Below are 104,174 nucleotides of genomic sequence, written 5' to 3' on the forward strand. Positions count from 1 at the left end.
TTAATGACTGCACCTCACAGGGTGCTGTGAGGACCAGCCTGCAAAACACCCAAGAAGGTCTGTGCCATCCAGAGTCAAGTGCTTAACAGAAGTCAACTCAGGAAATAAGGATGATGCCTTAGAAATTTGACTAAAAGAAGAGCTGGCTCTCTGCTCATCTCTGCATCTTTGCAAGTCTTGCCTGAAAACTGTGCTCTTCAAGCCGGTGCTCCTCCTGTTGACAGGCCCTCTTAACCCCAGCTCCCCTGCCTGACTTTGAACATTAGCCCCACCTCTGGAGTTCCACACCTACTTGCAGCTCTGAGGATTTGGTTCACTCTTTGATAACTAAACAGCCTGCAATGTAGCCCCAGGCCCAGCAACTATCCAATCCCAGGCCTTTCCGGGGGCCTTCAACACAAGTGGTTAGCAGCCCAGAACTACCCATGAGAACTGTTTCCATAAGGCCTCTGTTTAGCTAAAGAAAAGCAAGGACTATCAGCCCCACAGTGGCTTTAACTGAAAATTATTTATCTCCTACAATAAGCTGAAGACAGCTCAGAGCAAAAGAGAGTTTAGGGAAAAGCTGAGGGCCAGTGATTTTCCCCATGCTCTGATCCGTTGTTCTAGACTTTCCTCATGTTGTCCTTCGATTCATGCTCACAAGAGAGCGGCTTCCCTTCCAGACCTCAGTTCTGCATTGTAGGCTGAAAAAGGAAAAGGAAGCAACAAAGACAACAGTACTACTTATTATCCAAAATATAGCACATGGTCACCTCAGCTGCAAAAAAATCTGGAAGTAAGTAGCTTAGATGGGCACACTGGCTTACAAAATATGGGTAATATTAGTAAGGAAGAAAGATAAAATAATATAGGAAGAAAACTATAGCCTGTGAACCAAAGCTGGCTCACTCCTTGTTTTTATAAATAAAGTTTTATTGAAATGCAGCTGTGCCCATTTGTTTACAATACTAGAATTTTTGAGTGTTTACTAATACTAAAACTGAATGTTTACTCAGTACTCAGTGTTGAGTCATGTTAAGAGACTATCTGGTATCCAGAGTTTAAAATGTTTGCTCTCTGATCCTTCACAGAAAACCTTGCAAACCCTCCTGGAGTAGAGCAGTAGTAGTATCTGACACAAGTACCAGCAAAGGGCAGGCTTCTCCCGGCCCCACTGTAATGCTTATAACAAACTCCGGTATCTTATGCCCCTTTAAAGCTGGTTCATTCGAGGCAATGCACAGACTAAGCCCAGACTAGCAGCAGTTTGACAACTTGAGTTGGGAGCTGCATCGAGCAGTGGGGACCATACTGTGCTGAAGCTTTAGGGACAGATAGTTCACCCCAATGATCCCAAGACACATGGACTGATACATGACAGGTCAATGGTCCATTGTTATGTACCCCCCCCACACACACACACAAAGCTGTGGTTAAAGACATGCACAGTGCTCAGTGTCTTATGTGTGAACTGAGAATCTGGACTCATACCTTCATGCTTGCAGAGGAAGCACCCTTCCCCACTGAGCCACCTTTCTAGCCCTGTTGCTTTCATTTTTGAGACAGGTTCTCACTATGTAGCCCAGGCTGGCCTGAGACTCACTATGTAGCCCAGGCTGGCTTCAAACTGACCATTCTCCTACCTAAACCTCCCTAACACTGGAACTACAGCCATGGTCCACCTACACTGGCGTCTTCACACTCCTATTTCCTGGTTGAGTTCATGGACTTTGCACTCACCGAGGATGAACCGGTTGGATTTTAATTACACTGCCAATTGCACCGAATACCACATAATCAAACAATAACTTCAAGGAAGCAAACATAATCTCAAAACAGACCAGTCTTTCTTGAAGACCAATGCCACTTGCCTGACTCAGAACAGTCTTCTCAAAAAAGGGCAAATGGTTGATGGCCATTTTCTTCCAACTGTTCAATCCCTGCGGTTGTGCTGGCGACTGCGTGTAAGCTCCTGAGAAAGGCCAGTGAGGGGACACTCATGAGCAGGGAAGGAGCTCTCCCACCCACCCAAAGTCCGCTGGTTTGATTTCTTCCAAAAATTCAACATAATTATCTAGTCCACCTGTAACAAGCTCCTTTCTGGAAAACGCTACCAATGAGATTGGTAAGATGAATGAATTATGCCTGTAGTCCAACTTCCTGTGACCTGAGCCTAAGAGTCCTTTGAGCAATGTTTTCTGTGAGCGTTCCCTTCCCCAGCCTCAGGCCTGCCAATGTACCTTAAAAAGCCTCCCCTGAATGACAGAATTCTGTGGACACAACAGTGTTCTCACAAATACTTCCCCTAACACCCTTACTTAGTTAGAATAAATCACATGCAGCCCCTGGTGAGGCACACAGGGCTGCCCCTCTGCTCCCAAGAGCGCTTTCTTCTCAGACACTGCAGGAACCTCCCTCTTCCTAAAGTAGCACTTGTCTCTTTAGGCTGGACAGAGGCAACCTGTACCACTCTATCCTGTGTAGAGAGGAGCTAGCTGTCCATAAAAACCAGCTAAATGTGTTTCAATCGTATATTTTGACAAAGAGTACTGATCCCCCACCCCTCTGCCCTTGCTGTACTGGGAATTGAACCCAGGACCTTGTGCATGCCAGGCAAGCACTCTAACACTAAACTCCAGCCACAACCTTTTATCTGTGTCTCTCTGTGTATGCCCACACCTGCTTTTTATTTTGAGACAAGGTCTCACTAAGTTGCCCAGGCCGCCCTTTAATTTTCTCTGTAGCCCAGACAGGCCTTGAACTTTTGGTCTTCCTACCACAGCTGGGATTACAGGCCCTTTACCATCAGGCCCGGCTAATAGAATAGTATTCGCAATATTTTAAACACGACACCTTTATGGTCAACCACACAAGCAGTAAGACGAACCCACTGCTTTAGCTAGTTCCATAATGAAGCCAGCTTGGCTTCGGACAAACTTGCACATCCAACATTGGTGCTAGAAAAAAGGACAGACAAGTCAGTCCTGTCAGCTCAGGAGTAAAAGACCTGGAGCTGGTGGCCCACTCAAGCCAGGTATGCGGGACCGGGAGGGGCACCCTCCTCGATAGTGGCAGCTTTCAGCGGTTCCCCCACCCACGCCCTTCTGGAAGCATCAGTTTGGACCCGTGGAGCCAGGAATGCAGCCTTGTCAAGGGACGCGCCAGCGAAGGTAACAGGACGGAGGCGTACCAGGAGGGTTGGGGTGGAAGATGGGAGACAGGGTTGTTCTTAGATAGAGGAAAGGGGCCTTCTGGATGGGTTCCTGGGGTTACCGCCCCACCTCGCCCGGAGCCCGATGTGGCGCGCGCGCTGGGGACAGCAAGCAGGAAGTTATACCTGGGGGCGCGGCTTGGGCAGTGCTGCCAGGTACACCCGAGGGCACCGCGGGGGTGAGCACCAGGTCCCTTGCACTAGCCAGGAGCACGAACTAGGGCACCAGAACCGAGTCCAGCGGACGGACAGACGGTACGACCTGGAAGGGGAAGGGATCCCGGACACGGGATGCTGCATCGAGAGGCTCTGGTCTGGGAGTCTAGAACTGATTGTATCTGGCTGAGGTGATGTGGCTTCCAGCCTCTGGAAGTGCTGCTGGGGTCTCTGGGACCTCGGGTCCTTCTGACTCGGTTTGGCAGGGGTGAACGTGAGGGTAGGGAGAAAGGAGAGGACCGCAACAAGGTCTTCCCGAATGGCCTGGGCTCCGGGGACGGGGAGCAAAGGGCTGTTGGGGGGGGGGGGGGTCTCCGAAGCGGAGGGATGGTATTTTATTTTCTGGGAAGATGGTGTAGATGCATCTGACTAAATCTAGTCGATCTGATGAAGCCAGGAGAAGAGACAGTGTGGGGGCGGGGAGAACGACAGAGCCCTCCTTCCAGGAAATGGGAGACGCTCCAGCACCTGCAAACCCTTCCCTGGGCTCCGGAGGTTCCCAGAAGAAGAGGGCAGGACCATGGCCACAGGTGCAGACGTGCTGGCGCGCGCCGGGCTGGCGATGGTGTCCTGGCGGCCACGGGAAGGGTGAAAGGCCGGGAGAGCGGGCCCTTTAAGGCTTCCGGGAGGTGTGTCAGGAAATGAGCGCCGGGCCCGCCCCGCCGGGACGCGGCCCGGGACCTGCCCAGCTGAGCCGGAACTCGCACTCAGCTCGCGGGCTCGGCGAGGCCTTGTGCCCGCCATACCTCCGTCAGTGTTCCTCGGGCCACGTCCCTGAGCCTCCGTGACCTCCCTGCAGCCCGCCCTTCCTTAGGCTCGGCGCGAGCGCTCAGCCCGCCCTCCACGTAGCCCACGCCTCCTTCTCGGTGCTCCGCTTCCCACGAGGTCCGCATCCTGTTCTTTCCTCCTCCACCCTGCCCTTCTGTCCCTCTCCCTTTCTCCCCGCGACTCGTCCCTATTAGGCACCAGCCCCCTATCATCCAGCCGGCCGTGGTTGTCAAGGCCCACACCCTTAGCTAGGCCCCTTCTCCTTTCCCTGGGTCATGTCTCATGACCCCCTCCTCTGGGAGTGAGCGAGATGTGGAGAGGTGCATCTGGGCAAATCTGGAAGCAGAACTTCATCCAAGACGGAGGGGACCATTAGGTCACCCCATGTGACAAGTGAAGCCTGCACCCACAGACCCTAGCAGCTTGGAGCCCTGTAGACCAGGGAATGCTTCTGGCCGTGGGGTGACCCAGCTCTTCTGCTACCATGAACAGGGCCCCTCTGAAGCGGTCCAGGATCCTGCGCATGGCGCTGACTGGAGCCTCCAGTGCCTCCGAGGAGGCCGATGCAGACAGCAGGAACAAGCCGTTTCTGCTACGGGCGCTGCAGATCGCATTGGTGGTCTCTCTCTACTGGGTCACCTCCATCTCCATGGTATTCCTCAACAAGTACCTGCTGGACAGCCCCTCCCTGCAGCTGGACACCCCGATCTTCGTCACCTTCTACCAGTGCCTGGTGACCTCGCTGCTGTGCAAAGGCCTCAGCACCCTGGCCACCTGCTGCCCTGGCACCGTTGACTTCCCCACTCTGAACCTGGACCTCAAGGTAGCCCGCAGTGTGCTGCCGCTGTCGGTGGTCTTCATCGGCATGATAAGCTTCAATAACCTCTGCCTCAAGTACGTGGGGGTGGCCTTCTACAACGTGGGGCGCTCGCTCACCACCGTGTTCAACGTGCTTCTGTCCTACGTGCTGCTCAAACAGACCACTTCCTTCTATGCCCTGCTCACATGCGGCATCATCATTGGTGAGTGGGGCCCGGGGAAAACGCTGTAGGTACCTTTACTTTATCTGCCCCAGGTCCCTTGCATCAGAGGTTGTAGGAAGAGCCCTGTAGAGAAGAAATGACTTCCTTATGGTCACTCAGCATGTTAGGGACCCAGCCAGGGTGAAAATAATCACGTTAGCTTCAACTACTACAGTAAAGACAACTGTCCCTGCTTGCGTGCTTAAAATGTGCCAGGCACTCGGATCTAAGCATTTGATCCGTGTTAACGCAACTAATCCCCATTACAAGAGGAACTGTATCTTCATTTTACAGAGGGAAATCCAAGGCACAGAGAGGCTAAGTAACTTGACCAGCATCACACAGCTAATCACTGACATAGCTGGGATTTAAACATGTCACACTTTGGCTACGATGCCACTGTTCTTTCTCAAGAGCTCGAGGATCCTGATTGTCTGTCCAGTTCTCTCTAAAGAGGACAGAGCATCTTTTAATAAGCTCATTGTCTCCTTCTGACATTGCTACCTTGAGGTAACCTCTGAAATAGTGGGTAGACGTGTTTAAATTTTTTTTTCTTACTTTTTTTTTGGTGTGTGTGTGTCGGGGGGAGGGGGCACCACAGTATATGGGTGGAGACCAGAGGACAACTTGAGAATTGACCCTTTCTGTCGCCACATCGGCGCTGGGGATTGAACTCAGGTCATCAGGACTGGCACAAGCACCTTTACCCACTGAGCCATTTCATTGGTCCTATATGTATGCTTTAAGAGGCTTTAACTATCTTTCCAGGCCTGAGTGTTGTGCTGATCATTACACATCCTCTTTTACCCAGAAGCCTTCTGGGTGGTGGCATCCCTCTGTTCCCCTCTCCATACAGTTGAGGACACGGAAACTCACAGAGGCTAGGCTACTTGCCAGCACCCCACAACTAAGATAGTCTGGGATGCCATCCCAGATTGGCCACACTCCTTGGCCTGGGTTTCAAGCCAGTCTGCTTTGATCCAGCCCATTGGAAGCCAACACTATACAGTCAGACATAATAACCGCAGACCAAACATGCTTAAATTAAAGTCAGACGAACTCTTAAACATCTAGCTCCTGAGCTGCAGGAGTTATGACCTGATTCCATGACCATCTTGGCAGTGCCCAGTAGTCATATGTAGCTAGGGGCTCTTGGCTTGGACAGCACGTGTTAGGGAACATGCTTGGCTCTTAGAGTGTTGAATTAAGTGACTGCTGGGTTACAGAGACCAGGGCATCTGTTCCCTCAGGCGGAAATGTGACCTTCATTTGTACCTGCCCAGGTTCTTTAGACTGTCTTGTTTGGCCTAATTCGTCTTCTCTGGTGTCTCAGGGGCCCAGGCTGGGAGCTCTGGAGGTGGGGACCAGGCTGATGCATACATCTGCCCTAGAAATGTTCCCCTGATTGAGCAGCTCCTGAATCCAGCAGTAAGGGGTTTGGGCCAGAGAGAGGGCAGGTTAAAAAGCTGTCAGCGCTGGGGGACTCCCACCCGCCCCCACACGTGCACCCTAAGAGAACTGGTACTCCTTACTTCTGCTTTGTCCTACAAGGTACGCTGGGATCCCACTTCAGTTTACCAGCCCTGCCAGGGTTAGAGGGGATGGTCCTCCTGGTGGGGGAATTTACATGCAAGAAGGTCCCCAAAGTGACCAGTAGCTGATAGTGAGGCAGCTGAGAGCAATTGCAGCCTGTCTGAGTAGCACGGAAGAGCGGAACCCTGTTACCCCCAGAACTGTGCCCATCTGCTGGGTCTCCCCTTCTTTCCTCCTGTGAGGGAGGGCCTATCTCTGGTAAGGGCTGTGGGGGTTCTAGAGGGAGTAAGGAGCGGGAGGAACAATCTAAGCAGACTTACTGAGAAGTCCCTGCTGACATAAGGCTGCCTGAGTAGTACAGTACAGCCTGGACACACATAATAGAATGAGTAGTCTTTCCCGGGGAAAATGGAGTGCCATGGGACAAGATCATTTTAGTTACAAGACAGAATAGATTTGTTAACATGGGAGCAAGAACATGGCCTCAATTTTTATAGATGAAGGAAATTGGAATTCTTCTCCCACGTAGCTCAGCTTCAAAATTACAGAGCAGTCGGAGTCCAGATCTCTCATGCCTGTGCTGATCCTTGTGGAAGCAGTAAGCCTCTGCCTTGTGAGAATGCAGGATTTAAATAAAGAGACCAGAGTGTTGCCATGGGCAAGCACCTACCACCCAGGAACAGACCAGACACCTACCAGCCAGTGACAGGCACCTACCAACCAGGGGCAGGCACCTACCAGCCAGTGACAGGCACCTACCAACCAGGGACAGGCACCTACCAACCAGGGGCAGGCACCTACCAGCCAGTGACAGGCACCTACTACCAGCCAGGAGCAGGCACCTACCAACAGCCAGGAGCAGGCACCTACTACCAGCCAGTGACAGGCACCTACCTACCAGCCAGGAGCAGGCACCTACCAACAACCAGGAGCAGGCACCTACTACCAGCCAGTGACAGGCACCAACCAGCCAGTGACAGGCACCTACCTACCAGCCAGGAGCAGGCACCTACCAGCCAGAGGCAGGCAAAGAGCATTGTGTTAAAGGGCAGGAAGCAGGAAGCTCGGAAGAGGCCTGGGTACTTGGTGGATCTCGAAGGGATTCCCCCAGAGAGGCCAGCTTTGGCCTTGAAGAATGGTAGAGTCCCTGGAAAGACTAGCATTTTGGATGCAGACACATAGAGCTCTGGAGTGAGAAGTGGGGAATTGAGAAGGTGGCTGGAGGCCATCGAGTCACAGAGGAAGTGCTGGACAGATGCAGGAAGCCCAGTGCTGTGGCCTGGGGAGCCATGCAGGCTCTTTGAACACAGGAGACCTGAGAGTGTAGAGTTCCCAAGGGACTCTGCAAGCAACATCAGGCCAGGAGCAGCTCTGACCTCATGCTCACACTGAGGGAGCTGAAGCCAAGAGTCCTGTCACTTGCCCAAGGTTATTTTAGCCACCAACTGGCCCTCCTCCTATAGAATGTTCCCCTACAGGCCACGTGATAGCCCTCATTACAGTGATTACAATTGTAATTAGAGAGGTAACAGGGCCACACTGTCCTGATACCTTCCCCCACTGCTAGACTGTGGCTGGGGGAAGGGAAGAAGCAGGTTTTCATTCTGGCCTCTACTCCCTCAGCCCTTGTTTGGTGTGGGGGATTAAACTCTGGATGTGCTGGTGATAAGGGCCACAGAACAGTCTGAACTGTGGTGTCAGAAGCCCGTCCCTCTCCTTCCCGTTCTCATCCCTCTTCACCTTGTCTCTCTTCTGTCTCTGATACAGGTGGTTTCTGGCTGGGTATAGACCAAGAGGGAGCTGAGGGCACCCTGTCCCTGGTGGGCACCGTCTTCGGGGTGCTGGCCAGCCTCTGCGTTTCCCTCAATGCCATCTATACCAAGAAGGTGCTCCCTGCGGTAGACAACAGTATCTGGCGCCTAACCTTCTATAACAACGTCAATGCCTGTGTGCTCTTCTTGCCCCTGATGGTACTGCTGGGCGAGCTCCGTGCCCTCCTTGACTTTGCTTACCTGGACAGTGCCCACTTCTGGGTCATGATGACGCTGGGTGGCCTGTTCGGCTTTGCCATCGGCTATGTGACGGGGCTGCAGATCAAATTCACCAGTCCCCTGACCCACAATGTGTCAGGCACAGCCAAGGCCTGTGCGCAGACGGTCCTGGCCGTGCTCTACTATGAAGAGACAAAGAGCTTCCTGTGGTGGACAAGCAACCTGATGGTGCTGGGCGGCTCCTCCGCCTACACCTGGGTCAGGGGCTGGGAGATGCAGAAGACCCAGGAGGACCCCAGCTCCAAAGAGGGCGAGAAGAGTGCCGTTGGGGTGTGAGCTCCTTCAGAGACCCGGGGCTGAGCCCAGGTAGGGCCTTCACAGCACTTCCCTTAGAGCTGGCTGGTGTGGCCCTGAGCAATATTGTTTACATCCTCCTTGGAATATAGTCTAAGAGGAGCCAGGGTCTTTCCTGGGAATGTCAGAAAGCTGCCAAATCTCCTGTCCGCCCCAACCTGTCTTGGGAAAACTCTATGGGAGTGGCGCCCCTTCCTGCCTCCTCTTGGGGCCTGTCTACCTCCATGTCGTCTCTGGGGTTGGGACCAGCTGCAGCCTTAAGGGACTGGATTGATCACAAGGGAAATGGGTTGTGACACCACTATGGCTATTTGAAGGGAGTTGGGTGAGTCCACATCTCTGGGACCCAGGGCAGGTAGAGTAGTCAGGTGCTATTAACATCAGGAACACCCCAGCCTGCCTTTGGAGGGAGGTGAGAGCTTGGCCAAGGGAGGAAATGACCATTCTGCCCTCTTCTATGTGGATGGGTATGGCAGACCCATTCATGGGAGCTGTACCCAGGAGTGGCTGATGAAAAACATTCACCTCTGCACTCCATATTTGCAGCTTTAGAACAGGGGGAGTCACACATCTTTCACAGGTTAAGTAGGGTGATGAACTCCTCCACAGCCCCTAACCCCAGCTTTACTGCCTGGCTTCTCTTGGCCCAGAGGGACCACCATGCCGTTCTTCAGCACGGCCCAGCTACCTAGCTGTACTCCGTTTCTGTACTCCCTTCTCCATCATCGACCTCCCCCAACACCTCCATCTGCAGGTAGGTAGTGGGGTCCACTCATAGTCTCTGTTCCCATGTGCTTGGACCCCCAAGTCCCTCATGACAATAAGAGACATTTTATGTTCTTGAGGCTGGGGCTAAAGGAGCTCCCTGATTCTCAGAATTAGCCCATCTGGCTCCCATCACAAAATAGCCTAGACCAGGTGGCTAAGAACAGAAGTTGGTTTATAACTGTTCTGGGGACAGCAAAGCTCAGATCAAGGCACCCATAGACCCGGTGTTTCAGAGAGACACTCTGTCCACACACTCATGTGGGAAAAGTACAGACAAGCTCCCTCGGGCCTCCTATATGGGAGCGCTAGCCCCATTCATGAGAGTTCTACCCCATGGCCTGGTCACCTCCAAAGCCTTCAACATAACGACTCCAACATGAGTTTGGGGACAGAAGCACTCAGACATAACCCCAGCACCACCCTCCTAACCTCAGGGGAGCGTCACTCTCCTAGTCCCGTCTCTTGCCTTTTGTGCCCTCATTTCCTTGGGGTGACGTCTGATGTTTTTGTTCCTGTCATAAAAAGATGGGGAGACTGTGTCCATCCAGCCTTTGATTTCTATTTTCCACAATCCCAGGTTCTAATGAAGTTGATGGGGCCTGATGCCCTGAGTTGTATGTGATTTAATAAAAAACAAAAAAACAAAGACATAGAGGACGTGTGTGGACTGAGTGAGGGACACAGGGCCCAGTGGGGATCTAAAAGCCAAGTCTGCAGGGACCCAGCTACAGCAGGCAGCCTTCCTGAGCCTGGAATCTCTTAGGTCAAGGATCCTCCATATACCTACTCTGGGAAGTGGGTGGCCAGAGTTGAAGTTGCCATTAGTACCAACTGCCATTGGCTGTGCACTTTACTGAGGGCAGACATGGCACTGAGAGCTGCCCACCTGTCACTCATCTCCACAGCCATTCCTACTGTGTGGGGTGGGAGCCATCACTGACTCCCCATCCCATTTTACAGATGAGGACACTGAGGCTCAGAGAGGCTTGTGTAGAGAAAAGTAGCAGAATTCAGTGTGGCTGCTGCTGTGTTTCTCTGCTCCCAGTAAAAGCCTTTCTTCAACTGTTCTTTTTTTTTTTTTTTTTTGGTTTTTTGAGACAGGGTTTCTCTGTAGCTTTGGAGCCTGTCCTGGACTAGCTCTGTAGACCAGGCTGGCCTCGAACTCACAGAGATCCACCTGCCTCTGCCTCTGGAGTGCTAGGATTACAGGTGTGCGCCACCACCGCCTGGCTCTTCAACTGTTCTTAAACAACAAAAGCAACAAAAAAACAAAAAAAATCTATGAAGCTGGGGAGCTGGCCCTATCAGTAAAGTGCTCCCCATGCCTGCACAAGGACCTGAGGTCCATCACTGGAACCCATGGGGAAAAAACAGGCATGGTGGCACATACCTGTAATCCCAGCGCTTCGGAGGCAGAGACAGGTGAAGCCTTGGCCAGCCAGCCTAGCTTCATTGGTGAACCCAGGCCCTAGCGAGAGAACCTCTCTCAAAAAAACTTTTGGTTGACACCTAAAGTTGTCTCCTAGCCTCCACCTGTACACATGTATATGCATATGTACACACGTGAATACACGCACAAATGGTAATGATTGACTAGTAAAGTCTGTTGCAGGCTTGGCATGTGCCAGGCACTGGTCTAAACACTGATGTACATTCATATTCCAGACAAATTCTGGTAGCATCCTCATGTCACAGATGAGGGCTCCCCAGTACAGAGAGGTGAGCATTACAGTTCTCAGCACAGAGCAGACTCCCTCTCTGCACACTGAGACTCTCCATGAACACCAGACGATGGCCAAATCATCAATGGCCACAGAATTCCGACCCACAGCCTTGACAGCCAACAGGACCAAAAGCCAACCACCTCTGCAGTGTTGAAACAGGACAGTCAGGACTCGGTCTCCTCCCTCACACTACCTCCTCCGTGGATCCGTGGACAGACACTTCCAAGCCAGAACCCACACCCTCCTAGCCTGCCCACCCCTAGTTAGCTTGCTGCCGGCATCCCCTGTACCATTTGTCCAAGGGTGGCAACCTGAAGCCTTTCTCTTCTTTCTAGCAAATCTCCTCCCTTCTCTGTCTACCTCCCAGTCTCTACCAGCTACAGTATTAGCAATGGTGGCCAACTCCCTCGCCATAGCAAACTGACCAAATCACCTTCATGCATAGTCATCTGGATGGTGTGGAGAGGCCCCCAAACAGCTTGACCACACAGCTGCCATGACGGGCTTAGGGGCCCAGACACAGCTGTGACAGGCCAACTGGCAGGCAACACCCAGATCCAGGAAAAGCCATAAGCTGACACCACGCAGGGATCTACCCAGGGGTGAGGAAGTACCTGACATCCCAAACATTCCAACCATTAGATAAGGTGGCCAGATGTCCCTGAGTTTAGCACACACCTATTTTTGTTTTAAAGATACCTAGACAATTACCAGCCAATCAGGGTCCTAAACCCTAGAAATCCCCTCACCCCAACCTCTGCTATGATTTAAAAAAAAAAAACAAAAAACAAAAAAACCCTACCTGCTTGGGCTCAGGCCTCTTTGCTCTCACCGATGCATGGGACAGACAGACCAAGCCCTGGAGCTTGAAAATAAAGGTTCTTTGCTTTTACATGCAAGATTCAGTCTCTGGTGGTCTTTTGGGAGTCCCTGAGATCAGGGCATAACAGTAGTAAACACAGGGCTAGAGAGGCCCCCCAAATTCCAAATCTTAAAAAAGTACTACCGGTCAAAACAGTTTATTACTCTTTGAACTTCTAGGTTTTGAAGTTAGCTGAGCCCAGGCTGCAGTCTGTCTGGGCAGCTTTCTGTCACTGTCTCACATAATAGCTGAGTTCATCAATTTATAATGAGAAATGGTTGGCTAGGCAGGATAGCTCTGCCTGAGATCCTTGCACTCTGGAGGAGGCCAGAAGAGAGAAAGTTTGAGGATAGCTTGGGCTGTGGTGATATTTGTTTGTGCTCTAACAAATAAATCTTGTTTATTTAATCCCATCTTTAATCCCAGTACTTGGGATGAGGAAACAGGAAGTGATATGGCTGGGTGGAGAGAAGAAGTGATAAGGTGGGGTAGAGACAGGAGCTTGGCCCTTTCAGTCTGAGGATTCCTAGAGGTGAGAAGTCTTACCAGTGGCTGGCTGCTCTGCTTCTCTGATCTTTCAGCTTTCACCCTGATATCTGACACCGGGTTTTTATTATTAAGACTAATTAGAATTCGGGCTACACTGGGCTATAGAACAAGACTCCAGAAAGAGCATGTTTTTCTAACCATTTTTGAGTTCAGTCCATGACTAATGACCCTGCTTTGGGTCTGTGTGGAGGCAGCACATCTTGGCTGAATTATGGAACAAAAACAAAATCACTGACCTCATAGAGAGCCCATAAAAAGGGGGGCTCACTCTGATGACTAAGGACTTCTCATTAGGCACTCCTGCACTGCTGCCTAAGAGTTCTGTCTCCATGGTAACCAAGCCTCCGACTTACAGTTGACCTCTGGGGTGGCTGAGGATCCACATCTTAGCAGAATGCCAGCCTTGCCATCTGTTTCCTTGACCATCACACGGCCGCAGCCTCAGTTTCCTGGCCACGTCTTGGCTATGACTGTAATGTCGTGACATCTCGGAACCTTGTTTACCTAGTCTGTAAAGTAAGATGACACTATTCCCTCTTCCAGAGGGCAGTGGAGTGACTGTGTCACAGTAGCAAAAAAGGCCCATTAAGGTAAAAGCATTTTCTTCAGATCAAGCAAATGGAATCTCCAGCCTGGAAAAAGACCTGACATTGCAGTTGGGCAGGTCAGTCTCCAAGGACTACCCTCAGGAAACAGATCCACCTTACACCGTGCTGAAGAGCTAGGAGGAATAATTATCCCTTCGATTAAATGATATAGCTTTCCTTCCCAGAATTCCTGCCTCCTGGCATAGTCTCTTACAGGGCCATAGCCAAATAGCTTCATGAGTTTTTATGTATGGGTGTTTTGCTTGCATGTGTGCCTGCTGCACCATGTGCATGCCAGGTGCCAGTGGAGGTCAAAGAGGGCATTGCATTCCCTGGGACTAGAGTTAGGAACCTCTATGCTAGTGCTAGGAATTGAACCTGGGTCCTGTGGAAGAACAGCCAGTGTTCTTCCACTGGCCATCATTGCTCCAGCCTTTAAATTATTTTATTAACCAGACTAAGAAGACTAAGAACCTCAAGCAGAGACCCTGATTCCCCTGGTAACAACAGGATGAGATAACACATGGCATACATGATCTAGCTCCCAGAGGAAGAGCAGTATGGCTTTCTACAGACTTATCCCCTCTGCTACCCAAACCTGGGATTTGGCGGGTGGGGGGCTGCCCTCACCTCCCCAGGGCATCTCTACTCTCTCCTGCTGCCATGGTGGGAAGATGAACGTAATCATCACAGGCATGAAATCCTAATGAGAACACCAGCACGGACCACCAGTTACATCCATGTGAACTGAGTGGGGACCACAGTGTACTGGCCTGGAGGACCAACTACCCAGCTCCTGTCATCTTTATCATTTGAGCATGTAGCCTTGTCTCAGTCCATTTTGTGTTGCTGTATCAAAACACCTAATTCTGGACAATATAGAAAGACAACAGGATCATAGGCTCCTTGTTCTTATAGTTGGAAGATTTAAACAGCGTGACATCTGTCCAGGGTGCTCCTGGTGTGTCCCATGTTACCTGGTGTCATGGGTGTGCACCAAAGAGTGGCCCACTGTGAGGGAAGAAGCAAGACCCTGGGAATAGTCAGACAACAACTCACTCTTGTGAGAGCTAATCCACTCCCGAGACCAGCATTAGTCCCACCACAACATTGATCCCCTAGTGGGGACTCCCACTAGGTCCCGCCTCTTAAAGAGGTCACCCCTTTGTCCAAATCTTCCCACTGGGGACTTGTGGGGTAACCGTCTCTAAACTATGGCAAGCCTAAATTTCTAGAACTTCCTTGCAAGAGAAACCAGAAACCTGGAGCTTTATATTCAGTCTCTCGGCCTTTAAAGGAAACTCAGATTGTAAGACACTATGTGGGCTGTGTGGCAAACATACATGCTGGCTGCAACCCAGGGCAGGTGTGAAGGTTTCTTGGCATTTAAATTCTTTGAAAGTTTGCCACATCTGTGAGAGGTTGAGCATCACACAAGACCCACAGAGCAAAGATGACCGCGGGTCTACAAGTGAGAGGCCACCATGGCCTGGCTCAGTTAGCAATGCCTTCTTTCTCCACCTCCACAGAGACAAGCTTCCAGAAAGATCTCTCTGGCTGCTTCCGCCATTTTCCTGCAGCACTAAACAGTTCTGGATTATAACGAGTCTTGTCAGACTTTCTTTGGGAGCTCCAGCCCCCAAACACTGACACAGAGACATATTATTAATTATGAAAGTTTGGCCTTTAGCTTAAGCTTGTAACCAACTAGCTCTTATAACTTAAATTAACCCTCTTCTATTCATCTACATTCTGCCATGTGGTGGTTGTTTTTTAACCTCTCCTCCATTCTTTATATCTGACTTCCTCCGTGTCTTGCTGGTGTCTCTCCATGCACCTCAGGTTCCTCCTGTTCCTCTCTCTCCCCTGAAATCCGCCTATCTGCTCCTGCCTAGCTGTTGGCCATTCAGCCCTTTAATAAGCCAATCAGGTGCTTTAGGCAGGCAAGGTCAAACAGTGATCCCATCTTTACAATTTGTTCCAATATCCCCAAACACTGGACTTTGGGGGTGGGGTGGGATGTTCCACAGCCTTCCTTACTGACCTCTTGCTGCTTTACAGAGAGTCTGAGAGACCAGTTCTGCGGTTGGTGTTGCTACTGTGATAATAACAGTGTGACTGAGGGACTAGCAGCAAGGCTGGCTGTTATCCTGAAAAATGCTAGCAGGGGGCTTCACCATCTCTTCTGAGAGAGTCAAGGGGTGAATTCTAGCCTACCAATTTGCTCCCCAAATCCCTCAGGTCTCATAATCATGTCAATAGGTAGGAAAGGCACAGCCATTTGGAAGCAACACTGCAGTCTACCCACAATTCCCTCTTCCTGCTAAGAAAGTACCTTTCACACCTCCCTGAAGCCAAGCTCTGCCCCAGCCCAGGGGTGAACTGTTGTGGTCTGGATTGCATCAGTAATCCCTGCATTTTGCTCTGGGCAGTGGGAAGCATGCAGCTCAGGTCAAAGTGAGCTGAGGGAAAGCACCATGGTGGAGGGGCGATTTCCCTCTCCTTTGCAAAGGGAAGGGTTTGATTGGTCCTTTTGCTGCTGTAAAGGAGGATTTCCCTCTCCTTTGCAAAGGGAAGGGTTTGATTGGTCCCTTTGCTGCTGTAAAGGAGGCAGCTGCACCTGACAATGGAGGAGCTCAGGGACGGGAGGAAGCTGATGCCTGACTGGTGCTTATCTCATTCCCCACTCTAGCCTTCTGCCATCCATCCTCCATGTGCCCACCTACCTCAGGACCTTTGCCCATGCTGCTCCCTCCATCTGCGGGATTTCTCCTTTCTTCATCTAACTAGTACCTACTGTCCTTTCTGAGCTCAGATCACACTGTCCAATCAAAATAAACACAGGCTTAGTGATTGAGGGAATTTGGTTAGAAAGACTGAAATGGTGACTATAATTAATAATATGACACTGTATACTTGTAATTTGCTAAGAGGAAATCTTAAATATCCATACCACTAATAGAAAGATTACTACCTGAGGTGATAAAAAGTTAATTAGTTTGATTAAAACAATCATTTCATACCATATTCAGACATCAAAATATTACATTATATGCCTTCAACATATAAAATTTTTATTTGCCAATTATAACTCAATAAAGCCACAAAAGCAGAGGAGGGAGGGGGGAGGGAGGGAGGGACAACAGGAAGGCTGCACTGGCCTTAAAATGGAGAAGTTTTCTTGACAGGTAGCAGAAAGGCTCGAAGAAGTGAGTGGCGTCTATTCTTGGGTGGCCAGACAGGGAGAGGCAAATGCCCACAGGGTCTGACAGAAGGCTCTCCCTGGGGTAGCTGGGAAGGGGAGGCAGCTTCTGTTCTCCTACACTTGCACAGGGTTGGGCAAGTGAGTGCAGAACCTGCAGGCAAGGCAGAAGCCAGAGCCAGGTTTTCTCAAACAAAGCACAGACTAGGAAGGAGGCACTGGGCACACTGAGCAGCAGCACGCTCCCAGAGAAAACCTCTTCCTCTGTGGCCAGACTGCCTGGGATCGAAGCTCAGTTCTGTCCCCTGCCAGCTCTGGGGCCTTGTGCAGGGTCTCATGGACCCAAGGTTGGCCTCAAATTCCTATGTTGCTGAGCACAACTTTGAACTTCTGCCCTCCTGCCTCCACCTCCTGACTGCTGGGATTACAAGTGTATGTCACCAAATCCAGTGTGTTTCATCACTTAGCCAGTACTGGTGAAGTGGCTAGTGTGTGGAAGGCTCTTAAAAAGAGTTTTTTTGAAGAATTCAGCCACACAAACCATGAACAGCACTCTGGCCTGCCGGAGTTTGCTAGGAGCCTTAGGAAATCCTTACCCCCACATTGAGCCAGTTGGCCATGACATAAACAAGTAGCAATATATCAGCCTTCAAATATGATGCTAAATAGAGATGGTGGGGGCTGGGTATGTGGCTGAGTTGGCAAAATGCTTGCCTAGCATGTATGAAGCCCAGAGATTGATCCCCAGAATTGCATAAAATGATGTTGTGGTACACATCTGCAATTGTCACCCTCAGGAAGTAGAGGCAAGATGACCAGAAGTTCAAGGTCATCCTGAGCTACACATGCCAACTCAGGCTGTATGAGACCTTGTCTCAAAAAAAAAAAAAATATATATGACATCTATGAAAGAGCATGGACATGGTATATGATTGTGTTTATGTGAAATGCCTAGACTTGGCAAACCTCTAGAGACAGGAAATAGATGGGTGGCTGCCTCAGGCTGTCACTCACTCCCTCTAAGGTGGGAGGGGAGCGGAGATGCTCTAAAATTAGATGGCAGAGGGGGCGGCACAGCTCTGGCTGTGATAAAGCGTTGACTTATACATTTAAGTGGGTGCATTTTTTGACATAGGTGCTATGTCTCAATAGAGCTGCCTGGGAAGAAGGGTGCCCATGTTCACAATGGCTCTGCACACAAAATCCCAAAGAGGATGTAGCCCAGTGTCTGTCCGCAGATGACTTAGGAAACAAAACACTCTGCACAGATAGAGCGGACAACACTCATGCAGTACTCCACGACAGGAGTTCTTCTAGAAAAGAACGGCCCGATTAAGCAATCTTATCGCTTAGAGAAAGCTGAAGTTACTCCCTCATCAAGGCCTCCTGAGGCACCAGGTGTGTGAGGCCAAGACCCCTTCTGTATGGCAGGTGAGTATGCCCCAAACCCACAGTACAAAGCATGGTACAGAAGACACAGAGACCATCATTGTCCTTCGTCATCATTATCCCATGTCATACACTATACTTTTGTGACTGTGGCATGGTGCTTTGCTTAAACCATATGCTGTGTGTTTCTATGTGATATACATCACAGCATCACTGGCTGGCAGGAACTTCATTATAATCTCCTGGGACGACCACTGTACTCTGAGATCTGCTGCTATACCATCCTTTGTGTGGCACGGGGCTGTATCCATCTACAGAAGAAAACACATGGCTTCACTTGGAAAGATTCTAAGTGGGAGAAACCAGACACAAAGGGACACTTATGTGATGGGGGTTGGTTTTGAGGAGGTGGGACCAGAGCAGAGGTATCTAAGGCATTGGGAGGAAGGAATGGTGGCCTGCTGTTTGGTGGGTACAGAGTTTCTGTGTAGGATGATGCAACCTGGTTAAAATAGCTAATTTGTGTTGTGCATATTTTAAAACAGCAAAATAACTCATACACAAAAAATGGGGAGAGGCTGGAAACATAGTTCAGTTGGTAGAGTGCTTGCCTGGCATGCATGAAGTCCTGGGTTCTACCCCCAATATCATGTAAAAAAACTGGGTGTGGTGGTGCACACCTATAATCCTAACCCTTAGGAGGCTGAGGCAGGAGGATTCTGCAAGTTCAAGTCCAGCCGGGGCTACACAGAGAAGTGTTCTCTCAAAAATGAATTAATTAGGGCTGAAGAGATGGCTCAGCAGTTCAGAATACTGACTGCTCTTCCAGAAAACCTAGTTCAGTTCCCAGGACCCAAAGCCAGTGGCTCACAACACCTGGAACTCCAGGTCCAGGGGATCCAGTGCCTTTGTTTGGTCTCTTTGAGAACCAGGCATACGCATGGTTTACAGACATACGTGCAGGCAAAATACCATACACATAAAGTAATAAAGGCATAAAAATAAAATTAATTAATAAAACAATACCAATGTTGGGAAAACCACACACCTGAGGTGACAATAATCCCAATAACCAATTATCATAATAATTCTAACCCCTATCACTCAACACTCAGGGCAGGATAAACTACACAATTTAGCAAACATAATCCTTGCAACAGCCTAGGAGGGAGGTAAGGTTATGAACTCTGTTTTCTTTTTTATTTATTTTTTATTAATTTTAAATGATATATATGTGTCTGTGTGTGGGTTTGTACATATGAGTGTGGGTGCACACAGAGGCCAGAGGTGCAGATACCCCTGGAGCTGGAGTTACAGGCAGTTGTGAGCCAACTAATGGAGGTGCTGGGAATTGAACTCGGGTCCTCTGGAAGAGCAGGACATGTGATCAGCCACTCCACCCCATGAGCTCTGTTTCATAGATACAGGAGCTGCAGCTGGAGAAGTTAAGGGCCTTGGCACAAGTCACCCGGCAAGAATCAGAGTTGGAAAGCCAACACACACACACAACACACACACACACACACACACACACACACACACACACACACAACACACACACACACACACACACACACACACACACACACACACACAAACACAAACACTCATACACACACACACCCCTTTCCTTCCTTGAGCTTAAGCAACAGTTACTTTTCTTTCATGGGCAACAACCCAGGAAATTTCTGGTTTAGAAGGAACAAGGCTACAGGCTGTTCTTTGTTTGTGGTTTTGCCTTACTGTATTAGCTCTTTGTTAGTGAAAGGTCCACTGTCTGGGCTTGCTCCTTGTCACCCAGGGCGGAAACTGAGAGCAGCCCTCCTGAGAGCTGGAGGTGACTCAGGGCTCAGTCCCAAGGGCTCTGAACACGGCCTCCCACTCCTTCCCTGGCTTGTTCCAACATCTAATAGCCACACCTAGGCTGGAAGGGTACGTCTTGGATGTGGCAAAGATCAGAAAGGTGGTCACTTGCTCATGGCCTTGTCCTTAGCTCAGGGTCAGCAGAGACTGAGGCTGCCTGGCAAACAATGGATGGACTGATGAAAAGGCACCCCGGCCACTTCCTGCTGGGGTGGAACCCTGTCTACAGAGCCCAGGTACTGCCAGCAGCCAAGCTGACCTCCTGTGGCCTGCACAGCAGTCCTCTTTGGTTCCTAGGGAGATCCCCAGGACATTCTATGCCCTACAGCAGGCTATTAGATTTTTCCACTCAAGATTCATTGTTCAGTGAGAAATTTTTATACAACACTGGCTATCTAGTTATATAAAATAAGGACACAGGGACAAGAAGATGACTCAGAAGTAAAGGTACTTGCCACACAAACCTGGTGACTTGATTTCAATCCCCAGAACCCATTTAAAGATGAAAAGTATGCTTTCAGTGCACAGATAAAAGTTCTGCTCTTCTGAAACCATTATGGTTATTATAGGAAAGAAAGACTTTTTAATTCTTCCCCGTGAGTATTCCTCAACGGACAAGAATCGCATTAGTGCCTTTGGATCGTGCGTGTTAGAACTCCACACATGTACCATAGCGTGCACCCGGGTGCACACATGCATACACACAAAAAAAAATTATAGATAAAATATTGAAAATACATATGCATATCAGATATTACTGATAATAAATAATAAATTTATTTCAAAACAATTCTTTTATATGCATATGATTTTAACCATTCATTAGCAATGAAAGGAAATTTGCATGCTAATGAGAAGGATGTGCTTGTTTATTTTTACAGAAAGAATTGGATCTTGGCTGAGTATTTGATGCTGCAGGATGTACAGTGTCTTCAGTGTTTTCAGAGTTGACTGATATTTTGATTCTGTAAGCATCAATGCTGTACAGAAGTGTATTTAGAGCCATTTGCCAGAAATTCTGTTCTAATCTAAGCCAAAATCAATATTATTTTAACATTTATTAGATTCTATTTCCTTATTCGTTTATTTATTTGTGTGGGTGTGTGCACCACAGTACACAAGCAGAGGTCAGAGGTCATGTAGAAATTGATTCTCTCCTTCTGTTAGTGGGTCCCGGAAGATAACTCGGGTCATCAGGCCTCACAGCAGAATTGTTTTACCCAAGAAGCCACCTCACCTGCTCAAATTTCAATGAAACACAAGCTAGCAACTGAAACAGCAGTTTTTAAATCAGACATTCTAACACGCACGATCCAAAGGCACTAATGCAATTCTTGTCCGCTGAGGAATACTCACCAGGAAGTGTTAAAAAGTCTTTGTTTCCCGCTAAAAGCACTCCAATTCACAGTGTGCTTAGTCAGGTGTTACAGTGTTCCTTGGTGGTGTGTGACCTGACAGCATGCACGGTGCAGAGGGCAGATGCTGTGTGTTCAGAACTGAGGCTATAGGGAAATTACAGGACGTATCATGGGTGAGCACCAGGGTGAGCACCACTGTGAGACCACAGGGAGCCCCACAGTGAACAGCACAGGGAGCACCACTGTGAGACCACAGGGAGCCCCACAGTGAACAGCACAGGGAGCACCACTGTGAGACCACAGGGAGCCCCACAGTGAACAGCACAGGGAGCACCAGTGTGAGCAGCACAGGGAGCACCAGGGTGAGCAGCACAGGGAGCACCACAGTGAGCACCAGGGTGAGCACCAGGGTGAGACCACAGGGAGCACCAGTGTGAGCAGCACAGTGAACACCAGGGTGAGCACCATAAGTGAGCACCACAGGGAGCATCAGGGTGAACACCACTGTGAGCACCAGGGTAAACATCACAGTGAACACCATAGTGAGCACCAGGGTGAACACCACAGTGAACATCACTGTGAGCACCATAAGTGAGCGCCAGGGTGAACATCACAGTGAGCACCACAGTGAACACCATAGTGAGCACCAGGGTAAACATCACAGTGAACATCACTGTGAGCACCATTGTGAGCACCACTGTGAACACCACAGTGAGACTCTCACTCACGGGTGAAACTCTATGAGTTTGAGGCTAGCCTGATCTACACAGCAAGTTCCAGGATAGGCTCCAAAGCTGCAGAGAAACCCTGTCTTGAAAAACAAAACAATAACAAGGGAAAAAAAGCAGTCAGATTTGACCCAGCGCCCATATACCCAAAGAGATGGGCATATTCTGTTGGAACCTCCACCCTCCCCCTGCACGATCCTGAAAGCCCAGGTCCTGTCTCTCTCCAGACCCCGCCAGCTCTGAACAAAGGAGTCAAAAAGCCCAGTTCCGCTTCTAGAGGACTGCTGCAGCTTCCTCCCCTGTTGCCACCCAATGCCCAAGTCCCCGCCTCACTGCTCAGCTTTTGACCACACTTGGGCAAAAACCCAGCTGTGGCGAACACGTCATCACCCCTCCCCTACAACCTATAAAGTCTCCCTGCTTTAGTTGCCCTGCCGTGTGTGTGTGTGTGTGTGTGTGTGTGTGTGTGTGTGTGTGAGAGAGAGAGAGAGAGAGAGAGAGAGAGAGAGAGAGAGAGAGAGAGAGACTTCTCTAACTTCACTCTGAATTCGTCTGGGAGTTGCTTTGCTCAAATACACCTGTTGTTACACTTTTTCAGTTGCATCAGCAGAGAAACCTATTAAAAAAGACAGGTACAGCCAGGCGGTGGTGACACGTGCCTTTAATCCTAGAACTTGAGAGGCAGAGACAGGTGGATCTCTATGAGTTTGAGGCCAGCCTGGTCTACAGAGAGAGATCCAGGACAGTCAGGGCTACACAAAGAAACCCTGTCTTGAAAAAGAAGGAAAAAAAAGAAGAGAAAGAAGGAAAAGAAAGAAAAAAGAAAAAGGACAGGTGCAGACGAATGGAATCTGAACCCATCATACCAGCCCCAGCTTCAGCACTGCCTTTCCTTAAGCTTCTAAACAACATGCATGCTGTCTTGTTACCTCTTTGTTGCTGTGATGCACATCATGACCCAGGCAACTCACAGCAGGAAGGGTTTATTTGGGCTCATGGTTCCAGAGCAATAGAGTCCATCACCATCATGGCAGGAAGCCTGGTAGCTAGCAGGCAGGCATGGAGACTGGAACTCAAGGCTGGAGCTAAGGCTTCACATCTCACACCAACAGCAGGAAGCAGGGAGAGCACACAGGACACAGAGCGTGACTTTTGAGACCTGAAAGCCTGCCCTCAGTGACCCATGTCTTCTATCAAGGCCATGCCTCCTAAACCTATCCCAACAGTATCATCCCAAGAATATAGGGGCATACCATTCAAGCCCCCACATGTACAAACACAGGGATGAATCAGAAATATGAATATAAATCAAATATGCCTCAGTGGACACCACAGAATGAACATCAGCCATTCCAGAAATTTCCATAGATGCCCTCATACCATCTAGTCCTCTGAGTAAGTAGTTACCACTGTCCAGGTATCTAATGCCATATATGAGTTTTGTTGTTGTTTTTTAACTTGAAAACTTAAGTCTCTTCAGTGTGGACACAACAGACTTGTTTATTTAAATTGTTAAAAACTAGCTGGTTGTGGCAGCACCTGCCTTTAACCCAGCCTCAGGCAAGCTCTGTGAGTCTAAGGATCAGTCTGGTCTACATAGCACATTCCATGCCAGCCAGGCTGCACAATGAGACCCTGTCTCAAAAACAAACAAAATTACTAAAGCCAGTCACATAATTCAGGTAAATAAAGAGCCTCATACATCAACGGAAAACCAATTTTGGAAAGAAAAGAAAAGCTAAATTGATGGGAACCATGTAAATGGATTTTAGAATTTGAGGGGAAAGTTTTCTCTTGGAAGTCCTATGCTGGACTAAAGTTTATTTTACTTTTCTGTGGCAATGCTCTGTAATTTTTCTGCCGACAAATTTGTTGAGATATGTTTTACACTCCAAAAGCCCCACCCACTCAGTACACACTTGAGCAATTTTTAGCTTTTTCTCAAAGGTATGATGCTGTCATTACCATCCATCACAGAATAGTCTCTTCTTCAGATTCGCCCTCAGCCCTCTTTTCGATTTTTGTTTGGAGACATTGGGTTATCTAGGGTGGCCTTGAGGTCACTCTGTAGCTCAGACAGACCTTGAACCTGTGATCGTCCAGGCTCAGTCTTTTAAGTAACTGAGACTACATCTTCTCCAGCCTTTCTGACCCCAGAAAACACATTTCCTATCTCTCTATAGATTTGCCCATTTTTGAACATTTTATGTAAGCGGAATTCTGATACATATTTTGGGACTGGCTACTTAATATTTTTCAAGATTCTTCCATGATGTAGTTCATGTCAGAACTTCCCTTTTAGAGATTAATCCTATTCTTTATATGGATATACCATATTTTATTTATCCATCAGTTGGATGATGGACATTTGAGTTATGTCTTCTTTGGCTATTAACACCAAACATTACTTTTCCTGGTTGTGAACTTCACATAGTGGATATGTTCATTTATAAATGAATTCTTTTCTGTCTGGCTTCTTTTGTTTATGAGGCTTATCCTTGTCTTCATTTATAACTGTAGGTTATTCATTTTTACTTCTGTTTAGTATTCCTTTGATAGGGTATAGTAAATTATTTATCTATTCATTCCTTATGGACATTTGCATTGCTTTTTATTTAGAACTGTCATTGATAACATTCCTGTGAAGATGCCTGTACATGTCTTTTGGAGTACACATACATTCATTTTTGTTTGGTATATGCTAGAAGTTAAATTACTGGGCCATATTGTATACTGTTTTGGGGTATCCACCAGAGAAGACTGCTCGAACAGAGGTTTAAGCCAATAGAAATTCTTCACTAGCCAGCTGGCTACTACTCTGGGTGTTTGGGATCCCAGGGTGGCCCCAAGTCTTTCTCCAAATAAGCTTTTAAAAATAAAAACCATATCCAGGGTTGATATCAGTTAATGAACAGTTAGCCAGAAGTGAACTACAGAAGTCAAGAAGCAAAGCTGGTACATTTAGAGACTTTCCCAGAACTATGGACTTTGATAAATTAGGCCTATGTTCTTGTTTTGGGTGATGGGACTGTCTATGTGCAGTTTTATGGCCTGAATGGTACTTCCATCATGGAGTCGGTTGTGCTAAGGTCTGGAGGCCTGTTACAATATTGTTTACTATAGGTGTTTGATTTTTAAATTCAGAATATAATGGCTGCTTTGGAAAGTGTTGTGGTGACCTTCACTCTCAACAGTGGTGTATCAGTGTTTCTGTTCCTTGCTGCCCCCAGCACTTAATTTTATCAGTCTTCCAACTTTGCCCATCCTGGTGTGCCTATAACAGTAGCTCCTTGTGGTTTTTACTTCATGTTTCCCAATGAATGAATAGAGGTGAGCCTCTTTCCATGCATCCAGCGTCTGCTGGAACATCCATCCTCTGGGGTGGCAGTGTGTGGAAAGTGCAGGTTCAAGCCCCTGGAGGAGGAGCTCATAGCAGCCCCTGTGTGCCTCTTTTTGTTTGGAAGATTCTTTCAACACTCTGGGTTTCAGCTCATTCATTCATTCATTTTGTTTTCTGAGACAGATTCTTGCTATGTAGCCTAGGAGTTGGGGTGCTTCTGCCTTGGCCTCCATGTGCTAGGATTCCAGCTCCCAGCTTTAGACTTGAGCTCCTTAGGGGTTATTAGGGTCACCATGTCGTCCTCTAGTCTGTAATTTGTTTTCCCACTTTCTTAATGTTTTTGATAAGCAGATGTTCTTAAATTTAATGCAATTTCAAACTCCAACTTACCAGTCTTTCCCTGAATGGATGTGGGGTTTTTGTTGTTGCTTTGATTGGTTGGTTGGTTGAGTTGGTTTCAGTTTTGGTTTTTCCGGGCCTCAAACTCACAGAATAACAAAGACATAATGTTATGAATAAAATGTTCACATTTTTATTTTATGTGATTGTTTTGCCTGCATGTATGTGTGTGCACCATTTGGGTGCCTGGTGCCCACAGACTCGGGAGATGGCACAGGTCCTCTGGAACCGGAGTTACAGATGTCTGTGAACCACGATGTGGGAATTGAATATTAACCCTGAGCTCCCTGCCTGAGCAACAACTGCCCCTAACGGCTGAGGCAGCTCTTCAGCCCTCGTCCCCCAGTTCTTACGGTTCTGCTTCCGGATTCTCAATTTTGAGCCATCTGTCATTTTCCTAGCTCTCATGCTACACAGCACCTGTCATTCTCTACATCTCTGTTTTTCAAATGAAGAAAATGGGGCATGGAGAAATTAAGAAGCTTGTCCGAGTACATACCCCACCTACTAGTTAATGGTGGAGCTGAAAACCGAACTAAGAGAGTCTGGCGTTGTGCTCCGTGCTTTCAAAAAGCTCAGCGGCTTCTCAAACTGGATAGAATATTTTTGTCACTAGATTGGGTGTATTGGCGGCTGCACTAAGGCAGGAGCCCCGTGGACTTGTGCTTTCCAAGTCTGACCACTAGAGGGCGGGAGCACCTTAAAGTCGCCATGCATGCCCCGCCCTCTGCGTGGTCACCTTTCCACCAATCATCAGATATTTATGCAAAGGACAGGTCCAAAACAGAAAGTTGTGACATATCGCCTCCACGGAGTACTTTGACCAAAGGAAACAAACAAAACAGAACTGATTTGTTTTAAAGCTCTTCAGGGAAGACAGACAGCATTCACTTTCTAGCGGACAGGTGGCGTTCTTGAAGTACGGAGTTCTCGCCTTCGCTCCTCTTCTGCCTTTAGTGGGAGCAGGAGCAGCTGTCCAGTGCCCTTGTGAACAGGAAGGCGGGGAGCTCCGAAATGGAATTCAGATGTCCGCTTCTTTAGTCATGTGCAGGCTTGTTTGCCCTCTCTCTGGTATCTCTACACTCATTTTAAAGCACAAAATTCCAAAGTAGACTTCGTCCTCCTGTATCCTTCCTTCATTCTGACTTCCTGGCCCTTGAATGTTGCCCAGGTAATTCACCCAAGTGCTAGGCAGCCATTCTGTGGAATGAGTCATCCTGAATACGCAAGCCACATCAAACAAAGACGATGACATAGCAAGATGGAACCACTGCACGGCTAGCTATTGAGAACACACTGCCCCTCCCTCTTGGCTCAGATGTTTACAGGCAGTGTCCATAAGAAATCACTGAGTTGTTTAGGTTTATCTTTGTTTTTCATTGTTGATGTAATTTTTTTTTTAATTAATGAAAGTCTCATTCACTTGGTCACTTATGGAATACGTGGTATGTGTAAGAGAGGGCATGGAAATTGCAAGGAAGGCAAAATTGGATGCAAAGCCTGCTCTGCATAATAGCAGCTGCTCACTGTGCCCATGGAACTATTACAACCCTGTTGTATCTATTAAGAAAGTGACAGGGGCTGGAGGGATGGCTCAGTGGCTAAAGGAACTACTTGTTTGTGGTGGTGTGAATGAGAATGGCCCCCATAGGCTCAAATGTTTGAATGCTTGGTCCACAGTTGGTGGAACTGTTTGGGAAGGATCAGGAGGTGTGGCTTTATTGGAGGAGGTGTGTCACTAGGGTTAGGCTTTGAGGTTTCAGAAGCCAAAACCATTCCCAGTTAGGCTTCTTTGCCTCATGCTTGTGGATCAGATGTGAGCTCTCAGCTACTGTCCAGCACTATGTCTGCCTGTCTGCAGCCATCCTCCTCATTATGATGGTCATAGATTCTAACCTTCTGGAACTGTGAACCTCCACATTAAATACTTTTAAAGTTGCTTTGGTTGTGGTGATTTGGCATAGCAATAGAGAAGTAACTAAGACATTGAAGAATAGAGTCTGGTTCCCAGCACCCACCTCAGGTGGCTCAGAACCTCCTATAGCTCCAGCTCCAGGGGATCCAGTGCCCTCTTCTGGCCTCCCTGCCATCCACATCCACATGGCATCCACTGACAAACATACACATAAATAAAATAATAAAGGTAAATTAAATGATAACAACTAACAGAGAAATCAACAAGCTTGTCCAGGGTCACACAGAAGAAAAGCAAGTGGAATTCGAGTTCAGCCTCTCTATAAATAAGATAGGGCAGTCCTTGACTTCAGACAGCTCACAGTTTCCAGACACAGCGTTCTGGGAGTCTAATAGAGAAAAAGAGAAGAATTTGCTCCCTGAAAGGCCATTTGTGAAAGAACCAACCCCCTCTTACTCTCCTATTCTCTTCCTGGCATGTCCTCAGTATTGTGGGGACCCGAGGAGATAGAGAAAGGAGTACAATGCCTCAAGAGAAAAGGAATGAGGAACTAGAGAGGTGACTCAGTGATTGGGAGTGCGTACTTTTCTTGCAGAGAACCCAACTTGTGGATGGTTCTCAGCATCCACACTGGGAGGCTGGCAACAACCTGTAACTCCAGTCCTGGGAAACACTCTGTTCTGGACGCCATTGGGTGCCTGCATTTATGGGCTCATACTCATACACAGATACACAGCTAAACATGGCATTGAATATAATGAAAAACACATTTAATGTGGGACATCAATTCACTCAGCAAGCACTTGCAGAGGAGATTCAAAAAGGTGAGGGTCAGGCAGACACTGGGATAGACTTGAAGGCACTGGCCAGTCTGAGCCTCTTCCTTTTGATTCATTTGATCCCTCAGTGCCAAGTACTGGGCTAGACCTGGGAAACGACACTGACTGTAACTTAGCCAAGGTCCCTGCATGTCTGGGCTTATAGTGTGGTGGAGCAGACATACCATAGCTAAGAAATTCCACTAGTGTGAGCGAAGGCCAGTGATCAAACAAAGCACCAAATGAGATGAGGCGCTGTGCAGGCTGGGTCCAGGAAGCTGGAAAATGACAGCTGCCACGGGGAAAACAGGAGATGCAAAGGCTGTGGGCTGGGGCGTGTGATTTATGTGAGGGAACGGCATGTACGAAAGCTCTGGAAATGAGGATCACAGTGACGCTCTGGTTAGAGAGTGGTGCCAATTAACACCATTACATTGCTGACTAAATTCTAGATTCTTTCATTGCTCATTCTCAGGTTGAGGAAGGGTTCTGAGCATGGGGTCAACACAATGACAAATGGAAACAGTCCTCTGCTTAATAGCTCCAGCACTCCTGCCCACTCAGGCATCTTAAGGCATATGCAATAGTTGCTGCACTCGATCAATCTGCAAATACTGTGCTAGAATCTCCAAAGAATCATAGGGCTTACAAAGAAGAGGTAGGGTAATAGTGCCCTCCACGTCTCTGATTCCCACTTAGAATCCAGTTCAGAGTTGTAGACAATAACGGCACTGTGTCTACTAAACAGAAAGTAAATGAAAATAAATTCATCTGAGGGCACAAATACTGCCTCAACCCACATCCTCTGCAACCCCTGCCCTTTCTCCCAAACTCACTTCTGCCGCATCCTTACCCTTGCTGCATGCAAATGCCAAGATTCTCTGCGAGGAAGTGGGCTAAAAGCAGAAGCTTTGAAATCGGAAATTTCAGAGCGGAATCTTACTGGATTCACGGTATTGCGCAAGCCATTCAAACTGGGGCGCCCTAAGCTTGCCTCATCGGCAGAATAAGACTAACGAGCATCTGTTTCATCCGGGCTTGTGGAATGAACGTAACCGGGATGAGATGAGAATAGAAAATAGGACAGTTTGTGTAAGGCAATCGCCGCTCAGCTTGGCATATGAACAGTACAATGAACCGCAAGTGCGGGCCTGGTGACACGCCTGTCAGCCACCAGCAGGAGTCACCGCCACCCCTGTCCTTCCCAGAAGCAGGCGGGGAACGCGAAACGCGTAGGAGATCCGGGGTCCCTCCAGACTCGGCCCACGCGGGGCGGGCCGCAGCGCCATCCTGCGTCACTGGCGAGTGGCTACCGGGCGGGGACCACACATGGTGGGAACGTGAGGGGGCGGGGCCTGCGCCGGCGCTGCCGGCCAATAGAGCGGAGGGGGTGGCCCATCCAATCACAGAGGCGCGCCAGGCCTCAGGGGGCGGGGCCGTGTCGGGGATCGGAGGTGTCGTAGGCCGCTGGGCGGGCGCTGAGCAGGACCTGCAGTGTGGTCAGGGGCGGAGCAGCTGCCCGAGGCCCAGTCGGGGCGGCGATGGCGGCGGCAACTGTGGTGGCGGCGACGGTCCCCGCGACGACGATGGGCGCGGACGGCGCGTCCTCGGTGCACTGGTTCCGCAAAGGGCTGCGGCTCCACGACAACCCCGCGCTGCTAGCGGCCGTGCGCGGAGCGCGCTGTGTGCGCTGCGTCTACATCCTGGACCCGTGGTTCGCGGCCTCCTCGTCCGTGGGCATCAACCGATGGAGGTGAGGAGACCCCACACCGCGGGGTGGGAACACCGAGCGCACTCCGGCCTGCGGCCACCTCGGACACAGCGGTCTCGCCCCTCTGAACGCCACGACAGTCGGGCGGGGGCCGGGGGCCGGGGGCCGGGGGTGGGGGGGGCAGAGGTCATGAGTCCTCTGTGCTGACGAAACTCTCGTCAGAAACGCGAAGACCTGCAGCCAGTTCCTGACGGAATGAGGACTTTCTGGTCTTGGGCTTTGAGAGATGTGCCATGGGGTGGCGTGGAGAGGTGAGGAAAAGCATTCTTCAAGGGAAGAAGCCCCTCTCTGACCAACCCCCCTCGGGCTTCCCTAAGCCTCGGATTTGTTTGACTGGCCTCCCACCCCGTTTTCCCATCCTGGCTAACTTCCTTACACAATCACCCTGGTGGTGCTTAGGGACCCTAGCTTAGCCTTAGCTAAGGGCATCTTCGGGTAGTGCCACTTTGTGTCTTGACCTCCAGAGTAGTTCTTAATCCTTAAAATACTGTTATATGTATTTTTTTTTTTTTTTTTTACGTTTATTGGGAAAGGACATGCCATGGCGGTGTATAGAGTTAAGAGGACAACTTGCAAGTTCTCATTGACCATACGGCTCCAGGGATCAAACTCAGGTTGTCAGGCCAGGAGGCAGGTGCCTTTACCCGCTGAGCTATCTCCCAGGTAGCCCCCTTAACTGATCTGAGAGGATCCCTTCTGCAGTTATAACTTTGCTAAAAAAAAAAAAAAAAAAAAAAAAAAAAAAAAAAATTCAAAGAGGATGACATTTACCTATCAGCCCTTCCTCCTATTGTCATGATAAGATTTTTAGAGGACAGTGGGACCACAGTAGATGAGACTTTTAGGAGCTGATATAAGGGGAAGGAACCACAAAACCACAATGTCAAGAGCCCCTGATAACTCCCAGGAGGATGAGTCCTTTCCCACATTGTGTGACCCAATTAATAAATGGGCAGCTGATGTATTTTCTCTGTAGCCAGTATTCAAAAACAAGTCTTGATACATCATGTACCCATCACTCTTTAAATGCCCTCTAGCAGTGGCTTAGTTTGTTTGCATTGTTATGGGCGATGTTTGCTTATGGCCTTGCTGCACAGGTGAGCAAGGCCATTCCCAGGAGACAGTGGCTCTCAGCACCCCATTCTTTCCTCTCTGAGAGGGGTTTGCAAGTGCTCTGCGAGCACGTCTATTAAATGCCCCTTCCTGTCCCATTTACGCAGAGGGAACAACTAAAGATAGGCCTGTGGAGAGCCAGCCCACACTGTTTTCAGGCTGCGCTATTACTCTGTCTTGCTCCAGTTTCCATAGATAGAAGGTTGAATTTGACAAACACTGGCAAATGACCATCTCTACCGTGGACATTAAACCAAGCCTTAGACTTTGCCCGCCCCTTCTTTTTGGCAGTGTGCCAATCTAGACAGAGTCAATAGAGTCTAACTGTTTGTTATGTTGTCATGAAGGTTTTTTTTCCTTTCACTGAGATGGTGGGGAGCATTGCCTGTGGCTGCCTATTCCTTTGTGGTAGTGGAGATAAAGGAACCACAAAGTTGGTTGAACTCCAGTATACTAGGAACTTGGTTTTATGGGTTTTTGTGGGTCACCCTTTTGTAGTTGCACTTTCAAGAGAATGAAGCAGGAAAGGAACAAGGGAGCTCCCATGCCTGAGTGAAATCTCACATCGTGTGGGAATGCAGATGTTAATTGAGAGGTTATTTTGTGTGTTGTTGCTGGCTGGCGGGCTGCTGCTAAGTATGGCAGTGAGCTCAGGTGTGCTCCTACAGCTTCCAGAACCTACATTTGAGTAGAGAAAGGCAAGTAAACAACCATAATGGACGAGGCCTAAAAGCCATGAACAAAATTAGATGAGGGACAAACTACAGATGTGTTTTTAATATTGGAATCTCTTAAGGATCTTTGAAAGCTCCCTGGGCTCCCCTCCCCCATTTGTGATTCAGTTGTCCTGGCCTGGGTTCGTTGTTGTTTTGTTTTGTTTTGTTTTTTACAAGCCATTGCAGCCAAGTGTCAGAAGTGGTGCACTAAAGAACCACAGAGAGCCAGGCAACCTGGGGAGTGTGTTGCTTCAATGCATTGACCGGAAGTCTAATTAGCTTTGGCATTTAGGGGGATGAGGCCAAATAACACCAAACAGATCGAATATGGTAACTGCTCCTGAACCTGGCAGCAGGCACACACACTCCAGCAGCCCCGTCATTGCCCTTGCTCCTGATGGCTGCAGAGCAGGGCTGAATGCTGTTTGGTGCGCAGGGTTGGAGGCAAGGCGTCGCCCCCTCCCACTCCAGCTGCACCTCTGCATAACTACAGCATGTGTAATCTTCCGCCGGCGGCGGCGGCGGCGCTGCTTCTGGAACTTGGGAGTAGACTGAGAGAATGGGGCTGCAGCATAACGGCCCTGCCCCCTACTGCTTCAGAACCAGGCTCTGAAAAGTCTCTCTGGAAGGGTGGGGTCCATCTGGCAGAAGGGGGAGATCAGAGTCTGTCATCTCTGTTACACTGATTCCCTCCTGCAGATGGAATCAGATTAAAATAGCTACAGTGTCAGCTAAAGAGAAAGGCAACCAGAATATACATGGATGTATCTGCCTTCTCTACGCCAGCAGCACCTGTGTATGTATACTCTGTTGGCCTTGGTGATGGCAGGAAGCCTATAGGTCAGTTCTAACCCTGTGACTCCCAGGAATGGTTTTCTTGCTCCGGTGCCATTTTCCTCTGTCCATCCTTCCCCAGCTTTGCTGCATTTGGAAAGGGGCTGTTATAGGCAAGAACCCAAACAAAAGGCAGCTGTGAGTGGCTTCTAGATTTTAAAATGGGTCAGACTTGATCCATTTTCACTTCCCTTCCTCTCCCTGTCACAGCTTAGATGCTGCCCAGGGTTCTCCTCCTACTCCATTGAAATCGTTTTGTCTCTGGCTCTGTGCTGCATCTCTTTCAGGAGCTTCCAGAACAGAGGGAGTTATAAAAATATGTTCTCTCTTAGCCATTTCTCTCAGTAGCCAGTGATACCGTCTGGGAACTCTTGTTATCTGGTGAGAAAGAGGCTGTCTCATCCCAAGTGCTTGGAGCTGGATGCAGCTGGACATCAGGACTGTTGAAATGGATGGCCTGAGGATTTGGTCAGCAAGGAGCTGGGAGCTGTAGTTTCTGGGAGAGTGATTTGTGTTCCTTGATCTGTTCACACCACAACTCTAGCAAGGGGCTTCACTGTTCTGTAAGCCACGGGCACGTTTCCGTTTGCCCAAAGGAGGTAAAAACTTCAGTCAAGCTCTTTAAAATTAAGCACTCCCAAAAGAAAAAAAAAGAAAGAAAGAAAAACCTAATTTCTATCTGAATGAGACTTAGGGAGCAGTCTCTGCCACAAACTGTGGGGTTAAATTATCCTTTTTGTGGGGTTTAAACTCTCTTAATTTCTTAGAAGTGAATTTTTATCTATTAATATCCTGTTACCTGTCCATCAGCCCATTATATCATTGTTATGGTGAGATAAGCTGGCTTGAAGCAGAGGAATTTGGTCAAGGAACATCTGGATCCAAGAGAATTCACTGCCACCCCTCTCCTCTGTGTTAACAGAGAACTGTTTCTCAGCACAGCAATGCCATCCCTAGAGAAGTTCTCCCTGAGTGCAAGTGTGTGTGTAACTAGCCTGTTCTGAAGGGCTAGCCTCCTGGAGTTCTTGAATGACAGTTTTCTCTGTATTTTTTGGAAATCCCAGTTTGGTTTTCTCCAGTTCTCTCTGCCCTGACTCCATGGGACTTACATAATTCTGGTGCACATCTATTGAAAATGGTGAGCTCTGACTGCTCCCTCAGGGGCTGTGTGCTCTGCCACAGGATCGCCCCTTGGAGCAAGGGTGAGGGTCAGCCCTCCATACCACCGTTGCAGTACACATTCAAGCAGTTTTCCTTTGGAGTCCCCCTCCTGAAGTAAGGAGGGTGGGCAGGTGCAGAGGAGGGTTCGAAGGGAGCCCAGGGAAGGCCCAGGTCCCCCTGGTTAGGAAAGCCTAGGTCTGCCTGGTGTTCCCCAGCAGCAGCTTGCTCCAGTTCGCTTGTGCTCTGCAGAGCTGTCACCAGGCAGATGCCAAAGGTGATGCCATAGCAGTGGCTTCCCTTTCTGTGGCTGCCTGGAGGCTAGACACTATACGGAGACCTCCCTATGTCTTCTTCCTATTGCCTTCTAGGATGCTGTTCTAAGTTCATCCTGGGGAGGAGGGATGGTGGATATAATTATTTCTTAAGGGCCAAAAAGTCTGAAACAAAAATGTGTTGTGGTGGGGGCTCAATAGAAACAAATTTGAAACAAAAATGCATTTTGTACATCAAGGTCAAAGTGAAGAGCATTCCATGGTGGAGCTTCTTCAGTTTTCATGGACAAGTGCATTCCCAGACAATCATATGGAAGGGCAAATTCAGATCATGGCGGTCTAGGATGGAGCCCAGGACTGTGTCTGTTCTAGCAAGTTCCTGGTCATGCCTAGCTAATGCTGCTGAGCCTCACACAACACTTTGGGGAGCAAAGATCTGCAGAAAAGGTGTTAGCTGTGAATTGCGCTCTGGTGCTCCCTAAAGGCTGAGCCCTAGGCAGTACCACCCACCTCAGTGTGCATTGCTCAGAGAAGTGGGTGTGCTCACTGCTGAGGCTTAGGAGCCTGGTAGCTGAGAACAAACCCTGAGCTGTAGGGTCCCCAGGCCACCAGTTCTGGCTAGTTACCAAGTACATTATGTTGAGGGAAGTTACTTCATCTTTGAATGTCAGTTTCCTCAGCTGTAAAATAGGCATGATAATAGCACCCACCTCATGGGGTTGTTGAGAATTAAATAATGCATATAAAGTAAGTAAGATAGACCTTTGCTCTGGAAGTGCTCAGTAAATATAGCCATTGCCATTGGGAATTGCACCATTGCTTAGTTGCTAGCTGCAGGCTTTGCCTTCTGCTTCCTGTCAGAGAAGAAAAGGGTGCTCATCTATGCTGCAGAGATGCTGCAGGAAGCTCTTCTTTAGAAAATGAGTCCTAAAAATAAAGCTGTGTAGAAAGCAGGTTGCAATGTACTCTAGAACCTATATTTCCTGTGCATTTCAGCCTTAATAGCTGCAGATTGATGCTCTCTGAGATGTGGTGAGCTGTGAAGATAGAGACCCCTAAAGTGCATGGCTGGGACATCTTGGGGGCTTCGGATGGAAGAACCTCCATCTTCTGAGGTGTTGTGGAATTGTGCCCTGCACTGTGCCTAGCAAAGCCTCCTGTTTCAAGTGGCTAAGGCTCTCTGCTCCCTTGAGCCTTCCTTGTTTTTATTTGTATTCTGTCTGTGTGCTGATGGGAAGCAGCAAGGCCCAAAGGAGACCAGTTCGAGCAGGCTTGTGGACCACTTACTATCTAAAGGGTGCCAGGTTTTTAAGTCAGAATTTCACAGCAGAGGAGCTTGAGGAGTGGTCATAACAGCCTCTGTTTTTAGTCTCCAGTCTCAACCCTTGAATGAGCCTATGCACTCTTTAGCTAAGGTGATGCTGTGGGCTAGGCTCCTGCTGGAATGTGGGCCTGCAGCATTGGCCATGGAATTGTGACATTTTGTGTACGTCAGAGGCAGGCGGGGCCTAGTTCTGATTGGCACCCTCCTGGCTTCTGTAAGACTCCAGTAGTCAGGGAATGTAGCTGGGGATCTACAGCAGGTTTTGGAGGGATCATGACATAGAAGCTGGCCTGTTGAGGCTCGGGTCCTGAGGAGGATGACAGGCATGTGAATGGACCGCCTAGATGAGGCTTGTGTCTGTCAGAGAGAGGAATTCCAGGCTCAGGAGACTCTGAGCCCTGGAGCAGAGAGCCTACTTGACTGAAGTGATTAGAAATGGGCCACTAAAAAGAAAACACAGCTTTCAGAGTCTGATTAGCCTGGGCCTCTGTGCCAGCTCAGTCACTTAATAGCTCTCAGTTTTGGTAGATTCCCTAACCTCTCTTGTCTGTTTCTTTGTCTGCAAAATAGGACTAGTTCAATTTCCTTCAAACTGTGTTGAGGGGCAAGTTAGGAAAATACAAAGCATAATAAATTCATGATCAAACTGATAGTCTTGGTTGCTTTGTGAAGGCAGGAGAGAACATTTCACTCTGTACCCATTTATCACTGGGGTTTTGAACCACATCAATAGTTACCTGGTTAAATGTTAATTCAATTTAAAATAACACTGACAGACTCAGTAAAGGTTCATTTCCTTTCCCTGTTGCCTGGTGACCCAGTTCTCTTACACAGGCTCATGAGTGTTTGTGTCCTTATCATATACCCAAGCATGCCACAGTATCTGTCCAGAACACCTTTAAGCCCCTGCCTCTTTTGGTGAGAACCCAGTAGCCAGAGTAATGGAGAGGCCAGAAGAATAAGCAGCCAAACAAAGCCATGAAGTGTCAGAAATGCCTGCAGCTCAAGCCATGCATGGTGTCTCATGCCTGTAATCCCAACACTTGAGAGACCGAGGCAGGAGGATGACAAATTCAAGACCAGCCTTAGCTCCATAGACAAAACAAGTACACCATGCTTGAGGCTGTAGGGACTGTGGGACACAGAGAGGCCTGGAAAGTGAGCCACCTCCCAAACCAAGCCTCAGAGACAGCCCAGCTTGTGGGTGTGGCTTTAGTATTTAACAGACACACAGAAACACTGATCCTGTGGACTCTATGCCTAGCTCTGTGCCTGATGTTTTCCTTGCATTTGATTGGATTTTCTTATTGATTCCATGAGTACTAGCAAGTCTACAGGCTCTATTGTTAATTCCAAGCCATGGATGAGAAAACAGATAAAAAGGTTAAGTCTCTGCCTCATATCACATAGCTATCTAGTAAGCTGGAAGTTAACTCCATCACTCCTGGACTGAGCTCAGACCAGGCCCCCAGCCCTACATGTATCACACCAACTTTTTGGCATAAGCGGTGGCTGCGTTCTTAGGAAGGAAAGAGAGAGAGAGTAAGTATGTGTGTTGTGTCCTGACATTCACCACCTCCACTCCCCACCCTACCCCCACCATGTTACTAATGAGGCCTTTGTGGATTCTGCAGGTTCCTATTGCAATCTCTGGAAGATCTGGACACAAGCTTAAGAAAGCTGAACTCCCGTCTGTTTGTAGTCCGGGGACAGCCAGCTGATGTGTTTCCAAGGCTCTTCAAGGTGAGTGTGTAGGACTGAGAGGGAGATTCTGCTGCCTGGCATTTCCCCACAGAGTGAAATGCTATTCTGGCTGGCAGAATGGAAATACTGGTGCCTGTCTGGCCACTAAAATGGCTGCTAGGGAGGTTGGACGCAGAGACAGCTGGTCAGTTTGCCAGCAGGGTGGAAACTAGCAAACTTGGAAAAACTGGAGTTTTTTGTTGTTTGTTTTTTTGTTTTGTTTTGTTTTTTAAGGGAAAACCTCTGTAAACCGGCATTGTGTTGGAAAGATCCCAACTCAGCCCAGACATGCAGTGTGCTAGTCCTTCCACCCCACTGCCTCTGGCTTCCTTATGTTTCCTTGGCTCAAGCTAGTACGTTTTATTAGGGTTCGTTCCTGCCAAGACTTTAAGGGTGGGGTTTCCTGTCTAACAAGGGGTGCTGCCCACCTCAACTTGCTCTGCTTATTAGGGAAAAAGTCAGTCAGGCATTTGAGGGAGCATCCCTGTTTCTCTGTGGTAAGCAATTACTAAAATCTTCATTTGGGGGCCATATTGGAGGCAAGCCCATTTATTTCCTCTTAGCCCCTTTAAAATGCATGTTTTAAGGCCCAAGCAGAGGCAAAAGTTCTCACAGATAGAGCATTCTCCTTCATCCTCAGTAACACTCAAACTCTGTGCCAGGAGGGAAAAATCTGATGTCAAAGAAAATAGCTTCATAGTGTGCGTCCCCCTGCCCCTGCATAATTTTGTACACATCTATGAGTCACCGGACACTACACTAATATTCTCTGAGGGCTGACTGTGAGTCCTGTTCCAACTGCTGACACATGCTAACACCCACCCCATGGCAGCCCTGAGGGCTAGGTTCTGCTATCCCAGGTTTACAGGTGAGGAAAGAGCGTGCTCCCTGACCAGGAAGTGGTCTCAGGCTCTCTGACACAGAGCTGTGTGTTTACCTGCCATTCCATATACATGCATTTGTTAGGCTGTGGCACTTGCCTAATGTGCATGAGGTCCTGGGTTCCATCCCAAGTACCATGGCAAAGTACAACAGTAACAGAAAACATTGTGTCTTTCTTATCCCTCCACATTGCTCCTCCGTCTCCCAGCAGCTCGGAGACCTAACAGGCTGTTGCTCCAAAGTATAGACCCGTTGCTCACTGAGTCACTGCCTGTGTGTTTATTGAGCTTCTACTAGCTATCAGGCCGCATACTGGCTGACAAGACCATAGTGATGGGTGTACAACATATAGGATTTCTGTTGAGTGCACACGATGATGGGCAGAACAGGCAGGTAATGGGCAGCTTCACTGCCTGGGACAAACACTGTGTGGAAATCAGACACAGGAGAATCCTCCTGAAGGAGTGGGCCATCATTTAGTGAGACTCTCCTGAGTCACAGGGTTTTGTGACTACATAATGATGCCATCTATGCAAAGCACTTATCAGAAGAAGGGCTGAGGGAATGTTTAGTGCATTTCTGCTTTCACAGCTGGAACTCACTCTCCAGGCAGGATTGAACTAGGGTATCTGCCAGGGGTTCAAAGCTTTAAAGGCCTGTGACCACAGACTGGTTAGATTGTTTGCTTCTTGCTGGTTGCATGCTGTAGGGCTTTCTGTGACTTGTCTGGATGGCTTTCACTGGGGCAGCTTTCTCATGGTGTTGCCAGGAGACCAGGCTATGCCTACCAGAAGTGACTGAAAGCTCAGGAAAGAATTCCCCTCTCCACAACCTGCAGCCCTCCAGTTTGTTTCCCCGACCTCTGCACTAAGGATTGCCCCTCCTCCTCCAGCTCTGAGAGCCATTAGCTCTGTTTGCTTCAGGCCTTGGGAGTGTTGCTGTGGAAACCATTAAGACACTTTACATAGCACAAGTCTGCCAAGAAAACTAGGCCACAAGTTAGACTCTAAGGAGGCCTGGGAAAGGCTGCAGAGCAGGCCAGAGCTAGTGATTCTGTGTGTGTCTCCCCCACCCGTTTCCACTGTGAGTCAGTGCCTCTCTATGGGCCAGGGGCTCCCCTGGGAACATTGTATTTATAGCTTCATTGTCCCACCTTAAGGCCACAGTGAATGTGTGGGGCCTTCCCACGGACTCTACCACGGCAGTGCTATTGGCCCGACTCTCCTGACTGCCTGCTTCACACTTTCTGAGCCTCGGGTTCTTTGCTTTCCAACTGAACTATTGTCTGGTGCCCTTTGTTTGTTCTGTAGCCATTGTAACATAGCCAAGATCGGCCCTGTTCGCCACCTGAGAAGAGTTGAGTGTCCCGGTCCTGCTTCTCAGACAGTCCTGAGCATAACAGATTATCTCCCCACAGGAATGGGGGGTAACCCGCTTGACCTTTGAATATGACTCAGAACCCTTTGGGAAAGAACGGGATGCGGCCATTATGAAGATGGCCAAAGAGGCCGGTGTCGAGGTGGTGACTGAGAACTCTCACACCCTTTATGACCTGGACAGGTAAGACATGGGGGCCCTTGGTAAGGTTGCCTGTGGTGAGGCATGGTGATTTGAGCCCCCCCCCCCAGTGGAATTTGGACCAGTTCAGCAAGAGGGCCACCTGGCTGATGAGGTATGGTGCTTCTATAAACTGGACAAGAATGGGCCAGAATTGGGGGCTAAGGAAGTCACCAAGAGGTTACCCAATTTGGATAACAAAGGCTTGGTTAAGCCAAGCCAAGCTGTGGAAGCAGGGAGGATCTGTCTCCACACAGGGTCTTCATAAATCTGCCATTAGCTCCCTACTCTGCTGAGCTCCCAAACTACATCTCCTGACCTTGACAGACCCCACCTGTCACTCTTCCCAGCAGATCTCTGTTCCCACAGACCTAGTTTCCAGCCCTAGGCTGATTCCCTGTCTGCCCTGCCTATCTGGGTTTCCAGGCCATGCATTTTGATGCTGTTTGAGGACTCTAGAGACCCTGCAGGGTGCTGGTAACCACAGCAGAGTCTCCTTCCCCAGTGACCGGCCTCTATGCATCTGTCCCCACTTCCCTACTGGAGATGTCGCCCTTCTGCTGCTCCCTGCCCTCCTCGGGCAATCAAAGGCCAGCGGCCAGAAGGCTGGGTCACACAGCTGTGCACGTGAGCCAAGCCCTCAGGAGGAGAGGCTTGGTGTGGAGCCCTTCCCCTGCCACGTGCCAGAGGAGGGTGGAACTGCAGAGGCAGCGGGCAGCTTCTGTCTGGGCTAATGGGGGCAGTGCAGGGAGAGCAAATAGGGAAGTGAACTCACCCAGACAGGCAGGCCTTGCATAAGCTCCTCCTCAGCCAGCAGGAGCCCAGAAATCTGGCTGCAAACTATGCAAGTTTATGCTTATGGAAGCAGTGGCGTTCTCTTCTTCAGCCCTCATGCCTGTTCTTCTCTGTGTGAAAAATATTTGGCATACTTCACACCTCTAGATGTTGTTGCTGTTTACCACAGCCTCTGATTTAGGGAGCCTTAGCAGACCTCTACATCTCTGCCATAGTAAACAGGGCTGATCCTCCAAGCAAGGAGCATGTCACAGCCTTCACCATACATGCTCAGAGTGGGGTAGAGAGAGCCTTGGTGTGGTCACATACATGCCCAGAAGGCCCATGGGGGATTTTCTGTCTGATTAGAGAGATATGGTCAGTCTCTGTCTCTAGGCGGTGCCACGTGGACACCAGGGAACCTGGAATTGAGTCCCAGCTTTGGCCCTGCCTTGCTCCATTACCTGAGGCACCTGTTCCAGCTCTCTGGGCTCCATTTTCCCTCTCGGTAAAATGGAGATGCAGCCTCCCCTGCCCCACCTTTCTACTCAGGGGTGGGACCGTGCGCTGATGGGGAGAGTGAACCTCAGAGCTTCTGAGTCTGTGCTCTATTTGGGTGGTCAGGGACCCTAAAATAAAGGGCATCAGGAATGACTTTAGATGTGCTTTGGGCTCCCCAGAATCATCGAACTGAATGGGCAGAAACCACCCCTTACCTATAAGCGCTTTCAGGCCATCATCAGCCGCATGGAGCTGCCCAAGAAGCCAGTGGGCACTGTGACCAGCCAGCAGATGGAGAACTGCAGGGCTGAGATCCAGGAGAACCATGATGACACCTATGGCGTGCCTTCCCTAGAGGAGCTGGGTGCGTACACTCTGCGCCACATCACACAGGCTGCTGCTTCCTGTGTGGGATATGGCTTTCTGTTTCTGTCTTTGTCAAAGTTAAAAAAATATTGGCCTAGTGGCACATGCCTATAATCTCAGAACCTGGAAGACAGAGGCAGGAGAAACAGGTCAGCCTGGGTTACATGAGACCTTGCCTTAAAAAAAACAAAACACAAAACCAGAAAAAGTTGCTATTACTCCCATCTCTACCCCCATGACCAGTGAATCTCTGCCTATGCCCTCCCAGGCTGCTGTTTCTAGTTGGATCCTCTTTGTGTAGTTCTTCTCTCCAACAGTAGAGGCGCTGTCTGGCTCTGGCCTGGTCATTGGGCTTCTCCACTAGGATAACTAGTCCCCCTTCCTTCTTCTGTCCCCATGCCACTCATCTTCTCACCGGAATAAAGCTAGCCTTCTTCACTTGAAGGGTTTTCTCAGTCCCAGTAGCACCAAGTCCAAGGTCTGTGGTTTCATTCAAAGAGCAGATCAGTGTGAATAGTGGGAATTACCATTTTTAGAATTGTTACTCAGGTGACCTGACCCTGCAATGCTCTCCCTGCTGCTCTTTTGTAGGGTTCCCCACAGAGGGACTTGGCCCAGCTGTCTGGCAAGGGGGAGAGACTGAAGCTCTGGCCCGCCTGGATAAGCACTTGGAACGGAAGGTATGGCCCTGTTTCTGAACCCCAGAACTGCAGGCACACAGCAGGGGTATGGATCAGATTCATGTCCCAGGAACCTCTTTTCTCCAAGTGGTTGAAAACTGGAAACTTTCTGGTGGCAGAATTAACAGCAGCTCCTGGTTAGAGTCCATCCCTGTGCTGGCCACTGGCTTACATGCCTGATTGTATTGTCCCTTCATTATTGTCCCTTCATCTGTCCAGCAGTTCCACAGGCAGGTGTCACACTCCCCATCTGGTAGGTGACAAGCTAGGCATAGAGAGGCTGAGTAACCTGCCTGAGGTCACACAATGATAAGTAGCATAGGGAGGCATAGTTCCATATGCTCACACCGTTTGCACCAGATTAACTCTTCTGTGGACAGGTCCTGCTTCCTGAAAGGGCATCTAACCAGGCTTGGTGAATGCCAGCAATCCCAGCATTGAAGAAGGCTGAGGCTGAGGGTTGCTTTAGGTTCTAGGCCAGACCGGGCTACAGAGTGTCCCCAAAGAACCAAATCATAGAAATATTCAGTTGGTGAAGTCTGTAGGGTCATTTGGAGGCAGAGGGCCCTCCCCATCTTTGTTTCCTCCACAGCTTGATTTCCCGTTTGCTTAGACTCCGATAGCAAATGGCCCACTTATGTGGTGGGACTCAGCAAGGAGGAAGAGGGAGTCTGAGGCCCCAGGGGTTCTGTCCCACAGAGTCCATAATCCTCACCTGCCTGTGACAAGAGGAACAGAGCAGGCTCCACAGACTGAGGACTCTTGCCTCCTAGTTCCCTGATGCTGCAGCCTCTACAGTCTGGCTGTTAAAAGTACAGCTCTTTCTGTCCCCACTTAAGTGACCCGGCATTTTGCCAGCCGCGGCTAGATGATAACAATGGAGCTAGGGTCCATGGCAGCCTCTTAGGAAGGATGCTTTCCAAGCCTCAGGAGTCTCCATCCAGCACTGAAGGCTGTGCTGATGGTCCCATCCTCCCTCAGCTCAGCAGACTTAATATTCCCATCCTGATGTTTCTCTCAGCCGAGGCTGAAAACAAGTTCCTCCAGTTTGAATCAGCAGCTATGAGGTACAGCTTTCTGTGTCCACATCAAGAGCTTTGCCCAGGGCTGGGTTGCAGCTTGGTGGGAGAGTGTTTTCCAGACATGCTCAAACCCCTTGTCGTCCTAGCAGCAGGTGAAAGGGAAAAACAAAGCACTGTGCTCAGAGTCTTCGGCTGTTTGGAGGCAGAAATGTGGTCAGGTGCAGGGGGAGAGATGAGCAAGGGAATGGCAGGAAGAGCAAAACTCTTGATTTTCAGAATTGACCTGTGGCCTATAGAGTCTCAGTTTTATTTACATAAAAGTATCTTGTAGAGGACTGCCCCTCAAATCATCAAGTCAGGAGCCCATTTCCTTACACCCCTGGATGCCAGCCCACATCCCACTCATTGGGGATAGCTAGAGGTGTTGAGTTGAAGAAATGAAACTTTTTGGTTCTTCAGATCTGAAGGGAGCAGCCATTAATATCAGGATGTTCTATGAGCCAGAAAGGCTGATGAGCAGGACAGACATGGAGAAGCTTCCAGAAGAATGTTTTGTATAGTTACAGTTTGCCTAAGGGTTAGGAAAGCAGCAGGGTTCAGAAGGTTGCAGGAGCAAAGAGAATCAGGATTAATTACCAACCGGGGTTTCACTTGCAACTGGCTCTTGAAAGAGGAGTTTTTCAAACTAATATGAGGAATCTAAGGTGTGGGTTTTGGATATAGATAGATCCAGGTGTCACAAGAACGTTTGAGCAGATGTCCTCCATCTCTTGGCCTCACTGTCCTCTGTGTGAGCCCACTCTCAGGTCGGCTTCCCATAGCAGTGGAGAAGGTAGTCAGCTCGGCCTGTTTTCTGTCTGTCTAGCTCACCAAAGGAAGGGGCTTGCCTCTTTTTCAGAAGCTTCAGTAAAAGTCCAAAGAAGTATTATCATTGGCTTGGCTTGGCTTGGGCCACATACCCTTCCCTGGCTCAGTTACTGTGACCAGGGATGGAGTGTGTCCCCTGACCACATTCACATCCTGAGCCAACTCCTACAGTCAGAAAGTAGGATTAGATCTGCCTTGCCCACTAGATCTGAGATTTAGAGAAGGTAGGTGCTCCATTAAAACACTTGATGCTCTTATGAGGGTAGACTGTATGTTCTTTACCTATGGAGCTCTCTGTAAGGACATTCTGATTCTTCAAAAAAGATTGATTTATTTTAATTCTATATGTCTGTTTTGTCAGAATGTGTGTTGATGTACCACATATGTGCCTGGTGCCCACAGAATCCAGAAGAGGGCATTAGATCCCCTGCAACAGGAGTTACAGACTGCTTTGAGCTGCCATGTGGGCTCTGGATCCTCTGAAAGAGTAGCAAGTGCTCTTAAATGCTGAACTCCAGTATGCTGATTATTAAATGAGAAAAGGATAGTAGAATTAGAGTGCCACTATTTTGCAGCCTTGATGACACATGCATTACTGACCACAGACACCATCAGAGAGACAGACAAGCATCATGTGGCCCGTACTGTAGACTTCACAAAGGATCACATTCAAGTTCATTCCAGCCTCTGCTACCAGCCCACTTAGAGGCAATACACAGGACAAACTGTACCATGAGTGTGCAGGTAGCAGAATCCACACACAGAATCCACACAAGCTCCTGTGTCCTTCCACAGAAACATCAAAAGGAAAAGGAAGAGGTGGCAGAGAGTATGTGTTTAAAAGAAGCTTCGATGTGAATACTTTTTAAATGGCTGAGACTAAGCTATAGGACCAAGGAATGCATAGTGGGGGCAGCAGGTTCTTAAAAATCCAAGAATAGTTGTGGAAGAACGAAGCTGCTCTAAGGATACTTTGCAAAAGTAGAAAAATGTGAACATCTAAAAAACGTAGGAAGTTATCATTATAAAAGCAGGAGCTGATGTCACAGGCTGGGGAGAGGAGCCCGGCCTCCTGGGTGGCTAGCAAGGTCCTGTTTCCAGATCTTTGGTGCTGATGACCTAGATGTTTTCTTTAGAAGAATTCACAAAGCCACACATTTGTGTGGGTCTCTCTGTCTGTGTTTCACTTAAAATAAAAAGATTGAGGGCTGGAGAGGTGGCTCGTGGGTTTGTTTCACAAGCAGGAGGACTGAGTTCAGATCCCAGCACCCACATGCACAGCTAGTCATACAGTTTAATGTAGATGGAAAATAAGATTCTGGGAAGAAGGAAAAAAAAAAAAAACAAACAAACAAAGAAAAGAAAAGAAAGATGATCGTGACCTGACACACCTGTAACTAGTTACAGGGAAGATTGCTGGGGCTGTCTAGCAGTCTAGCCCCTCCCCAAAAGAACCCACAAAAATGAGCCCCAAGTTCAGTGAGAATGCCTGTCTGAAGGAAATATGTTAGAAAGCAATAGAACAAGATACCCAGCATCTCCTCTAGCCTCCACACCTGCACACATGTGCACACGTACACAGGCGCGCGCACATGCACACACACACACACACACACACACACACACACACAAATAAATGAAAATGTTGTGGGGGTTGAAACTGCAGGATCAGGGGACAGGGAGCAAGGAGATGTGCTGCAGAAGTGTCCAGTGTCTGTTAAAAGACATGTAAGCACCAAGTGCAAGTGCAGGGGAAGATAGGCACCAGACAAAGACCACACCTGCCACTGCTGAGGACAGCCAAGTGTTTAAGGAACAGGGCAAGGAGAAGCCAGAGAAATGTGAGCTGCTTGGGAGATGTGTGTTCTTCTCAGTCCTCTGAACAGTGCTGGTGGCACTCCATTCCCAGTGTGGACAGTGCCCTGGAGAAGGTTATCTTCATATTCCAGTCTCGATATGATCTTAGCAGTAGTGGATGGAAAGAACAGCACACATTTGAGAAGTCCTGGTGGAACAGTACCAGGACATGGGGAAGGATGGTGGCTAGGTCTGTTCTTGAGGAGTGAGGTGGATAAAGCTGCTTTCTCTGCAAAGAGTCCAGTACACATAAGAACTTAAGGAAGATAGCAAGTTCTGCACATGGCAGCCAGTGGAACCAGCTGGGCTGCAGCTTTAGACATGTTTCTGCTCAGAGATGGGCCTAGGGTGTACCACCTAACATTATTCTGATTCACCATTGGCCAGACAGCTTTATTTATCAACCAATCAGAGCAACACATATTCACAGCATACGGAAATACATCCACAGCAATGGGGAGTGAGCAGCAGATGTGGTCCTGCCGAGAGAACCCAGAATACAAGGACAGCGGTGCCTGAGGAGTCAGGGGTGTGGGGGTACCAATGAAGTCAGGGAGCAAGGCTTAGGCAGGTGGCTGGAGTGTGGGGATGGGGATGGGGAATGTAGACAAGTCTCACCTGTGCCTCCTCCCAGCACTCCTCACCCTGTCCTCCCTAAACCTCTCCAGCTCAGTGGCTGCACATCCTTCCCCAGCTTCTGATTTTAATGCAATCCAACTACTTTGGATATGCGTTCTCTTGGTCTGTTTGCCCTCTCTCCTCTCTCTTTTCCTCTCTTCCACTCCTCTCCTCTCATGATCCTGTTCAGTCTGTTCCCTTCTCGATGCCTCCGACTGAACTTTACCTCATATCTGCAGTAAAATCCTTCTCCTCAACTGTGCCTTGGAGCACCATGTCCTCGTTCTCAGAGAGGAAGAGGGTGCGGGAAAGCCTGTCAATGACACTGGGTGCCTGAAAGTAGAGGTGTTTTCCCACCTGGCTGAGGAAGGGTGAGGTTTTTCATAAACTGCACCTGTCTGCTTGCCATAGGAAGGAAGGACTCCTGAAAACTGATGGGGAGGTAATGGAGTGGGCAGGAAGGAAAGGTGTCAGGATCAGAGAGATAGTAGCATGGAGCCTGGAGTCTAACATGAGACTCCCAGGTTCTCTTACCAGACTCTAGTCTCAAGAGAGTGACAGAAGCCTTTTGAACCTAATTGCTCTGTAGAAGATAATAGCAGAATTCTCCAAGTATTGTTAAGAGCTAGCGAGAATCCTCCTTGGAAAGGAGGGCAGTGTGCTAGGGGCTGTGGATGAGGAAAACAAGTCTGTAAGACAAGAAAGAGGTCTCAGGAGTGAACAGCTCTGTTGGTCTCCGGAAATGGGTTAGGAGTTTCCTATTTTCCTGGCTCTTTAACAATGGTGAAAAGCCCCTGGGTGTACTAGACTCAGTGGTGGCAGCCCCAGGCTTCTGGTGACTAGAACAGAGACTGAGCTAGGAATATTGTTTTCGCTAAAGCAGATGCCTTTCCCCCGCTTCTATGTAATTACAGAGTTTGTTCCATGCTTTCAGCATTCTTTCCTACATCATTTAATCCCTAGAGATGGTAAATGTTCTTATTTAATAGCTAGGCAGCTGAGGAGCTAAGTAAGACCTTCAGTCATGCCGTAGACTGAACTTGGAAGTCAGGGCAAGGGCATGGATGGCTCTCCTTCCTAGAGTCCCAGGCTGGAGAGTGGGATGCATCAGTGCTCCAAGCCTGGCTCCAGGGCCTCTGCTGTTTGTTCTTAGTCCTTCGGTGAAGAACCCTCACTCTAACACCCAAGCCTTTCCTTCTGTCTCTCTCTTCTGCAGGCCTGGGTGGCCAACTATGAGAGACCTCGGATGAATGCCAATTCCTTGCTGGCCAGCCCCACAGGCCTCAGCCCCTACCTGCGCTTCGGATGTCTCTCCTGCCGCCTCTTCTACTACCGCCTCTGGGACTTGTATAAGAAGGTGAGGCACAGCACTCAGCCCGTCATCCCAGAAAGGGCCCTTCTCTTTGGCTTTGGGGCTGGGCTGTGAGAGCCCCGGAGAAGTCGGAGGTGACAGATGTGAACCCAGATTCCCCTGTGGTTCTGGGGAAGGGACAGAAATGCTGGCCTGGGGGCTCTAGGGGTGGCGCATTCACTAGCAGCTGAGAGTGCAGGCTGGGACCTCAGGGTGGGAAGTGAGCAGAGGCCAGAGGCAGTCCTCAGCAATAAGGCACAGTTGCTGGCACTGGAGCTGGGACCACAGTTGACAGGAAGTCCAGGAATGGCTGCCATCACTCAGGAATGGAGAGCTGGCCTGAAAGGCTGCATTGAGGACTATGCCAGGCAGCCTGGAGGCTCTGGGGAAGTACTCCACAGAGAGGCTCTGCGGGTCATACTGTACCTTTGTTCTTACACTGTTAGCTTGCCCAGCCAGCATGGCTTCGTGGAATGGGTTGGCATTTGGTGGATAAGTATCAGGGGAGGGGAGTCACTGTGTAGTCCCACCCCATCCTTTCACATCTCTGACTGTGGCTTATACATTATTTAACCAATTCCAGACTTGGTACTTCTTAGTTGTTTTTTTTTTTTTAATTGAAAACAGATTTTTTTCCACGTGGTATATTCTGATTACAGTTTCCTCTCCTCCAGTTCCTTCTAGATCCTCCCCACTTCCCCACCCACTCAAATCTTTCTTTTTCTCTTTCATTAGAATATAAACAGCCAACTAAAAAAAAAGAAGAGAAAAGAAAAGAAAAAGAAAAAATTAAAATATAAGATAAAATAAAGACAAACCTGAACAGAACAAAACAAATGAACAAGGTTGGGGGTGGGGGCAAAGAAAAAGCCCAAGAAACACATATTAATGCAGAGACATATACATTCATACACACAGAAATCCCATAAAAACACAAAACAGGAAAAAGACCTGTAAGGTTAAATTAAAAACGAACCAAAAAAAAAAAAAAAACGCCCAGCCAAAGCATTATGAGACCAAAAACAAAAAAAAAACCAAAAAACCAAAAAAACCCTCCAAAAACACCATTGAGTCTGTTTTGTGTTGGCATTTGTTCATTTACTGCTGGGCGTGGGGCCTGCCCTTAAGTGTGGTTTGTACACCCAATGAGACCCATTGGAGACAACTTTTTCCTTTGTGAGTGGTTATCAATTAGAGGTAGCTTCTAGGTTGGGGTGGGGCTTGTGTCCACTTCCTCTCTCAGAGCTGAGACTCCATCCCATTTAGACTTGTGCAGGCCTTGTGCATGCTGCCACAGCATGAGTTCATATGTGCTTCGATCCTCTTGTGTCTAGAAGGCTTTGTTTCCTTGGTATCTTCTATCCCCACTGGCTCCTACAGTCTTTCTACCTCCTCTTTCAAAGAGTTCCCTGAACCCTGATGTGAGAGATGTGATGGAGACGTCCCGTTTAGGACTGAGTGTTCTGAGGTTTCTCACTCTCTGCACATTGTCCAGCTGTGGGTCTCTGTATTAGTTCACATCTTCTGCAGAAGGAAGCTCCTCTGATGATGGCTGAGTGAGACACTGATCTGTGGATACAGTGCAATGTCAGTAGAAGTCATTTTATTGCTGTGTCCCTTTGGTTTTTCCCGAGGTCCATGGCCTATCTCCCAAGGTTCTTGGCCACCTGGGCAGTGTCAGGCATGGGTTCCATCTCATGGAGTGGCCTAAATCCAATCAGACAGTGGTTGGCTGTTCCCACACTTTGTGCCATTGTTGTACCAGTGTATGGAGCAGGCAGGTCACCATTGTAGATCAGAGGGTTTGCAGATGGGATGGTGTTTAACTCTCTCCTCTGGTAGCATGCAGAATATGTTCTAGTACCATGAACACTAGTTAGTAGAAGTGAAGGCTCTAGGTGGGCACCAGTGAACTTCTCTGGGTTCAGTGATAAAAAATTAGGTGTTTAGACTTTTAATTGCTGATGATGTGTAAAATCTCTTCAACTTTCTAGAAGGTAGAGCCACAGAGTCCTGAGTAGTCTTGAGGACTTTAGCAGAGTCCCATAGCCTCATTCCCCCACCACTAGCCATCTGAAGCCATTCTTGGTGCTCACAGCAGGGCCTGCATGTTGCACACTGTGAAACTTGTAAGTCTAGTCCTTCTGCACATGTGGGGATTTGGAGCCCTGCACTTGGGAGCTACTACACTTGCTCTGAACAAGAGACTTGAGCATCACAGTGCTAAGAACCAGGCAGGTGCCCACCTTTGTGTGTTATGCCCACCCCTCAGGTGAAGAGGAACAGCACACCCCCCCTCTCCTTATTTGGACAACTCCTGTGGCGAGAGTTCTTCTACACAGCGGCCACCAACAACCCCAGGTTTGACCGAATGGAGGGGAATCCCATCTGCATCCAGATCCCCTGGGACCGCAACCCTGAAGCCCTGGCCAAGTGGGCCGAGGGCAAGACAGGCTTCCCTTGGATTGACGCCATCATGACCCAACTGAGGCAGGAGGGCTGGATCCACCACCTGGCCCGGCACGCTGTGGCCTGCTTCCTCACCCGCGGGGACCTCTGGGTCAGCTGGGAGAGCGGGGTCCGGGTGAGTGCAAGCTGGCCTGTACCCTGTGACCAGGCCTAGCCAAGGTCAGCCCCTTTCTAGGCTGGGGGCTGGGGTGGGATCCCTGGGTCCAGGAGAACCCTTCCACGTCCCCCGTGTCCTCAACAGAAGGGCTTTGGCTCCTTGGGGTATTACAGTGACTTAGAAAGAACCAGAGCTGACGTCAGGTCTCCAAGAAGGCTGGTTGTTCCTATCTAGGTATTCGATGAGCTGCTCCTGGATGCAGATTTCAGCGTGAATGCGGGCAGCTGGATGTGGCTGTCCTGCAGCGCTTTCTTCCAACAGTTCTTCCACTGCTACTGCCCTGTGGGCTTTGGCCGCCGCACAGACCCAAGTGGGGACTACATTCGGTGAGGATGCAAACCAGACTTTCTGGCTCAACCACTGGGACGTCCTTTGGGACTCTGGGCCCTTTGAAGAAGATGTACAGTGTGCTGACACATCACTCGATGTATGTTCCAGGCGATACCTGCCCAAATTGAAAGGGTTCCCCTCCCGCTACATCTATGAGCCCTGGAATGCCCCTGAGTCAGTTCAGAAGGCCGCCAAGTGCATCATTGGCGTGGACTACCCTCGGCCCATCGTCAACCATGCTGAGACTAGTCGGCTCAACATCGAGCGCATGAAGCAGATCTACCAGCAGCTGTCACGATACCGGGGACTCTGTAAGAGCTCTTACCCCACTGATACCTCACTCACTCTGGGGAGGACTTAACCTGAGGCTGTGAAGAACACTGCAGGCTGGGCCAGACCAGGCGCCCTGAGCAGCCTGGGGCACTGGGAAAAGGTGGAGGCCATGTCCTGAGCAGCCTGGGGTGCTGGGAAAAGGTGGAGGCTGTGTCCTGAGCAGCCTGGGGTGCTGGGAAAAGGTGGAGGCTGTGTCCTGAGCAGCCTGGGGCGCTGGGAAAAGGTGGAGGCCGTGTCCTGAGCAGCCTGGGGCGCTGGGAAAAGGTGGAGGCCGTGCCCTCCTAGGAGGTCCTGCTCTCCTAGCCCCTTTGTTTCTCATGACCTACAGCCCTCTTCTGACTTTGTTTTTGTCTCCCAGGTCTTCTGGCATCTGTCCCTTCCTGTGTGGAAGACCTCAGTCACCCTGTGGCAGAGCCCAGCTCTAGCCAGGCTGGGAGCATCAGCAACATGAGTGAGTAGTTACACTGGCCTCTGGCCTCCCTGGTCTTCTGTGAAGTGCCACCAACACTTCAGTCATTCAGGACTGAGGCCAAAATGACTCTATGCCTATATTCCATTCAGGGCACAATGGGACAAGGTCCATTGAACTTTTAAAACTCCACTGCTTGCCACATAAACAATGAACAGTGAGGAGCAGTGTAAGGATAGGGAGGCGAAGAATAAGGTGGCCCAGGGGTCTAGGTAGGAGAAGCAGGGAGAGAGTGAGGGTACTGGTCAGCTTGGTCATGCTCCATAATGTGGAAGTGGCCAGAACTCCCAGGATTTTCCCAGGGCTGCAAAGGGAATGCCTCATCTTCAGAGCAAGGACAGCAGATGTGCCACATCAGTCTCTTATCTGAAGCCAAGGACTTGAGACCAGAAGTTGGCCCTGTTGCCAGCAGGCCAGGCCATGCCCTCCTCTCACAACTCTAAGTGAGGTCACTGCTGAAAAGGAGGCCGGGGCAGGGCTCCCTGTCCCCAAAGAGCAGTCATTGTACAGCGTGAGACCATTGTGGTATGTAACTGTACTTGTCTCTCCTCTCCACAGGCTCCAAACCACTGTGTAGTGGCCCAGCTTCCCCGAAACGCAAGTTAGAAGCAGCTGAGGAACCTCCCGGTGAAGAACTGAGCAAGCGGGCTAGAGTGACAGAGATGTCTGCCCAAGAGCCATCAAGCAAGGATGCCTGAGAGTGAGTCCTTGCGGAGAGAAATGACATGGTGTAGGGGCTGGGGATTTAGCTCAGTGGTAGAGCACTTGCCTAGCAAGCACAAGGCCCTGGGTTCGATCCTCAGCTCCACAAAAAAAAAAAGAAAGAAAGAAAGAAAGAAATGACATGGTTTAGAAAGCTGATATTTGCCAGCCAGAGGTTCCAATAGCAAACCAGATTAAAATCCGATAGGAGTAGGATTTCAGCTCAAAATCTCACCGGTCTGGCTTTCTTATCTTCCAAAGCAGTGGTTCTCAACCTTCCTACTGCTGCAACCCTAATCAGTTCCTCCTGTGGTGGTGACTCCCCTCAACCATACAATTATTTCCATTGCTACTTCATAACTGTATTTGGTACTGTTATGAATTGTAATGTAATATCTGGTATGCGGGGTGTCTGACACCCATGTCGAGAGCCACCAGTTGAGAACCACTGTTCTAAACTTTGGGGGAGCTGGTTTATTTGTTCAAGATAGAGTCTTACTGTGTAGCTGAGGCTAATCCTCAACTTGTAGCAGTCCCCCTGCCTTATCCTCCTGAGTGGCAGGATTTCAGATGTGAGTCAACATGCCCAGTTTACCTCATAAAATTTAAAGGAAAATTATTATTTTTTAAGGAAAGAAGGATTTATTTTGGAAGAAAGAAATTTAGAAATTTAACTCTTTTGTTTTCTGACTAGGGGAAAGGAAACGGGTTTAGCTTTGTTCTGTTTTTCACTGTCCTTTCTGCCTGCTAATGGGAGGCAAGTCTGAGACCCGGATGTGAAGCTGTGAGTGGCAGCTAGGAAGCTGTGTTCTCTAGGCAGGCCAGATGAGGGCAACACTGAGCTCTGGGCATGAGGAAAGGGCTCAGCCCTGGAAGGACCAGAGGGCCCAACTGGCTCTCTGCTTCTGCTTACAGGGTCTCTCCTCTTTTCACAGAGATGAGCTTGGCACATCCCAGTCAGTGCTCATCTTTTCTGGAAGGTTCCTGAACCACTCCAAAAGGAGAGAAAGACAGACAGAACTGCCTTCTCCCTGTTCCTCCTTCCCCAAGGCAGGGAAGGCTTTTATGCCAATATTGGAGAAGTGTAGCTTCTGTTCTCCATTAATCATTATGTCAGACTGTTCTGTACATCTGCATCAGTAGACTGGAGGGTGCTTTGCACTGCGGAGATGTTTGGTTCTTTTTCTGGTCCTGATCACTTGAGGGCCTCACTTGGGGCTATCTGTGTGGAGTGTCTTGGTTTGTGTGCTCAGTGAGATGGCAGGCACTTGGTGCTTTTGCCCTCTAGACATTGCCCGCAGGAGGACAAGGCTGTGCGGCCTCGTACCTAGAAGAGCCAGCCGCCATAGATGCCATGGTCTCTTTGGTGCTAAGCACAGCGTGTTATGGCTAATGAACTTGCTTGGGTAATGCCTTGATTTGGAGGCAACATTAACAAACAGAAAGGTTAGGTGTGAGATTCAAGACTGCAAGTAAGTTATGACATACGGTACAACATGGGCTTGTTGCATGCAGATGTATGGGGAAAATGACATGTAAAGCATTCATATTAATGTGGGATCCATCCACAGCAACTTAAGAAAGGGAGACTAATAGCCTGCAGTTCCCAGAAAATAATGGTACAGATGAAAAGAGAGCTGTTTGGTCAAGGAACATGAAATGACCTTTATACCAGGGAACCTGAAGAATTGGATTCAGGCAGGGTAAAGAGTGTTTTAAATAACAGAAAAATCAAAGTTTACTCGATTTTGTACAAATTACTTAATCTCTAGGAAGATAGTTTTCCTTCCTGAAAATCGGTTGTTGTTCCCAAGATTAAGCACAGGTGTCAGTCAAGAACATGTGGGAGTGCAGATGCAGGTGGAGCATCCCTGAATCTGAGCTCCTAGGTACAGAGGAAGGTGGAGCATCCCTGAATCCGAGCTCCTAGATCCAAAATGCTCTGAATCCATAACTGTTTGAGTTTCAACAGTGAAGTCTGTGCAGATTCCTAAGTCCAGAAAACCCCGAACTGTAAAACACATCTGGTCCAGCCTGTGATACCAAGCCTCCCGCTTGGCTAAAACAGATAGGGATGTTTTTCTTACCTCCCAGGGGCCTCAACGGTAAAGCTTGTGGGTTTTGGTCTGGTGGGCCAAAGATGGCTGTTGCAACTCAACCCTCAGTGCCTCTACAAGGCAGGGGCAGGAAGGACAGCAGGAGTGGCTGGGCTCACTCACTCAGTTAACATACATGTTCCCAATTCCCATGACAGGTCCTAGACTCGGGTTATGTTGTGCACTGGACTGGCATCCCCCACTTCCACTTTGGGTGATAATAGTAGGAGGAGACAGTGTAAGCAGGGGTATTTTAATAAGAGGCCATAGTGTTAAAAAGAAAAGATGCAGCTGCATAGGAAGAGAGGAGGGAAAGGCTGGGATGCAGCGGGGCTGCTGCCTAAGGAGCTGTGCTTTAAGAATCCCTGGCTTGGACTGCGTCTAGGACAGGCCCATGGCAGGGGCTGGGGCAGTTAGCTAGGAAGTATAGATCACGGAAGACACCAGCAGAATCACACAGTGTGCAGGCCTCACAGCCTGGGCCTAGCTCAGAAGTCCTGGAGCATAATACTTGCTGCTGAGATGGGTATTATTGGCATTCTTGTCTATGCGATCTGATGCTCCTGGAAGACTATAATACTAGGCGGAGGGCCCTTGAGGGAGTTCTGGGAGAGAAGCCGCTTGTGGAAGAGGATGGTCAAACTTGCATCTGGAGGAAAAGTAAATACTGGGTGGGCCTACAGAGAACCAGGTGCGCAAGAGTCACTGGAGAGGCCTGATGCCAAGCGACGTCAGCCACGCAGAGGAGTGCCTTTCTTGCTTTATAGTTTGGGTGCCCATGTACCACTTACTGGGATCTCCAGGGCTGTTTAAATGGCCGTTGCTCTACATCTTCATTTAGGTAGTTAAGCCAGGCAAAGCTCTTGAAGATGGAAGGGAGCCAGGAAATCAGAGGATATGGCAGGCGCAGACTTCTTTCCAAGACAGACAGTGGGAGCGCCATGTTTTTGGAACCCCCAAAAGAAAAGTGCCTCCTGTGTGAACACTGGGGCATCTGGGCCTCAAGACCCTCATCTGTTGTAGTAGACACTCTAGAGGAACAGAACCTACAGAATGTTCATGTTTACAAAAGAAAGTATTAGATTGTCTTACACAATGGGCTAGGTAGTCCAACAGTGGCCATCTGCACACTGAAGAGGCTAAGAACCCAGGAAACTGCACAGTCTGCAAGGCTGGTGCTGAAGGCCAGAGGGGTTCCTGGAGAGCCACTGGTCAGTATGAATCGGAAGGTCAAAGAAGGATTCTGATGTCAGTGAAGAAGGGCGTAGCAGCAAGGAGTGCAAGCAGACAGACAAACAGCCCTGCCTTTCTCTTGGACCTCTCTGTTGGGGCTGCTGCTAGAAGATGCTGCCCCTGGGGACAGTCTTAGCCTTCAGTTAGTCCTCCCAGGGAAAGTCCTCACAGACCTGCTTAGAAGGGAGGCTCTTGGATGATCCCAAATGACACCCAAGATCAGCCCTCACAGCTGTGAAGTGCTCTGTCGCTGTCACCTGCCCTGCCGCTGGGACACACATGTCAGGATGTCAGGGAGAAAACCAAAGCCTTTGTTTGAAAAGTCTTAACTAAGAACAAAGCACACCAGGCCAAGGAGGGCACAGTGCTGTCTTGCATGTCCTTCCCAGGCACTGTGCTCACCTGACTGGTGGGCCACAGAGAGGATGCTGTGGGCCCAGTCAGAGTTGTGTGGATGGGAACACGTGCCCCTTCCTGCCCATCCCTGTCCATTTCAGTCACATGACTTGGGCTGCAGGCCAGTGCATTCCCCACTTTTAGTCTCTTGGCTCTGCTCTATGGCATTGTGACCCTGCTGTCTCTGGTGCTGGCTGTCTCATGAGCAGTCATTACAATTCAAATCAGTGTGCAGAAAAACATCTCTAGGATCAGTGGCTTCCATGTTTGCCTCAAACCCACGCCAACCGAATGTTCTACATTTAGTTTTTACAATGTTCACTAAACTGAAAAAATAAAACAGTGAGCTTCCAAATAGCAATCCTGTCAGCTGGTTCCCTTAACCCCTAGAGCTGCTGACACAGGGTTCCGTCAGCCTCCGGTTATACACTGGCTTCTGTCATTGATCCAGTGATTTTACCATGGGACAGCACGTGTGCCTCATTTTCCTTTCCAGCTCTGCACAGCAATCTAGTGAGAGAAGCCTCTCCACACATAGGGTCATGGTCAAGGAGCCCCTTCCCTACCTGGCCTGTGCTTTGTTGTGCTGAGGTTTCATTGCCTAGAATGTGACTTCCAGAATCCTCCTTGTTACTCTGACACTTGTGCAATTAGTATGTGGCAGGTGTGTCACTGACAGCCTATCCAATGTGGAGATGGAGACAGCCCAGCCCTCCCAGAGAGCCTGGCTCTGCATCCCAGGCCTGTGCTCCTGGCTGCAGAATGTTCAGGTGTATCTCAGCTCCGATTCTTAGCTCCTGACATGGAAATGAGCCATAAGAGAGGAGGCTGAGTGCTTTTCATAAATGATAAATAGTAGTGGAACTAGGTTTAAATTGATCTCAGGAATACCTAATGTGTACATGTGTTAGAATAGATAACCTAGGCATAGTGATGCCTGCCTGAAATCTCAGCACTCAGAAGACCAAGGAAGGAGGGTCAGCAGTCCACGGCCTTAGTTATATAGCAAATTCAAGGCCAGCCTGGATTATATGAAGTCCTGTCTATAAGAGAAGAGGGAAGGGGCAAAACATTTTTTAAAAATCACATACTATGCCATTATGGATCATTTAAAATGAATTTAAAATTTAAAAAGGTATGTCCATAATTCCATGAACCCCCAAGAGTTGAGGGCAGAAGTAACAAAGTGGAGGTGCGCTGGGGTTGGTGTCTCAGGTTTAACAGCAGGCTAACTCTGCTCAGAGACTGCACTCAGTGTTTCCGTAAAACAGTGCTCCTAACAGAAAAGCTTGGCAGCCTTCTGCAGCACCTTCTCCACGGGGAGGTGCATGGCTGCAGTTACACTTAGTTCAAGGACAAGGTCCTGGGACTGCCTGCACCTGTATCCACTCTGCTCTGCCTGCTGCCCAGCTTCTATAATCACTCTCCAGGTGCAGGTGGCTTCAGACGCAGCAAGCGGCCTTAGAAGAGTTGCCAAGCTCTGAACACCTTAGTCCCAGCACCTAGGAAGTGGAAGCAAGATCAGGAGTCCAAGGCTGCCTCAACTGCATAAGAGAAATACCCAAGGCTTTGGACAGATAGCTCAGAGGTTAAGAGCACTGGCTGTTCTTCCAGAGGTCCTGAGTTCAATTCCCAGCAACCACATGGTGGCTCACAACCATCTGTAATGAGACCTAGTGCCCTCTTCTGGCCTGCAGTCATACATGCAGGCAGAATACTGTGTATATATAATAAATAAATCCGCCGGGCGGTGGTGGCGCACGCCTTTAATCCCAGCACTCGGGAGGCAGAGGCAGGCGGATCTCTGTGAGTTCGAGGCCAGCCTGGTCTCCAAAGTGAGTTCCAGGAAAGGTGCAAAGCTACAGAGAGAAACCCTGTCTTTAAAAACAAATAATCAAACAACAACAACAAAAAACCCAGCAGGGGCTAGAGGAGAGATGCTCAGAGAAGCACCGGCTTCTTGTAGATAACCCAAGGTTCGATTCCCAGCACCGACATGGTGGCTGAAACTGTAACTCGACCTCCAGGAGAACCTGGCTGGCTTCTGGGGGCACCACGTAACCAGTGTGGTGCACAGACAGATGCTGGCAAAGCATTCATACACATAAAATTAGTTTTTTTAAGCCCACGCACAGGCTTTTGAGTCCTGAGGGTCTGGGAATTCCTGTCTTGGCTGTTTGTGTGGACACTCCTGTCAGCTCAGTTTCTCACGTATGAAATGGAGGCATGACAGGTGGTCTTGGTCTTCGAGGGTCTGCGAGGGCCTCCATTGCAAAGCACCACAGAAGCAAATCCTTGGAGTCTGGAGTTCAAGGTCATGGTTTCTGGTGCTTGCAGAGGTTTTTCCTTCTGTTTTGTCTGGGTCAAAGTTCCTTTTCCATTTTATGTCACCCTAGTCATCTCATTTTTACCTAAAGAGAGTCATAACCTAAGGTGCTGGGAGTCAGAACCTGAGCCACATAAATGGGGACATCAGTTGTGGACACAAGAGTATGCCTGCCCTGAGACCACTCCATCAGCCTGTTGTTACAGGCAGCCCAGTAATTGTGATGGTCTTACCCTGTCCTCTGGTATCTGATAGGGCCCCAGATCCAGAATGTTCTAAATCTTCAAAATGATTCATCTTGTATCCCCATTCCCTTCCTTCTCCCCCACCCCATCCCGCCATTGTAACCCTGTGCCAGGGTTCTGTGATTGGTGTGTGGAAGTTTGCCCTGCTGGTTCTAAGCCCAGTCATTGCCTTAGTCTTCAGAATCACTAGAACCAGGCAACTTCTCACACAGCTACTGTTCCTGACTCTCCATCTCAGAAGCAATGCTGTGATCTTGCCATTTGTGAGCAAGTGTCCTTTAAGAAGTCAAGTGATAGAGTCGGGGATTTAGCTCAGTGGTAGAGTGCTTGCCTAGCAAGCACAAGGCCCTGGGTTCGGTCCTCAGCTCAAAAAAAAAAGAAGTCAAGTAATGACATGTAGCACTGTCCTCTACAGCCCTCATCCCCGGGTAGAGGGTCTGCAGGGAACAGTTGTCCTGAGTTCAGAGAAGTAGAATTCAGCCACTCCCATGGTTGCTCAGCAACAACCTGACCCTGGGGACTGTGGCCCAAGCAGCATGTTCACCGGGCTGTCCCACTCCCAGCCTGGGAGTCCCCAGAGAAGCAGCCAGAGGAGCTGGTGTCTGGGCAACTAAGCAGCCTCCTGAGTACTCTCTTTGCACATGTTTTTTTCTTTCAGCTGGAGAGCCATCGCTCCGTGACAAAGCCCGGGTGCCTGAGCTGCCACGGCCTACAGAGAAGCCAGTCACCATCAGACAGCGAACGAGTGTGTGTGTGTGCAGAGGAAGGCGTGGTGTGCCATTTGCGTGTGCATGCATCTGTTTACACTCTCGTGACCCTGAATGTTGCCTGGGCTGGAGGAGCCTCTGGATCATCCTTGTCACCTGGGCTGCTTCCTGGCCTCCAGACACAGGACAAGAAGCCACAGCAGTGACCTTCAGCCCAAAGCTGTCCCCAGGAGCCCCCTTCCTTGTCCCAGTAGAGCATGGTGGTAGGACCCTAGCTGGAGTTCCGGTCTCTGCTTCCCCAGACTCCTCTTCCTCCCTCCTCTCTTCAGACAGCTGAAGGGAGGGCCACATTTTTTCACTCTCACCTAAAGCGGGGGTTCCAGAGGCAGCCAGAGTGCTGCTGGCTTAGTTTCTACTTTCTGACACTAAAACCCGAGCAGGCTGGAGTGGATGCTTCCCATTCAGACGTAACCAGTGGGGCCAGTCTTTTAAAACCCCACGCCAATGGTGGGCTCTTCCTTCGATGTCTAAGAGTGCAGACTGGTGTGCTGTGTGCTCTGTCCTGCCTAGGCCAGTCTCGGACAGCACATCTGTCTCTGTAGGACCTTCTAGAAGCCAAGTGAGGACTAGACTCCAGTCTTCTGTCCCTTCCCTAGCAGCTAGGGGCCAGCTCAGCCTCCCAGGAGCTGTAGACAGGCCAGGATCAGAGCTGGTGGAGGAAACCAGGTCCCCTGGCATAAGGGCCCCTGGTCCTCTGGCCATACTCTCAGGCACATACTCCAGCAAGTACTGCTGATACCCAGCCAGGCAAGCTAGCCAGTCTGGGTTCTGTGGGCTTCCAGAGCCCACCCTGGACTGATCAGCACACATACTGCCATGTCAGCTCTTCGGGACTGGGCTTCAAGGGACTCAGACAGAGGGACTGAGGTGTGGGGTCCTGCCTGGTGCAGTTGGTGAAAGGTCAAATAGAAATCACACCTGGCACACCATCCCCTTCCCAGAGAGGCAGTAGAAGGTTTGGTCTAGAGAAGCCAAACCTTGCTTTCTAGGGGAGCCATCTCTCCTTCCCAATGTTGGGTCATGTGGAGAAAGAAGTTATGAAAAGGATTGTAGGTAACTGAGCAAGTCTTCCTTCCACCCCTGTGGCCTGCACTTGAGCCACAGTGTATGTGTGTGGAGTGAGTGAGTGAGTGTGGTGTGTGTGTGTGTGTGTGGGTGTGGGTGTGTGTGTGTGTGTGTGTTCCTGTTTGGATTTTTGTTCTCACATGTAACATTAAGCTGGCCTTTGGGCCTTTTCCTCTCTACCTCCCCTGTGACCTTTCCTAGCCTCAGAGTTATTAATACCCTTGGCCCTGGCCTTCACTGTGTCAGACCAGAACCCTGGGGCCAGGCTCCCCTCTCCTCCAGCTGTCCAGCACATCTGACAGGCTTCTTTTTGAGATGGCCTCAGGTTTTCTCAGCAGAGAGCTGCCTTTAGTCCAACTGTTTGTGTCCATCGTTCTGACTAGAAACATCCTGTGATCGTGTGGAGGAACGGCATGGGTGATGTGTGTTCAGAGCCCTAGAGTTTGGCCTTCCGCTCCCCAACCGCAGGCCAACAGGAAAGAGCCAGTCGATCTTGCTGGAGGGAAAGCAGAGTGAGCCTGGAGAGCTGGTCTGAGGGGATCAAAGGCTAGGTCTGGGTCCAGTATTTATTTAGCAACACCTTCAGCCATGGGGACAATGCCCTTCTGTGCTTTTTTGATGGTGGCTCTCTTCCCAAGATATAAGTTGGCAAGATCACCTGTCCCTCCACTTCCTTGACATGCTGGCCCGGTTTCAAGACAGCTTTCCAATGAATGAAGCAGTCCACCCTCCCCCAGAGCTACAGGATGGACTGGTCAGGAGCCCTGGGTGGTTTCATGTGTCCTTTTGCCTAGCCTGAGAGACTCTGAGGGCTGTCACAGAGCAGTGCCCCATGTCCTGTTCCTGGGTCCTAGCATGGGGAAGAGATGGTCGCAGGCAAGAAGCACTTTACAGAGCTCCCTATTGCTGGGAAGGTTGTGTTTCTCCCACAGTCTGTTTGTGAATATTCCCGTTTTATAAATGTCTGACCCTGTCTGAGTAAAGCTGTGTTGTGTAGTTGATCTTGTGGGAGGTCTGGAACCTGGTGCTGCCGAGGTTGAACCTGGATAAAACTTTTAAGCTAGGCTATGTTAGTTCTCTTGTAATCGAGTGTCTTATTTCCTCTTGGATAGAGGAGGCTATGTAAACTACTGTAGCAAGCTGGCAGCAACCCTAGAGCTTGGTCAGAGTCAGAGTTAGTCAGCTGAAACAATGCAGGGCATGAGACAGGTTCCTGAATGTCACCTTACAATGGCACCAGGCAGCCTACTGAGATCCATGGCCCTGCATCCATTCTTTATAATATTCTAAGAACGCATGTGTGTCCTCTGGACACAGTTAAGGAAGCCACAGCCAAGCCCCGAGGCCTGGTTGCTGGCTCTGTCTTGGGCCGTCTGGCCAGAGTGCCGTGCACATGGGTGTTCCTGGTGGGAGAGGGGCTCAGGCAAAGCCAAAGGAAATCACACTCTGCTCTACAGACAGGAGGAGCTTTACCCCAGGACTCATCTCACTCCTAGCTCTGCCTCCAAGCCCCCACTGGCCTACTTCCTCCCAAGACCAGGGCCAGCCTCCCTCTCTAGGCTTCCCCTGTAGTTCTGGGTGGGCCGGAGAAGCTGAGATACCTTTGTTCTTGAGCAGAAGGTTCTAGAAGAGGGGACTTCCTACATGTTCACTGCTTCTGACTTCCTGGGGATACTGCCTATTGAAGCAAGCACATATTAGCCATGATAACTAGAAAAGACTGCTTTACTGGGCAGAAGGGAGGTACCATAACAACAGCAGATGGTTAGGGCAGGGCCTAGTGTGAGAGGCCTGAGCCAAAAGAGAAAGTTAAAGTGACCAAACACCTCTTGAAGCATCAATGGCAGGGAAGGGAGAGGCAGCCAAGGGCTCTGGCCCTGGGCTCTAGAATGTTCTCGGGCTGAAGCAGGGAGATTGAATTCTGCAAGGCAGGTGCCTGCAGCTTCTTGCTGGGAAGGAAAAGGAAGCAACATTCCCAGTTGGCAGTCAAGATTTGCAAATGGACTTCCGCAGGCTATAGAGCATTTGTCTGTCCTGCTCTACCTCTGTGAAGGGCAGGGTCTGTAGCCAGAGGAGTGGAGAAAGTGGGTGGGAGGGACTCTGACCCACCCAAGCTGGGGCCCTGGCCTTCGCAGTCCACATAGTGTGAGAAAGCCTAATATAGGACCAGGAAGAAATCACAGGTAAACTCAGAGTGAGGGTAGGGAACAAACAACCAACAGGCCCCCAAGAAGCCTGCTCTGGGGCAAGAGGAAGGCCCTAGGCCTTGCAACAGCCAACAGGCCCCCAAGAAGCCTGCTCTGGGGCAAGAGGAAGGCCCTAGGCCTTGCAACAGCCAACAGGCCCCCAAGAAGCCTGCTCTGGGGCAAGAGGAAGGCCCTAGGCCTTGCAACAGCCAACAGGCCCCCAAGAAGCCTGCTCTGGGGCAAGAGGAAGGCCCTAGGCCTTGCAACAGCCAACAGGCCCCCAAGAAGCCTGCTCTGGGGCAAGAGGAAGGCCCTGGGCCTTGAAAAATCCAACAGGCCCCCAAGAAGCCTGCTCTGGGGCAAGAGGAAGGCCCTGGGCCTTGAAACAGCCAACAGGCCCCCACAAAGCCTGCTCTGGGGCAAGAGGAAGGCCCTGGGCCTTGAAACAGCCAACAGGCCCCCACAAAGCCTGCTCTGGGGCAAGAGGAAGGCCCTGGGGTTTAGGATGGGAGGAGCCGGTTCAGCAGTGTGTGGGTATGAAATGAGTGCCCTGCAAAGAACACAGTGGGAAGACATGTGCTGGGGAACTGGGCATGGGCGTTCACACTAATCCCCAGGCTTAGCAAGAGACTCAAGATTGTCACCAGTTCAGTCAGCCTAGGTTACATAGTAACTTCCAGGACAACCTGAGTCCTGGCATAAAGAGACTTCACAGAGCTAAGAAGCCAAGAGCAGTGCTCAGGTCATCATGGGTAGATGGGATTCAAGGAGGTCTTGACAGAGGTGCCCCTTTAGAGAGAGTTCTGGGAGAGATGAGGGCTAGATCCCAGTGCACAGGTGGGTGTTCCCTGCAAGCATTTCTATTCTGTTTCTTCCTCACCACAGACATGGAGAGATCATACCCCATTTTACAGATGGGAAAGACAAGCCTTACAGCTGTGATGTCACCAATGCACGTCCCCATTGCCTGTTTACTTGTGGAACCAAGTCGTGGTCTTAGGCCACCTGGCTCCAAAGCTGACTGCTTTTGGACCCCACACTCCACCACCCTCTCTCCTTTCTCTGCCATCTTCCGAAACCCTCCTTCCCACTCCCGTTGCTGTGGAGGGCCAAAGACGGACTTGGGGAGCAGGACCCTGCCGTTAGCAACCTGATGCCCTGGATCTAGGTCCCGCTCTCTGGGAAGCAAAGCTTTGAGGGTGCCTGTAGAGTCTGGTGGGATGTTGGGGGAGGCCGGGTGGACCCAGGTCCACTGGACCAAAGCGTCAGCACCTCGGAGAGCGCCTGGGGCGGGGCGGGGGCGGGGCCACGAGACCCCAGCCTGCCCGGGGGCGCGCGCGGGACGCTCTCGCGGGGGCCGCAGGCAAAGCGGCGCGCGGTCCGGAGCCGCGCCCGCCCCAGCCGAGTCCGAGCCCCGCGGCGGCGGCGGCCTCCTCGCCGCGCCTCCTCCTCCATCGCCGCCGCCGCCGCCGCCGCCGCCGCCGCTGCCTCCCGCGCCGCGCTCCGCCCGGATGGCCAGGGCTGCGCCCGGGAATGGCGGAGCGAGAGAGCGGCCTGGGCGGGGGCGCCGCGTCCCCGCCGGCCGCCTCCCCATTCCTGGGACTGCACATCGCGTCGCCTCCCAATTTCAGGTGAGCATAGCGGTCGCGCGCGCGCCCCGCCCTTCGGCTTGGCCTGGAGCCTCAGGATCCCCGGGGATCCAGAGGGCGGCGTGACTTCCGGGCCGAGCCCCCAGACCCTGCAACCCAGGTTGGTCCAGGTTGGTGGTCACCGCGTGCCCCCCTCTCCCCCGCATCTCCCTCCATCATTTCATGTCCTGAGGTGGGGTGCTCAGGGTGGATCTGGGGCAGAGACCTGGAAGATCGACTTCCCCCTCCACCTTGGAGCTGAGAATGGGTCTGGGGTTTAGATGGAATTCTCGGTGCAGCAACCCGCCCAGACTTTACCATACTGTGTTCCAAGGTTTCTGGCCCAAGGTGGGAGCAGGCTAGGGCTTGGAGGCCCGCGGGCCCCAGTTCTCTGAGGTAACAACCCTGATGCTGTAAGGAGGGAGTCGCGGTCTCCTCCCCCAGCTCGCCTGAACAGATTGCTAGGCTATCGTGGGCAAGGTCTGGATTTGGGCAGCTCCCACCTGGTCAGTTGTATAGGCAGAAGAATCGCTTTCAACCAGTGGAACCCATTATGCTTGTGGGAGAGGAATCTGCCTGTGAATATCCAAGGGTATCACTGGAGGTCCCTAGTGTGATACATACTCAGGACCCTGACCTGAGCTCCCCTTCTATCTACCTCCCAAGTCTGGTATTAGACCAGGTGAATTTCAGAGACATGAGGGGTGATGTGTTGTTCCGGTAATGTCCTCTCTTACACACACACACACACACACACACACACACACACACACACACACACACACACGAGAGAGGGAGAGACAGAGACAGAGAGAGTTGGTGAGGAGGAAGAGAAGGGTGTCACTGCTCCAGAATCCAGGAGAAAGAAGCTGAGACCTATCTCATTGTTCCCCCATCTCAGGAGCAGGCGCCTCGCTCTCTCCTGGGGCCCTTGCCCCAGCCAGGCCCCAGCTGGGTTCTGGCGCCAACTCATCTATTGAAGGGGTCTCTGGATCCCAGGCCCTCAGGTAGGCAGAGACCCCCCCAGGGATCTCCAATTATATGATCGGTCCCTGAATCCTCCAAGGGGGCCCTGAGCCCAGCTGAACGAACCAGGAGGAGGCATCCAGAGGAAGGTTCCAAACCTGAAGGAAGGCTGGAGGCGGCAGCCTCTAGGCTAAGAATTCAGATTCTCCCTAGCACGTCAGAACTTTGCAGGGGAAGAAAATAGACTGTGAGGACCATGGGTTCAAATCCTAGCTCCACTGTTTCCTCACTGCCTGATCCAAGCATGCTTTTGTCTTCTTTGGCCCCATCTGTTGAGTGGGCTAATTAATATTGATTCCAGCCTGGGAAGGAGATAGGACACATCAAGTCACTGTTCAACAAGTAGCCTTCTACCCGGGCTGCACAGCTTGTTTCTGTCAGAGCATTTCTCCAGGGTAGTTCACTGAACCTTCACAACCACCCTGAAAGTGTACCTTGGCCTGCCTTTTGTAGAGCAGAAACACTGGAAAATACAGAGGGCAGAGGGGCTAGCCTAGGGACCATAGAAAAGTCTGAGACTGGGTTAGGACTGGAACCTGAGACCGGGTCTGAGCCTGCTCAGTTCCCCCTCCCTACAGGCCCTACCTCTGGCCCAGGACAGACAGACAGACACACACACACACCCATTCTGGCAGGAAGTTATCATTTAGTATAGAGGCCTGAGAAGCTGAGATTAAGAACACCAGCCAGGGAGCATATGACCAAATCTGGGCTATGCAGAATGGGGCAACAGTATACCAAAAGGCTGAGGAGTGGGTTGGCCCTCTAGGACACTGCGCCCTGGCTGTGAGACAAAGCAAGCTCATGGGGATAATGCTGGGCAGTGTCTTGGGCCCTGCATGCCTGCTGCCCACTTCAGCAGCCCCCACTGCCCTTTCTCTGGTCCCGCCTAAGCAGCCATTGGCCCAGCTCTGTTCAACCCTGAGCAAGTATGCTGTCTTGTGGCTCTTTAGTAGGTTGTGGGTTCAACTGCTCTTTTTAGCTATGTGCTCCAAGACTGGGCACTTAAGCCCTTTGGGTGTTTCTTTGTTCTTCAAAATGTCTTCTTTAGGATGGTGTGTGTGTGTGTGTGTGTGTGTGTGTGTGTGTGTGTGTGTGTCCCATTGCTACTGTGAGCTTCTAGAATGTGTAAGTGATGCATACTCACACTTTGCTATCCCCATTACTCAGCCCGGAATAGGTGCTCAACAGTGCCTTACTGGTTTATTATTGAACTGAGGATGGATGTCCTGGGCACATTTCCCCTGGAGAACAAACAGAGTAGTGGTGAATGCTGACCTCAGGGAAACCATGCTAAGAACCTAATGTGGACAAGAGTGTCCTCCTGTAACCATATGAACAGGTTAGTATTGCCCCTGCTTTCAGATGTGGAAACCAAGGCATAGAGAGGTAGAGGAGCTGATGTGAACCCAGAAGTCTTATTTCAACTCTGTCACCAAAAAGAGAGAGCCCTGGGATACTGAGAAGCACCTTTGGAGGAATAAGCATGTGTGGACTTGAAAATGGGAGCTTGGAAGTTGATTTAAATGAGTGTGTTCTGGGCGGTTTTTCTGATTATGGAAATCTTCCATCTGGTCCCTAGTGGTTTGTCTGGATGTGGGGTGGAGCGAGGACTTTGTGCTTTTTACTTTACCTGTTTGGGTACCATTTGGCTTCTTATTTTTGGATTAGCATGTGTATAAGTTACTAAGTTACTTACAGCATAGCAAAAAGATATTTTTAACTGATCCATGTTCTTCATAAAGGAAGCTCTAGGGGAGAGAATTCAGAGCATTACACAATGGTTCCATTGGTCCTGGATGTGTGGGATGAAGGGTAGCACAGGGGACGTCATCCCAAATGGAAGGACCACAGAACAAAGGGGTATTCATGGGAAGTAACATGAACAGCCTGCTTTAAGTGTCTGGCTGAGTTCTGGATAAGGGAGACCTCAGATTATCAACTCATCAGGGCTGGGTGTGATGCAGTGCTAAGTACTCGCCTGGTGTGCTGGAGGGCCTAAGTCCCAACTCTACCACTGCAGATGAAAACAAACAGAGGCAAACAGTCTAGTAAATCTCTCTCTCGTGTGGGAACATGAAAGGGCCAGTAGCTCCCCAAGAACACACAGCAAGTTAATGACATGGTTGGGGTGGAGCCCAGGACCCAGACTTCATCTGTGGTTTCCACTGACCCTACCGCACTGCCTGAGCATGAGAGTTGCTCACCACAGGGCGGGGGTCCCATTTACCTCTTTACAGAGTTGTATACACTGTCTTCCTTTGCCTATCAAAGGAGCTCTTTACCAGGCTCACCAGGAAGGGCAGTATGCAGAGGTCCTGACGTGGATCTGACCCCCATGCAGGTGACAATGTAGAGGAATACAGTGTCTTCCCAGCTAGGCCAGGGCTGTGAGGAAGGTCTAGCAATCCTCACAGAGGAGGAAAGAACAGTGGGGAGAACAGGCTAGAACAGGCAGGGTGACACCTGTCTGCCAGTGTGGAGAGCAGAGGTGTGCAGGAAGCTGGAGGCTGTGTTAGGAGGCTGGATTCTTCAGCCACAAGCAGTGGGTGCTGGCCTGGGGTCAGGCAGTGACTGATAGCAGCCAGTGGATAGTCTGTTCTCCCTCTGGGTGCTGGACGGAGTAAATGGGTAGGCCAGGAGACTTGTGGTCTAACCAGCCATCCTGCCCATCCTACAGGCACATGAGAAGGCGGCATGGGGCACAGGATGGGAGATGGTTAGGGGCTGGGGCAGACCAGATCCTCCCACTGGAAGGGTGATCTTTGCTGACCCAGTTAGTGGACAGTTGGTTTGGGGTATGGAGCTTGGGGAAGGGCATGTCCTAGAACCATGGTCCTTGAAGTGTCAGTGTTCAGAGAAGATGGCTGTCACCTCAGAGAGAACCCAAGAGATGGTGGAGGACAAGGTGGCCCGGCAGCCAGGCTGGGGACTACCAGCCATGTGTGGTGAGGTAGGTCAGTTGCTGCCTCTGGCCTGGCTCCTGATGAACCTATGGTGTAGAGGAGAGGAGCTGGCTAGCCTCACACAGCCCACTTGTAGCCAGGGAAGGAGATACCCCAGCCTTCGAGCATCCGAGCCCTCATTTGGATCTCTGGATCCCCGGGAAATGGCACAGCCTAATTCTGCCTTGGGGACTAAAGGTTCCTATAAATTGTGTCACCATCCCCGCCCCCTACTCAGGGGTCTTCTAGAATATCACCTTTGTCCCCTGGCTCTGCTCACATTCATGTACAACTCTGGCAACCTCTCCTGGGTACTGGCTGTGTTCTGTTACTGGATATGCAAGTAAGGGCCACACGGCTCCTACCCCCACGGGCAGCCAAGGACTCCGTCGTCTAACGGGTGCTTATTTAGCATCTGTGTAAATAGCTTTGCATCGGATGGGGTGAGTTTAGGAGACTGAAGCTAGCTCCTGACCTCATTCTCGAGAAAGTGGCGGTGGAGGGACTAGACTAGGGGCAGGAGTCTGGGGCTAGGCTGTGAGAAGCAGAACCAGAAGTGTTCCAGGTAGAGCAAAGGCAAACACGTCAGATTTCACCCATCCCACAACTCCTGTGGGTCTTGTGTGTGTCTTCCCAGGAAAGCCGTCGGTCATCCAGCCTGCCTCCTCCATCCAACCCCACCTTTTAAAAAGAGCATGTCTCAGGTCACCCAGACTGGCCTGGGACTTGCTATGTCATTGAGGAGGACCTTGAGTCCCTCTTGTTACCGCCTCCCAAATGCTGGGGTCACAGGTCTAGGTAGTGCGAGGCTCAAGCTCTGAGCCTCCTTGGTGCGTGGGAGGCAGCGCTCTGTGGGTGGAGCTGTCTCCAGGCCCAGACTGCTCCTTTGCTTAGTCCTTGGTTGTCATTCTCCATATTTACACACAGACTCGGTGGTGTTCATTCAGAAGATTCGTAAACGGTCCAGTGGAATGCGGTGCCCCACACTTCCCATCCCACTCTGGGCTAGACTCTCCTGCACGGCAACCCAGTTCTAGTTCAGTGCCTAAAGGGTCCCACAAATTGGATCAGCAGTGCCACCCAGTATATCATACACAGTTTTGTATGTAAGGGATTTCCATGTGTGGAATTGTACATTTGGGGGTGTTTCTTCCAAGCTGAGTCACCCCCTGTTCACAGATTCCTTGCTACATATCTCTGGACTCTTTGGGCAAATTTAGCAGGTTAACCCAGAGTGGGCACTGTCCCGTGGAGGAATTCATTTCTTGAGTTGACATTTTGCTGTTGCTGGTGGTGGTGATCACTCCACTGTGGAAGGGGATTAATTCTAGATCAAGAAGCAGCTAGACTGCCTAGTCCACTGGCCAGGGGGATGAGGGTACCCTGAGAACCTGGCTTACCCTGACTTCCAAATTAAGCCAGGCTGTTTTCCCGGAGGCCCGGATAGCCTGCCCTAGACTCTCTGTTGAGAACACAGGAAGTTGGATCCAAAAAGGGAACTGGCCTAGACATTTGCATGGCAAAAATGTAAAGACCCAGGAATGCTGTAGTTTGCTCAACCCTTACCTCGAGGCACCTTACATTACTGGCCAGCTGCCCTTTGCAGCCGGGAGGGGAGGTATGGGGGGGACGACCAGGGGACGGAGGACAGGGGACAACACACCATGGGTCATGCAACCCAAAAGGAAAACCATTGTCACTCCATAACTACCACTAGGCGGGGCTACGAGCCACCAGAAAGGTGGAGTGTCCTGTTCTTCAAAGTCAGAGGAGCCAAGGGGCTGGGGGCGAGACACTGGGTGCCCTCGGGACCTCTTGAGAGCCAGCTCTATAAGATTTAGGGCTGCCAGGACAGGCCAGACCCCTGGATCTCAGGTGGGTTCTATCACAAGAAGCCTCCAGGGGCGCCATGGCTGGGACCAAAGGTCCCTTAGCTAGTCTCCTTCACTTAGACAGGAAGCTGGAAGCCAAGGCTCAAGAGTGGCTTCTGACAGCCCACACCTGGCCTTACTCAGTGCAAGCTCAGCGCTGTGCTCGGCCCTCACTTCCTGGGAGGCAAGGACCAACCAGAACTGTTGCAGGGATGGACACACAGCCAAGAGTACTGAGACAGCCGGACAGCTGAAAGCACATGAGAATCCCAGAGTAGCTTTGCTTGAGCCCAGTCCAAGACACCACAGAGAGGGTGGAGTGTGGTCATGGCCAGAAGCTGAGCAAGGTGTTGCTGGGGGCCATCACTGCAAGAGGGTATGTACTGCAGGAAGACAGATGCCCAAGTCAGTGTGGTGTCCAGGGACCAACTCAGACACAGGGCCACCAAACATGGCTGTAGGTTGTGTCTGCACAACATGGCAAGTAGGGCTGCTACCCTGGGAGGCTGCCCCGAGGTCCAACCCCAGGGAAGAAGCTGCCAACCTGCCAGGGCTGTGTGATCCTCGTGTGCCACCTCCCGGGCCAGGGCTCAGATTTCCAAGAAAGTGCCTTAGGCAAGGTCAGGAGGAGCCTCCAACCTCCCGTCTCTTCTTCCTCTGAACACAAAGCTGCCAGTCCCTTCCCTTCTCAGAGTGTCTCTGGGCTCTGCCTGAGAGATCTAGACCATCAGTGCCCAGAGAAGAGTGAGGTGACAGCAGAGGACAGCCTTGGCCAGTCCTTCCTCTTTGTCTTTGGTAGTGGCCTTCTCCTGACACTCTATTTCAGACACTCCAACTCATTCTGGGGTGGCAGGCAGAAAGGAAACCTCATCTTACACCTGTCCTGAGCCTTAGGGTGCACTCCTCTGTGAGGTGGCCCAGAACCCCATCCCAAGGTAGTAAAGAAATGTAGCAAGGTTGGTGGCCCTGCTGGTGGCATCTTAAGAAGAGGAAGGATTTCCTCTTGATACTCCTACTACCAGGCCTGACCCGGGGTCATTCTGCTTAGGAGAATCACCCCAAAAACAGACAAGGGTACTGACACCAAGGTTTTTAAATGGATGAAACATGTCATCCCCTGGGACTTCTTTCCTGCGTGAATTTAGGAGTGAGGGAAGGCAAGAACACCCTCCCTGTCCTGAAGGCAACTAAAGATTAATGGAAGGCTCCTGACCCCTAGTCCACAGCTCTTCCTGTCTTTGCCCAGGCTTGTCCCTCTTAGACCGCTGTTCAGGAAAGTGGCTCATCAGGCCATGCTGAGGGGCCGTGGACACACGGCACACATCCTCTGGCCATATAGAATCCTGCAGCCCGACTCCAAACCCTTCAGTTCGAGAGGAAGGGTAGAGACCGAGGTTTTCCTGTGGCCAACACATGGCATGTGTCTGCTGAGCACATAGTGTGTTTGACATCCTCACCAGCTCTGCCCTCCAGGAGCATCCAATCTAGATGGGAGCCAGGAAGGGAGAAATGTAGGTGATAAGGAGGCTGCATTCCATCCAACTCTGTAGCCAAGATGGGTAGGGCATCTCTGAAGGGTCCAACCAGAGGATGACTCTTGCCCTATTGAGAGGGGTAGGCATGCCCAGTTTGAAGGCCTTCCACGTGTACCATGCAAGTCCCAGTAGCCATTCTTGAGGAGCAAGGCTCAGTAAATAGGTAATTACACACAAGGCTAGAGTCTGCCCCCTTGCAGAGAGCCCAGGAAGGTTTTGAGTAAGGAGAGAAGGGATGGTGGTGTCCCTTGAGACTTTGCCTCATGGCCATAGGAGTGGTGGCAGTTCGGGTATAGGGAAACTGAGACCAGCAGGCAAGGGAACCCCCTTGCCTGGTGGATGCAGGAACTGGACCAGGGTTTGGCAATGAGGTATGTACAGAGGGCATCAGCAGAGCTGGGCATTTGAGGACACCTCCAGAGATGCCTGGTGGGACCCAGGAACTGCCATGTTGCCCGAGTCCCACACCTTACAGGTAGGCTGCATTCAGTGTCAGCTACAGGGCCAAGAGGCCAGACTGAGGAGGATGCTCTGGTCTCTGGACCAGCCCCCTGGCCACTTCCATACCAGCTGGTGGCCACACCCCCATGCCTGGAAACCTGTTACCCCTTGAGGTCAGAATCTTCCAGGACAGTTGCTACTAGAGACCTCCAGACCCAGTCAAAATCATTCCTAACCATGCTCCAAATGGGTCCTCATTGCTCTCTCCGGAAGCCCCAATCCCCGACCCAACCTCCCTGGCCCTGGCTGGGCATGCAGAAGCTTCGCAGACGCGGTGTGGAGGCGGAGCCTGTGACTGTGAAAATTCTGGTGTCCATTTTTGGGGCACCTTGGAAGCCCCTCTATCTTCCCACTTGGCACCCTGAGTGTGGCGCTGGCCCTTTAAAGCAGATCAGGGTCTGGCTTTGGGGGGGGGGGGGTTAATACCAGAGTTCTGCCGTCTGCTTACAAGCCTGGCCTTGGGAGGAGGGAGGGTCACTCCAGCCCCCAACAGGGGCATTGGAAGGGCAGGTGGAGCCAGTGGCATTGATTGCAGTAACCTGATCCCGCAGGGGAGGCGGCGACGTCGCAGCGCGTCGGGCCGCCTAGGGAGGAAGCTGCCCGCCGCATCTGAGGGTTGGGCCAGGAAGAGTTGGGGCTGGGGCCTGGGTCGGCAGCTGCGGCCTCCTCTCGGGCCCATCTATTTTTAATGAGCTCCCCAGGCTTCTGCAGCCGGCAGGATGCAGAAAGGCAGGCCCAGTTGGTGGAGGCCAGGAGCCTCAGCCCTGCCTTGAGCTCTGGCCCCCCCACCCTTCTGGGCATGAGAGGGCAGTCCTGGAGCCCCGCAGCCCCCTGGCCGGGCAGGGCTCTCCATGCAGCTGGTACTGAAGATGGATTCGAGCCCAGACAATGACAGCTGGTTGGAGGATCAGTGGGAGCGCTGGTAGGGTCCTGGGGGCTGACCTCAGGGTTGGGGAGGGATGAGTCGGGAGGCGCTCCATTGAGCTCAGGGCCCCTGTTCAGATTGAGTGAGGCAGAAGACAGGTGTGAGTCTTCCAGGCTTCCCTGGGAGCTGCACCCCGTCCTTCCTTTCCTGGGTGACCTTGGATGATGAGCTTGTGTACCTCTGCTCTGTGCCTAATCTCCTGGTCTTTGGGGAAAGTCCCAGGCATTCTCTTCAACTCCCCAGATGTCCCACTTACACCAAGCCAGACAAAATGCCAGGGTTGGGATGGGCAGGTACAGGGCACAGTCATCACAGTGGCTGCCCCAGCAGTGCATCCCCAGGTGGGCACACAGGCTGGCCTGGGCTCCTGGAAGCCTGCAAGTGTTCTCGTACCCAGGGACTCTTTGTGGTCTGTCACAAGCCCGAGCCTGGGCCCTCCCTGGCCCAATCTGCTCAGGGTCCTTACACCAGATGAGATTGTGTAGTTGAAGAGGCGAGACCAAGAACATAAGAAGAAGCCATAGCATTTCTCAGAACAGGCAGATTCCAGGTCCCCCTCACTATTACCCTGGCCCAGTGGCATGTGGTTTTTGTGGGTAAGAGAAAGGGGCACCTGCCGTACCTTCTGGTAGCCCTTTGGGTCTTGTTACTGTGGAGTGCAAAGGTTTCCCTGCTCTGGGTACCTCTTGGGGTTGAACCAACCTTGGCACTTGCTTTGGCCATGGAGGCATTTCTCCAACAGAATTGAGGCTCTGGACAGTTGGGCCTTCGAGGACTGCCTTCTGGTTGGCAGCAGGGTGGAGAACTCCCAGCTGGTGATGCTGAGGAACCTTGAGCTGCCTCCCCCGCCACCCTAGGTGCAATGCCTTTTGGCTCCAACCCCAAATCCTTGCCCTGCCACTGGTACAGACAGACTGAGTCCTCCATCCGGGAGCTGTCACCTGCCTTCCAGAGGCTTCCCCCGAGAAGAGGGAGACACCAGCAGGGTTAGTTGAGGCTTAGGCCCCCTAGGTTGAAACTTTGGTTTCTGTCCCCTCCAGGCTCACCCACGACATCAGTCTGGAGGAGTTTGAGGATGAAGACCTTTCAGAGATCACTGATGAGTGTGGAATCAGCCTGCAGTGCAAAGACACATTGTCTCTCCGGGTAAGGGCTGGGTCTGGAGAGTCTGAGTGGGGTGGGGGGATGGGGACAGAAATGAGGGCACCCCTCTACTTACAAAGGAGCTTTTGAGTATGTGTGGCACCCCCTGGGAAGTGAACGAACATGCGGGAAGAAACCAGTGTAATGTTTTGCACATCTTGGGTGCTCAAAGTGAAGGTTTTGTATTGTATTGTCTTCTCAGTGATAAAGCAGGAGGTAGCTCCTTCAGTTGCTCACAGAGAGCGAGCAGGAGGGCTTGAGATGTAGGACAGAGGCAGTGAGGGCCAGAATGAAGGCAAGGGCCTCTCAGGAGCTCCTTGGCAGAGGGCCCGCAGCAGTACAGGGTGGAGTCTGGTAGAATCTGCAGTGCTTTGGGGCAGAAGGGAGCCAGGGTGCTGCTGGACTAGCTCCCGTGACTGCTGCTGCTGCTGCACCACCCTGACCACACTACCAGCCTTTTGGGCTTTCAGTGGTGCCTGCTGAGGGGTTCTTCCAGTATTGGTATTGCTCTGAGCCCCTTGGCTTTACCATAGTGACAGGCTGTCTCCTGTCCTTATGTCTGAGTGCCAAGGTACCCAGGACAGATGGGGATCCCCGTTCTGTTGTCTGAACACAAACCAAGGACTTGCTTGCAGGATGTGGAAGGCAAGTGCACTGGGCTAGGTGTCCAAGTCCAGCACTTTATCTAACCAGGTACTTGAGTAGCTAGATGTGACATTTAGATAGCTGTAGAGTGAACTAGGGAAGGGTATTTGTCTTAGACCTCCTGCTGGTCCTAGCACTTTTAGAAACTTCCAGGCAAAGGCAGGCAAGCCCTGAGGATGACTTTCCAGTCCCCAGACCCAATCCTCTACCTCCTGGCCAGGCCAGAAAGGATGGAGGCAGTGGCACTCTCCTCTGGGCTTAGGAAATGGTCCCAGAGCTGGGTCACGACTTCTCGAAGGTCCCATACCTGTTTTGGAGTTTGAAACTACTGTCTCCTACATGCAAAGCTTTCAAGGGGGTCTTTTGCAATTAGCCAGAACCACCTCCACCCCTACCCTGGTAGTGCTCGACTAACTAGGGCAATCCCCCGGTGGGAGCTCGTCAAAGTCTCAGTGGCTTTCATGCACACTTTGCAGTGTCCTCTCCTCTCCAGTAACCTGGAGGACAGCAGTATGCAGTCAGGGGATCTGTCCAAGGTGCCAGGAGTTAGTGGCAACATTGGAAGTAGAAATAGGGGCTATAAAGGCAGGGTTGGATGAGGGAAGTGTTCAGGTTAGAGCTGACTGGCAAGAGCCCCCCTCAGAGTCCCCCTCGGGTGCAGTCATGGCCTCCAGTCCCCACTTCAGTCTTTCTCACCTGGCTGACACGCACTTTCCCCAGTTTGCTTCAGTGGTCCCTTCAAACGCCAGTTGTCTCACCCATCCCTACTGGGGCCGGAATTCCTGGGCGACCCCTAGGTCTCCGTAGCAACAGTGGTGATTTCACTCTGGGCTCGGCTTACCACCAGAGTGAGGTCACTGGCCGTTGCCAAGGGAACGGGAGGGTGCAAGGAGTCCGGAGGGGGGGGAACCGTGGGAACGGAGAGGCGTGGGCGGTTCCTTCTGGCCTGGGGACGCGGCCTCGTGGTGGTGGTGGTGGGGGCGGACGGGAGTGGTCCAGTGCTCGGGTCGGGTCTCTGCTCGGCTCCCTGTCTCCCTCCCTTTGCGGCCGCCGAATGGACTCGTCCGGTGGGGAGGCGGGGCACAGCGGCATCAGATCCGCCCCTCCCGCGAGACCCCTCCCCCGCTCACAAGGCCCCTCCCCTGACGCCCCTCCGCCCGCGCCGCGCAGCCCCCGCGCGCCGGGCTGCTGTCTGCGGGTGGCAGCGGCAACGCAGGGAGCCGGCTGCAGGCGGAGATGCTGCAGATGGACCTGATCGACGCGGCAGGCGACACTCCCGGAGCTGAGGACGACGACGAGGAGGAGGACGACGAGCTCGCTGCCCAACGGCAGGGAGTGGGGCCTCCCAAAGCCGAGTCCGGCCAGGAGCCTGCGCCTCGCAGCCAAGGCCAGGGCCAGGGCACGGGCAGCGGAGACACCTACCGGCCCAAGCGACCTACTACGCTCAACCTCTTCCCGCAGGTGCCACGGTCTCAGGTGAGGCTTGAGCTGCGCGGGGGGCAGAGCTGAGGGGGCGGCGCCCTGGGTGGACGGGGAAGATGTAGGGGCGTGGGCCTGCTGGTGGGGTCGAGGACCCTGGCATGGTGCCTGGGAAGGAACAGGTTTTCTGCAGGTAGGCCAGAGGAAGGACTTGTCTAGGGGGCAGGAAACTCTGTCCTGAGAAAGGCTGATCCCAGCAGGCTGGGTATGGATTCTGGAAAGGGTCGAAGGGGTTGCCAGGGATTCCAATGGGGAAGAGTCGCAGGGGACTAACAAAGGAGTTGGGTTCCTACAGTTGTGACAGGGTCCTCTTTGGGCTGGGGGCTTTGGTAAGGGTTGAGGCAGCAGCAGGGCCTGGAGAAAAGAGCATCTGAAATGGGATGAAGATGGGATGGGAATTTAGGGTCTGCAGCTGGTTGGACATCTCAGCAGCTGGACATTCCAGAAAGCAGCAATAGAGGAGAATGGAATTGTTTGACTGAGTTGGGGCCTAGGGCCCCTGGCAGGTGGCTGGATGCCAAAGGGGGCTGCTGCCTTGACGCATTGTCTTGTAGGCCTAGGCAGGAGAGGTACTGGGAGGGAAGGAGCCGGGGAGGTGGAGCTACTGGTGGATAGTTGAGGGCTGCAGGGAAGAGGTTGGTCCCTTTCCCAGTATCCTCTGGCATGGCTTCTGGCAGCTCAGTTCATGAATGTGTGTATTGCTTATCACGTTCCCTGGAGAGGGAGCCCAAGTTGTATGTGGAGAGCCCTGTGCATGGGCACTGTTCGGGGGTCTCAGGAGACTGAATGTGGCATGCATGAGCATTCTGGGGGATCCAGGAAGGAGGGCTGCTGATACTACATCTGTCATTCCTTAGTCACGTGGGATGAAGTGGGGGTGAGTGTTATGGAGTCATGATTTGAATGATTCATCCAGGCCCACAGGCCAGCTTCTGGGGAGACCGTGTGCCAGAGTGCCCCCACCACTTTGCTAGAGCCCAGCTTTCTGGGTCGGTCATCGTCCTTCACCAGGGCTGGGTTTGAGCATCAGAGCATGTCTCCCGTCAGTGTCTGGAGCTGCTGTCTGACTCTCCTGGGAGCTGTGCTTCTCCCTCCGCACCCTCTACTCAGCACCCACACTGGCCAGCACCACCACTGCATCTCTTAAGGGTTGTCTCCAAGCCAGCAGGCCTGCGGGGAGGGTGGTAATTTCCCACCCTGGCTGCCTGCTAGAGGGAGGTTGGCAGAGAGAGAGGCCTTTGGCAAGGCCGGATGGGGTGGGAACAGCCTAGGGATGGCCTGATGGGGGCAGGACCAGGGCCTCCCTGTGCCGGGCACTGCTGACTGCTTCTTCATAAGAGCCTTTTGTTCTCTGCACAGGACACGCTGAATAATAATTCTTTAGGCAAAAAGCACAGTTGGCAGGACCGCGTGTCTCGGTCCTCCTCCCCTCTGAAGACAGGTAAGTGAGACTCTTCTCCCTGAGTTGGAGACCCAGTGTCTTCCGTGGCCCACCTGGTGACTGGCTGCAGAGCCGGTGGAGGACCACTGGGAAGAGGAGGGGGCAGGTAGCTGGAGTGGGGCCCAGCTCTCAGTATCAACTCACCTGTCCTCTAGGGGAGCAGACACCTCCACATGAACACATCTGCCTGAGTGATGAACTGCCTCCCCAGAGCAGTCCTGTTCCCACCAAGGATCGCGGCACCTCCACAGACAGCCCTTGCCGCCGCAGTGCCGCCACTCAGATGGCGCCTCCAAGTGGTCCTCCTGCCGCTGCTCCTGGTGCCCGCAGCCACTCCCATCGAGACCGAATCCACTATCAGGCAGATGTGCGGCTCGAGGCAACTGAGGAAATCTACCTGACCCCAGTTCAGAGGCCCCCAGACCCTGCAGAGCCCACCTCCACCTTCCTACCACCCACTGAGAGCCGGATGTCAGTGAGCTCTGATCCAGACCCAGCAGTTTACCCTGCAACTGCAGGGCGGCCACACCCCTCCATCAGTGAGGAGGATGAGGGATTCGACTGCCTGTCATCCCCAGAGCGAGCTGAGCCACCAGGTGGAGGGTGGCGGGGAAGCCTCGGGGAGCCACCACCACCTCCACGGGCCTCATTGAGCTCGGACACCAGCGCCCTGTCCTACGACTCGGTCAAGTACACACTGGTGGTGGATGAGCATGCCAAGCTTGAGCTGGTGAGCCTGCGGCCATGCTTTGGAGACTACAGTGACGAAAGCGACTCTGCCACTGTCTACGACAACTGTGCCTCTGCCTCCTCACCCTATGAGTCAGCCATTGGCGAGGAGTATGAGGAGGCCCCCCAGCCCCGGCCTCCCCGCTGCCTCTCAGAGGATTCCACACCGGATGAGCCTGATGTCCACTTCTCTAAGAAGTTTCTGAACGTCTTCATGAGTGGCCGCTCTCGCTCCTCCAGTGAGTCCGTGAGCGGGGAATGGTGGGGGCACCCCGGCCAGGGAGAGCTAAGAGTCTTGTCTGAGAGCAGGACAGAGCTTTCTACCTGCCCCAAGCTCAGGCCACCTCCTCCAGCCTCTTGACTTCCTTCAGGTGCCGAGTCCTTTGGGCTGTTCTCCTGTGTCATCAATGGAGAGGAGCAGGAGCAATCCCATCGGGCCATATTCAGGTGAGGGCTGCCCCCTTCCCTACCTCTACCAGCACATCACTGGCATCCCCTCTGCTGCTGGTGGACAGTAGCCCACTGTAGGAACTCAGCTTAATGACAAAATGCTGAGGTGTCATGAGGACGCTAGGACTATGCACTTTACCTGGTGAGGGGCCAGAGAGATACCTGCCCTGCAGAGAACCTGCGCCCCATCTCGCCTCTAGGCAAGGGGCTCACTTTCCACGGCCTTTTCGTTAGAAAGGCTGCCTTCCTCCCTGGCGCCTGAAATCTTGGGTAGCAGATGCATATCTGAGTGTCATGTGACCCCCTAGGAGACAGCACTGTGACATGCGCACGGGTATTTTGTAAATGTCAGTGGCTCAGGACACCACATTAGGCCAAAGAACGCTGACGATCAGCACCTCACATGCCTTTGGGGACAGGTTTGTGCCTCGACACGAAGACGAACTGGAGCTGGAAGTGGACGACCCTCTGCTGGTGGAGCTGCAGGCAGAAGACTATTGGTACGAAGCTTATAACATGCGCACTGGAGCCCGAGGTGTCTTTCCTGCCTACTATGCCATTGAGGTCACCAAGGAGCCTGAGCACATGGCAGGTAGTACTTTCTTCCAGTTTGGTGCCACCCACCCAAACCCTGCCTCTACCCACCCGCCTGGCTGCCGGGGAACATGCACCGCAGGTCTTAGGCAGCCAGGGAGGAGAGCAGAGGTTCCATTACACCGTTAATAAGTGAGGCCATGTGAGGATGGCAGCATCCTCTGCTGCCTGAGTCACTCCACATGCCACACCGTCCCTTCTTGGCTTGGCTCTGGGCCCCTGCTGATGGCTCTCTTGCTCTCTACTGTTGCTTTCTAGCCCTTGCCAAAAACAGTGACTGGATTGACCAGTTCCGGGTGAAGTTCCTGGGCTCCGTCCAGGTTCCTTATCACAAGGGCAATGATGTCCTCTGTGCTGCTATGCAAAAGGTACCCAAATCTGGCTCCTCACCTTTTCCTGGGGGGGGTGGGGTGCCTATCCTCAGCTAGCCCACACTATCGGGGATAAGTACATGAGGGTGTGGAGGCAGAGCTGAGACATGAGGGGTCCTTAGAGAAACAACAGAGCTTCTAACATGGCTCTGTCCCTCATACAGATTGCCACCACCCGCCGGCTCACCGTGCACTTTAACCCACCTTCCAGCTGTGTCCTCGAGATCAGCGTTAGGGGTGTCAAGATAGGTGTCAAAGCCGATGATGCTCAGGAGGCCAAGGTGACTTCCTTCAAGCCCCAGCCTTCTTGCCCCATGTGCGTCTCCTTCCCCTTCATTTCTTGCCTGCCAAGTGCCTCTCCTCTCCCTGTGGACCTACCCTATCCCCACTGGCCCACCTGCCTGCTTCCCCCTACAAGCTGACTGTCTTCTCTCATGCCTCCTGTAGGGAAATAAATGTAGCCACTTTTTCCAGCTAAAAAACATCTCTTTCTGTGGATACCATCCAAAGAACAACAAGTAAGTAGGAGAGGCAGACATGAGATGCTAGTCCTGGGCCATTGTGGGTGGGGATGGGTAAGAACCTTGTCTCACAGATGCCTGCCTTCCTTCCCAAAGGTACTTTGGGTTCATCACCAAGCACCCTGCTGACCACCGGTTTGCCTGCCATGTCTTTGTGTCTGAAGACTCCACCAAAGCCCTGGCAGAGTCTGTGGGGTAAGTGTGTGTGTGTGTGTGTGTGTGTGTGTGTGTGTGTGTGTGTGTGTTGGTGAGGGTCTGCCCAGGTAATATGCCCTGTCACGAGACTGGAGCATCTTCATACCCAGTATTAGTATCATATCACCCTTGTCCTGGAAGCCCCACTCCTGGAAGAGGTTGGGAGGTACTAAGGAGCCCTGGGTCTGGGCCACTTCCTTGCTAATTAGCTGCTGGGCCTTTTCTCAACTAGTCCTTTCTTCTTTGGGAAATAACTGCCCAGAGAACAGAGCTAAGCCATCCCAGAGTCCCCAAGAGCCTTTGGAAGAACCTGGCTTGAGGCTCCTGGTCACTCCAGTGTCCCCCATTTTCTAGGCGTGCGTTTCAGCAGTTCTACAAGCAGTTTGTGGAGTACACCTGTCCTACAGAAGATATCTACCTGGAGTAGCAGCACCGCCACCCTCTGCAGCCCCTCAGCCCCAGGCCAGTAGTAGGACAGCTGGCTATGGACAGGATGTGGTACTGCCACAAGAGAATGGGGAAGTGCGGGCTGTTGGGGTGGGGGCAGGGGTGTGGGGAGAGGCAGATGCAGTTTATTGTAATATATGGGGTTAGAGTCATCTATAGAGGATGGTACAGGCTCTCTGGGGACTGGAGAAAGGTGGGGCTTAGGGGGTCAGGCCTCTGACCAAGGGATCCCCTAGGAACAGAGGCACTGCCCTATCCTGGGCCTTGTTTCATGCCGGGGACTCTGGCTTCTCTGGCTTTTGGCTCCTGCCTTGACAAAGCCCATTCCACCTGGAAGTGCCCACCTTCCTGTCCCCCCCTCACCTAGAGCCCTGAGCTCAGGCTGAGCCCAACCACCTCCCAAGGACTTTCCAGTGAGGAAATGGCACTACGTGACAGTGAAGACCTTGTTCTCAGCTGACGTCTGTGGGGCCTCCAGGCAGCTCCGACCTCCAGCCTGGCCATCATGCTGGTCCTGGCAGGCTTGTGCGTGTTAGGAAGTTGAGGGCTACAGAAGCCCTCCCTGGCAGAGAAAGGAGACCTCTCAGCTGGTCCCCGCCAATCCCGTCACTGTCTTGTCACCTGGCTACTACGATTAAAGTGCCATTTCCTGTCTGGACCACAGTGGGTGTGTTTACTTGGACCCCTGCTGGGCCTTCTTGTTACACACAGGCTAGCAAGCCAAGCATTTGCTGCTCAGAATAGCTTTATGCGGGGTTCCCATCACAGATTCACATCATAGTAATAGTCAGCCATGTTGGGCCCGTCCCGCTTGCGCTGCTGGGCCTGAGAGAGAAGGGGTCGGGGCCCTCGTGGCCACGGGTGCTTGGGTCTGACCCCATAGTCTAAAGAGACAAGAAGATAAGGGTGGAGGGAAGAGCTGCTGACTTGGGCTGTAGCCAGCTCTGAAGAGACATTCTGGGAGGAGGAGACCCGGGGCTTGGCCCTAGGGGACCTCTGGGGCACCTGCTGGGGGGGGGGGATACTACCATCCATGAGGCCCGAGAGCGGTTGTGGGAGTTCCAGCGGGGCTGAAAATTCCTCAGGAACAGATCGCAGAGACCTATGGGAAATGTGCTGTGCTGAGCCATGGCCCCAAAGACCATAGCCACTCTCCTTTGGGGACAGCCCAGGGTGAAGACTTCATGAACTAGCCCTTCCCAGGATAATGGTCAGCCTCGTCCAGAGTCTTCTAGGCCCTGCGGCTCTGGCCTTACCTCTGGGGCTGAGGTCGAAGGAGTGCGCCTGCCAGGATGAGGTAAAAAAGGAAGAGACTGAGCCCAGCCCTGGGATACAGAGCCCCCAGCATGGCGAGAACCATCTCCTACACAGTCCCTACTGCGGCTTCTGCCTGCCCCTCCCCCAGCAGGACAGAACCCGGTGCCAATTCTCAGGGCCACCTCACAAAGGACATTAGTTCCAGAGCTCAGCATCAGCACCTGCACTACCTCCTTTGCGTCTTGAAGACTTTTGAGACAGGGTTTCTCTGTGTAGCCTTGGTTGTCCTAAGACTCACTTTGTAGACCAGGCTGGCCTTGAACTCAGATTGTCTACCTCCTCCTCTGCCTCCCAAGTGCTGGCTGGGATCAAAGGTGTGCACCACTACTGCCAGGCCTGGAGAAGACTCTTGTTCCATACAACTGCTTTAGTATTATGTCCCTGCCAGGAAACCTCCCTTCCTCAGTTCTAGGGACCTGGAATGCCATACGCTAGCCAACTCCAAAGCCTCATCCTTCACTGGACTCCTGGATACTACCATATTCCTCTACCCACATGGTCCCCATGGTCTGCTGCGGTTATTCATCCCCTGCCTCACTGCCTTGACTGTCACCCATGTCATGGCTGATGTTACCCACTCTCTCGTCTCTGTGCAGAACACCAAGTATATGGTGTCCTACCAGACATTTCCCTGGGCCTCCTGCCATCCACTCCTTATGCCCACACAGCACAGCACTTCAGTGTTGTCCCCACCAAGACCCTGCACAGCTGCTTTCGACACACAGCCATCCCTGCCTCAGCTGCTGTCAGGAAACTGACCTCATGGTGAGGGGTGTGGCTTGGCAGTTAGTCTCTCCCCATCTCCAAAATAACAAAACTGCTGCAGTTTTTGAGTTCCACTGCCTGCTGGAAGGCCTTGCTCTCCTTTGCCATCACTGCAGGAGGTGTTTGGCACACCACCTCCATCTCCAAGATCCCACTGTAGTACATACACAGATGTAACTGGTGGTCGGGAACGGCAAGGCAGGGAACCATAGGCTGCACGGTACCGAAGCCTGCGACCGTGTAAGCACCCAGGATGCCTCTGAGTCTGAGCAGAGGTCACAGGTTCCAGAGCCCACAGATAGGCTGCCCTTGCCACTGCTGCTGAGAGCCCAGGGCTGTGCTTCTCAGAGTCACACGGCAAGCATGTCAGGTTGAGTTGGGGTTATGAGAGCACACTGGAGGAGGGAGGCCTGAAAGACAGGTGCAAACAGTGTCCTCCAAAGTCAAGGGCACCACTGCTAGGAACAGTCCATGCAACAAAGGACAGGAATAAGGTAGGGGTGACAGCTTACCCCTAGAGTCCCACACTGAGAGACTGCCATGAGTTTGAGGCCAGTGAGTCTGTCTAAAAGACAGAAAGAGAAGGACAAAGGGAGAGACAGGAGGACGGACACTAAGGACAGTGAAGTTCAGGCCCTCTTCTCACTTCCCCACAATAGCCTGCATGGCCCCAGCAATCTAATACCGCACGTATGCACACACGCTCGCGCAGCACACACACACACATCCAGGTTCGCACTCTATCCCATCCCAGCCCTGACTTCTGCCATAGAGAAGAGCTTCTAGGGTGCAGGGCTGGGCTTGCTGTTTAGCACTTTCGGGGAAAGGGGAAACAGAGACCCTGGCTAGAAGGCATAGTGGACCATGGTCCTCCATGGCCTAGTTCCACTCGTCTTCACCAGGGACCAGTGAGAAGGAAGCATCTAGTCACGCGGTTCATTCAAACGGTGACCTGTGCTGGAGACAGTTGAGTCATCTGCTGTGCCAAGATGAAGCTGCCCCCTGGGCCTGATGGAGACTTCCTGCCCAGTGGGAGGCAGGCTGCAGTGACTCCACCCCAGGAAGGTGTGAAAAGGAACAGCTGTGGTGACCAGGGCTGAGAAAGCAGAACTGCCAGGGCAGGTGCTGGCTGCTGGACACAGAGCCATATGCTGGAACATACCAGAGTCAGTTTTATTAGGGAAGAGGGCCCAGGGGATTGGAGGGCTGAGGCAAGGCCCACCCAGAGCAATAGAGCACACCACACGACCCACTCTGCACCCACTCCTGCACGTCTGTCAGCCCCAACTGTAGAAATATATTTTCTGCCAGGAGGGCAGGTAGTCCATGAGTGGCCCTGCAATGAGAAGGAGGAGGAGTTAGGGCTAAGCCAGGCCCCCTGGCCCTGCCCCAGGCCCCCTGGCCCTGCCCCAGGCCCCCTGGCACTGCCCCAGGCCCCCTGGCACTGCCACTAGCACAGCAGCTCACTCCTGCGCCATCTGCTGTGTCTCCTGCCTCTCTGCTGCCATGCTGGAGGTGATTTACAGACAAGAACCCCTGGCTTCAGGGGAGCCAAGTAGCATGACCAACTTGTCTTCCTTTATGGTCGGGTACCCAGACAGGCCCAAGGCCCCTCCTTGCCTTACCAGATCAGACTGCCTCCTATGCTTCAGGTCACAGAGGCAGGAGAGGGCTTGCCACCTGATGTGGCCTAATAATCCTACACACGCGTACTCTTCCAGCCACCTCCACACCTCCATGGGTCAACTTAGGCCCTGGAGTGTCACCTCCCTACACCAATTTAGGGTTCACACTTGACTGCCCAATAATCAAACCAAAAAGAGACAGAACAAACAGTAAGATGGGGCCATTTGTGCCTCAGGGACATTCCACAGCCACACTGTCCCACCCATACTTACTTGCCACTAGGCCAATGCCAGGGACATGGTCTGCAAGGAGCTGGAGCAGGAAGAGGATCTTGGCTCTGAACAGGAAGAGAAGAGCATGGTGGGGGTGGGTCCCTGCGCACCAGGAGCTAAAGGCCTTTACTGAGCACCAGGCACTTCAGAAAACAAGGGGCTAGGACAGAACACTGGCACTACACCTATCTACAGCTGCACCTAATGTTCACAGCTCTGTGCACGTGTCAGTTGGTACACATCACAACCCTCTCTCCCCTCTTTTCGACCTTCCTACCATTGGCATTCTACAACAGTGTTCCCTAAAGGTCCGTTTGTAGCAAGGCCTGTGCCCTGGAGGTTTCTGGAGCGAGGTAAACTGGTAGAACTGAGCTACCTAGAAACCTCACAAGCCAATGCTCAGAGTAGGAAGGGGACACGGTGCTAAGAAGGGGGTCCCTGCTGGATCAAGAGATGCTTGTTGTTTAAGAAATGGGGCTTTCCACAGGGAAACTTGGGGTGGGACACAATGATGTCGGGAACAATCAAAGAACACATATGGGATGGAGGTGTGGTTCAGAGGTGTTTGAGGCCTTGGGTTTCGTCCCCAGCAGCACTGAGGTTAAAAAAAGACCTAACATTCATCACATGTTCAGAGCATACCAAGCACAGCCAGACACATTGTTATCTGACCCCAACAACACCTTCTCAGATGGGTGCCGTCACTACCCCACTTTATAGGCGAGGAGTTGAGCCCAGAGGTCTCAGTCCAGCTCCTGCTCAGTCAGATACTCCAGCACAGATCACAGGTACCCTGGCAGGCCGTTATGAGAGGTTTCTCTGGCTAAGGCAGAGGCTCTGATCCCTCACAGGTGATCAGCTGGGATGGGCCAGCCCCTTGGAAGGACAGCACCTGCTCTGAAAGTGAATGTCCTGTGGTGAAGAGCTGGAGATAGGTGGTCTGCCTCAGCTGTGGCCCTGCAGAACTCTTCATCTACCCTTATAAACTCACACTGGCCTGGCGAGGGCAGGTGGTTCCAGTGGCTGCTTCCTGAGCAGCTCCAGAACCAGCAAGAACTCAGCTGACCCCAGCCCTCTCCAGACAGCATGGACGGCCCCGCTGATGTGAGGGTGGTCCTTACTCAGAGAATCGGTCATAGAACGGCGAGCGTAACAGGTAGTACAGCAGCAGGATTGTACGGCGCCTCAGCTCTAGCCGCTCCCTTCGGGTCAGGCTCTTTCTGTCACTCAGCAGACTCAGGCTGTGGGGAAGGGACATAGGAACAAGGATGATCTACGTCACTGAGAGGAAAAAAGCCATAGAGTAGGATAACCAAACAGCAAGCAGAAAGCCCCATGGAAGGAATGGAATCCCTTGTGGACGCTCACCTAGTCATATCTACCACACCAGACAGTAGCCAAGGTGTCCATGACCGCTGACCCCAGAAGCCCAGGCTGAGCACTGACGGTCAAGGTGTCAAGGATGTCTCCGGTGCAGGGTCCAGCTCAGCTCCTCCCTAACCCGCCTCCAGCACAGCTAAGGATACAGTGCAGCAGGGGCCGGGCGATATACAAAGACTCTGCAATGGTCTCCTGCAGCCCCAGAGGGGTTGGGGGTGTGCTCAGTTCCTCTTGCTGCTGCTTCTGCCTAATTTCCCGCTCCTGGGGGGCTCCCCAGTGTCGTGAGTGCAGGGATGGGCCTAGAACATAAGGATAGGCAAGTCAGCCGGGAGCTGAAGTGGGTTTGGACAGAAGCCAGTCCCTCAGGCATACACTGACCTCAGCACCTAGGTGCCCAGTCCAGCTACATCGTCCACTTACTGTTCTGGAGTGTTCGCACCACCCTGTTTGACCGTTTCCCCACATAGGATGGCTCCTGGCTGCCCGGGTTGTGCTCACCATCTAGCAGGTAGAGACAGGACATAATGTAAGAGGGACACATTCCTAGCAGAGCCTGCAGAGAACGTGTGCAGCGAATGCTCGAAGAACTACTGGGAGAACACAAGAGCCTGTCCCGAGGCAGCGGCTGAGCAAAGGTGATCACACCCAGGGACTGTGGTTCACTAAGAAATCTTTCCACAGAGGGAGGGATGCATTCTGGAACCTACCCTTGCACAGGAGAAAGGCCATCATTACCCACAGTCACAGCTAAACAAGAACCTAGGCTTCCAAGACGCTGGAGGAAGAAAGGGAAGGCCCAGCCCAACCACAACTATTGGGGCTACAGGACCATGAGGCCATATTCTCTCAATCTTTGGCTGTCAACATGTTGATGTGGGAGGCACATCACTGTCTCTACTCAAGGTGGGGAAGAGACAAGGCTGACGGCGGGGCCAAAGCAGCCAGGAAGCCTGCCTCTTGAGGCTATGGTTCATGATATAGAACCAGGCCCAGAGACACTGCTGGCAGGACACCTACTTGTCCTAGTTCCTGAAGCCCACAAGACAGGGCTCAAGTTCAAGTTCGGGGTGGGAGTGTATCTCAGTGGTAGAGCTCTTGCCTCACAGGTACAAGGCCCTGGGTTTGATCACTAGGATCACAAAAAATAAATACCGCCCCTCCTCCCCAAGTTGAAGTTCTGATTTTCTCCAAACCTTGTCTTTCTTTTTCTTTCTTAGAGAATAATGGGTGCTGAGCTGATAGGAAATGTGCTCCAGATCCACAGAGCAGTCCCATGTCCCATCCCACTTCAAGGCAGAGAAGCAGCTTACCCAAGGGCTGTGCCTGGGTCTCCCTGTCCAGTGGAACAATGGGGGGTGAGGTCTGAATGCCGGCCTTGAACCAGATCAGCAGGAACATGCGCAGGACAGCCCTGAGTTGGGAGTACAGTACAGTTAGGGGGAAGTGGCTAGAAAGCAGGTTGTAAGGCTGCTCTGCTGAGCACCCTCAAAGCTGGCCTGGGTCACCCCACCTGAGTCCTGCCCTCCGCAACCCAACAACCTACTTGGCCAGCTGGATGAGGGCAATGACGAGCCAACGGCCTACTTCACCCCACACCTTGGCAGCCCCCATCTCCATGAACACCTCCACACACTCCAGCACGCTCAGCCACGTCAGCAACTTCTGCTGGGACAGGGACTGCAAGAAGCCCGGAGGTCAGGGAGCTTCTCTGGCCCCGAGTGCTGTCCTAGAGAAAGAGGCTGTCTGCAGGTGGGGACTTGCCCTTTTCCAAGCTAACACCTGAGTTCAGACACCAACTCCACTGCTCACAGGCTGGCTGGCTTGGGACAGGCTTCCCCATCTCCCTGACACTTCATGCATATGAGACTAGGACACGGAACATTGGTCTGAGGCTCATATGGACACGGGCATGTCTCACACTCGGAGACTGCAACATGCACCACACACGTGCCGGTGAGTACTGGTTTCCTCCCAAGTCCCTGGGCTCCCGCAGAATTCTCACCACAGGCAACTTTTTCCGAAGCTCCTTCCGAAGGATTCCATCATTGAGCAGCACCAGCAGGTTAGAGGCAGAGTACACTGAGAAGCAGAGTGTGGTCTTGAGAGGCTGGCTCTGGAGTGGCCTTCGCCTCTCTCACCCTTACCCCAGAGCTCTACAGATCATCTGCCGCAAGTCCTACTCAGCTACCCACAGAAGTGTGGAAACCAACGTGCCTCTTCTCCCACTTCCCGAGAGCCCTGTTCTCCTGGGGATGGCACCTGAACCAATATTAACTGAGCTGATTACAGTGTCAAGCTAGACCCTGCTCTGGACCGCACTGGTTACTGAGCCATCCAGAACCGCCTGTCTTACTCCAAACAGCCAGATGTGTGGCTCCACCACGTCACCTTTGCTCTCTCTGCAGATCGTCCCCTCCTCTTCAAAATCTACCTCACCCTTTCATGACTATCACTGCCCTGCTAACTAAGCAAACACAGCTGAGGCATTTATAGGGTGGGTGGGGGGTTGTGGCATTTGGTCTGAACATCGGGGACCATTCCCCAGCCTCATTGACCTTTTATTCCCTCAGCTAGACATAACAACTGTGCCCTCCTCCTACTCATAGGTCTGATCAACTAGAAAGAGCAGAAAAGTTGCTTAATCCTGAGCCAAACCAGGAGTGAATGGCCAGGCGAGGTCTTCCCTCACAGGTCTCCCAACTCTGGGAACACCAGGGATCCTGGACAGTGGACAGCTGAACTTGTCTGACTGAGTTAGGGTACACTGATCTAAAGGGCAGCCCAGGCCCTGGAGCCAGGGTGGTCCTCTGGAAGCCTTCTCCCTCCCCAGGGCAGAGCCCAACTCACCCAACTCAGACAGCTCGTGTGAATCGGAGAAGCGACCTGGGAAAGAAGGTACAGGAGGCGTTGGTGAGCGTTTGTTCCACGCTGCGCCTTTGGGCCCCCTAACTCTCTATACGCCACAGGAACCTAGACAGAACTCAAACACACTGACCACTACCCTGAGTCCGCAAGGAAAGGGCCATAGGAGTCATGGGTCAGGGTCCCGAAGAAATGGGTCAAAGGTCAGTGTGGCACCTGCCAGCAGGTAACTGAGGCCCCGCACTGCCGTCTCCAGCTGGGCCGTGGCGGCTGGGTGGCGAGTCACGTACTCCTGGTAGCGGAGGCCCAGGACTCGCAGCTTCTCCATCCTGCTCCGGCCACCGACAATCCCACTAGCCGACAGCACAGCTGGCGCGGCGCCCTGCGTCCTGCGCCCTCCTTCCTGCTTCCGGCCCTAAGCCCGCCTCCCAGTTGCTCAACTTCCGCAGCCCAGGACTAGCTGGACGCGCAAAGGCCCTGAACGTCCCTTCACCCCATCTCTAGCACCTCCTCCCAGCAACCGTGAGCTCCCACCCTCCCTCCCTCCTTCCAGCCATTGGCTCCCTCACTCTCCGCCCTGAAGCTCCTAGAGCCTCAGGCATGCGATCTTCAACCTTCTTGGTTGGCTCTCTTGGCGCCTGCGCTGTTGCAGCTTGGCAGCAGGCTGAACAGTTCATTCTAGAGAAGGGAACACGAAGTCTCAGGCTTTCCCAGCAGATCGCCGAGAGGCTCGAGCGAGAGGGCGGGACAGCAAAGGGTTTGGGATTTAAGGCGCAAGGAACCTCGAAACTGTCGTAAATGGGTCTCACAAACCGCCAGTTCCCCACAAAAGCCATTGCCGAGGAAACTAGCCAGCAGATTTAGTGCCGTGGCTCCGGCTCCGGCTCCCTCAGGGCATGTGGACCCCCAAAACCCGTACCCAGATGACTACTTAGGCGGCGAATACCCTGGCCTAGCCTTCTGCTCTCTACTTAGGGATGAACCTGCGCATAAACTTCCCGGTTTCCCTATCTACAAAATTTTGGGGGGCCGACTTGGACCTTGAACTCGGAACGAATGTCAGCGTTTCCTGGACCTCGAATGTACCTCCTGGCTCTCAGCTGAGCCCCAAGAGTTGGGGTAACTCCTAGAGATCCACTTCTGAACCGAGCAACAAAACTGCTAAAGTCAAGGCGCTGTAGAAGTGGGGGCGCGGGGGACGGGGAAAACCCGTTCCGGGGAAGCAGCTGATTGGCTGTGGGAAGTGGGGGCGTGGCTACTCTGCGCCATTGCTGACTCCGCCCGCGAATTTATGGTATCCGTTGAATTGTAGCACGTTTGTTTAATACCCTACCAAATATTATCTTCAGACAAGGACAGGATATGCCCAATAATGCCCATCCAGCATATCACATGCATGTAAGAAAATGCCATCATGAAGCCCATTATTTTGGTTGGTTGGTTTTCAGACGGTCTCACCATGTACCCTTGACTGGCCTCAAATTCACAGAGGCTCCTACTTCTGCTTCTTAAATGCTGGGATTAAATGCGAGTACCACTTAGACAGGCGAAGCGCATTGTTTTGTACAATTCATAAACACTAATAAAAATGTTCATAAAGGAGTTAGAGCCATGGCTCAGGGGTTAAGAAATGCTCACTTAAGAATCTTTTTATGGGCGCCGGGGCGGTGGTGGTGCATGCCTGTAATCGCAGCACTCAGGAGGCAGAGGCAGTTGGATCTCAGTGAGTTCGAGGCCAGCCTGGTCTACAGAGCTAGTCCAGGACAGGCTCCAAAGCTACAGAGAAACCCTGTCTCGAAAACAAACAAACAAACAAACAAACAAACAAACAAAAAGAATCTTTTCATGGTACTGGATAGAAAAAGCACTTGTTGGTCTTGCGACGTTTGGCTCCCAGCACCTGCATGGTGGCTCACAACTATCTGTAATTCCTGTTTTAAGAGGATTAGATGCCTTCTTATGATCTCTTGCAGACACAATGCAGGCCAAACTCATATACATAAAATGAAATAAATCCTAAAATAAGAGGCTGGGCATGGTGGCTCATCCCTGTAAGTAATTCCAGCGTTCAGGCAGAGTCAAGAGGGTTGACAAGTACAAAGCCAGCCTTGCCCATGTAGTGAGTTTCAGGTTACCTTAGCTAGAGTAAGACTTTGTTTTTAGGGGTTGGGGGTTTAGCTCAGTGGTAGAGTGCTTGCCTAGCAAGCGCAAGGCCCTGGGTTCAGTCCTCAGCTCTGGCAAAAAAAAAAAAAAAAAAAAAAAAAAAAATTAAAATTATTTTTAAAGTGCCTACTATTTCTAGTCATGATTGGAATGCTGCTTTAGTCTGAGCCACAGCCAGGGCATTTTATTCCTTTGTCTATGTGGAGTCATGATCACCCTATTGTTGCCGACCACACTCAGGCCCGTGCCTGCAAACAAAGATTTCAGGGGGAGGTGCTGGAACCTCAGAAGAGTCTGTGGTATGGGCACCATGGAAGTCGTTCCTCACCCCGTCCTGAGTGCCACAATGTACTCTTGATCGTATTGGCTGTTGTGACTGTTCAGTCATCACTGTCAACTTGGTGGCTGGTCACTGTAGAAACGTACCTCTGCATGGGTCCATGGGAGTGTCAGCAGCCGAGAGGACCCAGCTTAGATGCTTGTCTGCTTGTTCCGTGGGTCAGACTCCTGATTGAGGGGGCAACATGGCCAGCTACTGCAGGCTCCTGAAACCTCAGCTGCCCCACCATGATGGATTACACCCTCAAACTGTGAACCAAAATAAATTTCCCCTTACGCTTGCTTCTGCGAGGTATTCATTTTGTCACAGCCACGACCAAAGTAACTAATGCATCAACCTCGTCAGACTGGTGAGAATTCTTGTCCACAGATGAGGCCCAACTGCTTGTCCCAGATAGCACAGCAAGGCCCTGACCCAAAGGCCCTTGGCAGCATTCTCTAGCCCAGCATGAGCCATGACATGATGAGGCAGGCTTGGCCAAGATCTAGGCTCAGGAACTCAATGACTTTACTGCCTTTTGGGCCGTTCCTCCAAACCTCTGCTGCAGCTGGAGTGAGTGTGTGTGTGTTTGTACTTGTGTGTACATGTGGACAAATACATGTGTTCAAGATTTCACCAGATGGTCTTTTGTTCTGGGGAGGAAGGAGAGGCCTGGAGGACAGAGTGGAATACCACCTCCCCTCCACATCCAGACAGTGAAGGGCCCTTCTCTCCAGTACAGGGGACTGGGCCCAGCCAGGCTGTCTGCAACAGGGCTGCCTGAATTTCCTCTCTAGATCCAGAGCCTGATTAGACTCAGAGACAAAGAGCAGAGGTGTGTGCAGGCTTGGCAGACTGGAAGGAGGCCCCTCCCTGCTGGATTCCTGCCTGGACCTGGCCGCAGGGCTAGGCTGCAAAGTCCTCTGGATAAATTGGGCTGGATTTCTCTCCTTCAGTCTGTCCCAAGTCACAGAGGAAGAAAGACCAGTTGGACAGGCACAGATGAGGACACCAGAGACTTGGACAGGTCCAAGATCACAAAGTAAAGTCCTGGGCAGGGCTGGCTCAAATGAGGTCTCAGCTCAGAGGACTAGATTCACTGGTGTCTTCCTTTCCTCTGAAGATTCCAGAAGGGCTTCCTGAGGGTCCAACAGATACATCTGTCCTTCTGTTCATTTCCCTACCTACAGTGCTGAGGTTGAGCCGGTCACCATGATGAGTGACACAGTGGGATCTCCAGACCCAGTGTCTCCGCTAACTCACATCTCTTTCTGGAAGACTTAGCTTGGTCTAGGCTCTGCCTGTGACCTTATCTGCTCCTTCACATCTTGACCTCTCACAACCATCTCTCTCTGTTGGGGGCCATGGGGAGGGACCCTTCCAACTCCACCCACTGCCCCCCCCCCATCTTCCCCCTTCCCCCCTCTGCAACCTCAACTTCACTGCAGGCTGAAGTTGAAGATGAGGCACAGGGATTCAAAGCCTGGACACCAGGGTTTTCACTTAATTCCTAAATGTACAAGGGGCAGCTTTCGGTTTCCATAGCAACCGTCAAAAGCTCACAGGCTGATCCCCCCCCCCCCCCCCCGCCCCATCTCCTAGAGAAAGGCATTCAGATCACCCAGGGGGAGGAGCCAGGCCCAGGCTGTTGTTTACCGTCTGCCTCGTTTTATACAGCTGGACCTTGGGCTAAAGATCCAGCCTGAGCTCCTGGTGAGGCCTAGTGGAGTCCTTGGAGGGCAGGTCCAGTTTCCACACACACTGAACACCTGGAATTGGGTGTGGGGGCGACCCACAGAACAAACAAGCAACTTCAGCTACCCTTGAGCTGGGAAGATAAGCAAGAGATGTGGAGAGTTCTACATTCCGGGGGAAGGAAGGGCAGGGGCTGGTCCCGAGGTGGAAGACCTCAGGGAAGACGAGTCACAGCTGGGTGTCTGCAGGAGCAGTAACAAATGGCCAAAGGGTGTAGGTTCCTTTCACTCTTCAGGGACAATCTCATCTTGTGTCCTCGGGGGTGATGTGAGGATTAACTGAGCAGAGGCTTGGCAAACACTCAGTACGTGCTCAACCGACCATGGCCAGTCTCCTTCACAACCCAGAGCTCCCTGCACCCCTACAGGATCAGAGACGTGCCTGAAGGGTGGAGGAGAGGGAGGAAGGGATCCAGGCCTTGGAGCCCGGCACAATCAACGCACTCTAGACAAGGGCGGGGGAATCCACGGCGCTCCCCAGGCGGCAATGAGGCCCTCTGCCCGTGTTTTCCAGTCGCTGCAGGGCCGGGCTGGGCCACCTGGACTGAGGGCCAGAGAGGACCCGCAGGCTACAGGTGTCCCTAGCAGGCCCAGCGTCCTGTCCCCGACCTAAGCAGGTGTCTCCAATCCTTGGACCGGACATTCCTTTCCCATCCCCCGCCCCTGGACTCCCGTGGTGCCAGGGCCAATCCTTTGATCCTGAGCTCTGGGTCACGGGTCCCTCCCCTTAGGGGGAGGAATGGGGTCCCAGAGCCAGGAGGGTGCAGGTAGCGGGCACAAGGCCATCCTGAATAGCTGTCCCCGCGGCCTTGTAGGTTCCGGGTGGGTTTCGGAGCTGTCCCGCGCAGGTTGGGGGTGGGGCCCTGCCAGGGGTCTCCCCGCCCCTTCCAGCCCAGACAAGCAAAAGGTGAAACCTGAGCCCAGGTTGGGGGCGGGGCTGGCTCGCGGCTCTGCCCTGGTCCCCGCTACCCCGCAGTCGCAGGAAGAACAGGGCCTTCCCCAAGCCACTGGAGCAGGTGAGGCCGACGGCTGTGCCCCGGCAGGTAGAGCAGCCGTCGGGCCCCGCGGCCCCGCGCTGAGCCTCCTCTGGTCTTTGGTCCGCAGGGTCCGTGATGGAGTCCGCGGCCCCGGGTCGATCCCCGCCCTGAGTCCCTCGGACAGCCATGCTGCCCCGAGGGCGCCCCCGGGCACTGGGGGCCGCCACGCTGCTGCTGCTGCTGCTGGTAGTGGTTGGCTTCTTCCTGTTCGGCCGAGACCCCGAGTGTGAGCGCTGTGAGCTGGGCAGGCGAGGTGGGGACCCAGTGTGCCCTCTGCCTGCTTATGCCAACGTGTCCTTTCAGATGGACTACGGGCAGCTGCCACCTTCGATGGAGACCCGAACGGGAGCCGCAACCGCTCCGCCTCTGGCCTGCAGTCTCTACTGCCACCCAAGTGCGAGGTAGGTGAGCGTGGCCTCTGGCGGCTGCCACCGCCAGGGTTCCTGACCTAGCCCAGTCATCTAGGCATCTATGAGAATCACAGTACTTGACATCTGGCCACCCAGCTGGGACATCTGAGGACGCTTAGAACGCACGCCCCTTTCACCCCCCAGTTTCTCCATTTGTGAAATTCAGGCGTTGCCTCTAGGCAACCTTTTCCCCAGCTCTGATGCAAGGTGGGGGCTACACTGTTCTAGGTCAGGCTGGCTAGGCCGGCCAGTAGAAGCTGAGGCCTGCCTGCCTGACCTAGGTGTCCCCTCCCCAGCTGTTGCATGTGGCCATCGTGTGTGCGGGATACAACTCCAGCCGAGAGGTCATCACCCTCGTCAAGTCTGTGCTATTCTACAGGTACAGACAGGCCTCCTGGATGAGGATCAGGAACCCACCTACCATGTACCACTGTTCTGAGTTTGTTTCCTCATCTGTGCCGAGGAAACTGAAGTCCTCTTCTTAGGAAGGGGGGGGGGGGGGGGGGGGGGGGACCCGACACCCCCAAGAGCTCCTTGTAGGAGGTAGGGCCTCTCTATTCCTGCACAGCCATGCCAGGCTCTTTCCACCCAAAAGGAAAAATCCGCTGCACCTCCACCTGGTAACCGATGCTGTAGCTAGAAACATCCTGGAGACGCTCTTCCGAACATGGATGGTGCCGGCTGTGGTGATCAGATTCTATGATGCTGGAGAGCTCAAGGCAGGAGCCCCGCTGTGCACTCCTGCCTTGCCTAACCCCCAGCAGTGGGTGGTGGGAGGGGGGAGACCGCGTCCTACCAAACCTCCTGGAGCCCAAATCTTTCACCGTTTTGGGGGACCATGGCTGCTTTCCACTGTGCCACTTAGTATGCTCTCCCCTCCCCCCAGCCCGTGATCTCCTGGATCCCCAACACGCACTACTCTGGCCTATATGGGCTAATGAAGCTAGTACTTCCCAGCGTCCTGCCTCTCAGCCTGGCTCGAGTCATTGTCCTGGACACTGACGTCACCTTCTCCTCTGACATTGCGGAGCTATGGACACTCTTTGCTCACTTTTCTGGTGAGACACCTGCAACTCTGTCCTGGCCTGCCCCGTCCCTCCTTACCCAGGTTCCTGCTGTGGACTAGCCTGGATTCCACATCCCCAGGCAGCTCCCTCCTGCCTTCCCCTCCCAGACAAGCAGGTGGTCGGTCTCGTGGAAAACCAGAGCGACTGGTACCTGGGCAACCTCTGGAAGAACCATAGGCCCTGGCCTGCCTTGGGCAGGGGATTTAACACAGGTGGGCACAGCGGCAAGGGAGGTAGGATGGGGTGGGCAGCTGGGCCTTAGTGGTGGGATGGGCACAGAATGCTAGGAAGCCCCCAAGAAACTCTGGCAGCGCTGTGGAAGGGACACAGGGTGAAGAACTCTCCCACTTTGCATGTTTGCACCAAATGGCTGTGGTCAACTCATTGTTTCCTTTAAGACCCTGTTTTCACATCCACTTCATGGGAAGAGTTAAGATAGTCCAACCATTACCAACTATGAGAGGACAGCTGGGAAGGGCTCTTCTCCCCTCTACCCAAGGGAATTATGGGTGATTATGTCTGAACCTCGGAAAATATAGTTCCGTGTTAAGAATTTGGGCACGTTCTGAGAGATTTGCCATTAGGCAATTTCATTGCTGTACAAACATCAGATTGTGTATTTACACACACCCAGATGGAGTAGCCTACTCTTCTCTAGGCTGTGGTATGGTCTGGGAGCAACAGGCATGTTATTGAACTGAGTGTTTCCTGACTTGCAGGCAACTGTAATACAATGGCAAGTATTTGTATAGCTGAAAATGGAAGAAGCCTAGGAAAAATACTAGGTTGTAGGTTGGTTGGTTGGTTGGTTTGACAAGGACTCAGTCTGGCTTTGAACTCATTATGTACCTGAGGATGACCTTGAATTTCTGATCCGCCTGCCTCTATCTCCCTGGTGCTGGGATTACAGATATGTGCTACTTGTTTTATGCCATACTGGGGCATAAGCCATGGCTTTATGCATGAAAGACAACAATTGAGCCATATACCCAGCCTCAGGTGGTGACTTTTTATCTCATATAATTATGTACCAACCATAGTATATGCTTTATATTGTCCACCAAAGCAGCTGTACCAGTTAACACCTGGCAGCCTGGTGTGTGGTTGCCTATTGTTTTCATTTCATATAATTATGGTACCACCATAGTGTATGCTTTATATTGTTGATCAAAGCACCATTAGGTGACACCTGACTGACCTCCAATTAACACCTTGCAGCCTGGTGTGATGTTGCCTATTGCTGCTGGTAACCCCAGTTTCTTGGAAGGCTGAGGCAGGAAGATTGCAAGTGTGAGGCCGGCCTGAGAAGCTTAGTGAGACCCTATTTCGACATAATAATTGTTTTTGAAAGTTTGTTTTATGTCTATGAAAGTTTTGTCTGCATACATGTGTGAGCACTGCATGCAAGCCTGGTATCAGCGGAGGTTAGAGGAAGGTGTTGAATCCTCTGAAATTGGATTGTGAGTCACCATGTGTGTTCTGGTCATTGAATCTGGGTCCCCTGCAAGAGCCATACATGTTCTTAAACATGAATCCATCTCTTCAGTCCCTCAGACTAAAATTTAAAAAGGAGCTGCAGGTGTAATTCAGTGGTAGAGAGATTGTCTTGAATGTATGAGGGTTTGGGCTCTCCCCAGTACGACAAAACAAACATTTCAAAAGATTCGGGATTTGGATGTCCCTGGTGGGCATGGCAACCTCTCTCCCTATTGACAGGTGTGATCCTGCTGTGGCTGGACAGACTTCGGCAAACTGGCTGGGAGCAGATGTGGACACTGATGGCCAAACGGCAGCTCCTTACTCTGACAGCCACGTCTCTGGCTGACCAGGTCTGGAGGACTCTTTGTGGGAGCCGAACTGAGGGGCAGGCTGGGGGCTGAGATGGGATGTCTGTCACTGCCTAGGATATTTTCAATGCTGTCATCAAGGAGCATCCCGAGCTGGTGCATCCCCTGCCCTGTGTCTGGAATGTGCAGCTGTCGGACCACACACTGGCTGAGCGCTGCTACTTGGAAGCAGCTGACCTCAAGGTGAGTGAAGACTGCAGGGTGGGACTGTTGCTCACTCCCTGGTCTAAATCCCTGCTGACACCTCCCGGAGCCCAGGTGATCCACTGGAATTCACCAAAGAAGCTTCGAGTGAAGAACAAGCATGCAGAATTCTTCCGAAACCTGCACTTGACCTTCCTGGGGTATGATGGGAAACTGCTGAGGAGAGAGCTCTTTGGATGCCCCAACCAGCTCCCTCCTGGGGCTGAGCAGGTGAGAGGGGCCACACTAGCTTGCCTTTGGGAGGTCTTGCCGCTCTGGACTCGGGTGGTCCTTGGCTGGAGTGCATGCTGTCTTGGGCCAGCCCCATTCTTTCTTTCCCTGGACCCTGCTCAGTTGCAACAGGCCCTGGCACAGCTGGATGAGGAGGAGCCCTGCTTTGAATTCCGGCAACAGCAGCTCACTGTACATCGTGTGCATATCACCTTCCTGCCCCACCAGCCGCCGCCTCCCCGGCCTCACGATGTCACCTTGGTGGCCCAGCTCTCTATGGACCGGTGAGGGTGTGGAGGGCAGCCCCTGTAGCATGGCATAGGCTGAGATGGGATTTGAGAGAACTATTTTATCTGGTAGGGAGCTGCTGGTCCCTGGCAGAGTTCCAGAAGTTGGAGACATTGGATATGATGGGAAAAGCTTGGGCTTTGGAAGTCTTTCTGATGCCTAGAACTGCCCCTGGGGTGCTGGGGGACCATGAATAAGCCTCAACATTTCAGGCTTTTAGTTTGCTGGTCTGTTGGATGCACCCCCAGCGGATAGTTGTAAGGATTAAAAGAGACCAGTTCTGTGTGATTGTAAGGTGCTTAGTCACAGGAGGGGGCTCTGCAGCTGCTAACTTTGGGGAGGATTTCTAGCCATCCTGGGCTTCTGTGCACAAGGGGCCGAGCAGGGCTGACCACCCACCTCACCCCAGGCTGCAGATGCTGGAAGCCCTGTGCAGGCACTGGTCAGGCCCCATGAGCCTGGCCTTGTACCTGACAGATGCAGAGGCTCAGCAGTTCCTGCATTTCGTGGAAACTTCGCCAGTGCTCTCTGCGAGGAAGGATGTAGCCTACCACATAGTGTACCGGGAAGGTCCCCTCTATCCAGTCAACCAGCTCCGCAATGTGGCCTTGGCCCAGGCTCTCACGCCCTACGTCTTCCTCAGTGACATCGACTTCTTACCTGCCTACTCCCTCTATGACTACCTCAGGTGGGCCTGGAGGGCAGGAGAGGGGCAGCATTTGGGGTATACACCATCGGGGTCAGGGTATCTTGGGAACTCTAGGTTGCTGTGTCTGTTTCTTTCTGGGGCTCAATGGCTTCTGCAAAATGGGTGTCTTGTCTTAGGCTATTCCTTTGGGCCAACTTGTGTCAAGGAAGCAATACCTTATTTCAAACAGCAGTTCTGTGTTGCAAGGCTATCTGAAACAGCCGGACTGGCTACCTGGAAGGCAGCAGCTGTGGCTCAGCAGGGGTGAGCCCCCTGGACTGAATACTCCTTCTCACATGCCCCTCCCCAGGGCCTCAATCGAGCAGCTAGAGCTGGGCAGTCGGCGGAAGGCTGCTTTAGTGGTACCTGTATTTGAGACCCTGCACTACCGCTTCGGCTTCCCTAACTCCAAGGCAGAGCTGTTGACCTTACTGGATGCAGGCTCTCTCCACATCTTTAGGTAAGAGAGACCATGTTCTGCCCCACTGATCCCATGCTGCCCCTCCCCACCCGCCATGAGCTCACAAACTCCTAGCCTCAGCCCTGTTCCCACTTGATTCTGTTATGCAGGTACCATGAATGGCCACAGGGTCATGCGCCCACAGACTATGCCCACTGGCGGGAGGCCCAGGCACCATACCATGTGCAATGGGCAGCTGACTATGAGCCCTATGTGGTGGTGGCCCGTGACTGTCCCCGATATGATCCTCGCTTTGTGGGCTTTGGCTGGAATAAGGTGGCCCACATCATAGAGCTGGATGCTCAGGTGAGGAGGGTACCTTGTTGCCCTGGCTTTGATCTGCTCCGTCCTGGTGGGCCATGGCACAAGCTTGTACTTCAGCTCTCACTTGCTCCTCCTCCCTAGTTCAGCCCTGGCTTCTGTTCTCATTCTTACAGGAATATGAATTCCTGGTACTGCCTGAGGCCTTCTCCATCCACTTGCCCCACGCTCCAAGCCTGGACATCTCCCGCTTCCGCTCCAGCCCCACCTATCGGGGCTGTCTCCAGGCCCTCAAGGAGGAGTTCCACCAGGACTTATCACGGCGCTATGGGGCTGCAGCCCTGAAATACCTCACTGCCCTGCAGCAGTCCCAAACCCGGGCCTGAGCTTGCCAAGCTGCCCCTGGCCAAGGCTCTCACACACACACACACACATTCCTGGAAGATACTGGAGAACCCTGGTGGATGCCCACCCTTACTGCTATTTAAATTATTTAAGGTTTTTGTTAGAGGGGCTGGGGTGGAGCATCTGTGGGGTTCCTGGTTGGTTTCTTTGTTGGGGTTCAGCCCTTCTTTGCCCCAGCTGGTTTGGGGCTAGTTCCCCCAATCCCCTTTCATAATAAAAAAAATTTTAAATTGGGTTTTTTCATTTTATGTGTGAGTGTTTTGCCTGTATATATGTATGTATGTGCAAGAGGGCTTTAGATCCCTGGAACTGGAGTTACAGGTAGTTGTGAGGCACCATGGAAGTGCTGGGAACCGAACCCAGGTCTTAAGCCCTGAGCCATTTCTCACCCCACAGTCAAGTTTTAAAAGCCACTTTTTGTGTTCTGGCTGCGGAATCAAGGGCTCTTAGGGTCTGAGGGCATCAGTGGGCAGTGGGAGTGGATTCCAGCTAGAGTCCTAGGACAGTCTGAACCCTCAAGGGCCACAAACCAGAGATGCAGTATCTAACCCACCCTAGCCCCAAACGCAACACCAAGAGGCTGAGAGGCTTTATTTGGCTTTATTTAGTAAAATGTTAAAATAAATAAATACAAATTGATCGGCTGCTCTGTACCCCCCCACCCCCTCCAAACAAAAACCAAACAAACAAAACAGGAAGTTTGAAGCACAAAACTCCAAATACAAATTCTACCAAGACTGAAGTCACAAAGGGCATGGACACAGACAGGACTGGGTCTGGCTGGCTCTTACCTAGGAGCTCGCTGACTTCTGGTCTGCTCAGCCCACCCACCTGACTGCAGCTCACCCTGGGCTAAGAGCAAGGACACTGAAGAGGGGTGCAGGGGCCAAGGCTGCCATGTGGAACTGCTAAAGAGTCCCACCCTGGCTCTCGGGACTCTTCATTCCTTGGGGAGAGCCAGCGGAATCTTCCTGGGGAGGGGGTCACCCATCTCTTGGAGGAGGAGCTGACAGGAGCATAGAATGAAGGCAGGATGAGAAACGAGACTCCCGTTTTCTGCCAAGGGTGTTCGGATGAGGGGCAGGACAAGGTCCACAGTCGTTTACACAAAGCCAAGTAGCCTGCATTCAAGAGAAGCCATGGGCTCTGGAGAAGCCAGTGTCCGGAAAAGGGCCACCGGTCCCTCCTACCCCTGCCCCTGGGAGGAGTGCCATCAAAGAGTTCAGCCCTTTAGTTAGGTAAGGTCCGTATCCAAGAGGGACCTAATGGGAAGAGACCACTTAAAGTGTGAGCTGGGGTGGTGGTGGTGAGCCAAGAAGGCTCCAAAGCCCCAAGAGGAAGCGTCGGGAGGTGGTGGAGAGGCAGCTGTACATGCAGACAGACAGCTGGGAACCCTGGGTCCCTGCTGGGTACACATGGACCCTTAGCAATGCCTGTTGGGCTTCAGACAGGAAGCAGCAGCAGCAGCAGGAGGAGAGGTGGCCCTAGAGGATGCCAATCACCATGATGGGGGCCAGCTGGAGCTGCCTGGTGGCTGTCACTGGCTCCAGAGACAGGCCCCACACAGGTAGCGACATCCATGGACTGTGACTAGCTGAGTCCTCCCTGAAGGGTGCCTTCAGCAGGCAGATAAGGAAGGAAGGAAGGATGAGAACTGGTGGAGTCAGCAGAGGCAGGCAAGACTGTGGGTTCAGAAAGAGAAAGGCCCCTTCAAGGGAGAGAGATGAGATGACAGCAGCGCTGGCCTCTCTGCCTTTACAGCCTGCATCTGCCAGCCTGATCTGGGGCCCAGGGAACCCAGTCCAAGGCCCTCCAAAGCAACTGCCGAGCCAGTGGGCCTCACACATGTGGCTGCAAGAGCAAGAGACTGAAGAGGGGAGGGGAGACGGAGGGGTGGGAGCAGCTGAGGAGGAGCAGCCTGTGTGTCCCAGGCAGGTCTAAGAAGACAAGGAGCTCTGTGCTGACAGAGTGAAGGGCATGGAGATGGAGGAATAGGGCCCGCAGTGGAGGCCTGGAGCAGGGCTACATTTTTTTACTCCACTCCAGTCGACTCATTTCCAAACATCAGAAGGGGCTCTACGCTGCTCAGCTCCTGCATGGTCACCAGCAAGCAGCTCTTCTGGGCCAAAGGCCTGTAGTGATTGGTTTCTCAACCTCTTTCCATCACGGGCAGGCACTGTGTGCCAAGCCCTAGCCTATGGGCCCAGACAAGTCCAATAGGGGGTTGGGAGGTTGAGGGAGCCAAGACGGGGCATCGGCCTGCTGCTGGTCTCTGATCCTCTGCCAAAGATTCCTCTGACTAGTCCAGGCTTCTCCAAAGCTCACTAACTGGACTTAGCACCTTGGTCTCTGAATAAGAAAAGAGGGCTCTTTTCTGCTCCCCTCAGGCAACCTGAAGTCAGAGGCCTGTATGTCCAAACTACATGCCCTCTTCTCAACTGCTTGGGAGAGGAATGGATGGCTGGTGTGGACGGGCCTTGCTCACTCTCAGAAGCTACCCTTCTACTGTCAGGTTCCAGCTCTTTCTCCCTAACCGGGCAAGGAAGAAGCAAAAGCGCCTTTCTTGCTATTCCTAGACCTGGGGGCCTGGTCGGCTCCAGAGAGATGTTGCTGTGGACCTGACGGCAGAGCCTACCTAGGTCTCTGTCCCTCCACTCAAGGCCATGTAATGGCCAAAGGTTTCCAGTGGGAGCATGCATCTCATAGTGACTTTCCTCATGGTATTGGAGGGGAGATGGCTAGAGAGCCTTTTAGAACCCCAGTTTTCCAAGAAGAAAAGGCCACAATAGGCCAAATGAGGCAAGCATAGTGGATTCTAGCCCAGGGACACCCAGGAAGCATGTGGGTGGGTGGAAGGGTGCCGGTAGGCAGAAGACAGAGCTTCAGTCCTCTCTCTTCAGTGCAAGATGGACTTAAAGGCCACCTGGCTCTCAGAGACGTCAGAGACGTAGGACCCTCAAGGTATCTCCTTCCTTAGTTCTGATGCAGCCAGCCTGCACCCTACCCCAACCCCAGAGGCCAAGTGTACAGGCAGTGAGGCGCCTCACTGGTCAGTTCCCCCCAGGTGCCCCCGAGGAATACATTAATGCTGGTGGCTGAGAGCCTGAGAACAGCACCAAAGGAAGGTCTTAGGTGGGCACCAGCCCGCACTCCAGCGAGGTCTGAGACCGTGGGGAGACCCCACCATGCACACTCCATTTTGGTTTAAAACACAGGAGATGCGATCCCTGTACCAAAAAGACAGCACAGTCTGAGGAGGGAGGAGGTGGTGGGAGGTCCTGCCATTCTGAACATTGGCCCACCAGTCTAGAGGCACAAACACAGCAAAATGTCATCATGATCAGCAGGTTCTGTGCTAAAAAATTATAACTACACGGCATTTTCTCCAGTTCTGACACCTTTTTAATATAAATCACCGTTTTTAGGAAACAAATAGCACTTTTGTAATTTTTTTTTTTTACAATGTTTCTTACCTTGATCTTAATTTAAGTAACACTAGGAAGACCTCAATATCTTTTATTTTATTTTCCTTTTTTAATTAAAAAAAGAAAGTTGCTGTTGTTTTCCCCAGGTACAAAGATTTTTTTTTTTTTGCCCTTGCATTAAAAACAAAACAAAACAAACAAAAAAA

The 104,174-nt window shown here is 51.7% G+C and overlaps 6 protein-coding genes across 18 annotated transcripts; 4 read left to right on the forward strand and 2 right to left on the reverse strand.

The window, feature by feature from the left end:
• Positions 1 to 3,126: 3,126 nt before the first annotated feature.
• Slc35c1 (solute carrier family 35 member C1) lies at positions 3,127 to 10,497 on the forward strand. Of its 3 annotated transcripts, none has more exons than XM_036186559.1 (3): positions 3,127 to 3,152; positions 4,670 to 5,199; positions 8,500 to 10,497. In XM_036186559.1, exons 2-3 carry the CDS (start codon positions 4,701 to 4,703, stop codon positions 9,057 to 9,059), a joined length of 1,059 nt encoding a protein of 352 aa, XP_036042452.1. In that variant the 5' UTR covers positions 3,127 to 3,152; positions 4,670 to 4,700; the 3' UTR covers positions 9,060 to 10,497. The 3 variants fall into 3 exon arrangements, with proteins under 3 accessions (XP_036042452.1, XP_036042451.1, XP_036042454.1); XM_036186558.1 differs by lacking the exon at positions 3,127 to 3,152 and adding an exon at positions 3,200 to 3,448; XM_036186561.1 differs by lacking the exon at positions 3,127 to 3,152 and adding an exon at positions 3,835 to 4,294.
• A 19,541-nt stretch (positions 10,498 to 30,038) lies between these two features.
• Positions 30,039 to 61,577, forward strand: Cry2 (cryptochrome circadian regulator 2). Its single transcript, XM_036184417.1, has 12 exons — positions 30,039 to 30,332; positions 37,405 to 37,513; positions 39,813 to 39,955; positions 41,407 to 41,591; positions 42,185 to 42,273; positions 47,854 to 47,994; positions 50,261 to 50,572; positions 50,789 to 50,940; positions 51,053 to 51,255; positions 51,636 to 51,728; positions 52,305 to 52,446; positions 59,403 to 61,577. The coding sequence occupies exons 1-11, from the start codon at positions 30,121 to 30,123 to the stop codon at positions 52,442 to 52,444; spliced, it is 1,779 nt and encodes a 592-aa protein (XP_036040310.1). The 5' UTR covers positions 30,039 to 30,120; the 3' UTR covers positions 52,445 to 52,446; positions 59,403 to 61,577.
• A 2,512-nt stretch (positions 61,578 to 64,089) lies between these two features.
• On the forward strand, positions 64,090 to 81,866 carry Mapk8ip1 (mitogen-activated protein kinase 8 interacting protein 1). 2 transcript variants are annotated; one of them, XM_036183403.1, is made up of 12 exons: positions 64,090 to 64,393; positions 74,234 to 74,339; positions 76,152 to 76,457; positions 77,820 to 77,901; positions 78,057 to 78,869; positions 79,002 to 79,077; positions 79,500 to 79,672; positions 79,933 to 80,042; positions 80,210 to 80,326; positions 80,493 to 80,563; positions 80,663 to 80,761; positions 81,116 to 81,866. In XM_036183403.1, exons 1-12 carry the CDS (start codon positions 64,296 to 64,298, stop codon positions 81,186 to 81,188), a joined length of 2,124 nt encoding a protein of 707 aa, XP_036039296.1. In that variant the 5' UTR covers positions 64,090 to 64,295; the 3' UTR covers positions 81,189 to 81,866. The 2 variants fall into 2 exon arrangements, with proteins under 2 accessions (XP_036039296.1, XP_036039295.1); XM_036183402.1 differs by lacking the exon at positions 64,090 to 64,393 and adding an exon at positions 72,697 to 73,190.
• C4H11orf94 (chromosome 4 C11orf94 homolog) lies at positions 81,121 to 84,368 on the reverse strand. 3 transcript variants are annotated; one of them, XM_036183409.1, is made up of 4 exons: positions 83,803 to 84,368; positions 83,458 to 83,700; positions 82,465 to 82,492; positions 81,121 to 82,310 (listed from the first exon to the last, which is right to left on the reverse strand). In XM_036183409.1, the coding sequence occupies exons 2-4, from the start codon at positions 83,498 to 83,500 to the stop codon at positions 81,971 to 81,973; spliced, it is 411 nt and encodes a 136-aa protein (XP_036039302.1). In that variant the 5' UTR covers positions 83,501 to 83,700; positions 83,803 to 84,368; the 3' UTR covers positions 81,121 to 81,970. The 3 variants fall into 3 exon arrangements, with proteins under 3 accessions (XP_036039302.1, XP_036039303.1, XP_036039301.1); XM_036183410.1 differs by lacking the exons at positions 83,458 to 83,700; positions 83,803 to 84,368 and having other exon boundaries at positions 81,121 to 82,092; positions 82,237 to 82,310; positions 82,465 to 82,761; XM_036183408.1 differs by lacking the exons at positions 83,458 to 83,700; positions 83,803 to 84,368 and having other exon boundaries at positions 82,465 to 82,761.
• A 74-nt stretch (positions 84,369 to 84,442) lies between these two features.
• Positions 84,443 to 90,610, reverse strand: Pex16 (peroxisomal biogenesis factor 16). 4 transcript variants are annotated; one of them, XM_036183407.1, is made up of 11 exons: positions 90,517 to 90,610; positions 90,000 to 90,108; positions 89,416 to 89,451; positions 88,571 to 88,647; positions 87,879 to 87,979; positions 86,989 to 87,069; positions 86,715 to 86,867; positions 86,557 to 86,629; positions 86,310 to 86,429; positions 85,189 to 85,253; positions 84,443 to 84,626 (listed from the first exon to the last, which is right to left on the reverse strand). In XM_036183407.1, the coding sequence occupies exons 2-11, from the start codon at positions 90,105 to 90,107 to the stop codon at positions 84,568 to 84,570; spliced, it is 873 nt and encodes a 290-aa protein (XP_036039300.1). In that variant the 5' UTR covers position 90,108; positions 90,517 to 90,610; the 3' UTR covers positions 84,443 to 84,567. The 4 variants fall into 4 exon arrangements, with proteins under 4 accessions (XP_036039300.1, XP_036039297.1, XP_036039299.1 ...); XM_036183404.1 differs by lacking the exon at positions 90,517 to 90,610 and adding an exon at positions 88,112 to 88,245 and having other exon boundaries at positions 89,647 to 90,085; XM_036183406.1 differs by lacking the exons at positions 90,000 to 90,108; positions 90,517 to 90,610 and adding exons at positions 88,112 to 88,245; positions 89,570 to 89,622.
• A 4,009-nt stretch (positions 90,611 to 94,619) lies between these two features.
• Large2 (LARGE xylosyl- and glucuronyltransferase 2) lies at positions 94,620 to 100,791 on the forward strand. Of its 5 annotated transcripts, XM_036185452.1 has the most exons (15): positions 94,620 to 94,682; positions 94,771 to 94,929; positions 95,007 to 95,104; positions 95,410 to 95,492; positions 95,709 to 95,832; positions 96,000 to 96,171; positions 96,288 to 96,392; positions 97,897 to 98,009; positions 98,085 to 98,210; positions 98,286 to 98,441; positions 98,565 to 98,725; positions 99,139 to 99,417; positions 99,728 to 99,877; positions 99,988 to 100,183; positions 100,315 to 100,791. In XM_036185452.1, exons 2-15 carry the CDS (start codon positions 94,830 to 94,832, stop codon positions 100,522 to 100,524), a joined length of 2,073 nt encoding a protein of 690 aa, XP_036041345.1. In that variant the 5' UTR covers positions 94,620 to 94,682; positions 94,771 to 94,829; the 3' UTR covers positions 100,525 to 100,791. The 5 variants fall into 5 exon arrangements, with proteins under 5 accessions (XP_036041345.1, XP_036041349.1, XP_036041350.1 ...); XM_036185456.1 differs by lacking the exon at positions 96,288 to 96,392; XM_036185457.1 differs by lacking the exon at positions 95,410 to 95,492.
• Positions 100,792 to 104,174: the final 3,383 nt, after the last annotated feature.

This window comes from Onychomys torridus, chromosome 4 (assembly GCF_903995425.1).
Source record: "Onychomys torridus chromosome 4, mOncTor1.1, whole genome shotgun sequence".
NCBI classification, from domain to species: domain Eukaryota; kingdom Metazoa; phylum Chordata; class Mammalia; order Rodentia; family Cricetidae; genus Onychomys; species Onychomys torridus.

Coding starts and splice junctions, on each gene's coding strand:
- Slc35c1 (XM_036186558.1), top strand. CDS start 3,279: ATGTGGCGCGCGCGCTGGGGACAGCAAGCAGGAAGTTATACCTGGGGG. Junction 3,449..4,669: donor GTCCAGCGGACGGACAGACG/GTACGACCTGGA, acceptor TACCATGAACAG/GGCCCCTCTGAAGCGGTCCA. Junction 5,200..8,499: donor CACATGCGGCATCATCATTG/GTGAGTGGGGCC, acceptor TCTCTGATACAG/GTGGTTTCTGGCTGGGTATA.
- Cry2 (XM_036184417.1), top strand. CDS start 30,121: ATGGCGGCGGCAACTGTGGTGGCGGCGACGGTCCCCGCGACGACGATG. Junction 39,956..41,406: donor ACCCTTTATGACCTGGACAG/GTAAGACATGGG, acceptor TGGGCTCCCCAG/AATCATCGAACTGAATGGGC. Junction 41,592..42,184: donor GCCTTCCCTAGAGGAGCTGG/GTGCGTACACTC, acceptor GCTCTTTTGTAG/GGTTCCCCACAGAGGGACTT.
- Mapk8ip1 (XM_036183403.1), top strand. CDS start 64,296: ATGGCGGAGCGAGAGAGCGGCCTGGGCGGGGGCGCCGCGTCCCCGCCG. Junction 64,394..74,233: donor GCGTCGCCTCCCAATTTCAG/GTGAGCATAGCG, acceptor TGTCCCCTCCAG/GCTCACCCACGACATCAGTC. Junction 74,340..76,151: donor AAGACACATTGTCTCTCCGG/GTAAGGGCTGGG, acceptor CGCGCCGCGCAG/CCCCCGCGCGCCGGGCTGCT.
- C4H11orf94 (XM_036183408.1), bottom strand. CDS start 82,568: ATGGTTCTCGCCATGCTGGGGGCTCTGTATCCCAGGGCTGGGCTCAGT. Junction 82,311..82,464: donor CTTCGACCTCAGCCCCAGAG/GTAAGGCCAGAG, acceptor CATTTCCCATAG/GTCTCTGCGATCTGTTCCTG.
- Pex16 (XM_036183404.1), bottom strand. CDS start 89,758: ATGGAGAAGCTGCGAGTCCTGGGCCTCCGCTACCAGGAGTACGTGACT. Junction 88,246..88,570: donor TTCGGAAAAAGTTGCCTGTG/GTGAGAATTCTG, acceptor GGCTTCTTGCAG/TCCCTGTCCCAGCAGAAGTT. Junction 86,630..86,714: donor CGCCCGGCCCCTGCTGCACT/GTATCCTTAGCT, acceptor CTTGACCGTCAG/TGCTCAGCCTGGGCTTCTGG.
- Large2 (XM_036185453.1), top strand. CDS start 94,830: ATGCTGCCCCGAGGGCGCCCCCGGGCACTGGGGGCCGCCACGCTGCTG. Junction 98,442..98,564: donor TCCCTCCTGGGGCTGAGCAG/GTGAGAGGGGCC, acceptor GACCCTGCTCAG/TTGCAACAGGCCCTGGCACA. Junction 98,726..99,138: donor GCCCAGCTCTCTATGGACCG/GTGAGGGTGTGG, acceptor ACCTCACCCCAG/GCTGCAGATGCTGGAAGCCC.